The sequence below is a fragment of the Balaenoptera ricei genome, chromosome 15 (genome assembly GCF_028023285.1).
Source record: "Balaenoptera ricei isolate mBalRic1 chromosome 15, mBalRic1.hap2, whole genome shotgun sequence".
In the NCBI taxonomy this organism is placed as follows: Eukaryota; Metazoa; Chordata; class Mammalia; order Artiodactyla; family Balaenopteridae; genus Balaenoptera; species Balaenoptera ricei.
In genome coordinates this window covers 5,685,841-5,829,383 of record NC_082653.1, presented here as the reverse complement: position 1 = coordinate 5,829,383, position 143,543 = coordinate 5,685,841, and the positions used below count along the sequence as shown (strand labels likewise).

The 143,543-nt window shown below is 51.4% G+C and overlaps 1 protein-coding gene across 1 annotated transcript; it reads right to left on the bottom strand.

Annotated features, from left to right (window-relative positions):
* Positions 1-35,238: 35,238 nt before the first annotated feature.
* BMP7 (bone morphogenetic protein 7) lies at positions 35,239-124,891 on the bottom strand. Its single transcript, XM_059897564.1, has 7 exons — positions 123,950-124,891; positions 92,509-92,701; positions 63,730-63,878; positions 45,730-45,927; positions 40,892-40,968; positions 39,355-39,465; positions 35,239-36,320 (listed from the first exon to the last, which is right to left on the bottom strand). Exons 1-7 carry the CDS (start codon positions 124,365-124,367, stop codon positions 36,171-36,173), a joined length of 1,296 nt encoding a protein of 431 aa, XP_059753547.1. The 5' UTR covers positions 124,368-124,891; the 3' UTR covers positions 35,239-36,170.
* Between the last annotated feature and the right edge of the window lie 18,652 nt (positions 124,892-143,543).

Sequence of the window (143,543 nt, the reverse complement as noted above, 5' to 3'; positions counted from 1 at the left end):
CATGTAATTCAACTTAATTAGACTTCATAAATGCCAAATTATGTAAGTAGGATCTGATGATTGTCAAACCCTGTTTTTAAAAAATATAACATTCAGACAAATCACGGACATTCAAATATCAGCACTTCATAAAACACTAATGATTATAGCAAATACAGAAAAACTTAGGCAAAAAAAAAAAATGTTTAAATGACACACACAGAGATATGAAAGAGAAAAGACGAGTTTTCACACAGATCAGCAGTCCTGCCAGGGAAGAGAGGCCCATCCCATGTCCCAGAAGTCAGTTTAACTGGTATCATCCAAAAGAAGAAACAAATGTATAAAGCGTAAAGTGTCTGTGGGGGAGGGGAGGGAATGCTTGAAATCAGCGAGGATACAAGTTTGAGCACGTGGGTGTGAATGAATATGCAGTGGGCTCTGTGGGTTTAAGAAATGCAGCTGAACAACACCCTGCAATGTCTTTGAACTCCTGGAGCCCAGCAAAATGGCCATGGAAATGAGAAAATTCTCCAAGAGAAATATTATTTGTATTCCATGGTTGAAAATTGAAGAGCCCTCCCTCACCCGAAACCAGAGGAAGGGAAATTTGAAACATGAAATTGAGAAGCTGGGCTGGGAGCTGCGGGGCCTGTCTCCCAGGTAAAGTTGCCTGGGGCCTTCTTCAGGCGGGTCTAGAGGCTGAGCCGCTCTACCTGTTGGGAGAAACTTTCTGCTATTTCACAGCTTGGTTGACCTCCTTCCTGCTAAGATTAGTTCCTCTCAAAATCATGGTTTCACAGAAAGCAAAAAATAAAATAGAGCTTCAAGGCCATCTAGGCCTCTGAATTCAGCTGGGTCTCACCTTGGGGGCCAATATGACTGCCTGGAGCACTGCTCTGAGCAAGTGTGTGAGCTGAACTGAATTCAATGAGATGGAGTGCTTTGCTGTGATCGACTGGTTATGTCTGCTGTAGGCACAGAAGGGTACAGGGGAAGTCCGTGTGCCATGTTTTCTGACTCTGAACTTGGGGAAGCCCTTCATCTTATAGAGGAGATAAATGAGGCTCTCTGAGGGAAAGTAAATTGCTCTGAGCCTTTTGGTAGCTGAGTGGGAATAGGAGGTCAGTTCCCCTGAATTTTAGTCCTGTCTTCCTTTTACCATTAACATCTGAGGTTGGCAACTGGAATTTTCTCCAGAGCAATTCCTAATGGGCATCCTCATTCCACTCAAAGAGGAATCTCTGTCCTTCCAAGGAAATCCATTTCACTCTTCCTTGATTTGCGTTCAGGTCTGAGCATGGCACAATTGGAAGATGGAGATGTTTGATGTTGGTAGTCAGCCTTCCCTCCTGGGCAATAGTGAGAGTAACCCTGTGTGCTGCTGTAACAAACAATCCCTAAACCACGGTGGCTTAACAAAGAGTGGCAGGCTGAATGAGGGCCCCTCAAAGATCACCATGCCCTAATTTCCAGAACCTGTGAGTAAAGATACTTTACATGGCAAAAGGGATCTTATAGATGTGATAAAATTAAAGATCTTGAGATGGGGAGATTACCCTAGATTATCTAGGTGCGTCCGAGGGTCCTTATAAGAGGGAGGCAGCAAGGTCAGAGTCAATAAAGAGGTGTGACGATGAAAGACATGAGAGAGATTTGAAGATGCTACGTTCCTGGCTTTGCAAACGGAGGAAGGAGCCAAGCAATCCAGGCACCTCTAGAAGCTGGCAAGAGAAGGAAAAAGATTCTCCTCTAGAGCCTCTAGGAGGCATGCAGGCCAAAAAGCACCGTGCTATTCAGACTTGTGACCTCCAGAACTGTAGCATAGTGAATTTGTGTTAACTGGGGCCCTTGAGTTTTGGGTAGTTTGTTGCTGCAGCCATCGGAATCTAATACACACAGGGAAAGTTTACTTCTTATTCTTATCTCAGTCTATGAGGGGAGGCTTTCCTCCAAGTCATGATCAGGACTTTCCTATCGTGAGGCTCCGTGGCCCCTGGGTCTCCAGCCGGCCATGCACCAGCCAAGAGAGAGGGTGAGGGCAGGCGACCTACAGGAGGTCAAGGCTTCCCATTTTCATAGCCTCTTCACCCTGTAGTTCAAGGCTTCCCATCACCTGGCTTTTGCCCACCGTTTGGCCTTATTTCTTATCATTCTTCTTCTTGCTCACAATCTTACAGACTTACTGGTCTTCTCAGTCCTCAGATATTCTGAGCGCACCCAGCACCTGAAGGGCATCGAGTGTGTAATCCCCCAGCTTCTCACAGGAAGGCTCCTTCCCCAACGAACCACCCCCCTAAGATAAAACCTGTCCCCCTCCTGGTTACTCCTGCCGCCACCGCTCTATTTACTTGCCGCATGGCCCTTCCTACCCTGCAGAAGTCCCTTCTTTGCTTGTTTGCTTATTCTGTTTGTTCTCTGTCTCATCACTGGAGGAGTCACCACCACGATGCAGAGTTTGTCTCTGCTTCACTCTGAGCCCCCAGCTTGCCAGAGGTCAGCACACAGTAGGTACTCAATCAATAACAGTCTGTGGATCCAATGAATAAATGAGCCAGCAGGACAGCTTCTACACTGGACTTGGGATGCCCAGGACCACCGGTGAACTTGACATCACAGAAGTTCAAGACTAATGGAAGGAAGGAAGGATCTGCCTGCTGGACGCCATTGGTAACAAGAGCTCGTGTAGGTAATCTTGTGGGGGGCTCATCCGCACATCCTCTGGAGCTGTAAGTGGAGCCGGCCCCTCCGAGCTGTGCAGAGGGGTGGAAAGAGGGAAGGCGGGAAGACAGAGGGAGGACCAGGATTTTGCCCAGGAAGGTTCAAGGTGGAGTACATGCAGGCTGTGTTTTCGCAGCGAGATGTCAGCTCCACCTCCCCCCTCCCCCCTCCTCCCCAACCCCGTGTCAAAGGCCTCTTGATTCCATGGCCAAAAACAAGGCTCCTGCTAGCCTGTGACCCCAAAGGCGTTTATACTTCCCTCAAACACTCTCTTTTGATCATCCTCCTAGGGTCACAGGTCTTCCAAGGCCTGAAGATAAACTGTTAGTTTTATGGGGTCAATTTTACTCCCACCAGAAAACAAAACAAATGCATGACATTGTGCTTTGGGAAATCTGCTTGCATTTCTCATAGATGTGCCTCCCTTCTGCCTGGAGCTGAGGCGCCCCGTGAGGATCTGCCCTCCACCTCCTCCCAGAGCAGAGGCTTCCACTCCCACACGCACGAGCCGCCTGAGCTGCCTTGCTCGCCGCTGCACTGCTTCTCCTCCAGGATTCACTCGGGAGCCAGAAGAAGCAGGGCGGGACGTGTGTGCACACGCACCCTCACCCGCGCGCGTGTGGGGCAGAGAACACTGCTTTTTGAACTGACGAGGAACTTTCAGAAATCTGTAAGACACGGCTCTCAAAAAAGCTATTACTGGGAATCTCTTCATCACAGAGAGAAAACTGAGTCAGTCAAATGTTGAATGGCGTGGGACTGCAGCCTTCCTGAGGCCACTCTCTGCAGCCCTGAAATAGATGTTAATTATATTCACTGACCTGGAAAGACATGTGTTTTGTGTCCATAGGGAGGTGGTAGAGGGATTAATGACGACCCTCGCAAATGCTGCCGTGGCCCCGCCCATATGCCCTTGGCTTTCATGCTTCCTGGGCAGGTGACCCCTACAGCTTCTGACGCCAGCACCTGCAGGCACCCCCCTGATGTGCCAGGGTGACACCCCGGGGGCGACCCTCAGGCAGCGATCGAGGGGAGCAGCTGGGTGAAGAGTTGGGCTCCCTCGCTGCAGGACCCTAAGGCATGTCTGACGCTGCCTCCTGGGGGCCCCCAGCGGGAAGGACCCCCCACGTGCCCACCGCAGGAACCTGCTCTCTTCCGTCTACCCAGCTACTCTGGCCTGGGATCAACTCCCAAGTCAGTCACTTGCCAGGCCGGGCCCAGCAGCTGGAGAAAGCAGGGTTTGCAGCTGAAAGCTGAGGGGTCCACTGGCACGGGGGGAGAGCCCAGAGGGGCAGTGGGACACGTGCCTGTCTGCTGTGGGCACATGTTGGAAGGCAGGACCCTGTGCCCAGGAATCTGAATTTCAGTGCTTCATCCCTGCCTCCGGGGGATTCAGAGCTCAGCTGGGGTGGAGCCTCCACCTACCAAGGCCGTGGGGCTGGGCTGCAGTCGGCCCCAGAGTCTGGGGAGCTGGAGGCTTGCACACGGCCCCACCCGGAGAGTCAGGCTGGCAGGTGTGCGGTGGGCCCAGAAGTGAGCACGTCACACGATCATCCCAAGCGGCTCTGAGTTAAGGGTGCAGAGACCACATCCTGAAAAATGCTGGGCCGCAGAGCAGACAGAGCCGCTGGACAGAGGCCACTCTCTAAAGAGAACGTGAGCTGCGTCCCTCCTCACAGTGGCCCTGGGTCACACCTGTACTCTCCCCTTGGCCGCCCTGGACGTGGGAAGGAGACATGCCATTTGTATTCTTTTGCTACAGCTCCCCAAACAAATCTACACGAACGGAACGGCTACAGCAACAATCGCTTGTTGCTGGCAAGCTGCTCCTCCAGCAGGTCGGGGTCAGGCAGGCGCCGCTCCTCCGCTCAGGTCTCAAGAGGCTGAAATCCAGGTGTCAGCTGGGCCGGGCTGCGCTCCGTCCTAGAGGCTCCGGGGAAGCATCTGCGTCCAGCCCATCAGGCTGCGGCCCGGATTCAGCTTCTGGTGGCCGTCAGGCTGAAGTCCCCATTCCCTCGTGGCTGACAGTGGGGGGCAGGTGTCTGCTCCTCGAGGCTGCCCACGTTCCTTCTCTTGCTTTCCCGGTGGCCCCTCCAGCGACGGTGGGTCAAGTTCCTCTCCTGCTTCAAATCTCTGGCTTCCCACCTGCCACGCCTCTGACTCCAGCCAGAGAAAGTTCTCTGCTTTTAAGGGCTCATGGGATTAGAGTGAGCCTACCAGAGAAGCCAGGATAATCCCTCTGTCTTAACGTCCGTAACCTTAAGCAGGTCTGCAGAGTGCTGTTTGCCACGGAGCATACCAACTCACAGGTTCTGGGGACTGGGTGTTGGCATCAACAATGCTGTATGACAAACAAAAGCTGATGCCATTCCTGGTCTCCTTTCTCATCTCAAATGATTCTCTACTCAGAGACTCTGTAATTGCAGACCTGAGACAAAGGCATCAGGAGGCAGGGGAGTCGGGACTGCATGGAATTGAGAGCAAAGGTTTTCCTCCCTGACAAGAGCAAGGTGTGAGGGAGAAGAGCTTGCCTTGTTCTCCTGCTTGGAGTGCCATCCTGTAAGGACACTTGACTCGGAAGCTTGGCAGCCATCTTGCCACCATGAGACAGCACCAAGCACAGGGACGGCAGGCCCAGGCGGAGGCTACTGCTAATGTTAAGGCATCAAACCGATCCTGGAAACTTCTATCTCCAGACGACTGGTGGGATTACTAAATCTATTATTTAAGCTACGTTGAGATGTGTTCTGTTCTTTGCTGATGAAAACACTTCTAACAGATATGCACGATGGTTGTGGTCATTTGGATTATTGTTCAGCATCAATCACTCCCCTCTCCTTCACACTATGGGCAGAGCATCCCTCCCCACCCAGCTGACCGTGGACTTCACCATGTGACTTGCTTTAGCCAGTGAACATTAGTGGATGTGTCACAAGCAACAGCCTTCAAAGCGTGTGCATGCTTTGGCTTGGCTCTTGTGCCCCAGTGACCCACCAGAAGACCAACCGCAGGATCGGCTGCCGCCCCTTCAGTCTTGGGCCCCAGAGCAAACACACGTGGAGCTGAGTGAGCCCGACCTGAGTCCCGTAACCCAGCCCAGCAGACCCTCAGCCTGAAGCAGACCCCAGCAGATCCCAGCCAGGGTCAGCTGAGCTGCATTCAACCAGCTATGAGCCACTGAGTTTAGGGATGGTGTGTTATGTGGTGTTCTTGTGTCAATAGCTGACTGACACAAAGACGAGTGTGTGACACACAGGTCTGCACTCTCCCCTTCCCCAGGACTCCCAAAGTTAGGTAGAGGTGAGCGATAGAACCTTCCGTTACTTTGAGGGTCCAAGAGCACAGGAAACCTCTGCCACCCATTTGTAGAAGAGGATCCAGGGAACGGGCCAGCTTCTGGCGTTCACCTGAGACACACAAAGGGGCAGCTGCACAGGCAACATCCGTCGGCGAGCTTGGCAGCCTCAGAGAGTTTCCTCAGCTCCAAACCCCGTAGCATCCGAAGAAAGCTTGCTGTGGGCCCTCGGGCCGCTCTGCTAGACGTGGCGCAGGGACCCAGGACCCCTGGAGAGGCTTCACTCTCAAGATGCAGAGGGCACAGGTGCAGCTGGTCAGAACTGAGGAAGGGGGCTGGCTCAGCACTTGGGACAGCCCGGGCCAGATACCACTCACTCACCTGGGGCTAGACAGGCCCCGTAAGCTATGCTGCAGGGAAAGGAGGACCCCATATCCCTCGAATTAAGTTTCTGCCCCCGGCACAAGGGGCTTGAGAGAGAAATTAAGTTAGACTTACAGTCCTTGCACATCATAGACAGTAGACTCAAATTCACGTTCATTATAGACAGAGAATTTATTTAGTCTCTGGGTGAAGCGGTCAGCTTGCTTCAATTTTATGCATCTCACTTCCCATGGGGCTAAACCACGCTTGACAAACTAGGGCTTGTGGGCCGAATCCAACCCACCACCTGCTTTTGTAAATAAAGTTTTATTGGAACAGCCTTACCCATTTGTTTACATAGTTTCCAGGGTTGCAAAGGCAGGTTGAGTAGATGCAAGAGGGTCTGGCCTGCAAAGCTGAAAATGTTTATTATCTGGCCCTTTGCAGAAAAAGCTTATCAACCCCCACACCAAACTGTCGCTGACTTTCTTACCAGCTCCAAATTCTAAATCCCCACCTACTGAACTCTGCTTCCATTAAAGTAATTCAACAAACGCTTGAGAACAGTGCATTAGCAGGAATAAAATTGGCTTTATAAAAGCATTTATTAACAGCATTAACAGGAATAAAATTGGCTTTATAAAAGGAAACCAAACCCTTGAGTGCGCCAGGGAGCTATTTCCCACATACCACAAAATTCTTCAGACTTCCCCCTCCAATTAGCCAACGGGATGTGTCAGGGACCTGCCTGGATCACATGGCTTTGGTACCCACTCCTGTCCAAGAAAAATGACTTTTGCTCTTAGGGTTCGCATCCCCTGCTGCCCAGCACTTCTTACGATCCTCCCTCAGCCCTGTTTGCAGGAGAGGCAGCAATGAGAAGGGAAATCTGCTCCGGCCAGACTCCACCCAGCACCGCGGATGCCAGCAGAAATCCGATGTTTGTGTCTATTAATCACAGGCGGAATCTGCAACTCGAGCCCGTGTACCAGAAATGAATGGAAAAAGTGCAACCTGACCACAAAAGTATTATTTTATAAATAAGGGCCTTCAATAGTGGTTAATTGGATACACATTTTGCAAGATTTGGGGAATATTAAAACTATCATACTCAAATTGACAGGCTAGGTTCGTGTTACCGCAGTGGCCATTTTCTAGACCTTGTCAGGCCCCAGGTTGCAAATCCTAGCTCCAAGACTTTATTTTTCCCTGAAAGATGTCACTTCTCCACCTCTACCCTTAAAAAAAAGATCAAGATTAATTTAGTGTATGTTTAACAGCTCCATAAATCACTCAACATACTCGAATCTCAGCAAAATTCTGCCAGAAATGATTTTCACTAAAGCAGATGGCCTGATTGGGAAACTAATTTGGCATATGCTTTACTTTCCACCAAATCTCAGTGAGTTCCTACTGTGTGTCAGCCCACACCGAGCATTGGACGCAACCAAGGGAAGTTGTGTCTAATACCTGGCTCTGCAGCCAAGAGAAAGAGAAAATTGCAGGAGCTGGAAGTAGGAGGGGCTGTTCAGGAATACGGGAAACCTGTTACGAAGATCGTGAGATGCGGTCGTGCCCCTGTTTGTTCTGAGGCGGTTTAAAATTCACAAATTTCTCACGGAGACAGAAGATCAAATCCAAGGTAAGCTTTGAGTACCGTCTCCTGCTCTACTTGTCCTCTGTGGTTGCTGCGGGGACAGTGAAGGGACTCAGCCACGCCTAGAGGGACAGCTAGAAGGTAGGTGACAACTTGGGAGGCCAGAAGCTTCATATGCTTTATTGCTGATTCCTCAACGTGACCCCAAAAGGCAGGTCCAGTTATCAGACCCAGTCCTCAGATGAGCCAACCAAGCTTCTTGAGTTTCTCAATGTTTCCATCAAAATGCTCCTGACAGTAGAAGAAAATAGCATGTAAGGTGGGGACTCGGGGGGGCTTCCCAAATCTACCTGCTGCAAAAGCAAAATTTCTTTGATGTTCTGGTTTTTAATGTTGAGTTGTTTTTTCTATTCTACTCTATAACATTTCTCAGTCTGTTCTCATATAAAAATAATGTTCCTAATTGTCTATCAGTAATTCCACAAATCGCCCCCCCCCCAAAAAAAAACTTCTAATAAAATTCAGTTTGCCAGAGGATGTACCTCATTTCTCTGGGGGCTTTTCCAAATCCTTCACCACTGACTTGTACCTGGAGAGCAAACACGCTCACGCCTAAGAAGTTTGGTCAGAGAGTGAGCAGGGCTTGTAAACTGGTGGCCTTTGGCCCTCTGGTTTTGTTTGGCCTGGCCTGTGTAGTATTTTTAAGTTTTCACACACACACACACACACACACACACACACACACACATGCAAATCCAGATTTCCAGGTTCTCTTAAAAAACGGTCTCGAAATAGCCCTTGTGTGTCTCTGAGTAGTGGCAGCCCCTTCAGGCTGGGCGTGGGATCTGCACTTTTCCCCAGTCCCCACCACTCCCTAGTGTCTTATACCTAGACAATGTCACTGACTTATATACTCATATGGACTCTGGGGGCATTGAGTATGGGTTCTTGTCTTGAAACTATTGGTATTTGGAGTTCAAAGTGCTGAAAAGCCACAGGTTCTCTTTGGGAAGACAGAGGGCCACAAGAGAAAGAAAGAAAAGTCCATTCACAAAAGAACCCTGCAGGGCCTTGTCAACATGGAGGGGGGAAAAAAGCCTCAATGATGCTCAAAGAAGCTGTTTTATTTTCCACTCTACCTCTGATGCTGCTCAGGGTGATGGATTAAAGAAGCTCATTTCCTTTAGTTGGAAAAGCAAAAAAAAAAAGAAAAACAGAACGCAAAAGAAAAAGCCAGTGTTCAATAAAATGTGGAGGAATGACGCAATGGTGCTTGGAACCCGCGGAATGGAGCTGTTAATTGCTTCCTTCCCCGGGGCCAGGACGCTGGTTCGCCCTCTCCTGCGGACTGGGATGTGTTTGTCAAAGAAAGTATCGACCTCCCATAACTCTCTGAAATGATACAATACATCACTTGAAAGTAAGCTAGGATCAACACGTTGTTAACCGTTTGATCTCACAAGTCAGAATTAATGATAGGTATTTTGCACAAAGAGAAAAAAATGAATGTTAAAAGCCTATTTACGTTAACGAAAGACATCCCTGCAGCATCAGGGTTGAGTTGGAGGCGATTTCCTGCGGCACAGCTGTTCCACGTTTGTTAGTCTGCGGGTGGGTGGCAGCAACCGGTAATCAGAGCCAGACAGAGGGTGCGGGAGCTGGAATGATGGGGGGGACACGAATCTTCAAATGGAAAATCCCAGGGACTCCCTGGAAAAAGGGGGTCCCAGGTTAGAGCTCAGAGCAAACTCCTTCAGAGCTCTGGGGAGAGTCAGGAATCAGTTTCTTCATCCGAAAAATGGACTCCATTCATTCGTTCTGAAAATACTCAAAGAGGTTGGGCTGGGCACAGGGGATACAGTGGGGAACAGACCAGGTCCCTGCCTTTGTGGATCTTACATTCTGGACAAATCTACTTTAACCAATAAGGAAACAAGTAGATTTAGAAATAATAATAATAATAATAATAATAATAAAACCTCTAGGGGGCGGGAAGGATAAATTGGGTGATTGGGATTGACATATACACACTACTATATATAAAATAGATAACTAATAAGAACCTACTGTATAACACAGGGAACTCTACTCAATACTCTGTAATGACCTATATGGGAATAGAATCTAAAAAAGAGTGGATATATGTACATGTATAACTGATACACTTTGCTGTTCAGACGAAACGAACACAACACTGGAAATCAACTCTACGCCAATAAAAATTAATTATTTAAAACAACCTTCTAGGTCATGCTGATGCTATGAGAGAACAAGCAGGGTGAGATGAGCCCTAAAGGGATCAAGATTGACGGGCGGGGAAGGCCGCTCTGAGGAGCTGATACTGGAGCTGAGCCCTGAATGATGTGAGGATGGAATGAGCCAGGCAAACACTCAGGGGTGAAATGTTCCAGCAGAGGCCGAAGCCTGTGCAAAGGCCCTGAGGCCGGACTAGGCTTGGGGGGTGTTCAAGCTACAGCAAGACGCTGGAAGGTGCTGGAAGCAAGCGAGGGAGCAGGGTGGTGGAAGAAGAGGCTGCAGAAACAAGGACAGCAGTGTGGAAGGCTCTGGAGGCCAAGAGCCCGGCTGCGGTTCTGAGTGTGGAGGCTCCATTAGAGGAGTCTAAACGGAGAGTAGTGAGATTTGATTTTCGTTTCGAAAAGCTCTCCGGCTCTGGTTGGAGACGAGACTGTGGGCCCCAGTGGGGGCAGTGGAATCGGGGAGACCAGGTCCAGGCCATTGGAGGGGCACTCCCCATGTCTGCTTTGTACGACAGCATTCCCTGCTTCTGGGGAGTTGGAGGTTAGGATTTAGGGAAGGCTGGGGAAGTTTAGAGAAAGCCATAGCTGTGGGGCGGAGGGGGTTGCAGAGAGGCTCTGAGCACACACGGAGCTGCCTTGTTGGACAAGCAAGCCCGCTTCTCGTGCTCCTTCCTCCCTCCGAGCACGAGGGAGCTTGCTTGGAGACCCTTTAATTTCTCGGATTCATCAGATTTGCTGTCCTCGTCCAGACAAATGAGAGGTTTTCTGGAGAGGATCAGGGACCGTCAGAGAGGGTTTCAAAGCTGGCTCAGCTCCCCTGTGTGGGGTGAGTCTCTTGTCCACCGGATCGCTTCTGGGGTGTGAAGCCTGGGAAAGGTGGGTCACGGCGGTCCCAGCGCCGGACAGGCGCCCTATCAGAGCTCCACGTCGTGGTGGGAGCTAGGAATGGCCGCAAAGCAGAGCAGAGCGCAACCGGTCTCATTTCACATGTTCCAAGTCAATTCTGTTAGCAAATATTGGTTTGAATTAAGTCATATCTTCCATTTAAAAATAATATTTTTATTATTTTTAGTTATTTATTTATTTTTAAAAGCCTTTATTGAGTTTGTTACAATATCGCTTCTGTTTTATGTTTTGGTTTTTTGGCCAGGAGGCATGTGGGATCTTAGCTCCCCGACCAGGGATCTAACCCGCACCCCCCTGCATTGGAAGGCGAAGTCTTAACCACTGGACCGCCAGGGAAGTCCCATAAAATAATATTTTTATATTGCAAAGAATTTTCACCTGTACAAGTTTACGTCCAGGTTTCTCAAAGGCTGTTCTGAACACCCCTGGTGGTGAGATGGTTTTCGGTAGGACAAAGACTTTTAAAATTTTACGTATTTGCTTTTAACTGTATTGGAAAAAATGTAACAAGTACATCAAATACATGAATTGCTTAAGTCAAGACTAAAGTGGGTACTTAAATGATCAAAATAAAAGAGAGGGTGCAGTTGATTTATATAAAATACTGAATAATAATTTGGTTATTTTATGGGTACAGGTAAAAATCGTGAAGTGATTGAGTTTGGGGAGCACTTGCTCACGGATGGCTACAAATCCAGAGAAAGCACTTGACATGTGCTATTGTCTCCAGGTGACAGGTGACGAAACAGAGGGAGGGCAGTAAGACATACACACCTCAAGTCACACATCTGGTGATGAGGAGCCAGGACCCAGTTGCTGGATTTTTTAACTCTCGGTTCAGCAGTCTGTCACCTCCACTGGGCTAAGAAGTCTCTATCGCTAAAATGTGATTTTTGCGAACTTGCCCCAATATAGCGCTTCTCAAGACTTCTCTAGAAGCAGAGAAAACACGATAAAATGTGATAATCATGACTTTGTTCTTATTTTTCCTTCTCTAGCAGTGGTTCTCAACTGGGGTGACTTGGCCCCCAGGGGACACGTGACAATGTCTGGAGACATTTTGGGTGTCACGGATGGGGGTGGGGGTGACGTGCAGGGGGTGGAGGCCAGCAGTCTGCCAGGCACAGTTGGCCCCACAGCAAAGAAGGATTCAGCCCCAAACGTCAATCGTGCCCGGGCCGAGAACACTGCTAAATGTTAGGGATGCCCCATTTCACGTCGCGAAATCAAGTCTCAGACTGAAGGATTGGAAAACTGTCTCTCTCTTGTATTCCTGAAGATTCCCCAGAAATTAACACTTTGTTGGCTGAAACATGGGGACTGTTTTCTCATGAAGAGCCAGCGTATCATAACATCGTTAATAAGAACAAACGTTTATACAGGCTTCATGTCGGGCCAGACATAGGCCTGACGACTTCGCCTGTAATCCTCACCACCACCTGATCAGGTAGGTACAGAAGAGGACTCTGAGGCACAGAGAGGTTAAGCCACTCGCCTGAGGCTTCACAGCCTCTGCCTTGGAGGCAGGATTTGACCCCAGGCATTCTGGTTCCCGAGCCTGTGCTCTTGACTACAATGTTGTTCAAAACAGTATATAGCCCAAGTTGTCAGAGTATATATTTTCTATGGGACACAGTTTAACGATGTTGACTATTAGATGGGGGAAAATGCCATGCACAAGACTTTTATTTTCCCTGAGCTGGTCTTCATGAAGAAGGAGGACGCACCACTGGTCCAGGTTGTCCGCCTTTATTGCAGTTACTTCCCCTGCAGTTGCCCTGTTTGGCCTTAATTTCCTTTTAGTCCTCGGGTGCCATGTGAACTGGATTGGAGGGGTTCACGGAGTGGGCTTTTGTTCGGCTTCCCAGGGCAGATCATTGGCTTGTCTGAGCAGGATTTTCAGGCTGGGTGGTGGGAATGGAAGGTTCTAGAACTGTACGAGTCTTACCATTTACTTCCAGCGAGCTAAGTTCAGCTAGTTCTGGCTATATGGCAGGCACTGTGCAAATGCTCCAGGGGTGCTATTTCATGCCAGTTCCAGCCCTTTGGGGGTAGATATTGTTTGTTTTTGTTTTTTATTGAGGTAAAGTTCATTTAACAAAATTCAGCACTTTAACCATTTTAAAATGTGTAATTCAGTGGCTTTTCATGCATTCACGATTTTGCGCAACCCTCACCACTATCTAATGCCAGACATCTTCATCTCTCCAAAAAGAGACCTCATACCCATTAAGAAGTTATTCCTCATTTCCCCTCTCACAGCCCCTGACAACCACTAATCTACTTTCTGTCTCTATGGATTCACCGGTTTTGGACAATTCCTATAAATGGGATCATACAATATGTGGCCTTCTGTGTCTAGCTTCTTTCACTTAGCATCTTAGCTTCAAGGTTCACCCATGTTGTAGCAGGTGTCAATACTTCCGTCATTTTTACAACTGAATAATATTCCATTGTACGGATATACCACATTTTGTTTATCCATTCATCAGTTGATGGGTGCTTGGGTTGTTTCCCCTTTTTGGCTCTTGTGAATAATGCTGCTATGAACAGTCATATACATGCTTTTGTTTGAACACCTGCTTTCAATTCTCTTGGTTATATTATCTAGGAGTGGAATTTCTGGGTCGTATGGTAACACTATGTTAGATACAGTTTTTTATTTTTTTTTAAATAAATTTACCTATTTTATTTATTTATTTTTGGCTGCATTGGGTCTTCGTTGCTGCTCACGGGCTTTCTCTAGTTGCAGCGAGGGGGGGACTACTATTCGTTGCGGCGCGCGAGCTTCTCATTGCGGTGGCTTCTCTCGTTGCGGAGCACAGGCTCTAGGCACGCGGGCTTCAGTAGTTGTGGCTTGTGGGCTCAGTAGTGGCGCATGGGCTTAGCTGCTCCGTGGCATGTGGGATTTTCCTGGACCAGGGCTCGAACCCGTGTCCCCTGCATTGACAGGCGGATTCTTAATCACTGCGCCACCAGGGAAGCCCTGTTAGATACAGTTTTAAGCTCACTTGACAAATGAGAAATCTGAGTCACGGTGTAAACTTGCCCAAGATCACTCAGTAGTAAGTGTTAGGGCTGGGATTTGAATCCAGGCCACGAGGCCATAACCACTGGTGTCCCCTGCCGGTCATAAAGGAGGCTTGGGAGAAATTGCAGACAGATCATATGACACAAACCCTCATTTATTTATGTTAACTTTTATATTCTCTTTGTTTAATTTTATTTCATTATAAAAGTAATGTGTGTTCTTTGTGACATGCCAAATGATTTTTAAAAGCAAGTATATTTTTAAAAACCCACACGATTAATGGTTCACATGCTTTAAGCAGCTCTTACTTTCCAGGTTATTTTTAACATCAGTGAACACAGTGATGGCATGACACCCCAACAGAGCAGCGCTCAGCTTTAATCAGTTTAACCCTGGGGGGAGGGGCTGAGCCTCGGCGGCCAAGGGCTGTGCCGTCCCAGGGACCCGGAGTGATGCGGACTCTGAGGGCCTCAGCTGAACCATCCTGGGAAACTTTCATGCCCTCCGCAGCCCCTGAGGTCTGGCCGACAGTGACAGTGACCCTCAGCCAACAGCATCAGCTACCAGGTTAGCAGGACATCATCTGGCCTACGTTTGATTCTCAGGAAAACCGCTGTTTTCCCTCGCATTTTTTAGGTAAGGGAACTGAGGCTTGGACAGGTGGGCTGACTTGGTAAGTAGCAAGGAAGAGGCTGGTCTGGGAGCCAATCCAGCTCTTTGTGACCTTAAAGTCAGAGAGGTTTATTTACTCTCTGCCTTTATATCCATTACTGCATTTGATTCACAGGTTCATAGGTTTATGAGTAGATACTTTCATTATCTCCATCTTGTAGAGAGGGAAGCTGAGGCTCAGAGAAAGGGCATGATTTTTTTTTTTTTTAATTTTATTGAAGGGCATGATTTAACTGAGATCATTTGGCTAAAGGTAGAGCCAGGCTTGAACTCAGATGCCAAGTCTGACGCTCTTTCTATAACAAGAAACCATTTTCTTGCAATTCAGGTGTCTATGCACTGTGTTTGGCTTTCCTTCCCAATGTTAAAAGCTTCTAGGCTTCCACCTTGATTAGCTCGATGGGCTTTGGTATCATAAGACAGGTCTTGGTTTCAAATCCCAGCTCTGGGCAAGTTGCTTAATGAGAAGTCTAAGTACATGAAAGGCATATCTGTTCCATGGAGAAATAATTTTAAAAAATCCAACTGGTCCAAAGAGCTGATTTCATGCCAGAAACTGGGCAAAGCATTTTCTATGTATTAATTTAATTCTCACAACAATCTTTTGATCTGGGTAGTGTTTTTATTCCCATTTCAATAGAATTCATAGATGTGGAAACTGAGGCACAGAGAGGTTAAGTGACTTGTCCAAGGTCACCCAGCTCCCATCTGCCAAGGCTGGAATTTGCAATCACACAGCTTGGTCGCACAGCCTGTGCTCTCAGCCACCACGGCTTAAAATCATGCTGTGGAACTACATCCACTAGCATGGAAAACTCCATGAGTTCAGTTTACAAAGTAGGTTACAAATCAGCACAGATGCCCCTATTTATTTGAAGTTCGTATGTAACGCTACAGTTTTTGAGTGCTGACTATATGCTGGGCGCTACTGGAGTATACTGTTTAACTTAATCTTTCGAGCAGCCCTGCTAGGAGAGCGCTACCATGAACAGATTTAGATGCGTAATTGAAGACTCAGAGGGGTTCTGTCACCGGCTATGGTCACAGAGCCCTGAGAGTAGGAACTGGATTCAAACCCAGACACTCAGCCCCAGAATGCATCCACGTGGAGGCCACCACTGACTGACGGCCACAGAGCTCCGAGCTCCTTCACCATGGCCCGTGGCTGATGGCTGTGGTCTGTGGGTGCACGGTGCGGCTCTGTATTGTCCCTAGAGACTCATGCCCCCCCCCACCCTGCTCCCACTTTTGCAAAATGCTTTTCAAAATATTTAGCAACACACAGTAGGAAGATGGTGCTGGCCGCCCCACTGGGCTGATGTTGCCACTTTAGATGCCGGGCTGGGGGCAGCGAGGGAGGATCTGGGGCAACGGGAGGGATGCTCGGAGGGTTCAAAGCAACGCTTTTTGCCCACCTGCAGCTTTTCACTGCAGCCATAGTTCTTCTCCCCTGAAAGCAGGCAGGTGCCAGGGTTTCCTGTATCTCCCCAGGAGCTGCCTCCAAGCTCTGATTCCCAAGCCCCTCCAGATGCAAAGCCCCAGGTGGGAAGACAGAATCTGGAAGATGCTGGGATCATGAACAGCTTCGGAGAAGCAGCAGAGGGGACATGGGGTGGGGGGCGTGGGCCGGCTCAGATGCCCGGCCCTCCATGTGCAGGCCAGATGCAGGATGGGAAACAGGAACCACATCAAAGTGGCAGGAGCCCCAGCCAGAGTGGGAGGGGGCCAAGGAAGTGTACAGCACGGCGATAAAAACCCAGGCCCTACAGAGCCACCACCGTCTGCGGGCACGGAGCCCAGGCCAGCAACAGGACAGCAGTGATGTTGGCAGGTCCAGGACGGCACTGAGAACCCAGGCTCGTTGGTCAGGTGGTTCACCACTGCAGCAACGGGGCCTGAGGGGCCATGCCCTGCAGAGGTTAGGAGCACGGGCTCTGGACCCAGAGGGCCTGGAGGCAAATCACAGGTTGACCAGTCTCTAGGATTGTGGTGGTGATTGCATAACTCTGTGAATATATCAATACTAAAAATATTAAATTGTGTACTTTAAGTGGGTGAGTTGTATGGATGTTATATTTAAAAGCTGCTTCGTAAATTCCAAAGGGCTGGACAATGGCTGTTACGATGACGATCACAGCACAGTGCGCACACGCATGTGCACACACACTCGCACCCACACGGACACACGGGTGCCGGCTGCCTGTGTGCCAGACCTGCGCTACTCCCCTGCTGGACTCTCCCCATTTATCCTTCACCTTTAGGAAAACACATCTGCTGTCAGGTCCTCCAGGGAGAGGTCCCGAATAAATACACCAACCAGGAGGAATCCCTCCTTCCCACTGAGGCTCTGGTGGGTCACGTGATGTGGACTCTCTGGACCCTCCCCAGGGCAGGGACGGCTTTCCGACCTTATCAGGAGGTGAACAGCTTTCTCGCCTTGGTTCAGGCTGCAGACGACAGAGGGCTGAGGACAGTGGTGCCCAGATGGGGGGCTCCCCAGAGCAGTCAACATTCAAATAACGTTGTGGTGACTTAGGTGGGGCCATCTCCTCCTCTCTCTCTCTTTCTCCCTCTTTCTTCCCCAGTTTTTGTGTATGTCCATCTCTGACCCTCTGATTCTCTCCCTATCTCTCCCCGGTTCTCCCTTCATTAGCATGTTGATCGCCTCATAGCTGTAAGATGGCAGCTGTGCATCCAGACATCACATCCACATTCCAGGCAGGAAGGAAAGGCAGAAGGAACATTAAGCAATGCCTCAAAATATTTTCCAGGTGTTTGTGACAGAGACACAAATCAATAAATATTTGAGTGCTCCTTTTACCGAAGAATCCCAGAACCACCACAACTAAAGAGGATTATATATTTTGCTTGCTCAATTTTCTCCTTTTTTTCCTGCTCTAAATGGAGCCTAGTCTGTTCCTGGGCTTCTGTGAAATAGAAGTGGGAGAATAGATAGAGGCAGAGGGACTGGTGAGGCACAGGAAGGGGAGAGGGAGGGACTAATTCAGCTTGGGAAGTCTTGGCAGTTGTGACAGTTCTGGTCCTTCAGCCCTGCGTGTTTCCACCAAACCTGCACTTATGCCACCCACAAATAGTGTTTTAGTTCATTCATTCATTCATTCTCTCACTCCCCCGTTGATTCCCTCCGTCATTTCAGCAAGAACTAAGGGGCTCCTCAGAGGGTGATGTCACTGCCTTGGACTTGTCAGCCTCCCTGTGAGACTGTGGGCTCTTTGAGTTTCTTTAAGACTGGGGGGTCCAGGGGACTTCCCTGGCGGTCCGGTGGTTAAGACTCCGTGCTTCCAATGCAGGGGGCACGGGTTCGATTCCTGATCAGGGAACTAAGATCCCACGTGCTGCACGGTGTGGCCTAAAAAAAAAACAAAATTGGGAGTCTAGCGTGCTGCCTGTTCGTTAGACAAATGAAAGAATGCAGGGATGTGCCATGATGCTTTCCAGAGAAGGATCCTGGGTAAGAAAAGCTCAAATAATCAGAAATCTCTGGGCCAGAGGAGATGGAGATAATGAACATTGCTTTCTCCATGACCCCTTGATGTTGGAATCTTGCTGCGATACCCTGGTCTGGTTCTCCTCCACGGTCAGGACCCATGAAGCCTGACTGGACCCCCCCATAACACCTGTGCTGTTACAGAGCCTGGTGCCTCACCTTGAGTGATGGAGGCTGGTGGACATGCTTCCACATTGGCCGGGCTCCGCCCTCCCCCAGGATCTGCTGAGCAAGTCCTTGCTTGTTCCCCATTTGTTAATTCCCACCTTCAGAGTCAGGTCGGTCCCACGAGAATGGCAAAATAAGCCTGATAATTACAATAACAGCAATAATAACACCAGCCATTGTGCACTTATCATGTTCTATACCGTCATAACATGCTGAGCACATGGTATTTATTTTTCTTTTTAATCTTCACACCAGCGCTATGCAGTACATGCTATAATTATACCCATTTTGCAGATAAGGAAACCGAGGCTCAGGGAGGCCAGATAATACAGCCAATAAGTGGGTGGCACTGGGACTTAGCCACAGTGGTATCCACCATCAAGACACACACCTTGGTCCGCACTCTCCACCAGCCACCCTCCTGCCTGCCCTCTAGCGTCTGCCTTGTGCTGGGCTTCCCTCCCTCTTTGTGTAAATAAACTTACTCTAACGTGTGGATGACTGCTAAGCTCAACTCATCATAAATATATTTACCTTTTAATTTTAAATGCTAGTTCATCCAAATGCATGCTTAGTTGGTGGAGTATAGCGTAGCACCGACCAAACAAAAAGGCACCTCCCGTATGCCTGTTCCCAGGGGACAGACTGGGGGTGCTGAGGAAGATCCGCCGACTCCCCTTCCATCTACAACCCCTGTTGCTGTAGAGACGGTGAGAACATCACCTCCAGCCCTGCCCTGTGTTGTGAGTAAGCCCTTCCAGGCTCTTCAATGGAGACTGCTCCCCTCCAGCCCTAACGACCAGCCTGCTCTCTGCATTTCCAGGTCTTGTTTGGACTGGAACAATTTAAAATGCTCTCTCATAATTACAGAGGTTGCGCAGGCGGGGGCTGCACCTCCGGGCGGCCACCAGACCTGCACGTCTCCACTGCAGCCCGGCAATTTCAGTAATGATAGTCATGCCTGCCGTTTATCTTTGGGGTTTCCAGAAATACAGGGACTTTTCCAGACACTTGTGAGTGTCTGTAACATGAGTGATTCGGTCCGCGTCATTCTCCGAGGCTGTGAGGACCACCCCCTGGATGAGCCAGGGCACTTTCAGTGGCTGTTCAGGGAATACCAAACTCAGATGGGTTCAGACAATCGATGGGGTAAAGGAGACTCAGAAGCTACAGCTGGAGAAATTAGTTTTCCCAGGACTCAGGAATTTCCTGAGATGCAGGACTTTAGCTTTATTTATTGATATTTATTTTTAAATTTTTATTATTGAAGTATAGTTGATTTACAATGTTGATTTACAATCTCTTCTGTACAGCAAGGTGACTCAGTAGGACTTTCAGTTTTAAAACCAAGAAATTCCTGGACAAACCAGGATAAGTTGGTTACCCTATTCCTGGTGAACCCAGGGAATTGAACATGTGTGTTTGTCTTTGCTCCACCCAGAGACCATGCTAAAAAGTTTAACAAATGAAGTTTTTTGGTGTTTTTTAAAAATATATTTATTTATTTAGTTTTGGCTGCATTGGGTCTTCGTTACTGCACGTGGGCTTTCTCTAGTTGTGGTGAGCGGGGGCTACTCTTCTTTGCAGTGCGCAGGCTTCTCTCGTTGCGGAGCACGGGCTCTAGGCACGCGGGCTTCAGTAGTTGTGGCTCACGGGCTCTAGAGTGCAGGCTCAGTAGTTGTGGCACGTGGGCTGCTTAGTTGCTCCGCAGCATGTGGGATCTTCCCGGACCAGGACTTGAACCCATGTCCCCTGCGTTGGCAGGTGGATTCTAAACCACTGTGCCACCAGGGAAGCCCACAGGTGAAGTTTTAAATAAAGGTATAAACCTAAAGAACAATATGAATAGACGAGAGGACAACAGCAGTTGAAGGACACCCACAAGATATTTGAAAGTGGAAGTCAAATGGATGGGGATGACCCACATAGGCCAGCAGAAAAGCTGAACTCTAAGAAGCATGGCCCAGAAAATTAGGCTCCCTAATTCTAGCCCCTCTCTGGAAGGAGATGGGAGATCAACCCTACAGAGATTAAACCTGAGACTCCAAAACCAGGGATGCCAGCACAGAGAAAGACGGGCAACCCTGTTGTGAAAATGGTAAACTTAAGTGCAAGTCAGTGTGGGAAATGGTGAGCCTCACCTTCCTCCCATCACGGGGCCCACCTCCACATCAAAACCAGAAACCGAAACACACAAGCAGAAAACAGCAGAACATAAGGATACAAAGACAATGCAGAGAGAAGAAACATGCCTAAGAAAAAAACAAAAAACATGGCTAATATCATCACAGAGATAAAAGATTGAATGGGTGAAGCAAGAAGAAAATGCTATCTAAAAATTTTTTTTCAGAGAAGCAAGAATGCACTCTTGTAAAGCTGTAAAAAGAGCGTCAATAGAATAATTGAGAAATAAAGGTGAAGAAATACCCCCAAAGCTTGGCATAAAAACATGGAGATGGAAAACTAGAAGTAAGAGATAAGAAAATTAAGAGGTTCCATCCTGGGACCCAAATTCCAACTATACTTCAATAAAAGGAAATTATCATAGCATGAAAATTTTTCAGAAAATTGGAGATTAAAAAAGACACTTCAAATTTTCAAAGAGAAAGAAGGGGGGAAATGTCATATACAAATGAACAGGAATCAGAATAGCCCTGAACTTCCTAACAGGAACACTGGAAGTTTTGCAACTATGAAGTGCATGGAGCCAGGGCTTATCAGCCTTCAAATACCGGGAGGAAAATTATTCTCAAACTAGAATTTTATATTGGGTTAAACAATCAAAGTGTGAGTTAGAATGATGATGTTTTCAGATATTAGATGTTTCAAAAAGTTGCCTCCCTTGTATCTCATACCAGGCAGCTCCTAGAGAACCTGTTCCAATCACACAGTAGTGTAAACCATGAAGGAGGAAAGCGCAGGATCCAGGAACTGGCGGCCCATCGCAGAAGGGAGGTGAGGGCAAGTCCCAGGATGGTGTGAGGGGAAGTCCCAGTGCTGCAGCAGGCCTGGAAGCCATTGACTGGGAACCAGGAGGAATCACTGAAAAATAACGAACAAACAAAAATCACCCAATAGGGGCTTTCCTGGTGGCGCAGTGGTTGAGAATCTGCCTGCCAATGCAGGGGACACGGGTTCGAGCCCTGGTCTGGGAAGATCCCACATGCCGCGGAGCACCTGGGCCCGTGAGCCACAACTGCTGAGCCTGCACGTCTGGAGCCTGTGCCCCACAACGGGAGAGGCCACGATAGTGAGAGGCCCGCGCACCATGATGAAGAGTGGCCCCTGCTTGCCGCAACTAGAGAAAGCCCTCGCACGAAACAAAGACCCAACACAGCTAAATAAATAAATAAAGAAAGAAAGAAAGAAAGAAAGAAAGTAGCTATTAATTAAAAAAAAAATCACTCAATAGATTACCTGATATGTTTGTGCTGAGAAAAGTTTTAGAATTCTTTTGGAGGTTTGGAGAAAGACACATGATGGATACAAAGAAAACTAAGCAGATTATTTTCTTAAGGCAATTATAAACTCCAGGAAAAACAAAAGGTTGTGTCAGAAAGGAAATGATGTCATAAGACTACACTGGGTAGAGGTAAACAGTATTTACAAGGCCAGAATTACATAAACACTAAATGTTCATTTTGCCAAACATTTGGATCAACAGATCAAGAGGATGTGGGAAGTCTATATATGGAAGTGGTGTTAGGTTTTCAATTCTCATTTTCCATATGAGAGGTCAATGGTTAATGTCTAAAATAGGAAATCAAGAAAGAACAGGGTGAGCATATTATTGAGAAAGACAGAGGTTTATATGAGAAGAAAGAGCTAAAAGAGTAGAAAGAAAAGGTGGTTTCTTCTAGAAGGCACTAATGTTCAGATTTAAGGTGCCCATCAAGTACCCAGGGCAATAAATTTCAAAATGATGAATATTGATCTGAATCCCCCTGGGAGTAGGAGCCAGTGCTGAAGAGGGGGGTAGAGCACAGCTGCTCTTTATTATAAACCTTGTATTAGAGTTTAACTTTTTATTGACCTCTGCACAAATAGAAATTAAACTTAATGAGTAACAAAAGGATAGTTTTCTATGGGTAAAAAGAGGAATTGACTGGTATATACATCGGCAAAGCAAGGGGTGGTGGTGGGGTGGTCTGCTTTCAAGCACAGCTGGATTTAGCAGCTCAAGTGACGTCACCAAGGGTTAGAGCAGACAACTCAACCCACTTTGGGGCGATCTCAGTTTTAGCACAGGGATGTCCACACTCCAGGGAAAGCTGTCTGTCCCAGGCACACCAGCACGGTTGGTCACCTTAGCAAGAGCCCAGTTTTTCTGTCTCTCTGCTCTGCCTTCCTCGGGGTCAGCATCTCGCTCAGATTTCCCAAGGTGGCCCCTTGAACATTTGTGTGGTTGTCCCATGCCAGATGCCCACCACTGTTAACTTCATTGTTTTTTTAAAAAAAAAAACCTCTGACTCCAATTTTATTTTAAATCTTCCTATTTTTTCATGTGTTTAAGTTTTTTGTTAAGCCTCCCACAAAACCTTTTTGGGAAGCAGTGCATCTATAAATCCTAAATAAATAAATACACCACTCTCTTTCCCACAGCTGTTCTGGCAAGAGCAGCGTTCCCGGCAGAGCTGCCAGGCTTCCCGATGGGTCAGGACCGATGGAGCAAGTGAATTCTTTAGCCTGAATGATCGGGTTTGTTCCTCTAGACTGGTCAGCGAGCAGGACATTGCCAAGTCCCTTCTTCCTGCTGTGCCTGGTAAATGACCAAGGAGGTCACTTGTTTTGGTTTTAATTCACCCACATACAGGTTTGGGCAATAAGCTGTCTCCCCAGATTCTGGTTCAAGTTCTCACGTGGTGGCCCCCACATTTGTGATGTTCAAGGCTTGGGGCAGACGCCAAAAGGAACAAGAAACAATCTGGTCTGTGGGAGTGGAATCATCTTGGTCTCCCCTTACTTGGGCAGGGCGAGCGCCTTCACGGGTGGAATAGTGCCGGGGATGGGAGCAGGATTTGGAGCAGGACGAGCCTGAGTTCAAATCTCCGCCCTTAGCTGTGTGACAGTGGCAAGTCGCTTAGTGTCTCTGGGCCAAAATCCTTTTCTCTGGTCCCCAAAGTGCAGGGGCCGTCACAGCGCCTCCCTTACAGCATGGACTGGAGCAGTGGGTGCAATTGCCCAGACCAGCTCCTGGCTCACAGGGGGTTTGCAGGGCACGAAGCAGCAGCTAGCAGAGACCTTTTCTCTTTCCCATCCCTGGTCTTGCCCCTGCCCTTAAGTACTTTTGAGTGACTGTGAATCCCCCTCAAAAAATTAATTCAAACTAGCAAATTCAAAATTCAATTGAATAGCTCACCAGCATCCATAAAGTGAAAACAAAAACAAAAACAAAAACAAAAACAGATATATCAAATGTAGGCAAGGATGGGGACTTCCCTGGTGGTGCAGTGGTTAAGAATCCACCTGCCAATGCAGGGGACATGGCTTTGAGCCCTGGTCCGGGAAGATCCCACATGCCACGGAGCACCTAAGCCCCTGTGCCACAACTACTGAGCCCCCGTGCCACAACATGCTAGCCCATGCACCTAGAGGCCGTGCTCCGCAACAAGAGAAGCCACCACAATGAGAAGCCCACGCACCGCAATGAAGAGTAGCCCCTGCTCGCCGCAACTAGAGAAAGCCCGCGCGTAGCAACAAAGACCCAATGCAGCCAAAAAAAAAAAAATGTTGGCGAGGACGTATAGCAAATGGGACTCTCACCTGCTGGTGGTGAGGATGTAGCTTCAATCACCTTGGAAAGCAGTCTGGCAGAATCAGCTAGAACAGACATTTCACAGACCCCGTGACCCAGCTCCGCTAGTCCTTTCCTAGGAGGAGACCCAGCAGAGACATGCATGGACATATGCAAGAGTGTTCACAGCAGCATTTTCTTATTAGACAGAAACTACCAAATGCCCATCAACAGTAGAATGAAGAAACAAATTTGCTATGTTCACATAATGGAATATTATACAGCAACGAAAAGGAAACAAACTACAACTAAACACAGCAAGATGGGTAAGTCATGACATTGAGGAAAAGAGGCCAGGTGCAGTGGAACAAGTATTATACTGTTTTGTTTGTATAACCTGCTAAAATAGGCAAAAACAACCTACGGAGTGAGACTTGCATGCAGTGGTTACTCTGGGGGGCCGGGGCGATGACTAGAAGGGCAACTCTGGGGACCATGATGCTATTTTTTGATTTATTCCAGGTGCAGAAACTGTCACTCTGTGTTCACATTTTGCACATCCTGCATGGATATCATACTTCAGTAGAAAATTGAAAGTAACTACAATCACACAATCTTGATCATGTTTCCCTCATCCAAGGGCTGTGGAGACCAGGCTGACAGTGGCTACCCATCATCCTGTCTCAGCTGAAATGTCGCCTTCTCAGAGGAGCCTCCTCTGAAAACCTGTCCCAAAGCGGCCATCGGCACCACCACAGCCCTGTGAATTCTCTACTGACCCTGTCACTGTCTCTCTCAGGGCTGCTTTCTCCGGCTGGTGGATTGTCACTTGCCGGTCTGGTGCCGACGGTTGATTGTGTCGTGCCTGCCTCGCCTCCCAGCCTGTGAGCTCAGGAGAGCAGGATCCCGTCCATCTCCCTCCTGGTCTATGTCGTTTCCGTAACAGCGGTTGGCACAGAGGCAGAGCTGAAGGAGTCTTTGTGAGTGCCAGATGTTGAATGGACTAGTCAGATATCCGTCCACAGAACAGAGGAGTGGAAATGTGCGTCACGTTTACATCCAGTGAGGGGGAGAACATTGGATCGATGGGTCATTTTTTACCTTTTCCCGTGTGCTGTTCTTTATTTCCAAATCTCTGATCAGGAATGATCAATGTTAGCCAAAGGAGCATTCTGAGGATGAGCCATAGGCGGCCAGAGAAAGGCTTAAGGAATGACGCTGGAGGCAAGCACCCCACAGCCGATGGCGGGGACGGAAGGTCACGGCTGGGCAAAGGCTGGGAAGAAATGCTGCCCAGATGAGTCTGCCCTGCACCCCCGCTGCTCACAGGCCCCGCCTGGCTGAGGACACACGGGCAGGAGCAGTGGCACGTCTCCGTACACATGTGACTCTCGGCGGGTGTCATGAATCAGGCGTGCCAGGCTCTGCCGCCGCCGTCACGCCCGCGCACGCCGGCCTCCAGCCTGCCGGACTATTTATACCCCTGGAATGTCACCAGGCCGCCGGGAAGCAAAGACCCTTGTAACGCATCAAGGCCACGGCCGCCGCCCGGTCTCAGCCCAGGGCATCCGAGAAGCCCCACTTGGTGTTATCAGCAGACCCCTCTGAAGATAAGGCGCCTCCGCTTGGCCCACTAATGGTGTTATTTTAGGGACCACTCAGAAGGACAGGATGAGATGGAGGCCCGGGTCATCTGTCATCCTTCCCTTCATCAACACTCGAAACAAGAATGGAACAAAGACCAGTGCTTGTTTGGAGGGCTGGAGAGGCCACCGAGCCAGAAAATCATCCTCCCCAAAGATACCCGGGAAGGAATTTGCTCAGAGCGACTCTCCGTCCCCCTCATAGCACCTCTGGGCGACCCACCCACCCCCAGGTCAAGTGGGTTGCCAGATGGAGGCACAAAGCTGTTGCTACCCAACTCTGGGCTGGCCAAAAAGGGTAAGATGATTCCTGCTAAGACGTCCTAAAATAGAGAGATCTGGATCTGGATTTGGTTAGGAAGGGTCAGAGCTCAGATATGCAGTTTCTCTGTTGGCTTTAGCAACTGAAACCATTTTTATTCAGCATTTCTGTAACGTGATTAAGTTCTATGTGCGCCATCAAGGGTCAAGGGCAAGGATGTGGGCAAATGGTGGCCACGTCTCCCCGCCCCGCCCCGCCCGCCGGACCTCCACCTTCACCGCCACCGTCCCAGACCCCCACCCCAGCACACACGCACAAACTTTTCTCGGGAATTACTTCGTCTGCTGCTCAGCGGCTTGTTTGTGTCATTAAATAATGACGTGAGTTTAGGAGAACATGGATCTCAGGCCAGAGTCACCATTCCTAAACTCCCCCAGCCCCTTCCTTTCCTAGAGCAGGAAAAGCGGAAAAGACCACAGGGTTTGGGATGAAACTCGGAGGGTCACTTCACCGCTCCATTAAAGCACACTCCTGAGTACACCTGAGAAAACGTCTCACAGATGATCCCGAAACGCTGCCCAGATGCCAAAGGGGCCCATCAGGTGGAGCCGGCAGACACCCCCGATCTAACCTTCATCTGAAAGGGCGAGGCCCGGGGGGCCAGGGTTAAAACCCTCTCCAAGGCCCTTCAGCTACCAGGAGCAGAGCCCAAGTCTCCTGATTCCGGACTTGTTAATAGCAATACAGGCATTTATTCATCAAACTGTGTCAAGGAAGCCCTGCTGTATGCCAAGACTTGGGTTGGGCATGGGGACACCACAGCGACCAAAACAGACAAAATCCCTTGTCTTCTGGAGACCAAGACAGACAACAGCCACATAAATAAGTAAAAACATGGAGTTTGTCAGGTGGCAACGAGCTTTACGGAGGGAAAGCAAGCAAGGAAGAGGACAGGGAGGGTTGGGGGGTGGAGACACCAGCAGGCAGCAGAGGAAGGCTCGCAGACGAGGCGATTTGGGGAAAAGATCTGAAGGAGCTTAGGGAACAGCCTGCAGCTGTCTGGAAGAATAGCATTCCTGGCTGAGGGGCGCAGCAAGTGCAAAGGCCCTGAGGCAGGAGTGCACACCTGGGATGTGGAGACCAGCAAGGGGGGTGCTGCAGCTGGAGCAGAGTGTGTGAGGGGAGGGGCGGTAGAGTGAGGAGGGAGGCTGATGATGGCCCCCCAAAGATGGCCATGTCCTAATCCCTGGAACCTGCGAATGTTACCTTACGGGAGGTGACGTACGTTGGTCTGTATCAACCATTTACATTCACAACACTTCTGACACCAAATGTTGGTGGGGGGGTTTCTCCCCACACCAACCAGTTCTCCAAATCTCTGGATACCAACTGGGTGTCCAACAATTCAATTCAATTCAATTCTGACACTATCTCCCTGGAGTTAGCACAGACCCTGAGTTTAAGGGCTCAGGCACCAACTGCAAATCCCAGGTTGTCACCTGCACTTTTGACCGACTGGCTATAAATCAGGGGTTTCCACACCCCCCTCCTCAGGTTTGATAACTTGCTAGAACAGCTTACAGAACTCAAGAAGGCGCTTTACTTACTATTACCCATTTATTATAAAGGATACAACCCAGCATCGGCCACGTGAAAGAGATGCTCAGGGAAAAGTGCAGTGGGAGAAGGAGCACGCGGCCCCCGGGCCTCCCCAACTGCCACCGTCCCTCACCTCCATGCGGTCACCAACCTGGAAGCTCTCCAAACCCTCCTTCAGGTCAGGGGTGGGGCTGAAGATTTCGACCCTCCAATCACAGAGTCTCTTTGCTCAGTCAAGAGTCACCTCATTAGCATAAACTCAGGTAGGGTTGAAAGGAGCTAGTTATGAAAAACTAGACAGTCCTAAACTCCTATTCTTCCCAGCACTCAGGAAATTCCAAGGCGTCTAGCAGCTCTGTTCCAGGAATCAGAGACCAAAGACCAAATATTTATTTTTTATTATGTCCCGCCTTGCAAAAGGGACTTTGCAGATGTGATTGAGGATGTTGAGATGGGGAGATTTTCCTGGGTTGTGTGGGTGAGCCCAATGTAACCACAGGGTCCCTGGAAGACAGAAGGAGGAGGGCTGGACAGAGAGATGTGAAGAGACCTAAAGATGCTACCCTGTGGGCCTTGGAGATGGTGAAGGGGCCAGCCCTCTTTAGACTTCAGACCTCTAGAACTATAAATTTGTGTTGCTTTAAGGCACTAAGTTTGTGGTACACTCAGCCGTCTGTATCCATGGGTTCAACCAACCACGGATCAAAAATAGTCAGAAAAAATTTCCAGAAAGTTCCAAAAAGCAAAACTTGAACTTGCTGCATGCGGATAGCATTTACATTGTATTAGGTACTTTAAGTAATCTAGAGATGATTTAAAGAGTACAGAGGCTGTGTGTCGGTTATACGCAAATACAGAGAGGGGTCCTGGAACCAATCCCCCGTAGAAAATGAGGCACGACTGTAGTTTGTTACCGCAGTCACTGGTAACGGGAAACTTGGTCGGGGGCGAGGGTCAGATCCTGTAGGTTCTTTTTGGTTCTTTTACTCTGAGCGGGGTGGGAGCCCGTGGGGGGGCTTTGAGCAGAGAACCCTTGTTTAACAGCATCACTCTGGCTGCCAAGATGTGCTCTGCTTACATCATCTCATTTAATGCTCCCAACAACCCTAAGAGGTTATTATTGTTGTGCCCACTTTATAGAAGAGAAAACTGAGGCTTGAGGAGCTATGCGATGTGCCCAAGGTCACTCAGCTCATGAGAGGCTCCAAGTTCATCCTTTAATAGGGCATACAAGGTCCTTTGTTTAGTGGCCCCACTCACTGTAGGAGTTTCCCCTCAACTGTCCCTAAAATAAATGCCCAGCTCTCTACTCTCCCCCGTCACTGTCTCCTGCAGATGCCCTTCCCAAGGGACAGACAACACCAGAGAGCAGACTCCTGAGTGCCAATCCAGGGGCTGGACATCACTGGCGGGGGGGGTCTCTAGGAGGCCGGATGGGGGTGCTCCAACCCCATTTCCTTCCCTTCCTCAGCTGTGAGTTCTTAAGTAAGTGGGCCCCACCCCTCAAAATCTCCCCATAGCTCCCAGGCTTCTGTTGGCTTGATTTCAGTTTCCGTAATTCGGTGGTTCTCAACTGGGAGCGACTGTGCCTCCCAGGGGACATTTGGCAATATCTGGGGACATTAGTGGTTGTCACAACAGGGGAATGCTACTGGTGTCTAGAGGGTGGCGGTCTACAATGCACAGGACAGCCCAACAGCAGACAATGCCCGGCCCCAAACACCGGTGGCGCCGAGGCTGAGAATCCCCTCAACCTCTTCCCATCACAGGTCTCCCGCTGGCCTTGGCTTTCTCCCCTGGGGTCTGTCCTCCGCTCCGTGGGCTCAGGGCCTTCTACCTGGGGTTTCTGCACACTTGGACCGCACACCTGGCTAACATCTCTTCAGCTGGTGCTAATCCTTCCCCCAACGCTGGCCATCGTCTGGCCTCTCCCTTGACCATTCATTTGCTCGCTTGCTCTCTTTGCCACTGCATGCGCCATCCAAGAGAGGGGGGCCTCATTCCCCCCACCCCCGTTCACAGCGTATCCTCAGTGCCCAGAACACTGCCCGCAGCCCATATATGTCCCAAATGTCCTTGTTGAACAGTGAATGTGGCAGAGGACATATCGGACCCTGGGCCTGACACCAAAGTTCTTGTTCTGTCCACCGGGCACAGGACTGGCTTCAGGACCCGGAGCAGCATGGAAACGCAGGGCCTTCTGGAGCACAGAGCCCCGGGTGACCGCCCAGGCCACACGCCCTCGTCGGGGGGGCGGGGGCGGGTAGCTGGCACCATTTTACAGCACTGGCCGCTGATGCTGGGACATGACTTGTGGCCACACTGCGGTGCTCGCGGCACTAAGGTAGGGCCAGCCCAGGGCCTGCGTTCCATGGAGCGGGGGACTTGAGACCCTGCCCCACTCGGCCACCTCCTCCGTCACCAGAGAGCCGCGGCTGGGAGAGGGCGGGTGGGAAGGACCGAGTGCCAGGGAAGGCAGTGCTGTCCTCCCGGGCCAGGTGCACTTTGTCTCTGTCCAAACAGCTGTCACAAATCCAGAGACTTTGGAGAGTTCTGTGTTTTTCCTCTTCTATTTTTATTTCCTCAAATCTAAGACCAAGAGAGGCTGGGGCCAGAGTCTTGAAGGGGTCTGAGCCAGGAGGACCCGATCCACAGGCAGAGGGGAAGCATGTCTAGGTCACGGTCAGTATCCCTAGAAGGGGTGGATGGGCTCCAACCTGAGTGCAGGGCTGGGGCCCCGAGAAGGACTGGGTCCTGGGAGAGAGGGTAGGAAGTTGCCCAACGTCCCACAGCTAACAAAATGAGTTAGTTAGGCTTTGAGCTGGCGCTGATCCCAGGCCCCTCTGCCCAGCATGTACTCCCTCTGTGGCATGAGGATTCACCTCCATCTCAAATAAATATGTGTAAGAAGGCAGCAGAGGTCTTCTCCCAGGGGAAGCGAGCGTGCTCTCAGCTGCCTCTGTGTGTGACCTTGACCGGGTGCCACTTCCCATCCCAAACGCCAGGTAGAGGGGTTTGAGTGCTCACCCCACCTCCAGCCTCTGCAGATGGGAGACGGGAAAGGCTCAACTGGGGCAGGGAAGATTAAAATGCCACGTCCTCCTTGAAGCCCTCCCTTATTCCCTTACCCACCCCCCAGCTCTTCCCATCAAGTCCTCTCCTGCTCTTAGCACGTCCTATGACCCCACTGCCAAGTCCCTCTGGGGCCCTCAAAGCCTTTGCCTCGCTGACTTCATTCCTGCCTGACTCACTCTGCTCCGGCCACAAGGGCGGGCTTCCTTGCTGTTCCTCCAACCTGGCAAGCAAGTCCCACCTCAGGGCCTTTGCACGTGCAAATCCTTCAGGCAGAAATGCTCTTGCCCATGGGGACCCCCATCGCTCCCCACTCAGAGTCCTTCCCTGACCATGCTTTCCAAGAGCCTCTCTGCTGACACCACTCACCCCTCCCTGGGTCACTCTTTCTTCCCAGCACGCATCACTAAATGGGTCACCCCCAGCCGGCTTGTCCATCAGGCACAGCAGACACTGTGCTCGGGAGCCACGGTACTTTTAGGAGCCCACAAAAAATATTTTAATATCTTTTGAAATGAGAAGATAAAAAAATATGCTGCAGCCTGGTTAATATTCATCTCTATACCAAAGCAATCGTAGAGGAAAATCTGTATTATTTTATATGGAGGAAGAAGCCCGCGCAGCCGTGGTGCGGTACCAGATACTATTTGTTTCCTGTGCCCTCGAACATGTGCTTCCCTGAGCGGATGCTCTGCTCCTGTATCTCCAGCGCCCGCAGCCTGGCACACAGAGGACGCACAAGGAACTAGTGAATGAGCGAATGAATGAATGAAGGCTCCTGGCCAAAGAGGAAGCCTGTGCAGCCCTCAGAGACACCTTTGCACCTGTGAAGGGCACTGTGGTTCAGCCATCCTTGTTTATGGTCTGCCCACTCCTCCAGAGCTGACACGGCCCGGCGCCCTGTGCTGCACCTGGCTGCGGCGTGACTGGGTGAAGGTTCAGAGTTGGGGGGAAGCTGGGCTGGGCTCCGAAGCCCCTTTCTAGTCGTGGGACGAGACAAGGAGCTGCAGGGCTCACACAGCAGCACGGACGGCAGCCAGGGGCATTGTGAGGACCACGGTGCTCTACGAGGTCCCAAAACTCTGCAGCAGGAAAGCGGGGGCAAGGCCTCAGGGGCGGGACGTGTAGCTTCATGAGAGTGGGCTGAACGGTGGTACCCCAAAAGATACGCCCACATCCTAATCCCTAGTACCCGGGAATGTGACCTTATTTGGAAAAAAAGGTCTTTGCAGATGTAATTAAGGATCTCAAGGCGAGGAGATCATCCTGGATCATCTGGGTGAACCCTAAATCCAGTGACAAGTGTCCTTTTAAGAGACGTGCAGAGGAAGGACATAGAAAAATGGAGAAGCCATGTGAAGACAGTGGCAGAGATTGGAGAGATGCAGCCACAAGCCAAGGATGCCGGCAGCCACCAAAGGATGGAAGAGACACGGAAGGTTCCTCCCCTGAAGCATCTGTAGGGAGTATGGCCCCAAGGACACCTTGAGTTTGGACTTACAGCCTCCAGAACTGTGAGGATAAATTTCTAGTTTTTTAAATCACTAGTTTGTACTTTGTGATGGCAGCCTCAGGAAATTGATACACTCAGCTTCTCCAAAAGATCTGGACAGAGGGAAGGACTCAAAATGTACATGTGAGAATTTTCTGAGCAGATGGCCCCAGTGACCACTGCTGACCCTCCCAGGCTCCCAGCAAGGTCCACACACTACCGTCACCAGGCAACGAGGCAGAAATCAGAGGTCAGGCAAGCTATACTGTACAGCAGGCAGGGCTGGCGGGCCCAGTCAGGGGGGAGGCTAGAAGTTCGGCAACACGCTCACAGAGGAAGCCCCTCGAGCTGCTTGGAAGCAGGAGGGAGACCAAGAGCCTGAGCCTGTGGTCCAGGAACTTGGCATGGGTTCAGGGATGGACGTAGGGAATTGGGGAAGGTCGTTTGGAGAGTAAGGGCTGGGGGCCGGGAATCCCCACATTTCGTGAGCAGACCCAGGAGACTCTAACTCAGGGAAGCATGGGATCGAGCCTAGGCTTTGGGTCCCAATTCCGGTTCCAGCAATTATTAGCTGGTGAGTAAATTCCTTCACTTCTTCAGGCCCTCTCAGCACGGCCAGCGACGACGTCAGGCCAAGTGGTGGGAGCCATGGTCCCTGACAGAGGTGCTCTGTGAGCGGGACAGGGAGAAGAGGCGCCAACGCAAAATGCTCCAAGGTAACAATGAGCAAGAGAGGTGGGAACCAGGAGAGGGCAAGGTGAAGGCCAAAGACGAGGCCACCTGCGGTGCTGCAGCCACAGACACACCTGCCTACAGGGGTCCAGCTGGAAAGGGGAAAGTGAGCCAGAAGTGAACAAAAGGCTTCTCCTCTTCCCCCAGAGTGTGTGGCTTTTTCAGTCCAGCCTTTACTTTCCTACTCTTAATAGAGACATGGGGACAAATCAATAAATACCTACAATTTTTAAAACAGCAACTGACATTCGCACCTTCATGAGATAGACAACAGGGAGCAGTGGAGACTGTGGCAACAACTGCTCTTTGGCTCCAGCCGGGAGCTGCCACGCAGGAACGGGGCCCAGGGTGGCCAGATCTGCAGACTGCTCAAGGGAAGGCAGAATCTGAGGGTTTTTTTCACCCCAATCTTCTGAGTTTCAAAAATGTGTTGGCAACGAATTCAACCATGCAGGAGGAATAAGATACGTCTGCAGGCTGCATCTGGCCCTCTGGTTTGCAGCTCTGGTCTTCAGCCTGGAAACAGAACAAAAGCTAGATCACGCATCAGGACAATGACAGGAGGGTTTGGAAATCACAGGGGCTGGAACTTGTTAGGAGCGGCTGCTTCATTTGAGGCAACAGGGCAAGAGCAAGCAGCCGGCCAGGGAATGGGCCCAGATTCTAACCATCAGGTGACCTCAGCGTGCACTTCAAAGCGGAAAGGGACCCAAGACGCTGCTCCACGCTGCACAGCTGCCTGCTGCTGCATGCACAGCGGGCCCCTGGCTACCTTCACCAGGCCCACTGTGGGCCATCGACGGCTCAAGCTGGGAGCCAGCAGCAGCCCCCAAGCCGCTGAAATAATTTGCACTGGACAGTGTTGGCTCCGGGGTCTGCGCCGCTTTAAAGTTTTGGGTGTACACTCCCCCTACCCCCACTACTATTTCTTTTTCTTTCTTGTGCCTCTATTTTATTGGGATGACTAAATCTTTCAACTATGTTAGCAGTAAACACAGCTAATTTACCCCCTGCCTCTTTGAAACAGCTGCTGACAGCTGCACTGTAATTCAATCAAGGATCTTTGTAGTTGAGCCTACCAAATTCACATTTGTTGTTTGGTTCCATCTCTCCTGCCCGGAGCCCCACACAGCTGCATCAAATATTGACGAGCGTCCCTCTCTCCCCAGGGCCTGAATGATAAACAGCGTGTTAATGGTGGAGGCCAAGGCAAAGAGTTCTCAGCACACCAAGAGAACTCCAATATCCAGGCGCTGAGAGAAAAAACAACACAGACATACACAGGCCCAAAACCAGAACCCTTTTTATTTTGTCTATTTATACAGCATTTTCTCTGAGGACTGCTCTATGTAACGGCTGAAGGTACATTGGTCTGACCATTAATAAATAGTCTTAAATAAGAAAATAAACAGGTTGGAGGGAAGCGAGTAAGCTCATCGTCCTGAACAAGGGATTGGAGAGGGTCTAAAATGAGCTTCAGACGGACATAAATAATTTCTTTGTTTAGTAACAACTATTTACATGCTTCAGTGTACAAATGATGCTAGCCAGATGTCGGCCGGGGTATACGTGGTGACAAAACTTGCACCAGGAGGGAATCACAGCAAAATCCCCAGATCTGTCAACAGACAAAACAAAATGTAACAAAAACACCGACTCTTCCCCATTGACCAGGCAGAGTGAAGGCTGCAGCCCAAGCTACTGAAGAAGAAAACATAAAAGAAAATGAAAACAGGGTCCCTGTGTTTCCAGGAACCAACTTAATCCACACGGAGAAGCAGTTTCCCACTAGACCAGATCCCAGGGGCCACAGGCCTCGCCGGGATAATCCTGTTCTTTGTTCACAGAGAGCCTGGTCGTCTACAAGGCTGTACTGCAGCTGGAGGCGGGGTGCACACCATTTAGGGGACCCACCAGCTAAGGCAAGGGAGGCTCATGGCAAGAGCCACGTCAGAAATGGCACCTTCGAGTCAGGACACTCTCACGACAGCTTCTGGAGCCTTCTGTTTGAGATTCACATCTGCACACCCTGCATCCAGCAGACCTCCCACCGTGTCACCTTTCCCTTACTTCAAGGGGCCGATTCTTGCACAGAGACTTCTAAAAGCGGTCTGCAAATGAAAAGAGGTGACCACGGAGGCCCTCATCAGAGCCCAGACTCCAGGACGCTGCTATCGATGACCAACTTGGGAGACTGACGGTCCCCCTGCCCACCCACCCCTGCTGAAGGCTAGCGTGCTTCTGAAAATAGGGCTATGGTGGCCGGAACTCAGGATCAAGCTGCCAGTTCTGTCCTGAGCTGTCCTCCTCCATCTGCCAACCCTCACTGACTTCCTACCATGGGGAGTGTTGGAAAACCAATTCCAGGCGTCTGCCGGTGCGTCACATGCCTATTTTAATTTCTGCCACCACGCACTCGGCTGAATGATGGAACCTATTTATTCTTCAAGGTCAACTCCAAGCAGAAAATTTCCGTCTCCCCTGCTGGCCAAATCTTGGCTTTTGGGTGAGCTTACGTAAACAGTGGGCTTCGGCAAGCCTCAGAATGAAACCGGAATGGCACGGAGACGGGGCCTCCCCTCCCTCCGTCGGCCACAGCTTCTGTTTATGGAAATCAGAGTAAACCAAGAAATGGGGATAAATTGTTTAGGAAAATATATCTCTACCATCCTAACCATTTTCATTCATTCGTTTTATTGTGACATTTATTACAGGGACTTCCGCGTTAGTCTTCCTCTCGCACAGAGACGGACGTGCCCACCCCTGGCCACGCCCCCTTCCTCCCGCTGCTGGTGGCCGGGCTGAAGGGTGTCATCATTACCCCTGGGAACGAGTCGGTGCACAGCTGAGACTTCACAGCCAGCGATCGGGGCCCGGCAATTTTTCTTGATATATGTTTTCCCTGTTAGGTTTTGCCTGCAGCAGCGTGCAGGATCTTGTCTGTAGGATGCCGACGAAAAACGGATCAAAAGCCATCTGCCTCTCAAATTCCTTAACACTCCTACAGCGCTGCAGTTGGGGAGGGGGACGGGAAGGCCTCGCGAAAGGCAGTTGGTCTGCGGGCTCCTTGCCGAGGTGGTGGGAGAGACCCAGGATCTGGAAAAACGTGGCCCCGAAGCGTCTGACTTCCAGGAGGGGTTAGTGGCAACCACAGGCCCGGACAACCATGTTTCTGTATTTCTTCAGGATGACGTTGGAACTGTCATCGAAGTAGAGCACGGAAATGGCATTGAGCTGAGTCGGAGCACAGCAAGGCTTGGGCACCGTTTCCGGGTTGATGAAGTGCACCTGGAACACACACCAAAACGGTGGCAGTGGTGAGACCTGGTGAGTCACGCCTCCCTGGCCTCAGTACTTCTAAAAGGAACAGGTACTGCTTGGACAAAAATCCCCGCAGGTGACACTTACCGCTCACTCCCAGTTCTAAGCGCTTGATGGGTAACTAATTCAGTTCTGGGGTTATTCTTGATTCACAGATGAGAGAACCAAAGCATAGAGGGTCACACAGCACACGGCTAGGAAGACACTTGGGGCCAGGAATGTGGGGCTGTCCTGTGCACTGCGGGATGTTTAACAGCATCCCTGGGCTGCACCCACTAGAGGTCGGAGGCACGCCACCCCCACCCCACCCCCACTGTGACAACTAAAAATGTCTCCAGACATTGTCAAATGTCCCCTGGGAGGCAAAACTGCCCCAACTGGAGAACCACTGGGCTAGACGAGGGTCGGCCTGCAGGCCGATCCCTGCTCCACCACCTGTTTTTATGAATAAAGTTTTATTGGCACATGGCCACGCCCATTCGTCTACACAGCATCTGTGGCTGCTTCTGCTTCTGCATTACACAGCATCTGTGGTGAAAAGGTGCAGCATAGACTTTCAACTCTCGAAGCTGAAAATATTTACTATCTGGCCCTTTCCAGAAAAAGGTTGCTGACCTCTGGGCCAGACCTGTCCTGTCCAAGAAAAATATCATGCAAACCACATGTGTAATTTAAAATGTTCTAGTAGCCACATTTTAAAAGGTGAAAAAGAAAGAGGTGAAATTAATTTAAACAGTATATTTACTCTAACCCCAGATTTCAAAAAATTATCATTTCAACATATACTTAGCATAAGAAATCATTAATGAGATATTTTACATTTTTTTATACTAAGTCTTCAAAACCCAGTGTGTATTTTGTAGTTGTAAGACAGCTCGATTCAGACTGGCCACGTTTCAAGTACTCAAGAGCCACACTTAAAAGTGGTTACTCTATTGGATGGTGTGAGTCTAGACTATATTAGACTATTCTGCATCTTGAGCAATAACAATGAGAGGAAAAGAATTCGGGCAAACACTTGGGTGGACGTCAACAAGAAAGGAGAAGGTCCAGAAGGTAAGAATGAAGAAAGAAGTCAGCCAGTTGCCCAGGTTTATTGTTCCTTCTGGCTCGTGGGCTCCTACGCACCTTACAGGTGGTGGGGCTCAGGGACAAACAAATTCAAACGTCGGCAGGGGCCACGCAAGTGCCACGGATGACCAAACTGGGCCAGGAGTCAGACCATAGGGTCCAGTGAGGACTGGGGCAAACCAAAGGGAGACGGACACAAGCTGCCCAAAGCCAGTGCGATCAGATGTACCGAGTGTTCAGGACAGGCCAGCTGTCAGTCCTGTTTTGTTTTTATGAGAAACTTCCAGGTTTCTAACACACCACGCGGGCCAACCGAGAACGCTGTGGATGACCCCCTGCCCCCAAGCCCCAGTCTATGACCTCCCACGTAGGTCAGCGCGCTTTTTAAACTGTTTTTTATGTATCGTCTCAAACCTTACAAATCTAAACCTTCCCCATCTCCTCCATCCTTGAATAATGTTAAAGCAAATCCCAGATGTTAGCTCACTTCCTCTGTATTTCACTAGGACTCTCTAGAAAGCAAGGATTCACCTCCTTTTCAAACATGACCTTCGTTTCAGAATAATCAAATTCGTTTCAGAATGATCACTCTGGTCCTCGGAGCAGGACAGAACAGGGGGACACTGGCACGGGGGACAAGTTCAGGCCAAGGAACAGGCTGGGGTGACTATTCATTTCCAGCCTGAAGACCTTCAGTCCTGAATAGGGCTTCAGAGTTTACTGCTGTGAGAGCGGGGGTCCTGGCAAAGCAATGCTTAAAAAAGAGGCCTTCCCTCAAAGGGCAGAGCCTGATCCAAATAAACGGAACAGGGGAGTGAGAAGTAACACACGGGGCAGGGACAGGGAAGAGGGAGGCAGGTTACTACGCAAAAGAAGCACAAAGCTCTGCAACAAACAGACCCGCGGTACAGAGGAGATGGGCCTGGGTAATGAGCTCTCTATCACTAGAAGCATTCAAGCCAGAGAGGATGACCAGTTGTCAGGGAAGGCCCAGATAACGTTCACAGCAAGGAGGAAGATAACCAACGTCTCTGAACCTCAGGTTCTAAGCTAAAGAACAAAGTCTCTAACTCGTATCACTCTTGTTGTTGGTAAAGTAGTAAAAATAACATCTATTGAGTGTCCTCCGTGCTGGATACCCCGTTAAGAGCTTTAATTGCATCATCACACTGAATCCTCCAATGACCCCGTGAAAGTTCAAAGAGCCCCACGGCTACCCCCCATCTCTCTATCCTATTATCCTGTTTGCCATCTTCCTGTTGTTCCCCTCTCCCTGAAGTTCCCGCATTTGTTTACTTGACTGTTTCCTTGCCTGGAAAATGAGGCTCTGAGTGCAGGGACCACGTCTGTGATGTTCCCTGTATGCTGTTCCCTGCAGCGTCCCCAGCTGCCAGCGCAGGGTCTACATGTAGTAGATGCTCAATAAACACCCTTGAATGGCCGAACCACAAAGTTCAAGGCTAGGAGGCAAAGCCACGAGCTCTGGGAGGGGATAAGCCCTCAAGCCTACCCAACCTGGAGGAAGCCCAGACGTTGCAGGGCCTGTGGATGTGGATGCTGACAACCAGGGACAACGGTCGCCTGACAGAGGCAGGGCCAGGGCAACTGCCATTAGGCACAGGACCTTTACCCACGATACCTTTAGAAGCCCGTGAAACTGTTCTAACTGCTTTTACAATTAGGAGAAATAAATGCACTCTGGGGTTGCAGACATACACGAAGATTATAATGCATGTTATTAAATATAATTTTTAATCTTGTTTTATGGAGGTAGGGCCCACGAAAGCAAAAGTGCCCTGGGCTCCTGAAAGTCATGACATGGTCTTGCCCAGAGACCTGCTGTGGCCCCAGCTCGGAGGAGCACGAGGCGGGATCTGGTGGCCCTGCCCCCCCAGCTGCCCACAGCCTGGCCGGCGCGCAGGCCACTCACCAGCGTCTGCACGATGGCATGGTTGGTGGCGTTCATGTAGGAGTTCAGAGGGAAGGCACACTCCCCCTCGCAGTAGTAGGCGGCATAGCCTTCGGGCGCTATGATCCAGTCCTGCGGGAGAGAGCGGAGGACCAGGCGGGGCGCGGGTTCAGAACCACGTGGAAAGTGGGAGCCGCAGGGTCCTGCCCTCTAGGCCGAAACATTCCTCCTGTGGGCCGGACCCCGAAGCTCCCAGAGGTCAAAGGCGTGGCCCACCTCCTCCTGGGCAGCTGGGGCTCCTACAGAGGTAGCCTTTCATGGTCCCAACAGACTGCAGAGTGAGGGAAAGACCACCGGGGGCTGGGCAGAGCCCAGAAGGAACACTTGATCTTCATCGGAAGGTGGCACAGGGAGGGGTGATTAGGGTGGCATCACCCTTACCCCTACTAGGTGGTAACCCGTGGGCGGTTTGCTTTAAACAAAGCCTCCAGGCCTCACTTCAGCCACCCAGGAGAGAGATGACAGTATAGCCGAGCCAGCACAGTGCCCGGTACACGTGTGCGACTCAGTAAAGGACGCACGTGGTCGGGTTAGCACAGAAATGTTGTGCTAGCAAAACATATACCCCTCAGGGACTCAAGTGCATCTGGGGCCTCTGTTCCAGCACTAGAACGTAAGCGCGGCCTGGCACCTCTTAGACCATGGATGTTGTCATACGAGTGAGGACACAATCACAGGAGGACTCCAAGCCGGCTGTGTGCACAAGTGCCCTGGGGGTGTATCTGAGGACATGATGCCCTGGGAATAACCTGGACCCTCCCACTGAACTACAAGCTCGCTGAAGGGAGAACAACAAAACCAGTGGCCCTGATGATCTTATGACAACACCCTGTCCGGGGATATTTGGGCTCCATGAGGGCAGGCACATTGCTATGCCCAGGGCTGCACCTCTAGTGCCTAGAAAAGGGCCCAGAATGTCATAGATACTCATAACTAGTGGAGATACTCTTTTTCTAGGATTCAACCCCTGCCCTTTGCCCTGCTCCAGTCAAATGATTCCAGAGGGGCAGCCATGGTCCTAGGACATGATCCCAGCCCTAAAACAGCTGATTGGTTCAGGAACAAGCACCTGACCCGAGCTGGGCCAATCAGCACCTTCTCTGGGAATTGGAATCACAGACGGGGGAAGGAGGAGGAGACAGGGCAGAGGGTGGAAGCCCGTCCCCCAGGCAGCTGGATTCCAGCACACGGACTCGGCCATGTCTGAGAGAAGCAGCCAGTGCAGGATGGAAATGGGGTTCACATGGAGAGTGAGGTTCAGAGTCCACATTGTTTGGGTTTCTGGTTCTAGCTTGAGTCTCAACCATGTTTCTGCTCTTGGGTTTCATGGGGCATCCCTGGAGCCTCTAGTTAGGACGCGATACCGGAGTCTCAAGAGATGAGAAACACGGCTCACTGCACATGTGGGGCCCAGCCCCACCACCGGGGGAGCACGGGGGAGCCCACACTAGAGGCCTCACACATCCGGGGCCGATCCAGCCACCCCCCACCCCCTTACCTGCCAGCCCAGGTCCCGGAAGCTGACGTACAGCTCGTGCTTCTTACAGGCCTGCCTCTGGTCGCTGCTGCTGTTTTCTGAGGAGCAGCACCGGGGAGAGGAAAAGGAGACACACAGATTAGAGTTTCCTCAATCTAAGACAGTGGTGTGATCCCAAGCAAACTCTGAAAGCTGGAGGGTGACCTTCCTGACACAGAAGCCGTTCAAGCACCTGTAGCCTCAAAACTCATTTCCATCCCCAGCAAACGGCCTCTGTAAGGGAGGTACCAATGCCCCCGTCTCCCTTACACAGTCTTGGCTCACAGCTCTCTCTGGACCCTTCTGTGGACGCTGTTTTCTCTTGTTTGGATGCTGACATCTGCGTGGGTTCCATCTCCATCCACCTCCCACACGCTGGCTGCAAGAGCCTGCCCAGAGGGGCTGCTTCCACTCAACCTCGCTTTGTGAGTCCCACCCGCCTCACCATGCTCAGCCCCATGGAGCGGGCAGGAGGAGACACGGACAGGGCCTGGGACAAAGCCCCACCATCGAGAAGAAATGAGAGGGCAAAAGTCAAGTCCCACTGACCTTCCAGAAAAACACAATACTGAGGTTTCTCTGAGGAACGAAAATGATGCACTGGGGTTTTCCAGAAGTATGTAACGTTTGTAGGAACTTTGGGTTAGGAATTGAGCCCTTGTAAACATGTAGAAATCTGTTTCTCTATCTCTCTCTTTGTGTCTATGTCTCTCTCTGTCTCTATCTCTCTCTGACACACACACACACACACACACACACACACACACACAGCTGCCACTGCACAACCTTCCTGAACCCAGAAGCTAGAGGGATTCATTTTTTTTCTTAACCACGACCTGTCTCTCCTCCACCTAAAACTTCCCAGGGGCTTCCTATCAGCTTTTCTGAATATCCCCATTTGTACACGTATCTTTATGTCTAGAGTTCAGAAAAGCAATTTTTTAAAATGTACAAACCAATGAGGAAAGGACACAATTGATTATGACAGTATTGCATGTGTCTTTCTAGGAGGGATCCTGGCTCCTAGGAGACACTCAGAACCAGTGAGAGGATCTCAGTGAGGGGGGCATAGACTGGGGGGGAGGGAGCACCCACCTTCGGGTATCTCGGGCCCTCATGACCTTGGTGCCTGGTATGTCATTCATTCATTCATTCATACAAATTGTTAATGTCTACAGGTTTGCAGATGCTGTTTTGGGCAGTGGAGCTACAAGTGTGAACAAAACAAAGCCCTGCCACTGAGTGGCTTATCTTCCAGCGAGAGAGGCAGATAGTAACCAAACGAGGAAACACCAACTACGTTCCATCTAGATGAGCACCGTGGAGGAACTAAGGGAGGAGAGGAGGACAGGAAGGGCGGCTGAGGGGTCCGTGCCACGGGCGCTAACCAAGGCCTCCCAAGGAAGTGATGCTCGTGTGAGAACCAAAGGAAGTGAGAGGGCGGGCCAGGGAGGAATCCAAGGGAGACGATTCCAGGATGAGGACGGAGCAGGATGGAGAGGAGGGTTAGGAGGTCGGCAAGAACCAGGACGGGAGTGGCGGTTGGCAGAGGGACAGGCAGCAGGCACTAGAGCCTTCCAGGAATGAGGAGGCAGCGCCGGGGTCAGCGGCCGGCAGCGCGGAGGGGGGAGGTCTGCTTCGCTGGATTGAGCTCCACGGCTCGGGGGTGGGGAGGTTAGGGAGGATGAAGCAGGAATGGGGAGTCCTGGGCCCCCCTTCCCCACTTTGGGACCTAGCCTGAGGGCCTTGAGAGAGAGAAAACCAGCTGCAGGGGTAGTAGGGCTGCTGGAGGGCCAGGTGGTCATCAATATACAAAGGTCAAGGTCAAGGGAACCATCAGAGGCGAGCCCAGGAACCTCCTGGACCATTCACTGTGCCATATGGAAGGCACAGACACTGAGCGGAAATCCAGGAAGGCCTCCATTGCTGTGGCCGTGCCTGTGGCCCCAGGCGGCAGCCCCACAAGCCTTCTTCCCCTCCTTCCCTGTAGGGAGGCAGAAGGTAGGGGGGAGAGTGGGGAGCAGCCTCAGCCCAGTGATGTTGTGTGAAGCAACCTGAACAAGACAAAGGTCTGAGCACGTTAGCCTAGGCCAGGGATGTGGCAAAGAAGCTGTGCGTGGAGGGCCAACACTGCTGGCTGCTTGTTGCCCTGAGTAAAGAAGGATCCGAAGCTTTGTGTGGGCTCAGTGAGAAGAATGTGCCAGGATTGATTAGCAATGTCTGCCATGAGCAGAGGAAGGGCGAGTAGGGACCTTACTGCCACTTTTCCCAACCCTGTCTGAAAACAAAGCAATGATATGTGGCTTAATGTTGAAGCCCAAGGGCCAACAGACCAAGGACAAGAGCAGCTCATGAAGCTAGCTGTGGGCATATCAGTATGGGGTGGGCCCTGGCCCTGCCATCAGGGACCTCAGATACCTGGGTCCTTCAGGCGTCCTTGGAACGTGGCTGCTCCAGGAAGAAGTGGTTGGAACTCCTATTTCACTCTGACCTCTTATTAGCAGAAAGACGAGGAAAGGGAAGAAAAGAGATGCTCAAGAAGTAGAACCCCAGTTCCCCCGTCCCTCCTGCCCTGCCCACCCATCCCAGGCCGCAGCAGGCGGGCAGCAGGAGTGGAGGGGCTGCTGCTCACGCACCTCCGCGAGCCCGGCCTGAGCAGCTGCCAAGTTACAACCGGTGCTGGGGCTCGGCGCCCACCCCCGTGGGTCATCTGGTGAAAACGCCTAACGACTAGGGAGTGGGGTCCAGTCGTGGGTGAGAAGCAAGTGGAAGGGAGGCGAGGGACCCACTTTCTCACCCCAAACCACACGGTCTGAAGAGCAGTTGAAGGCCTTTGCGGGGTGGGGCTGGCCTGCAGGACGTGTCTCTCCAGCACACAAGGGCTGCCGTGGGAGAGAGGACTCTACTCGTGTGGCCCTGCAGCAGGATTCCCAGCTCATCACAGGGGGCAAAGCACTTCAACCGGGCACGTGTGCACAAACTCACACTCAGAGATTCTGGTTTACTAAGCCTGCAGTGGGGCCCAGGCTTCGGTGTTCTTTTAAAATTAAACTTCCAGGCAGGGTTTAGGTGAACTTCAAACAGGGCCAGGAAGTAGAAATCCAGAGCAAGGAAGTAGACCCCAGGCAAGGTAGAACAGCTGCCACGTGAGATAGTGAGAGCTCCGTCCTGTGGGGTTATGTAAGTGGAGACCTGATGGGGGTCTGGTGAGGATGCAGTGGGGGAAGCTGAGTGTCCAATTTTAAGATTTTGAGACCCGTCCCTCCCCTTTCATTACCTCGGTTAGACCGTTACACCTGACAGACCTCCGAACCACGGGAGTCTCTGCGGGGATGACGTTTGCTAGCCCTTCCTGCCTGATTGATATAGAAAAGCCTCTCACAAATCTTCCTATTCCAACCCTCCCTGAGTGCCCCACCCTGCTCCCCACCATTCTCAGAGCAGCCAGAATGAGCTTCTTATCAACCCCACCCTGCATCATAGCTGGAAACTCTGCAAAGGCTTCCAAATTTGCTTTGGATGAAATTCAAACTCAAGATGTGGCTCCCGAGAGGACACTTGACTATGTTCACTCCCCAGCCCAGCCACATGGCCTGCCCCGCTCCACCCTCCCTCCCAGAGCTGCCACGAAAACTCCCTCCACCTGCAGGTCCCACTGCCTGCAGCGCTGGCCTCCAGCCCACCCGGCCTGGCCCCTGGGGCACCAGCTCGCCTCGGAGCTCTCAGCTGGAAAGTCTTCTCTGAACCACCCCCTAAAGAGTCCCTCGTCACCACATTCCAACTCCCCGGCCTGGTGTCAGTGTGGCTGCGAAGGACGGCAGCCTCCTGCCCATCCTGAACCATCTCTGCACCACGGCTGGGCTTTCACTGTTGAATCCCAGCCCCCCAGAGCCCAGCGCAGAGCAGGCTCCTAATACAAATGAAGAGATTCAGTTGGGTTTTAATTTGCGGGATCACAGATTCCCTTTGAGCAGCCTAAAAAAGAATGGATGCACCTGCCAGAAGAGAATCTAAAGATTCTTTTAGATTCAAAATCTCTGCACACAAACTCTGGAGCCACACGTACCCACTAGGATCCACCCAGCAGGATGCCCTGCTCTTAAAAATATCACCAACCACAGTAACTGTAATTTTCTTTTCCCTCAGAAAGGAAAATGAACAGAAATTTCAAAATTGTCCAGGTAAGGCAGAAGAAGCTATTGACAATATAAGTGAATTTGAGGGCGGCGGCTCCTTTCCCACCTCAACATCACCCTTCTAAACACCCCCATGTCCCCCTTCCACGCTTCCTCCGACCAGCCCCAGGCCTCTCCCAGCTCACGATGAACCCAGAGCCGGGACGGCTCCACAAGAAAATCGTACCAGCCATATTCAACAAGTGTTAAAATTTGCCATGAGTTTCAAATGTTTTTCACTTGAAGAAATAAAATTAAAGATACAGCAAACTCTCCTCTTTTCCTCCTCCCCTCTCCCCGGGCAGCAGCCTCCGTCCCTCCGGAGGCTGGTGTGAAGTCTTCCCTCCATTTATTTGTAGCTATTGTTTCGTCCACTTAGAAATTTACATGATTGGCATCTTGTTATACTCATGTTTTGCTACTTGCATTTCGAAATGAATTTATGGCACAATTTATACCCTGAAGATGGTGAGCTCTGGGGTGGAAGGGATTCTGTGGGTTGTGCTTCCTGCTGCATTGGTTCCAGAACCATCTGTCAAGCACATGCATGGATTTTGAGTCCCACCCCAACTGGGGTCCCACAGGGGGCCCCCTGTGGGCTCCTCGGGGGGGGGCATGTGTTAACCCTCCAGCCCCCAGGCGTACCTGCGACGTTGGCCACCCGCAGGGCTTCCTGGTTCTTGGGTGTCTTGGAGCGGTTCTGGCTGCGCTGCTTGCCCCCCGTGGAACGGGTGCTGCGGAGGTGGACCTCGGTGGCCTTGAAGAAGGCCACCATGAAGGGCTGCTTGTTCTGGGGCCCCTGCCGCCCGATCAGGCCTGCCAACTTGGGGTTGATGCTCTGCCCTAGACGGGAAGGAGTCAAAGGCACAGAGGAGCGGTTACAGGAGAGGCGGTTAGTGGGAAGGGCTGCACAGACGCCGGTTCACCCGAGGCTCACGATCCATCCGCGCGCCCACCACCCGTCCATCGCCAAGTGTGGCCTCAGCTCTGACCCTACGCCAGGTTGCTTTAGGAGCTTGGAACACGGTGGGAACCACAGAGAGAGAACTCCCTGGCCCCTGGGTGCGCCCACTGGTGGGGAAGGCGGCCAGGAAACACGCAGGGCAGGGAGCCCGTGGTGATACGTGTGTGGAGACAAATGGAGCAGGGGAGGGGTAGGACGCTGAGGTTTGCAGAAGGACTCCAGCTGGTGCAAGTTCCACTCACATCTCATTGGCCAAATCAGGTCATGTGATCCACCTAAATTCAAAGGGTGGGGTCAGTCCCGCTTGGTGCCCAGGGGGGTGGGAACAGTCACAAGCAGCCCCAGTGACTGCCACCTTCTGTGCGGAGGGACCTCTTGAGCAGAGAGGTGGGTAACAGCGAGGGAGGGAGCCACATGGATGTCAGGGAAGGGGGCACGGCAAAGGCAAAGGCCCGGAGGTGGTGGGGGGGCAGTGAGCAAACTGGCCTCCTCTTGGAGCAGAGACTAAGGGCGAGAGGGCCAGGGGAGTTCAGGGGAAAAGTGGTGGGCACAGCAGGGGGCAGAAGCAACGCAGGGTCCTGGGGGCATCAGCAAGCCCTTTACCTTCATTCCGTTTACTCCCCCGCAAGTTCATGGCCACCCAGAACCTCAGGATGCAACCTTATTTGAAAATAGCATCTTTGTAGATGTAATTAGTTAAGATCATACTGGATTAGGGTGGGTCCTAATCCAATGACTGGTGTCCTTAGAAGAAGGTCACGTGAAGACAGGGAGATGCATACACACACACACACACACACACACACACACACACACACACGGCAGCTGTGTGAAGACAGAGCCCAAGGAACACCGATGGCCACCAGAAGCTGGAAGAGGCCAGGAAGGACTCTTCCCTGGCGCCTTTGGAAGGAGTGTGGCCCAGGACACCTTGGTTTTGGACTTGCAGCCTCCTGACTGTGACAGAATAAAGCTCTGCTGCTTTAAGTCCCAGGACACACACCCTGTCTGCATGAAGTGGAAACCACGGGGTGTTCGGCTGAGGAGTGGGCAGCTGGAATTGTTTGTAAAAGACCAACCCAGACCACTGCTGGAGACTGAACTGCAGGGGACGAGGCTGGAAGTGCGCGTCCGGGCAGAGGCGACGGAATAGCGCAGGAAGATGTGACAGGGACAGGACGGGGGGCAGTGGTGGCAGAGGCGGCCGCAAACCCTCAGATCCTCGATGGTTCATTTTTAAATCCATCTTTAGAATTTATTTTATTTTCAATGTCTTGTTTTGGAATAATTACAGATTCACAGGGAATTGTGATAAAAATGTACAGGGAGGCCCCATGTACCCTTCAGGAGGTGGGGAAACCAAGGCGGGGGTAGTAGGGGTGGGGAGAAGACCTGGGAAGGGGAGGGCAGAGGACAAAACGGTGTGACTGAGCGGCTCCTGTCTGAAATCCCCACCGGATGCACGAGGAAAACGGGCAGGGGACAGCAGAACATCCCAGCCCGGGCCTGGCTCCTGATCCAGGGGGAGAGACAGCCTTGGAGACAAGACGCGCTCTGGCCCAGGGCCCGCCTTCCCGGGTTCGCGTCCCACCTCCGCCATTCAACACACAGACGCTCCTCCCAGCAGAGCTCTGCACACCGGAAGTGCTCACTAACCACCAGCTGAGGGCAGCGGTCCAGGCCGGAGCGGAGACTGGACGCGTGCACCCCGGGGAGAGTGTGTAGCTAGACAAGCAACGTGAGGACTGAGCCCAGATGCCCTGTCTCCACCTGAGAGATCCGGGGAATGCAGCAGAGGCTGTGCACGAGTGCCCGGCGGGGAAGGATGTGGAAGAAGCTTGAACAGGACGAAAGGGGGATGCCAGGAGGATATGGGGCTCTGGATTCTGGGGGAGAAGGCGGATGAAGCAGTCATAGTGCCCTGTGCTCTGCGGGTGGGTCGAGTGTGACGGGGGCCTAGAACAGGCTCCCAGCTCCGGCAACCATGAGACCATTGGCCAGTATACACTTAACATCACATCTGGTGGTGATAAGTATTCCAAAGGAAGGTAAAGCAAGAGGACAAAGAAAGCCCATCTCATTCATGACAGAACAGCTCAGAGAGGCTGAATCACTTGCCCAAGGACACCCAGCTTGGAAGCAAGGGAGCTGAATCTGAACCCAGGTGAGGCGGCTTAACCACAACAAATATGGTGCCTGCAAGCTGGGTGAGAAGAGTCAGAGGTCAGCGAAAGCAGTGCTTCTGAAGGCCCTGGGCCCATCCACATCTGGAATCAGCTTCACCTGGAGCCCTCCAGACGGGCCAGATGTCCCGAAACCCAGCCTCCCAAGGACCAGATCAGCAGCAGGGGGTTCACTCTGGTTGTTTAACAACAAACTTTTAAAAGAGCGAGCTCCTTCACCCACCACTACTTTACCTTGGTCCCTTTTAACGCTGGCTTTCCTGCATTCTTTAGCGGGGTTTCCTCGAGTTCACCCATCTATAATTTGAATGATTCTATAAAAGAAACCATTAAAGCCGAGCCCTTCGGAATTGTGTCCCCCCTGGAAGGCTTTTAGGGCAAAATAAAAATGCCTCCCTGAAAACCTGACGCTGTTCCAGATCCAGTGAATCCAACAAGAACTGCTGGCAGTCGCCGTGCATCTGAGGGAGGGTGTCTGGCTCGCTCTGGCCACTGTCAGGACAGCCACGTCCAGGGACTCACAGCCTCAGCTGAGACATGGGCAGACAGAGAGGAAAGAAGAGGGTCTCCAGGGGGTTGAAACCCACATCTGCTGCTGACCAGCCTGTGTGGGCTGAGAGAGGGGAAGTCACATGCTGGGGCCTCCATTTCCTCATCTGTGAAATAGGGATGATGCCATTTGTCTCACCCATGCCCTCTTTTTCTTCCTACCCCACCCAATTGTTATTGAGGCAGCTGTGCCTTAGAGTGACTCCAGCCTGGCCATAGAGGGCAGGACCTGCGGTCTTATACGCGGCAACCAACCCTCCAGCTACAGCGACTGGTTCAGGAACGGGCACATGACCCAATTTAGTCAATGAATGGAGCACAGGTATCCTGGAAGTTTCCAAGTCCAGAGCAGCCCTCTCTTTCCCTGGACAGCATTGAGGGAGGAGGGATGGAGAGAGTCCCAGAAACAGCTACCATCTGGCAACCACGAGTAGACCACATTTCCAAATGGGGCTGACCTGGTGGAAGGAAGAGCAGAGAGACAAACAGACACGCGTGATCTCTGGTGGTATCACCGAGCCACTGGATCACACCATTCCTGAAGCTGAATTCTTGCCCCAGCCAGCCAAACGAATAAACCCCTTTGATTGTTCAGTCCGAGTTGCCATTTTTAGGGTTGTCCTTGCCCCAGCCAGCCAAACGAATAAACCCCTTTGATTGTTCAGTCTGAGTTGCCATTTTAGGGTTGTCCTTGCCCCTTTTTTAGAGGCTGGAGGACTAGGGAACAGGGCAGCAAGCCATCTTGGGCCTGGTAGAGAGCAGGCACTCACAGGGCAGGTATGGATCATTCCCCTTCTATCACCAAGTATGAGAAAAGATGAAAGCTTTCAAGGTAAAACTGACTGTCACCACAACAGACATTCACCTTCAACAAAAAACAGGCATATGGAACACTACAGTGAAATATCACTTCGCTCCCACTAAAATGGCGAAAATAAAGGCAGACAAAAGACAAGTATTGGTGAGGATGTGGAGAGAGTGGAACCCTCTTACACTGCTGATGGGGTTATAAAAATGCCGCAGATATTTTGGAAGACAGTTTGGCAATTCCTCAAAGAGTTAAACGGAGAGCTCTCATTTGACCCAGCAATTCCATCCCTAAGTACCTACCCAAGAGAACTAAAAACATAGGTTCACAAGTGTTCACAGCAGCATTATTCATAATAGCCAGAACGTGGAAACAACCCAAGTGTCCATTAGCTAATGAGTGGATAAACAAAACATGGTGTATCTATACAATGGAATATTATTCTCCATAAAAAGAAATGAAGGGCTTCCCTGGTGCGCAGTGGTTGAGAGTCCACCTGCCAATGCAGGGGACGTGGGTTCGAGCCCTGGTCTGGGAAGATCCCACATGCCGTGGAGCAACTAAGCCCGTGTGCCACAACTGCTGAGCCTGTGCATCTGGAGCCTGTGCTCCACAACAAGAGAGGCCGCGATAGTGAGAGGCCCGCGCACCGCGATGAAGAGTGGCCCCCGCTTGCCACAACTAGAGAAAGCCCTCACACAGAAACGAAGATCCAACACAGCCGAAAATAAATAAATAAATAAATAAATAAATAAATAAATAAATAAATTTATAAAAACCAAACTCTTAAAAAAAAAAGAAATGAAGTACGGATCCATGTTACAACATGTATGAACTTTGAAAACATTATGCTACGTGAAAGAAACCAGTCACAAAACATCCCATGTTGTATGATTTCTAGAATAGGTAAATCCATAGAAACAGAAAGTAGATTAGTGGTTGCCAGGGCCCAGGAGAAGGAAGGGAATGGGGTGAGTGCTAATGGATAGGAAGTGTCTTCTGGGGATGACAGAAATATTCTGGAATTGGACAGTGGGATGGCTGCACAACAAGGCGAATGTACTAAAAAGCACTAGACGGTACCCTTTAAGATGGTGAATTCCATGTATGTGAATTATATCTTAACTTTTGAAGCACATAAATTACAAAAAAAAACAGGAGTAGGAATGACCCATCAACCAAACCCCGGAGGATAGTTTTTGTTAATAAACAGTATAAGGATGTCCGTCATAGTGCCCGGCACTCGTGGGCTCCTGATGACCGTTTACTAAATGAACAAACGTCTCCTGTGCCAACAGTGGACCGAGAGCTCAGAGCCCAGCCAACCCTCTACACGGCCCCATGGGGCAGACATCGTGATGTCACTTTTCAAAGAGGAACAAGGCTCCCGCGATAAAGGCCTTGCAGCGGGTCAGTGGTGGAGCCAGTATTCGAACCCTGTTCTGCTGGAAGCCAAAGTCTGAGTTCTCAGCTTCACACCAGTGTGTCCTGGGCTGCCCCATGTGCTAAAAAGGGGTCAAGGTTCCCCAACACATGGTGGGAGCTGCATGTGAGCTCGGAGGCTTCCCTGGCCCAGGACCACATCTCAAAGAGCCACCTGGAGGTGGAGAGGAGACGGCTTTCTCCCAGGCTGGTCTTCACCTCCCTGGTATTCCTTGAAACGTCAACTATGCGACCACGGTCATTTGGAAGAATGTGGAATGAAGGACCCTGAACTGAGTGCATCCCCCTGGCTTTCTCTTGGGGTGGGAGGGTTATAAAAACTCTACCTGGTGTCTGCAACCAGAGCAAAGTGCAGAGAAGAAAGTGGGTCCTCCTGTTCACAGCCCATTTGGGGTTCTAGAAGATGGACTGATCTCCCAGCCGTCCCCGGTCACCGGGACTGGCTACAGAATCTGCGGGTCTCAGTGCAAAGTGCAAATGCAGGACCTCTTGACCTAATGTTATTAAAAATCGCAAGACGGAGACAGCAGAGCATCAAACCAAGCATGGGGTCCTAGTACAGGGTCCTGTGCGGGTCACACACCCGTGAAGCCATTCCCGTCATGCACGTATAGACACACGGAAACACGTGTGTGCAATTCCTCATAACTGGGATGTGTGTCCCTGCTGATTCACATAAACGTGGGTTGGGGGCAATGTACTGTGGACATCTTTCCTCGTCAATGAAACACATGCTGATCTCGTCTCTTGCGGCTGTAGAGGGGCCTCGCATCTGGAAATCCCTTTGCCTCATCCTCTTCCGTCCCAGGCTTGAACAAACAACTTGTTTATTCATTTAGCAGCTCAGTCAAGAACAATTCATGAAGCCCCCTCTGTGTGCCAGGCACCGTGCCAGGTGCGGGTACAGCAGCGAACAAGGTGACAGCCCCCAGGAGCTGACCAGAGAGGGAGATGCGCTCAAGGACAAGGGGGGGACCGGTCAGGGGCCGGGTCATGCGGGGCCTCGGATCACGTTCTAGGTCTGGCAGGGGGACGTGGCCAGAGTTCTGTGATGAGAGGCCCCCTGGGGCTGGTGTGTGGCGAACAGATAGGGTGGGGAGAGAGGAAGCCGCGTGGAGGTCCAGAAACCAGTCCCCTCCCACCACGCCCTCCTCTGGACCCCCGTAACGCTCAGGGCGGCCTCTCAGGGCCCTGAACACACGTTGTATTCCTCCAGAAGCTCAGCAACTCAGGGCAGGGATGGTCCCCTTCACCCACCGTCCCTGCACAGGTGAGAGCTCTAAGATGGGGCCCAAAGCACGTTCACCAAGCAGGCGATCGCAAACACAGCCGGCCTCTCCACCTGGCACCGGGCGTTTGGGCCGATGGTCCTCTGGGGTGCTGTCGTGGGCACTGCAGGAGGTGCAGCAGCACCCCTGGCTGCTCCCAAAAATGCATCCCCAAAATGTTTCCCGACCTTGCCAAGCGTCCCTGGGAGGCAAAACGTCCCAGGTCGAGAGCCAGGTGCTACACATACCCTTCCTAAAGTAAGCCAGGCAGCACAGACATGCAAAGGTAAGTTACTGCGGTCAAGTTTTTCGCTGCGAAACCCACAGACAATGTGGTGCTTTATTAAGACAGGATAATTAAATGAGGGGGCACGGGCATGAAGTACCAACCAGCCACCTAAACAATTCACTCATCTATTTACAAATATTCCTGGCTCACATGCCCCGAGCCCAGCAAAGCTCTGCGCCCTGGGGTTTACCACGGGGACAAGACAGGTCCAGGCTCTCGTGGGACCGACAGAAGGAAGGGCTGCCAAGTGAGGGGCAGAACATGATACAGTGTGATTCCACATGGGAGAAAAGAAATTTGAAGCATATACCAACATATGTGGATATATATATACATAAAGTTTATTTCTGTTTTAATACTCCCACAAAGGGCAGAGAAAGGTTACACTGGGGGAGAGGACCTGTGGGTTAGCTGAGAGAGGAATTCCTTTTCGCTTTATGCTGTTACAATATAAAGGCTTCACTTAGCACTTCCAAGTATTTGTTTTGATTATTTGTATTTAAACCTCCAGAGCAAGCCACACTGAATAGGGAACCAGGCCAAACATATTAGGCAGAGGGACTGAGGTGGGTGAATTCATTAAGCTAGGCAGGAAGAAAAGATACACGTAATATTTTAACATAGGTCTGTATCTTTGGGAAAGTTGAAAAAGATTTATATTCTAGACAAGGATTAATAGGTTAAACAAACCCTGAAGATTTGCCCAAGGATGGGGTTATCCGATTTTGCAAATAAAAATACAGGATGCCCAGTTAAGTTTGAATTTCAGATAAATGAATAATGTTTGCAATACGTGGGACAAACTTATATTAAGCAATTATTTGTTGTTTATCTGAAATTCAAATTTAAGAGTGCATCTGTATTTTATCTGCCAAGAGGTGCTCCTTAAGTCAGGATAGAAAGCCTTTCCTGGCCTATGATGGTAACTGACCCTGATATACTGTAGCAACCATGATGGGGTCTCCGGCCCACCCAACAAGCAGGTAACAACTCTGCCGATTTCTTCATCCTTAGGATTCATGGCTTGCCTCTAGCAGAGTGAGTGTTTTGTTTCTGTTCCTGTTTTTTGGCTTTTCTTAAATTTTAGTTTTCAGATTAACATCTAGTAAAATTGACTTTTATTTGGTATCCAGATCTGTCAGTTTTAACGCGTGTATAGGTTCATGTTAGCACCACTTCTCTCAGGATACAGAGCAGCTCCTGCATCCCAAAGAACTCCCTTGTGCTGCTTTACCTCAAAGCTTTACCTTGGTGCATCCAACCAGGGGTGAGCCCGCCCCCCGCAGGGGACATTGGCAACGTCTGGAGACATTTTTGGTTTTCGCAGCTTGGGGCAGGGGTGCTACTGGCATCAAGCGGGTGGAGGCCAGAGCTGCCGCTGAACATCCTACAGCGCACAGGACGCACCCCGTCCCAACGCACACACAGAGCACGCCAACGGTGCTGGGGGGAGAAGCCCTGGCTTTCGCAGTCACCCCCTCCCCGACTCCCAGACTCTCAGCGACTGACCTGTTCTAATCCCTGCAGCTTTGCATTTCCTAGACATTTCATATACGTGGACGCACAGTCTTTTTCGTTGGCTTATTTCTACCCGCGTGTCTTTGAGATCCACTCGCGGTGCTGCATGTTGCACGGTCCACGGTGTGGATGCACGAAGTTTGGTGACCCAGTCACCTGCTGAAGGACACCTGGGCTGCTTCCAGCGTGCGTAAGCAGGAACATCATGACAGACGTTCCCGTACAGGTTTCTGTGTGGACCTACACTTTCATTTCTGTGACGTGAAACGGAGGTGAAATCCTTGTTGTGGCCTATTCCCCACGGTCTTCACACACTCGAGGTGTCCGTCGGTGCTGGAATCAACCCGCCTGCCATCTGGAGAGCTCCTCCAGGCTTGGGCAAGTGGAGACAGCCATCTGCCAGCGGCACTAAGGTGAGTCTCAGGACATGCAGCCGACACACGCAAGACGGGGGCCGGGGGAGAAGCCCTGCGTTCATACTCTAACCAGGGGTTGGTAACAACAGCCCGCGGGCCAAATCCAGCCCACTGCCTGCTTTTTTTTTTTTTTTTAAAGGAATTCCTTTATTTTTATTATCATTTTTTATTTATTTATTTTATTTTATTTTTGGCTGTGTTGGGTCTTCATTTCTGTGCGAGGGCTTTCTCTAGTTGCGGCAAGCGGGGGCCACTCTTCATCGCGGTGCGCGGGCCTCTCACTATCGCGGCCTCTCTTGTTGCGGAGCACAGGCTCCAGACGCGCAGGCTCAGTAGTTGTGGCTCACAGGCCTAGTTGCTCCGCGGCATGTGGGATCTTCCCAGACCAGGGCTCGAACCCGTGTCCCCTGCACTGGCAGGCAGATTCTCAACCACTGCACCACCAGGGAAGCCCCCACCGTCTGCTTTTGCAAATAAAGTTTTATTGGACATTTCTCTTTCTCTCCAGATAAAGAGAAATATGCGGAATCAAAAAAAAAAAAAAAAAAAGAAGATAAAAATGAACTTATTTAGAAAACAGACACAGACTCACAGACTTAGAGAAGGAACTTACAGTTACGGGGTGGGGCGGGCGAGGGATAGTTAGGGAGTTTGGGATTGACATGTACACACTGCTATATTTAAAATAGATAACCAACAAGGACCTACTGCGTAACACGGGGAACTCTGCTCAATATTATGTAACAACCTAAACGGGAAAAGAATTTGAAAAAGAAGAGACACATATATGTGTATAACTGAATCACTCTGCTGTACACCTGAAACCAACACAACATTGTTAATCAACTCTACTCCAATATAAAATAAAAAGTTAAAAGAGAAGCTTTACTGCAACAGAGCTTTGAACACCCGCGCACGTATTTACTGTCCGCTTTAACGCACGTGTGTACTGCCGCTGTCACGGTTGAGTTGAGGAACCTGGACGGAGGGTGTCTGACCCGCGAAGCTACAACATTTACTATCTGGCACTTTAGAGAAAGAGTTTGCTGACCTCTGCTCTAACCAACCCCAGATCCACTTAATTCTAGACTTGTAAAGAAAACCATAAAATGTCCCAATGAGATAAGATGCCTTTACTGTCTATTATTTGCCAGTGAAAGTATTCCTTGCAGAGAGGGTTCTGCCCGTTGTTGGTTCACAGCGAAGATTATTGAGTGTGTGCTCTGTACCAGGCACTGTGCAGCGCCCACCCCCTGCACTGCTCTCGGGCAGGACTACTGACCCCACATTTACAGACGGGGAAAGCTGGCTCGAGGCTACGAACTTGACCACCAAACCTTTCCCGAGGGAAGGTGGATGGAAATGCAGAAAGGAGAGGTTGCCCAGGCACGGATGTGGGCAGCCTACGGGGGCCTCCAGGGGAAGGAAGGATCCACCGAGGCTCTGAGGGGAGGTCCCTCCCAGAGGCGAACCAGGTGGGCAGGGGTGTGGATGCAGGACTCCGGGAAGTTGAGTTGAGGACAGGGACGAGCCAACGCGTCAGGCCACCACCGGCAGGCCTGGGTGGCCTGGGCAGAAAGAGTATGCCCAGTCCAGAAGAGCCCCGGAGCAGGCAGGGAGCACAAATGGGGCCTCTTAGGGAAGGAGGGGATGTAACTCGCCCACAGAGAGGGTGGCATCTTGGTTTTCTTGTGGTTTCTCTGTTTTCCAGGGCTAGAGCCATCGGGTGCCCCTCGGAGGCCCACAGCATAAGAATGTTCCTCCTTAATTGTGCAAAACGCATTAATTCCAGCCACTTCTCCTGATGGACCAAGGCCTGAGTGACAAGTGAGAACGCAGTTAATACTTGTGACATCTGCCTGGCCCAGTTACCCAAGGCCTCCCCAGCCGCCACTGCCCACCGGCCCTGGAAGGTCCCATCCCAGCCTCTGGGTCACCAAGGCCTCTTCTTCGCTCTCTTGCTTCGGCTTCTGGACAAACAGGATGTGAAGCAATCGCAAGGGCGAAGGCACCTGGAAGCCAGCTGCGCCGTGGGCGGGATCGCTCACCAACCTCGGCTTTATGGGGCTTCGTCTCCGCAGCCTCCGTGGGCGAAGGCTCACTCCCGGGTCCCGTCTTCAGCTGCCGCGGCCGGCATCACACTTGCACGGCATACGCCCTCAATCCTTTAAATGCCTCACTTTTGATCCCATCTGGGATGATCAAGAACAGGGATACGTGCTCTCGCGGGCCCCGGAGAGAAGCTCGAGGCCCTCTTTGCATGCAGACGTCCAGGATGTGCCTGTGTCTGCCCTCCTGGAGGCAGAAGAAGGGGCCCTCCTGGTCTTGGAGCTCCGGGGATGTCGAGCAGCAGCTGGAGGCCCCTGGCGAGGGAGCGTGGGGGGGGGGAAATGAGGCCCCCAGGTCGTCTTCTTGGATCAGAGAGCCAGGGCCGATCGACACCACGGGCCTCCTGAGCCGTCAAGTGATCTCTTCTGCGGACAAGGGAGAGGAGGAAGACCCTGTCAACGAGGACAAGATGTTGGAGGCCTCGCCTTGGGAACAAAGGAGTAGGTGCTTCTGTATCTGCAAAGACGATGGAGTCTCCAGCCCAAAGCAGTCTTCACCTCCCCGCCGCTTTGGGATGGACAGCGGCACCAGGAACACCGTGTGCAGGAAGCCCTCCGGAGCCGTCCTCGGGACCTCAGAACTTGTCTTCAGGGCCTCATCCCTGACCTTCAGCATATGGTCCCTTCACCGTCTGCCTCTTCCTATGAGAATGTGAGCAAAAGCCTTGTCCTATCCAAGCTGTAGCCCCGGTGCCTGCCACAGTCCCGGGTCCATCATAGCTCCACACAAATGTTTGTTGAGTGAATAAATGTGTTTTCAACACGGGCAAAAGGCTCTTGACTGTAGGAAGCCAGTTCTGACCACCAGGTGCCGGGGCTGGGAGGGTTCAGCATTGCTCTACAGGCTGGGATCCGTCAGGCACCGTGGCCAGGCCCACAGCACTTTTAGGGGCCTGGGAAAACGTTATAACATCTCTTAAAATCAGAAGAAAAAACATGAACTTTTTAGGGTTGGAGAAAATGTTTTCATTTTTAATCCAGCCAGGATTATATTCATCGTTATACCAAGATGGTCATAAACCAAGTTGTAACATTTCTGAATGCAGGGAGGACCCCCTGGCCACTTCTGTGACGCTGCCTCCTCCACTTAGTCCTGTGGGAAGCCCACTGTCTTCCGGGTCCTTTTTCAAACTCTCTTCCCAGGAAAGGGGATGTGGAGAGAAGAGCCAGGCAGAAACCAGGATGCTATAGGGTCCCAGGCTCTCTGCCTGGGTGGCCCAGCCGTGCACCCAGCAGGGGCCTGTTAATTACACACTGCCCCTCAAGGTGTGGCCACTGGTGACCACATTCCTCGAAAGGCTTTCCAGCAACGAGCAAGTCTGGAGTCAGTCAATCTGCAGCAAAGCCCAGGTCTACCCTGGGAGCAGAGTAACTTTAGTCAAGTTGCTTGGCCTTCTCGGCCTCTGTCTCCTCACCTGTAAGATGCTGGCCATAACAAACGTGCTACCTGGGCAGGGTCACTGTGAGAATTAAACACATCGATAACAGCAATAATAATATCTAACACTCACGCGCGTGGACAGGGTGCCGGCCCAGGGCTCCGCATTTTTACATGAATTCACTCTTTTCTTCCTCCCAGCCATAATTATGCCCGAGGGACAGATGAAGGGACAAGGCATCAGGAGGTTGGACCAGCCGTCCCAGATCACACGAGGCCGCCCCGCGGAGCGTCAGGCTATCGGGCACTGGAGTCGGTGCAGGAGCCGCCAGAATGTCCCCACTCTGGTCCTGTACCGGAACTGGGCACGGGGCCTGGCCGGCAGCGAGGGCGCAGCTCTCACCGGCACCGCCTAGACAGCCCCCTTGCCAGCTGGCGAGCCCTCCACACTGGTGTCAGGTCCCCTCTGCTCAGGGTGCCTCTTCTCCCCTCTCCCACTGCCCTGGGGGTTCAGGGGGGCGCAGCCTGTGTGGCTTGGGAGGTGGAGGGGCTGCCTCTCTTCTTGTCCTATGTACAAGGAAAGACGGCAGACGCCAGCCCTCCTTCCCGCAGCGTCCTGTCCTCAGAGATGAGACGAGGCTCCCTGCTGGGTTCCTGATGAGCCCCAGGTGCCCGGGGGGTTTACGGGCTTCTCCCCACACAGGCTCGCTGGCCGGCGGAGGCCTCAGCTGTGCCGCTCCGCTCTACTCCGAGGGGTGACTAACAGGAGGGCCGCAGCTGGAGGAAGGGGGAACAGACGCACGCTTCCTGGGTGGTCTCAGGCCGCATTTGGAGACCCGGTGAGCCGGGGCTCACCTCACGTCGCACCAAACATCAGGAAAGAGGGTCTGTGACGTCTGTGCCTCACTAAGCAAGCTGGCCCGAATTACTATCATCAACGTGCCCATTGTATGGGTGAGGAAACTGAGGCCCCGGAGGTGACCTGGCTGCATATTCTGGCAGGTGCCCAGTGGCTGCAGGATGCTGTACCCCGACTCAGTGCCCCATCTCCTCCCCTCCCAGACGGGGCACTGGGAGCTGGGCACGGGTGCCACGCCCTGAAACCCCGTCTTCTCCAGGTGCTTTCGGAGCTTATGTTAGTGCTAGTAGGTGGTCCCCAGGCAGGGGCCCGGCTGTCCCTACAGGCAACGCAGGGCTGGCACACAGTATGTGCGCATCGGCCTGCCCATCAAACGCACCCCAGAATCCACGGACTCCCCAGTAGGCCCTGCTGGTCTTTCACCTGTGTAGGCATCCAACATGAAAAGGTTCTGACCCAGGTTTAGACCTGAGTGGACTTGGCCAGCCCGGGCACCATCTTATAAACAGGGTACCCCAAAACACGGGGCAGAGTGTTATCACTGGGCCAGACCCCAAGTTACAAGGAGCCTGTGAGAAAAGGCAGATTCCTGGGCCCATCCTTGGGGAATCGCCATCAGTGGGTCTGGGGGTGGAGCCCGGGAATCCGCATGCTCAGTGTGCCACCCAGGGGGATTGTGACGGACAACACGTGGGAGAAACACCATGGAGGGAAACGATGTCCCAGCCAGGAGCCTGTGGTCTCAGCAATGCTGGGCTCACTTGCTTCTTATCTCATCCCCCAAAAGATGCAAAAACTCATACGCCCAGTTGGCCATTGAATACTTTCCTCCTCCCTGACGGTCTGGGTGGGCGGTCCTTCCCTGACCCAGGCAACCAGGCTAAACTTGCCGCGTCGGCGTGCACAGCACCTGGACAAGCCGGGTCCCAGGGCGGCAGCATCCATGCCCAGCCCCCAGGGCCCCATTTAGGAGGGGAGGAGATGGGGCATCAAGTCAGGGGCATGGCGTCTAATCCTTACCCTGGCTCTAGGCAGCATCTTGCGGCCACTAGGCTACGCTCCCCCTGGATGGAGAGGGGTCCCCAGGCCTCAGCACCTCTCAGGGGCCCCAGTTTCGTCACCTGTCCCTCGGGGATGTTAATGATAGCATCTACCCCGCTGGTAATGGTGAGCATCACAGGAGACAATGGCAGAAAGCACTTACTTTGTGCTTAGCAGCTACCACATGTTAAGCAATTAAGCTCTTCACTTGCATGAGCTCATCTAATCCTTTGCAACCACCCTGGGAGGTGGAAACTATTATTAACCCCATTTTCCAGATGAGGGACATTAAGTGACTCACCCTGGGTCATGTGGCTAGAAACAGCAGAGCTGGGACTTGAACCTGGGGAGTCTGGCCAGCTCCTGAGCCCGAGCCCATGTCACCATCAGGCTGTGCCACGTCAATAAACACTGAGCCTCAGCCACAGGTTGCGGGGAGCAGACGCTGGAGGCAAAAGGGGGACAAAGTCCCTGACTGTGGGGGAGAAAGGGGATGGCAGGCCTGGGTTGAGTGTCACTTAAGAGAAAAACCAAACCTGTGCCACCCTGAGCCAGAAGGGCAGGCAGGATAAAGGAGCACATGACCCACCGGATCAAGTTGGCAGGTCAAGCCAATACCCACAAGTTCAGGGAAACGGTCACTCTGAAGAGGTCAATCAAGTCTCCCTTAGCCTCATTTGTGCCTCATCTCCACTATGTTCCACAGGGGCTTTTAAGGACAAACAAGAGTTGAATGATTCTATCGCCAAATAAGTTTGGAATTCTTCTATGCTGTATACCCTATCAGGAGATTCACAATGGACATCAGCAAAATAAAGGCTCTGATAAGTCCTGCAGTGAAACCTGTTTAGTTTATCCAACCTAGCATTTCTTGCACTTAACTGATCATGACTCTTCACGGAACACAGTTTGAGAAATTCTGGTATAGAGCAGGGGTTGCAAACTCCTTCTGTAAATAGTATTTCTGAAAATAATATTTTCAGCTTTGTGGGCCATAGCGTCTCTGTTACAACTACTCAACTCTGCTGCTGCAGCACAAAAGCAGGCCCAGGTGATATACATAAACCAGTAAGTGTGACTGTGTACTAATAAAACTTTATTTATGGACACCAAAATGTGAATTTCCTATAATTCTATGTGTCACAAAATATTCTTCTTTTTAAAATTTTTCTTAGCCATTTAAAATTTTGAAAACTATTCTTAGCGCACAGGCACCCAAAAACAGGCTGGAGGCTGAATTTGGTCCACCGTGCATAGTTTGCCAACCCACTATAGAGCAATGGGAAACTCCAGCATCTTCTAGGACCCCACTATAAAGTGTCAGGGGCATGAAAAGGGGAAGGTTTGGAGGGGTGGGGAGCCTGGGGGAGACCATCAGTAGAAAGAAGACCAGACTGGAAAGAAGACAAGTGTGGTCCTAAACTCTGTGGCCCCCTCCCACATAGCATGTGACCTTAGGCGGATAATTCTGGGGAAAAAATTATAAAATTTATCTATATTTTCCAAATCCACTTGGCCAAACCAAGCATTAACCACAGTAAAAAGAAGAACTAAAAGCTGGAACAATATTTGCAGCTCAAATCGCAAAGGGCAAAATATCCCTAAAATATAAAGCAGAAAAAGACCGACACCCTATGCGAGCAATGGGCAGAGGAGACAGAGGTTCGCGGGGAGGAAACTGCAAGTGGCGTATTCGAGAAATAAGGGCTCAACCTCGCACAGAGGAGAGAAAAGCAAAGCAAAACTACAAGATCCCATGCATCATCTATCGGATCAGCAAAGACAGGTACATTTGAGAGGTTGTCCCGACAAAGAAGGGGACACGGGTGCCCTCGTGCATTGCCGGCGGCGGGTGCAAATGGAAAGACCTCTCCGGAGGGTAAACTGGCAATACCGATCAAAACTACAAACAAGGACTTCCCTGGGGGTCCAGTGGGTAAGACTCTGCGCTCCCAATGCAGGGGGCCCGGGTTCGATCCCTGCTCGGGGAACTAGATCCCACACGCGTGCCGCAACGAAGAGCCTGCATGCTGCAACTAAAAGATCCTGGGTGCCGCCTAAACAAATAAATAAAATATTACAAAAAAAAAAAAACTACAGACATGCCACTTTCAGGAATTGTTCCTAGACCTACACCTACTCAAGTGTCCAAGGACATGTGTGCTGAGGTTCTCCACTGCAGCTCTGTTTATGGGAGCGGAAGATGGGAAAACCCTAGACGTCCATCCCGGGTGGATTGGATGTGTTACTCTTGGTGGTAGTAACACAACAAAAACAATGACAACAACAACTCCTTTCATTTAGGGCACGTGTATTACGAGCCGGGCCCTGTTCTCAGCCCTCACTACTCAAAGCACTGTCCAGCAGCCTCCGCATCACTTGGGGGCTGTTTGGACCACAGCCTCCCATCCGTCCCAGACCTGCTGAAACAGAATCTGCATTTTCACAAGAGTCCCAGGGAATTCCTTTGTACCTTAGGGCATTATTTTTAAAACTCTTCCTGTATTAACTCACTCATTCTCAGAACAACCCGATAACCCAGGCTCTCTTATTACCCAAGGGTTGGATATGAGGAGCCAAGGCTCTGGGACATAGGCGAAGTTGTCCAAAGTCACACAGTGAGTGAGCGGCAGAGCTGTGTCCACTCCACACGTACACAAAGACACAACAGCCTCTAAAGACTAAGGAAGCTCTTTAACAGCGGAGAAAAGACCAACCTCCGAGATACGTTGTCTGGTGAAAAAAGCAAAGCGAACAACACTGTATATACTATGATAGTATTTGTGGGAGGAAAAAAAAAAGGAAAGCGGAATCTATATGTAATTGCTTAGATACCCAGAAGGCATCTCTGAACAGAGAGACACCCAATAACGTGGAGATAGCTGCCGCTGGGAGGTGGAACTCAGCAGCTGGAGGAAGGAGGTCAGAGGGAAACTACTCACTGTTGCACAGGGCTGTAACTTTTGAATTTTGAGCCAGGCACATGTATTACCTATTCTAAAATAATTCTTTTGTAAACTGGTGTAAGGAAGAAGTTACCCACCCTAAAGGCATCCCCACTTAATAAGAAATACGCTTTGGGGAAGGAGAGATTGGCACAGCCGGGCCCACCCTAGTCCCGCACGTGCTTTCCTGTCTGCCCTTCTCAGAAAAGATGGGTGTGGGTGCGGGGGAGGTGCTGGGGGAGGGCGGGCGGACAGCGCATTCTCCAAGTATCTGGGACTCAGCACCACATTCAGTCTCTTGGAAGAAGGTTAATGCCTCGTATCAGTGCGGTGGTCCTTAACCGGGGCAACTGTGCCCCGCGTGGGACACTTGGCAACGTCTGGAGACATTTTTTGGGTGTCACAAGTGGAGGAGGCTATCTATCTATCTAGTGGGTAGAGGCCCGGGGGTACTGTTAAACATCCAACAATGCCCAGGACACCCCAGGATGTCCTGTGTCCTGAGTTCGAGGAGCCTGCATCAGCACGTTCTATGTTCGGGCATCACCGGAGGCTCAGCTAAAGTGCAGGTTCTGATGCAGCAGGCCTGGGACGGGCCAGAGAGTCTGCATTTCGAACAGGGGGAGGCCACCCATGCTGCTGTGAGCAACTAGGCCTCACCCACCCCAGCTCTGGCCAACTGTGTAATCATCTTATGCAAAAGGGGTAGGGACTGCTTTCGTTTTGGATCAAAAAGCTGGAGAGTAAGTACTGATGGGGGAGGGGGCAGGGGAAGCCTGGTCCTGATGGAGACGAGCACGTGGACCGCCGAGATCCTCCTCGAGTCCACGGCTGCGGGCCGCACCGGCACGAGCTGGCGTGGCGGTGGGGACTTACCATCCAGAGTCTCCACCGAGAGCTGCAGGCCCAGGTTGTGCCGTGGGTTGACCACCCAGTGGTTGCTGGTGGCCGTGATGTCGAACACCAGCCAGCCCTCCTCCGAGGCCCAGAGGGTGCGGCTGTCGAGCAGGAACAGGTCCGACTCCCTGCAAGAGAGGAGAGAGACGCAGGCTCCGGGTCAGCAGGTCATGGCTCAGTGCCCCCGTCAGCCAGCCAGCCACTGACGGACAGGAGGACCTTGTGAGGCAGGGGAGCTGGCAGGAGGTCTGTCAGTCCCCCCAAAGTGGGTTCATCAGACCAAGAGCCAGCCATGGAGATCCCCAGGTAGCAGCCGTGGTGGGGAGACGGAGTGCAGAAGAGGTGTAAAGAGATACGTGCAGGAGACAGGGAGCTGCTACGAGACAGATGCGCCCTTCAGATTCGTTAGGGGGGATGCCAGTGAGACAGAGCACAGGAAGGCAGCAATTTCACAGCCTCCGTGAGGCCAGAAGTCTCAGGGAACAGCAGTCCCCTTTCGTTGGCTTATTCACCACTCGCCAGGTGCTGTCCCCAGTGTGGTACACACATTCTCATTCAGTTCTCACAACCCTAAGCTGTGGGAGTACTATCATCTCCCATGAATCCATGGTAAAACCATGACATGCCCAAGGTCATGTAGCCAGGAAGTTGCTAGACTGGGGGTTTGAGCTCAGGCAGCTGAGCACCAGTGCAGACGCTCCTCATTTCCACACTGTGCAACTTCCTCATGAGCCCATCAAGTGTTAGGAGGTGGACCCCCATGCAGACTGACATCATTAATAGAGGGAGTCCTTTAATTCTCTCTTCCTCAGATTTGTAGTAGCCAAATGGGTAAAACCACAATTGACCTTGTAGTGGATGGAGGATGGATGGATGGATGGATGGATGGAAGATGGATGGATGGATGGATGGATGGATGGATGGATGGATAGATGGAAGATGGATGGATAGATGGATGGATGGATGGATGGAAGATGGATGGATGGATGGATGGATGGAAGATGGATGGATGGATGGATGGATGGATGGAAGATGGATGGATGGATAGATGGATGGATGTATGGATGAATGGATGAACAGATGGATGGATGGATGGATTTTTACATTCCTAGGTAGTAGAATTCTAGTATGTAAAATATCTTAATGTCTCTTTTGCACTTTTAATTATAAGGATTCAAAGTTTAAATATTTTGAGCCCTTCGATAGTCAATTAGGATATTTGAGCTCCTACACTGTACCAGGTTGTGGGTCCAATGATGAACAGCACCCAACCAGCTCCTGCCCCAGGGTACTGACAGTCTCTATCATACCTGGAGGGATCTAATTTTCCTGGGAATTCAGGTGAATTTTCTCTGCTCACACCTTATCAGATGTACCAACTACTGATTGAGCACTTACCACCTGCCAAGCCCTGGGTTGAACTGCCTGCCCAGATCATGTCACTGAGTTCCTACAATAACTCTCTGAGGTGGGTAATATTAACTGTACCACTGTGCAGGTCTCAGAACAGAGGCTCAGAAAGGCAAAGCTGTTTGTACAGGGTTACACTGCTAGCACACAGCTGAGGCAGGCCTGGAACCGAACCGGGCTCCCTGTGAGGCTTGCAACCATACAAGAAGAGAAGGTCTTCCGGAAGCTGCCTTTGCTCAAGTGTCGTTGTCATCATTTAAGAGCCTTTGGCGAATTAAACCCATTGTATATAACTCACTAAGCCATCGGCCGAAGCGAGCAGCAGATACCCCCTCCTTGAGATGAGGCACAATCTCCCTATTGACCCCATCCCCTGCTCTCCCTCCTGAAACTAGTGCTCACCACCCTCTTCATCTTTCCTGTGTGGTCTGGAGACCTCCAAGTTTGTGAGATCTCTGTTGCATCATAACACATTAGACATTTACCAAGCATATTAAAATGTACAAGACTCAGAGAAGGCATGCATGCAGAAAACAAATTGGTAATGTTACCCAGTGTCTCAAATTTACTTTCACTCGGAACCCAGCGGAAATGTACTGGGAGATTAACGGGTCACTCAGAGAAGTCTACACAGGGTGGAGAGCCAGGCTCAGAAGCAGACAGGAGCCAAGACAGCTGAGAGGGTGCAGGGCTGTCTCATCAAGGCACAGTTTTTGGGAGTGAGGGAATGAATTTGAGCTGTATTTCCCTCTTTGACTCTCTCCATCCAAAAGTCTGAGGGCAGAGGATCTAGTTGGCCTCGTCAAGTCCCTGCCCCACCCTTGGCCACGGGAGGGCTGGGCACCCCACTCCACGGTGATGGACAACATCACCAGGACCACAAGATGGAAACAGGAGTTTTCCCCACCTCACGCCCCCCAAAATCCCACTTTTTAAGTGATACTCAGTAATCGCCAGAACCCAATTCAGAAAATGCTGAATTACATTATGTCACGCACGTGAACGAGATACGACTTCTGATCTTACGGCCAGCAGAACGGAGCCACACTACAGGACAGTGCATTGTCTCTTGACCAGCCAAACCGCAGTCCCTGGTGACTGTAGGACACTTGCTGCCTCTGTAATACAGAGAGAGCAGGGGGGCAAGGACGTCTTTTCAGAGCCACAGAATATTTTGAGGACACTTTGACTTTCATGGCCAAACTGAATTAAAATAACGAGACAATCTTTCATGATCCGTTTACTTCTACTTCTTCCCAGTGCCTTTTCAGAGGTAGTTTCAGAACTGACTTGGGGGGACGTCCACACAGATTTTAAACTTCCAAACAAGAATTTCCACTGTCTTCATCTCCAATCTGCCTTGATGGCTTTCCTGGCTATGGAGATTACCAAGACTGTCAACGAACCAGTTCGCTGCTCTCGATAATTAACAGATGAGAGAAGAAACACCAGTCCGAGTCAAAACAATTCCCTCACTCGCTCGGGCTCCCAGGGCCCCGGTAGGCAGCCTCTATACCACAGCACAGAAGTCACAGACCTGGGTGGCGACTTCGCTGGAAAATTATTTGCCGGAAAATGTGACCAGATATCTGGATAGGCCCTGATGGACAGTAAAACAATGAATAGCAACTTAGGGAATGGAATTGGGCCTTTGAACAGTGAACGCCTTGCCAAACGGTACGAAACGTTCTCTTATTACAGCCGGGACACCGAGGGCCAGATGTTACAGGCGAGCGTTGACTCAGCGTGAATCAACACGCGTGCGTGTGCGGACCCCCTGTCCTGAGCCCTAGCTCGCAGTTCGTTCCGGACTTGCTGGGAAGAGCCGAACCTTCGTGGAAGGCATCGGGACAGGAAAGCCCTGCCGAGGCGGCGGGAGTGAGATGCTAACACAGACTCTGCTTTGAGACAGAAAGCCCAGCCCCAGGATGGCCGCGTGAACGGGACAAGGGAGCAATTACCCAGCAGCTGCGTCCAGACTGACGGCCAGGGAAGTGGGAATGTCTCGCTGCCACCTCCAGCACCTTATTCGAACACACTGGTTCTTACAACTGGGAGGAACCAACAAGCCCTTTGTGATGTTCTTATTTACCATGAACATACTGGCCTCCCTGACGAGCCCAGGTGACAGCAGAGGCAGAACGGCTCAGGGTGGGAGCCCCGGGGAACCTAAATGCACTCCTTCCCCTTTCCCACTGCTAAGAATCTAGGTGCTTTCCGTGCACCAGCTCCCTGATCTCCAACAGTCAGGTTACTGTTCCCATTTTATAGATGAGGGAAGTGAGGTTCAGCGAGGGGAAGCCAACTGCCCACATGGATAAACCTCCTAAGTGACAGGGGCTTCCCTGGTGGCGCAGTGGTTAAGAACTCGCCTGCCAATGCAGGGGACACGGGTTCGAGCCCTGGTCTGGGAAGATCCCACATGCCGCGGAGCAACTAAGCCCGTGCGCCACAACTACTGAAGCCTGCGCGCCTAGAGCCTGTGCTCCACAACAAGAGAAGCCACCGCAATGAGAAGCCCGTGCACCGCAACAAAGACCCAATGCAGCCAAAAATAAATAATAAATAAATTAAAAAAAAAAAAAACCTTCTAAGTGACAGAACCAGGATACAGCGCCGGAAGTGTGACCTGAGGACTTGGTACTTAAGCCCCATCACCTCCTTAACTCACCCTCTGGCCAAGGGACAAGAGACCCAGGAGGTTGTTCAGTGCTGCACGATGCGTGTTATTGTCACAACATTGTGTGGAGCAGAGAAAATAACTAGAGGGGGGATGACGTCCAGGTGGCAGGGAACAGAGAAGGCAAGCAGGGCAGGCTAGCTCATTCCGGAGCCTCACTTTCCTCCTCTGTAAAATGGAGAGAATGCCCTCTTCTTCAGCAGCTGGGGAAGCCGAGTGAAGACTAGCCTAGTGACAAACTCCCACGGCTCCTAGACCATCGCTATAGTTACTACAAGTCATGTAAGTGCTGGTGTACTGTAGGAAATTGGACGGTAGGAAATTGGATGATAGGAAATTCTGTTGGACGGTAGGAAATTCTGGGATGGGAACTTTATCTATGTTGGTCCCGGTCATTCCATGACTGCCCAAGATCCATGGAACAACAGACCACATGTCCATTCAAACAACGTTCGCCTTGGACTCCAGCACTCATCAGACAACTGTCTCCGGATGTTCGCAGTCGGAGATTTTCTGCAAATATGGCCATCAACAATTCCTCCTCTCCCTCCCCACATGCAGCTCTCTCATAAATCGGGGAGGAGGTCTGCTCCCACCTCTGACGTCTGCACTGACCACCTGACTTGTTGTGGACTCAGTGGCAGGGAGGCCCTGCCATGTCCAGGAGGAAGACGGAAGAGGCTTAGCAGATCTGCTTCTGCTGCCCACTGCACTGGCAACTCTGACTCTTCTGTGGGAGAGATGACGGAAGGGGAAGGGGCAGAGGCTGCGGAGGAGGGGGGGTCTATGAGGGGAGAGAGAGAAAAGCCAAGCGAGCCCTCAGCAGACATGCCATCTAGGGTGTTCCAGCCCCAGCCAAGCTCTCAGCTTCATCAGGGACTACAGCAGATGCTACCAAGAGTAGAAAAACTGCCCAGCTGAGCCCTGCCCAAATTCCTGAGCAATTAAATGATTGTTGTTTTAGCCACTGCGTTGTAGGTGGTTTGTTCACCAAAGAGATAGAACCCAAACAACAGTCACACTGTTTAGAACAGAAAAACCGAAAACAAACCATCTACTGAGAGGGACGGGTAAAAACAGAGGGTGTATCCAAGTGCTACACAGCTGTGTCAAAGGACCATATAAATCCATACTTCTTGACAAGAGGGAAACACGGTATTAAGTAAAAAGGTGTCATAAAACAGGATGTGTAGTATGCAAATTTCTGGGAAAATACAATATGCTAAGATTGGTTAAAAAAAAAAAAGGAAGTAGAAAATTTGAGTCACCCAATATGCACTAACAAATTGAAATAGAAGTAAAAGGCCTTTCCCCACACCCAGATGGTTTTATACTGTATATTTACCATATTATCAAGAGATAATTCCTTCTGGACTTCCCTGGTGACGCAGTGGTTAAGAATCCGCCTGCCAATGCAGGGGACACGGGTTCGAGCCCTGGTCTGGGAAGATCCCACATGCCGCGGAGCAACTAAGCCCATGTGCCACAACTACTGAGCCTGCGCTCTAAAGCCCGCGAGCCACAACTACTGAGTCTGCACTCTAAAGCCCGCGAGCCACAACTACTGAGCCCGCGTGCCACAACTACTGAGCCCGCGTGCCACAACTACTGAAGCCCGCGCACCTAGAGCCCATGCTCCGCAACAAGAGAAGCCACCGCAGTGAGAAGCCCGCGCACCGCACCAAAGAGTAGCCCTTGCTCGCCGCAACTAGAGAAAGCCTGTGCGCAGCAATGAAGACCCAACGCAGCCAAAAATAAAATATATACATAAATAAATAAATTTTTTAAAAAAGAGATAATTCCTTCTTATACAAATCGGTCAAGAAAATGGAAGAGGGCAAAGTAAGAACCTGTATTGTAAAGCTAACATGTTATTGATTCCAAAGATGGATAAGGCCAATTTGAACAGACATTTCTTTAAAGATATACAAATGGCCAGTGAACATATGAACAGAGGGTCAACATGATTAGCCATTAGGGAAATGCAAATCAGAACTACAGTAAGTTAGTATTTCACAGCCAGCAGGATAGCTAAAACCAGAAACACAGACAATAGTAAGTGTTGGCCAGGATGTGGAGGAATTGGAACCTTCAGACACTGCTGGTGGGAATGTGAAATAGTGCAGTGAATTTGGAAAATAGAACGGCAGTTTTTTAAGAAGTAAAACATAGAGTTACCATATGACCCAATAATTTTACTACCCAAGAGAAATGAAAATCCTATACATGAATGTTCATAGCAGCATTACTCATAAGAGCCAAAAAAAATGGAAACAACTCATATATCCATCACATGATGAACAGATAAACAAAACATGGTAAGCCCATACCATGGAATACTATTTGGCAGTAAAAAGGAATGAAGCACTGACACATGCTACGACATGGGTGAACTTTGAAATCATTATGTTAAGTAAAAGAAGTCAGACACAAAGGACCACATATTGTATGATTCTATTTATATGAAATGTCCAGAAGAGGCAAATCCACAGAGACTGAAAAGATTAGTAGTTGCCAATAGCTGAGGATGGGGAAAAATGAGGGGAGGCCGGCTGCTAATGTGTATGGAGTTTGCTTTGGGGTGGTGAATATCATCTAAGATTAAATAGGGTAACCTTAAATAGCACAGCTCTGAGTATACTAAAAACCAATGAATAACATACTTTACAAGATTGAAATGGATGGTATGTGAAATATATATCCCAATAAAGCTATATTTTAAAGAGTGAATAAGCCCAAAATATAGAGCACAGTGGCATGATGCTAAGAATTTTTTTAAGGTTAACACACCTATGTGTGGAAAGCCTAGATGCACATACTCAGGAGCTGCAGCAACAATCCCCCTGGGGCTGTTTCTCGCCTCTACACACACACACATCGATGTTGTCGCAAGTCGGCAAGCACAATCTATTTCTGAAAGAAGTGAGATAGTACGAGGTCCACATTGTTTCCATGTTTTACTGCGTCTGTGGAACAAACACAGGCAAGGTGGCTGGCCTGGCTTCACCCCCTCTTCTGGGTGGGGACAGTTCTGCCCGTTCCTCCAGGCTCACAGAGGCAGCCGGGCTGGGGAACAAAGCCGGTCTTCCTCCTACTCATGCTGCTTCCGATGAAAGGAACAGCAGGAGACCCAGAAGGCAGACCTCACCCCTCCTGAAACCCAGCCTCCCCCAAAGCCCTGCTCTCCGCGAGGCGTGAACCGCCAGTGACCCCAACTCCGTGGCAGAAGGGGTGTTAATATTTAACCACCGGCCTGGGGACACAGTAATGCTGGGGCTTGCGGGCTCCTCCTCCCAGGGACACCAGGAGAGTGGCCGAAATCTAACCCATGGGGGAAGCAGGAGGAAGCCCACACCATCACCTGACCTAGTTTCCAGCATCTCAGCCCACCTTCCCCTGGAAAGTCCGACCACAACGGAAAAGTGGGTATTTTTAAATCTCCAACGTGGGAAGGTGGAAAGTCCTTTTTTTTTTTTTTGCCCTCTGGCTCCTTAGAGACTATTTAGAGACTGTGATCTCAAGGGCCTTCGCCCACGAGCTTCTCCCGGAGTAGTAAGAGCCCCACGCAGAATGCAAGACGCCACCCGCTCCGACCAGGGCCTCAGAGACATTGTTAATGCTTTGCATACACTTGGCTCCCAGGGAAACAGCCCCGGGACTGAGAATGGAAGCCTGGGGATTCCTCTGGCCCCCGGGGTTTTCCAGGCAGGAACAGGACCCATGGGAAACGGATTCCCACGGGGCCACCCGGTGCCCATTGCCTGGTCACCTGGGACCGTCCCTGAACAGTCTCAGGACCCAGTTTCACTCTCCTTCCCCCCGACCCTAGAGCGCTGTAGGAAGGACACCGCCTTCCACCTGCCAGTGGGGCCCAGCAGTGCAGGGTCTTCACAGCCAAAAAGGACCTTGGAAATCTACTCCGGATGCTTTCATTTTCAGCCGGGAAGACCAGAGTCTGGTGCACAGACCGCTGGTGGCTGCATGGGAATCAGAACCCAGCCCCGGGCCTCAGTCTAGGCCAGTGTGATGGAGGCCGAGACCCAGCTTGACTCCCTCTGGGATCCCTCAGACACAGCCCATCACCGACAGGGAGCAGACGCAGGCTGGGGTTTGGAAGGGCCACATTCGGAGTCACCCAAGGTCTCTCCAGGAGGCCTCGCTGGTGGCAGGGGGCATCAGCACCCCAGCTCCGCATCCTGGGCACCTACTGTGCGCCAAGCCCTTGAGTGACATTCTCTCACCTAATCATTCCTCTTCCAACCAGGTAGACATAATCACAGCCCCTACTTCATAGATGAGACAGCTGAGCTGCAGGGGAGTTAAGACAGCGTCCTCAGCTAGTGACCGGCCGGCCCCCCGACCGGAAGTGACATGAAGCACATGGGCCCATTCTTCACATCGGTGCCCCCAGCCAAGAATCCCTCCCTGAGGTTAGAGGAGGTGGAGAGGATCCAAGAGAGAATGTGGCTGGCCCAGTGCCAAGGTTCCCCCCAACGCCATCAGAAAAAGGGAAAAGAACTTGACATTACGTGGTGTGCAGAATGATACCCCCTCAAAGACATCCACATCTAACCCCCAGAACCTGTGGATTACATGGCAAAAGGGATTAAATCAAGGGTTTCTGAGATGGGAGATTACCCTGGATTATCCAGGTGGGCCCTTATGAGAGAAAGAAGATGACGGAAGGGTCAGAGAAGGAGATGTCGGACAGAGCAGAGGACCGAGTTATGTGACTGCTGGCGGGGGCCACCAGCCGAGGGGTTCAGGTGCCTCTAGAAGCTGGAAAAGTCAAGGAAACAGATTCTCCCTAGAGCCTGCAGAAGGAAGGTAGCCCTGGAGACATCTCCCTCTTAGCCTACCGAGACCCATTTCAGACTTCTGACCTCCAGAACTAAAAGATAACAAATTTGTGTTACGCCACTAAGTTCGCGGTAATTTGTTACAGCAGCCAGAAGAACTTAAGAATTTCCCTCCTGAAACACACTCTGAACACCTCCTACGTCTCAGGAGTTCTGCTGGGAACCAGAGGCACAAAGGCAGCCACAGACGGAGCTCTGGGTCCATGGGCCGTGGATGCATCCCATCGTGAGGGCAAGTCAACCCTGACTAAGTGGAATGGAGGAGAGGAAGTGCCCCCTGGGTGAGCAAGACAAAGGAAAGCACTGAATCTGGGGGGGTGAGGCTGTCCAGGGAGGCCATTCCTTGGGAAGTGTCTCCTGAGGGAGGCCAGAGGGGTGAGCAAGGCCGGTGCAGCCAAGAGGGCAGGAAGGGCATTCCAGCAGAGGGAACAGAATACGCAAAGCCTCATGAGAGAGGCTACCGTGGAGGGGGTGCAGGTACTTGGTGAGCACAGAGGCGTGCGGTGGCACGGAGCTGCAGGGCGGCCTGGCCACGGGACGGTTCAGATGCTGGGAGAACTGGGAGGCTGGCAAGAGTTTTAACCAGGGAGTGGAAATAACTGGCTTTGGGCAAACTCTCCCTCACCCCTGCTCTGACCCTCACCCTGTGGCTCTGTGGGAAACTGCATGGCTGGACATTTTATTTCAAAACCCTGCACGTTGTAAACCGCTTCTGGGTCTCGAGAACGTTCGTCAGAAGGCAGCGAGCGACGGAGAAGCCAGAGCTTTCCCAGGCTAACATGATGTCACGGAGCGGGGCAGTCATGGCGCTGCTGAGGCTGAGTCAGGCTGGGAAGCCAGCAGCCCGCTGTGCACCTGGAGGCAGCCCCGCCTGCCAACACCAGCCCTGCAGGGAAGCCGGGAAGGAGATCAAAGGAGCCGGCAGAGGAAATGGGGCGTGGCTGTCATTCGCCTCCCGGGTCAGGCAGGACCCAGCCCAGGTCCCGGCAGCCCACCTGGGGCTTCAGGGGATGCCCCACCTTCTTCCAAGTCACCCAGACAGTCCCTGGTGTCCCCGGGACGGGAAGATGAAGTCAGAGAGGTCCAAGGCTTTTTTTAAACACTATTTTTTTTTTTTTTTAAGGCTGCACCTATCCAGGAAGACTAAAATTAAGTCATTTGGGGAGAAAGGTGGAAAAATACACAAAGAAGCACAATATTCTCCTCCCGCAGCCAGAGCACGAGTCACCAGCCCACAGCTTCCCTGCCCCAGGACCATCTGCCTGTCTGTCTGTCTGTCTGTCTGTCTCTCCCTCCTCTCTTCCCTTCCCCATCCTCCACCTGGGCATTCACAGAAGGGTCAAGAACACCCCTGTCCAGGGTCCAAGAGGCCTGTGTCACTGGAGTCAGGGAGCAAATCAGCAGCTGTTAAGGCCTGGGTCTCAATCTGTCCGTCTGCAAGAGGAAGGATTTGGAGTTTATCAAGGTCTCAAAAACTGCTTCCCGGGCTTCCCTGGTGGCGCAGTGGTTAAGAATCCGCCTGCCAATGCAGGGGACACGGGTTCGAGCCCTGGTCCAGGGAGATGCCACATGCCGCGGAGCAACAAAGCCCGTGCGCCACAACTACTGAGCCTGCAGTCTAGAACCGGCGAGCCACAACTACTGAGCCCGCATGCCACAACTACTGAGCCCGCACAGCACAACTACAGAAGCCCGCGCGCCTAGAGCCCGTGCTCCACAACAAGAGAAGCCACCGCAATGAGAAGCCCACGCACCGCAACGAAGAGTAGCCCCCGCTCGCCACAACTAGAGAAAGCCCACGTGCAGCAACAAAGACCCAACACAGGCAAAAATAAATAAATTAATTAATTAATTAAAAAAAAAAAACAACTGCCTCCCACGAATAAGATGTCCAAGGGGGGAAATGACAGGGCTGAAAATCACAAAGGCTCTGTATTCAAGTAAGATCAGGAAGCACCACGTGATCACTGCTTCTTAACAGATTTCATGATGCACATTCGCTCTTTAAAGGTTCTGAGAAATCCTGCTGCAAAGAAATGTCTCCTCCAGCCATGGAGTGTGCTTGCAGAGGCTCTCAAACTTGTGTGTGAGAGCAGATCACGGGGGCAGGAGGGGAGAGGGATGAAGTCTGGACCTAAAAATGGGATGCAGCTACCAGCAGGAGGAAACAACCAGGAGGTCTAAGCGGAGCCCAGGATCCTCTTTGTGATGAAGTCGCCGGGGTGGTCCTTGGGTCACACTTTGGGGGGTCAGGGATGTATGCATTACGACACAAGGCTTTGGGTCCTAGGAAAGCTGAAATCAAATCCCTGTGGAGTGACCCAGGGCAAGCCAACCTCTGTCCTTCAGGTTCTTTTGTTTGTCATGTGGGGATAACAATGAGGATTGTTCTAAGGATGCATCAGCTGGGATGGTACAGTCGAGGTGCCGGCACAGAGCTGAAGACTCAAGGCTGAAGGCTCCGGGGAGCAGCAGATTCCCTCACAACCACATCGTTCTGACTCTCATTCGAGATGCAATGATCATAGAACAGGTCTGGCGTGGAGACGGCCCACCGAGCCCTACGATACCTGAGAGGCAGGCAGGTGCTCTTGTCCCCTTGCACAGGCGGGAGACTGAGGCTCAGGGAAGCTTACAAATGCTCCCGGGGTGGAGGGAGAGCGGCCACCTGGAGGAACCTCAGAGCCTTCCTTCCACCCTCCTCCTCCCCCACTCCCTCTGTCCCCAGCAGCCGGCTAGGCTGTCGGAACCCCGATTCTGAACAGCTAACTGCCCTGCCCTAAACCCTTTATTAGGTCTTAGGATAAGAAAGCCAAAATTCACTAATGCGTTCCATGATAAGGGAGATGATGTAACTGCCGGTCCAAACTGGGAAACTCTGGGGAGAGGAAGGAGGTACTATTAATTCCAGGTGGGCACATGGGGGCATTTACTCACCCTCCCTATAGGCTCTGGGTGGTCTGGCCCCCCTCCCTCCCCGACACCTCCTCTCACTCCACTGTCCTTCCACCTGCCCCCCAGGGCCAGCCACTCCAGCCTCCTTTCAGGCTGCCATCTATACCAGACTCTGGCCCACTCCAGGCCTTGGTACATGCTGTTCCCACTGCCTGGAAGACTGTTCCCTATCCTTTCGCCTCTGTCGTACCTGGGCATCCTGCAGCTCCTCAGGGAAGCTTCCACTGACACCCTGATGGGGACATCCTCATTATACATCCTCGCAGCCTCTCCTTTCCAGCACTCAGGCTAGAATTTAAATGTGTTCATATGGTTCTTTGGGTTTTCCTCTTTCCCCAACACATTTTTAAGCTCCTTATCGGCCAGAACCAGTCCTACTTTGCTCACCTCCGTCGGAGCCCCAGCACCTAGCAAACAACATAGCACATAGTAGGTCTCAAATAGAACACCGCTGAATGAATGTGCTGGTATCTTTGGAGTTTCTATCAGCCAAGGAGGTTTTCTGATGTCACTCTCTGTAGTCTGTGTTATTAAAAAGGAAGAGTGAATGTTTTTTCTAAGGACTCAGGTGCTTCCAGAGATGGATTTGCCTCCAGTGCCCTGGGCCTCAGCCCACCATCCACCCTGTACCCACCGGGAGCCCCCTCCCAGGTCACGGGCACTAGGCTGCCTGGTCACACACACTGGTCCGTCCCCAGGCACCTCCACGCTCCCCACCTTCCACAGGTCCTGGCTAGGTAATCACAGGGTAGCCAAACCTCCCCCAGCCAACCCCCAGCCGGAGGCCACCCGGGTGCCTGGGCTTCACCTCCTCCATTTCTGTGCCCTCAGCACTCTGTCAAGGTCAGCTCCTTGGTCTGCACCTGTCAGGAGAAACCAAGAGGACGCAGACAGGCAGGGGGCTGCGGCTGGGAAGAAAGTCAATCTCAAATTTACTTTGGGACCCAACTGTTGTTCCTCCTTACTTAAGACCCCAAGGTTTGGGCCCCAGAATTTCCAGAACCCTGGAGACCTGGCATTCTGTTCACCCTGGGGGGGATCCATACAGAAACCAAACGATGAGAAGTGAGCCGCGCTGGGGATTTCAGTGCTCGGAGGTGAAACATAAAGGCCCCCGGGGTCGCCCCAGAACAACCAGGCCTTGTGGGGAGCGCGACGGAACTCTGAGATGGGAAATCCCACGTGGCTGGGCAGCTGCCTGCATCTGGCATCGTGGAGGTGGGCGGGCGAGACGCCGAGGCTGGGAGACTCATCTTTCGAGACTTTCCCCGGTTGCCCCATTTCCTCCAGCCTCCAGCTCCAGACCAAAATAGCACAAGGTAAATGCAGCCTCTTTCACGCACACTCAAGGAATAAACACACCAACACAAACCCAGTTTTTGTGCTGTGTCATCTTTCCTACTTTTTTTTTTAAACAACCACAGGCTGTTTTAAGATTCCAAACCCAGACGAAGAAAAGTTAAGTGAACCAGGCAGACAAGGGAGAAAGGAAATGAACTCAGCAGTGCAGTCTGCAGACAGAAGCAAGTGTCGTGAGCACCATAGTCAAGGTTTTCGAAAACAAAGGCCAGATCCAACTCGATGCAGAGGAGGGAGGGGGTGTCTGAGACTGTGGCTCCTTAAACCGAAGAGTGGCGGCAGGAAGAGGCGAGGCTGAGGACACACCTGCTGTGCCAGGTGCCACAGGTGCCTTACGCTGCTGAACCCCTGACAGCCTACCAGGCGCACACTCTCTCGTCCTCTGTCATATTCTGAGGCCCCCCAGGAGCAGATCCTGAGTCAAGGACTTGAATGCAAGTGGTTCGTCTGAGAAGTGACCCCAGGAACCACCTGGAGTGGGGCGGGAAGTGAGGCAGGGATGGAAAGAGGCCAAAACACGGAGCTGTGGGCATCTGGGGCTCACACCCGCTGGGCCCCTGGGGCGCTGCGTGAACACAGGTCAGCGTGGTGCTTCCTGGGTGCGAGGAGGCTGGGGGATATACCCACCTGCGATGGAAGGTGAGGGGCTTTGACTCTGCAGTGAGCTGCACACACTCCTGGGGCAGAGAAAGCCCTGGGCAGGAGAGGCCGGTGCTGAGCGGAAGCATCTGGCGTGCAGCGCCACTCAGCCATTGCAGTGAGGAAGGACGGAGGCCCTGTCCCAGGTCACAGCTGGCGAGGCCACCACGGCAGGAGTTGCCCACCCTTGGAGGCCAGACATGGGCTGCAGGAGAAATTGCAGGGACCCCCCCCCCTTCCCACGATGGCCGGTAGGGGTGGGACCTGGGAGAGAAGACCCAGCGCTGAAGGGGAAGCCGGTGGGCGGTCCCTATTCCAGCCCAGGAATCAAGACTATGGGCCTCACAGATTCTTCTCCTAGGAATTCAGGGTCACGGGGAGGCACCCCAATCCGCTGCACGTGTAATGCCTGACAAAGCAGGGCTCTAATGGAAAGCGCTGTCCAAGGAGAATCCCCATTTCCTTTCCTTGGACAATGACCGATTCCTTTGGAGGCTGCTCGTTCTAACTCTTAGTCCCACTCGAAAACCTGGCTCACAAACCACCCCACTCCTCCACTTCCCCAGCCTACAGGCCCAACCCTGGAGCCAAAGGTTGAGCCCAAATCCCTAACCTCACGACATCAAGGGGAAATAAGAAGTCTGCTTTTGGACCCAAGTGTCATCTTTAAAGAGTCCCTAACTAGGTTCTGAGGAAGAGCCAAAAAAATTTAAAATCCTCCCCCCTAAAAGGCCCTGATAATCTAGTTTCCGTTCAAGAAGCGAAACCACAGGCTTTGTGCCAGGCACCGGAAGGGGGTGGTGTGCAATGGTCGAAAACCCCAGAGGCCACAGGGTGCTCCAAGCTGAGGACCTAGCGATCCTGATCACCTGCGTCCAGGTTCAGAGGATGCGGGATTCGAGTTGGAGTTTGAAAGAGGTAAGGTTGAGACAGACGAAGCAACAGTGGGAGAGGATTATGTATAAACACTCTGTCAAAAGCTGGTTGAGGGGCTTCCCTGGTGGCGCAGTGGTTAAGAATCCGCCTGCCAATGCAGGGGACCCAGGTTTGAGCCCTGGTCGAGGAAGATCCCACATGCTGCGGAGCAACTAAGTCCGTGCGCCACAACTACTGAAGCCCGAGAGCCACAACTACTGAAGCCCTCACACCACAGCTACTGAAGCCTGAGAGCCACAACTACTGAAGCCCACGCGCCTAGAGCCCGTGCTCTGCAACAAGAGAAGCCACTGCAATGAGAAGCCCGTGCACCGCAACAAAGAGTAGCCCCCGCTCGCCACAACTAGAGAAAACTTGCACGCAGCAACGAAGACCCAACGCAGCTGAAAATAAATAAATAAATTTATTAAAAAAAAAAAAAAAGTTGGTTGACTGTCAAGGTCATCAGAAACAAGCAGAGCCTAAGAAACCCACAGGCAAGATGTGCCCAAGGAGAAGTGATGACTAAATGTCATGTGATGTCCTGGATGGGGTCCTGGAGCAGAAGAAAGACACTGGGTACAAACCAAGAAAATCTGGGTCAATTACTGACTTCAGTTCATAATAATAATGCATCAACATGGGCTCCTTAACTATAGCAAATGCACCAAACTAATGTAAGAGGTTAACAGGGGAGCCCGGGTACAGCGCGTACGGGAGCTCTGTGTGCCATCTAGTCAATGTTTCTGTGAATCTAAACCCATTCTAAAAAGTAAGATCTAGTAATAAAAAGTAAATTATATTTTTCTAAAATCTGGTTTCCAGGGGGGTGGAGGGATTAAACTAGAGTGACAGGACTGAAGAGACAGGGAAGGGAGACCAGCTGGGGGAAAGCAGAGGCCAGAAAACAAGGTATCTCTGGAGAAAAGTGGGGTGTGCGAGAGCCAAGCTGGCTGGACCATAGGTCGGGTGTGTGTGTGTGTGTGTGTCCCCATCTGTGTGTGTTGTGTGCCTGTGTGTCTCTGTGTATGTATACGTCTGTATATCTGTGTGTGTTGTGTGCCTGTGTGCCTCTGTGTGTATATACGTCTGTATGTGTATCTGTGTGTGTTGTGTGCCTGTGTTTCTGCGTGTGCACACGTCTGTATGTGTATCTGTGTGTGTTGTGTGCCTGTGTGTCTCTGTGTGTGTTGTGTGCCTGTGTGTCTCTGTGTGTGTATACGTCTGTATGTGTATCTGTGTGTGTTGTGTGCCTGTGTGTCTCTGTGTGTGTTGTGTGCCTGTGTGTCTCTGCGTGTGCATACATCTGTATGTGTATCTCTGTGTGTTGTGTGCCTGCGTCTCTGCGTGTGCATACGTCTGTATGTGTATCTGTGTGTGTTGTGTGCCTGTGTTTCTGTTTGTGTATAGTCTGTATGTGTATCTGTGTGTGTTGTGTGCCTGTGTGTCTCTGTGTGTTGTGTGCCTGTGTGTCTCTGTGTGTGTATACGTCTGTATGTGTATCTGTGTGTGTTGTGTGCCTGTGTGTCTCTGCGTGTGCATATGTCTGTAAGTGTATCTGTGTCTCTGTGTGTGTGTGTGTACAGGCGGCAGCTGGAGGTGAGGCTGGAGCTGGACTGTGGAAGGTGTGCACCCCTGGACTAAAGCACTGGACTTTCAAGGTACAGATGAGAAGCATTGATATGTGTATAGACAGCAACAGATATCTACACCCAGGTCGCTTGCAGGGCCAGCCTCATGGGCATGTGACCTGGGCAATCACCCAGGGTCCCACACATACGAGGACTCCGTGCTTGGTTTAATGCTCGGCAGTCACTGCCTTGAAATCCTTAATGCATTTTTTTTTTTGGCCACGCTGCATGGCATGTGGGATCTTACCCTGACCAGGGATCGAACCCGGGGCCCCCTGCAGTGGGAGCGCAGAGTCTTAACCACTGGACCGCCAGGGAGGTCCCCCTTAATGCATTTTTAACAAGTAGTCCCACGTTTCCGTTTTGCACTGGGTCTCACAAAGTATGTGACCAGTCCTGGGAGCTTCTTTTTAACAATTAATAATAATTACATACTGTATGATTCTAACTGTATGACATTCTGCAAAAAGCAAATTTATGGAGACGGTAAGAAGATCAGCGGTTGCCAGGAGTTGAGGGGAGGGGAAGGATGAACAGGCAGAGCACAGAGGTTTTTTAGGGCAGTGAAAATACTCCACATAAAGATACCGTGATGATGGATACGTGTCATACACATCTGTCCAAAGCCATAAACTGTACACCAGGAGTCAATCCTGATGTAAACGAGGGACCCTGGGTGATAATGATGTGTCGATGGAGGTTCCTCAGTTGTAACAAATGTACCATCTTGTGTGGGATGTGGATAATGGGGAGGCTGTGCACGTGTGGGGAAGGGGGGCTATAGGGGAAGTCTCTGTACCTTCCCTTCAATTTTGCTGTGAACCTGAAACTGCTCTAAAAAGAATCTTTTTAAAAAAGAAGAATACTAACAAAGACTTCCGGTCCTTACACCAGACTGGCTGGGGTTAAATACACGAATCTGAGTTTTTCTCTTTAAACGTGGTCCCGGGGGTCCCGACAACAGCTCAGCTTGGGCCCTCCCATCCCAGACCATGGGGCCGATGGACGCGTGTGAGCAGGTACGTGGCTGGAGCTCAGTGGGGCTTTAGGGGGAGGATAGCAGTGAGCCAGATGAATGGGAGGCAGGAAGGAGACAGGGTGGGGAGGGGCTCCCCACTCAAGCCTGGGTCAGGGCCAGCAGCACCCCCTCCGGCTCATCCACAAGCGCAGCATCTCAGATGCTTCTGCCTGGGCCCCCCAGCTCCCGGGGGCTTTCCCTCCCAGGCGCCAGCACCCCTTCACCTGTGAACATCCAGGGTGAAAGTGCCCCTCCCCCTCCCCAGGGGTCCCGCAGGGGACATGTGACAACGTCTGGAGACATTTTGGGTTGTCGCACCCTGGCAGTGCCACCTCACGAGCGGAGGCCAGGGAGGACGCTAAACATCCTATAGCGCACAGGGCAGCCCCAAATGTCCGTGATGCCAGGTTGAGAAACCTGCCTCAAACAGCGCTGGCGGATGAGGAGGTAGAAGCACTTCAGCTCCTTGACCCGTGAGTGGGGGGAGGGGTACGACTCACCTCCAGAAGTCCCTACAGGACGAGGGAGCCAAAGTCACCTTCCGTGGGACTCTGCCCGGCACCACCCCCTTGCCTGGCTGCCTGTCTTTCCAGGCCCACTTCCCCATGCACCTGCTTTTTCTGGAAACATTTTCTAATCGTGCAGTTTCACACAGTCTTCATCTCAGGGTCTGACTTCAGGGAAGCCTGATCTGAGACCGGTGGCCGGCAGGCTTCACTCGATGGCAGCTTCACTCAACTAGCAGCAGCTGCCTCAGCTAGCGGAGCTGTACTGAGGATTCAGGCCAAGGCCCGGGTAGGCAGGAAAGAGCTCTGTGATCCATTAGCGATGCCTGCCCTGGGTCCCTGAGGGGGTGTGGTGGCATGTTCGCTGGACTGCAGGCCAGGTGTCAGCTTTCCTTCCTCCATTTTCAGAGTGACAAAAGGCAAAGCCTTGGACATTGTGGAGAAAAGAAGAAAATGGTGCTGCTGGGGGCTGGCAACAGGAAGACAAAGGAAGGACCAGTGTCTGGAAGAGCCTTGAGCATTTACCCAGATGCTGACCTCCAGCCTGAACTTGAAATAACCAAGGGCTTCCTTAACCATGGTTGACTCCTTTAAAACGTCCCTTTCCCGGTGAGCCTGCATTTCCCATCCTTACTGAGTTCACATCTGAGCAGGCACTTTTCTTCCCAGCTACAGATGACCGACTGCTCATGACCAAACTGAAAAATATTAATTCTCTCTGTCTCCTGCCAAAAAGGCTAAAGCAATTACAGGCCCTGATATGAAACACAGATGTTAATACATTTGGAAAAATAGACTCCTATGGACGAGCAGAGGTCCAAGTATGAAGTGCTTTTGGAATTAAAGCTCTGGGATCAAGTTATACAGCCAGCCCCCAATACTGAAGCTCATTCTTCCAAAATTCATTCCAGTGTAGGGAATCCGGGGCCATGGCACACACGCTGACATGTCCCCTACTTGCAGACGAGAACCAATCCACCCTTGGGTACCCACTGGCACACAAGCTCAAAATAATATAATTATAATCATCACAGGGAAACTTCCCTGGGATTGAAAAGTATTATAATTATGGGCAATTTTCACTTTTTGGAAATTGGGCTCAGATGCTGAGGAAAGGTTGCGAACGAGGCGTTCTCGGGTTTCAGCTCTGGAAGAGAGAACGCATTGGAAGGCTTGCTGGGACTGACGGGCCCAAGGTGGGAGGTGTGGGAAGTGTGAGAGGAGGGCCGGCACTTCCCCGGCCAGCAGGGACCTGTTTCACACGGCCTCGTACCAGCCCCCGTGCTTGGTGCTGAAACTCCTCTGTGCAAGACGCAGCCACAGTTTGTCAAGTCAGGAAGCCCACAGCTAGAAGGGCAGATCCTTCATGTACATGTGTTTTGCTGAGCACCTACTATACGCCAGGTTCCAGGTACTAAGGATACGACAGTGAGCAAAACACACCAGACGCCTGCCCTCATGGAGAGTTCGTCTCTGGCCCTGCTGCTGGGCCACCATCACGGTCACCACAGCTCCCGCTCAGATCTTTGCTGAAGCCCGATGAGGCTTCTGGGGGGCCACGACCCACCCAAGTTCACGCAGCTTCCAAGTGCTGGAGTGGGAGGCAAATCCAATTGCCTCCAAAGCCCCTGGTCTTTACCAGCTGTCCACACAGCATCACTGGGGCAAGCGGGGCAGGTCTTCCATCTTCTCGGCCTCAGTTTCCTTGTGCAGAAAATACGTTTCCCTCCTAATTACCCGATTCCTAGGATTGCCGTGAAGGGAAAAGGAAATGTGTATCCACCAGCCAAGGAGGAAAACCAGAAGTGACTGGGGACAGATGCAAACTTCCTTTCCTTAACCCTAACCTGCTATTGTGCCTCAGTTTCCTTGTCTGTAAAATGGGGTGGGTGATGGTACCTCCCTCAGGGGGTCGTGATGGGAAGGACAGAGTGCTGCATACCGAGTGCTCTGAACAGTCAGCTTTGTCATCGTCACCGTCAGCAAAGGCAGCCAACTCTCCTCTCAGTTCAGAGAACTGTGATCCAAATGGGAGCGTGTCTATCACCTCTTGAATTCGAAGGCATCTGCCGAATGGACAAGATGTAAAGGAGCGGCCCTTTCTACAAGGCGGGTCTGCAAGGGGACTGACTCACGGGACATTTGGTCTCCTTGACCTTCACGGTCATTAAGCATTAAATCCATATGGAATGATGGGAACAGGGCAGACACAGAAGAAGCTCCTCATAAAGGCCCCTCATGGTCATCATCTGTAATCTCCTCTCCCGAAGAGGCACCCAGGCTGCCATCCGCTCACCTCGGGGAATCCCGCACTGGCACTCACCAGCATCATCCACACCTCACGCACTCCCGGGAGGGGACGCAGGGCAGGAGTCTCCACCCACACCCAACGGATGACGTGACTCCTGCAAGGTCCCGCAGATCCTCAAAGGAGCAGGAGAGGACAGGGATCAAGTCCACTCTGGGGACTTTAAAAAAACTCAGTGTCAAGGCAATACAGGGACCCGTTACATCAGAATTCTGGGGGTGGGACCCCAGCACCCAAAATTTTACTTAGTGCCTGGTTTTGAACTGCAGGGAGGGTGGGACCTTGGGAGGGTCATTTGACCTCTCTGTGCCCCAACGACCACATCCACGGAACGGGAGAATATAGACGTCTCAAGGTCGTCGTGAGGACTTAGCGTGCGTGCAACTTGCAAGCACTTGACGCACAAGTTTGTCACCACCGACTCCCTGACCACCGCTAGTATCTTCCCTGTGAAGCCAGTTTGGGGATGAATTACGGAAGGAAACAAAAGGCACCAAGATTTTAAAAAGCACCAAGGCCCACGATGGCCTTAGCCCGCAGGACAGGAAACCAACGGATACGTGGACATTTGGTCCCGGGCTGCCAAGCAGGGCAGCCCAACTGCGATTTGACTGGCACAACACGGGCTGGACACAGCAGCTTGCCATCTGGTCAGCCGGGGGGCCACTGGATGCAGGTTTTTTCCAGAGTGAGCCCATCGGACACCTGAGTGGATCCCAAGGGGCCCTGGGTCCTGCTGAAGCCGCCCTGTGCTGGGATTTGGAGGGGGCCTGGGGGAAGGCAGCCAGAAGTGCCTGGGTGCCCTGGACCAAGCCGCTCTCCCTGGACCTTCCAGGACATTCCGGCCGTGCCTGGGCAGGCAGTGCTGCCTCCCTGCCCTCTGCGGAGCTGAACCAGAAACTCCCGAGAAAGCAGCTCAAAACCAGAGCTCACGCCCTGGGGCGGAGGTGTAGTGGTGCGAGGTGAGCGCCAGGAGATGTGGAACCGGGCACGTAGGCCTTCCGTGGCAGCAGGAAGGCTCCAGGAGATTCCGGAAGCCTTCAGAACCAGAGCCCGCAGGATCTCCACCCTCAGCCTGCCCCTTCCCTGTGCCACTGAGACTCTTAATCAGGGCCTGGACCACACTTGGGGCTCAGTCCAATGGGAGAGAAACAGTGTTCTTGGAGAGACCAAGGCAAGAGGAAACTGGGGGCCTGGGCTAGAAGAAGTCTCTCCCCTTCTGTCTCCTGGGCGCGTAAGACGGCCCGCAGAGGAGGGAGAAGAGAGGGCTCAGCACCTGTTCTCAGCCCTGGCTACACAGAGAATCACCTGGGAGTTCAGAAAACACTGAGGACCAGCCACGCCCCAGACCCTGATGTAGCCAGAGTTGGAAAAGCCCCCCCAGGTGATTCTAATGCACAGCCAAGGGTGAGGACCACAGCTGGGGACTCACAGTCGCCCTGTTGAGCCTGTTTTCTCCAGGGAAGGAAATCCGTACAAGCAAGAAGCACCAGGGTGCTGCCGTGGCCAGGAACACGAGCCCTGGAGTCTAAGAGACCTGCGGCTGAGTCCCGCCTCTGCCCCATTTGAGCTGTGGGATCTCAGGTAAGTTACTTCCCCTCTGAGCCGGTCTCTACACCTGTAAAATGGGGATATCAAGCCTTCGCAGGATCATTTCCAAGGTCCTCAAGGAAGGTGAAGTGCCCTGGGGTGCGACCACGTCCCTCTGTCCAGACATGCTCACGGTGACTGAAGTCAGATAAAAAGCAGTCTCGTGGGCTTCCCTGGTGGCACGGTGGTTAGGAATCCGCCTGCCAATGCAGGGGACACAGGTTCGAGCCCTGGGCCGGGAAGATCCCACATGCTGCGGAGCAACTAAGCCCGTGCGCCACAACTACTGAGCCTGCGCTCTGGAGCCCACGAGCCACAACTACTGAGTCCGCGTGCCGCAACTACGGAAGCCCGCGTGCCTAGAGCCTGTGCTCCGCAACAAGAGAAGCCACCGCAATGAGAAGCCCGCGCACCGCAACAAGGAGTGGCCCCCGCTCGCCGCAGCTAGAGAAAGCCCGTGCGCAGCAACGAAGACCCAACGCAGCCAAAAATAAATAAATTAAAAAAAAAAAAAAAAAAGCAGTCTCGTTACCAAGTCCTTCACCTTTATCTGATGCGACAAAGACCTGGGAAGGGTCCGATGACCCGCTGCCCTGAGGCCGCCCTGGGGCCGCCCTGGGGCGTGGGGACCACAATGTCCCCACAGTGGGAGGCCCTGTCCACCCGGCGCCTTCCCACTCGCTTCTATGCATCGCATCCCCTGGGAGCTTGTCAGACACACAGAAGCTCAGGCTGCACCCCGGCCACCTGACTTGGAAGCTGCGTTTTCACCTGATGCCGGAGGAGCCATGTCACTGAGCTGAGCTTTTAAAGGGCGAGGATGGCCCTGGGCTCGGGTCAGGGAAGCTCTGGATGAAGCTTCCTTCTCGAGGGAAGGCAGGAGCTGCAGCAGGCGTGTGAGTTCCTGGAGGGTGGGGACACCGGCTGAGGAGAGCCGTGGCATCTCCTCTGTGCGGGGAGCTGGGAGCCCTGAGGCGGGGCTGCTGGCGGGGCTGCAGGTTACAAGGTCCCCACGTGGGCAGCACAGGCACAGCGCTGGCCTCCACCCTCCTCAATGCCCGCGGCTGCCTTGGGGTGAAGGGAACTGGCGAGCAGCCCCTCGGCCCCCCACCCCCTCCGGCCCGTCACGGGGACAGTTCCCTCTTCCTCAGAGTGACTCAGGCTACGGCTGAGCCAATCTTGGCCCCAGAGACCACTGTGAGGTCACCCTCCTGGCAGCCAAGGTCCCTGAGACAGACCGAGGGACAGTTTTTATCCAGCTGTCAACTTCATCTCGACCTTGGCAGTGACTGACTCCCTGCAAGCGGGTTCTGCTGGCCCGTGGGCCCCAGGGTGTCTCACTGACCAGCTGGACCCCCTACCGGTGGGGCAGCGCTGCGGGGAGAAAGCGTGGACCTGCGAGGAGAGGGCCGGGGCGGGGTGAGGCTGGAAAATGCCCAGCCTGAGCTCCACGAATGAAGCCCGTTAGCTTGCAGGACGCCCACCTCAAACTGCCTCATCTGGAGCTGGAACCAGAGTTAGAGCCAAGGGGGACAGAAGTGGGAGCAGCTCCTGGAAGCCGAGCCTCGACTGGCCAGCCCCTGACCCAAGGTTCCGAAAAGGAGGGCAAGACTCCAATCCCTTCGCCGCCCCCCACCCTCCCCAGCAAGGCCACTGGAGCCAAGGCCACCATCCCAGACCTGCCTCTCGGCCCCCGCTCACCCCACAGCCGGCCAAGGGCGGCCTCTCCAGCTGCAAGTGGAGCCCAAAGGCTGTGGAAGGCCTCCAGCTCGGCTCATTATCGGAATTTAATCTGGATTCCAAGAGATCAAGAGGAATCTGTGGAAAGTGGCTGCCACAGGGGGAGTGATGCTGAGGCCGACCCGAAGCCAGCTAAGCCCCGGCACGCCCAGGGCTTTCCTGGGGCTCAGGCAGAGGCTCGCCAGATGTCCCAGCTCCGAGCTCTGCGCAGCTGGGCGGTCGGTGTCAGGGAGGCCGCGGCTCCCTTCGCAGAGGGAGCAGGGGGCCGCACAGCAGGGCGGCGGGCGCGGGATCAGGACTTGTCTCGGGGTCAGACGAGCCAAAGGCCTTCTGCTTGAAGAGGATGCGTGGCCCAGGCTGTGGAAATGCAAACAAGCACTCCACCTCCAAGCCAGCTTAGGCCTCCATCCCCATCAGAAACTGCGAGATTAAGGGATTTAGTATAGAGGGCAAAGGCAGTACCACCACCCAGACCTGGAGCCCTTCCTTTTCCTAAGCAGGTCTCTGCATTCCCAGTGATGGTGGTGGTGATGGTGAGGATGGTGGTGGTGATGGTGAGGACGGTGGTGATGGTGAGGATGGTGGTGGTGATGGTGAGGATGGTGGTGGTGATGGTGAGGACGGTGGTGATGGTGAGGATGGTGGTGATGGTGAGGGTGGTGGTGGTGATGGTGAGGACGGTGGTGATGGTGAGGATGGTGGTGGTGATGGTGGCAGTGATGGTGATGATTCCAATATCTGGTAAACCTTTACTGAGCACTTACTATGTTCTAAGTAAGTATGTTAATTCCCTTTATCCTCACCACAGCCCTGGGAGGTAGAGTCAGTTATTATCCCCATTGTATAGAGGAGGAAACTGAGGCTCTGAGGGGTTACTACTTCCCAAGGTCACACTGGTACATAGTGTCGGGATGCGAATCTACACTCTTAAAAGCTGGGTTATTCCACCTGGGGAATAACATAATAGGATCATTTTGCTTCTGGATTCAAAAACAGAACCTACCCAGAAAAAAAATCAGTAATTTTTTGTAAAAAATGTTAACCTTTTAACTCTTGGAGAATGAGGGCCTTGCTTCCTTCTTTCAAGTATAGATAGGGGACTTCCCTGGTGGCGCAGTGGTTAAGAATCCGCCTGCCAAGGCAGGGGACACGGGTTCAGGCCCTGGTCCAGGAAGATCCCACATGCTGTGGTAGCAACAAAGCCGATGCACCACAACTACTGAGCCTGCGCTCTAGAACCCACGAGACACAACTACTGAAGCCCGTGCGCCTAGAGCCTGTGCTCCGCAAGAGAAGCCGCCGCAATGAGAAGCCCGTGCACCGCAACAAAGAGTAGCCCCCGCTCGCCGCAACTAGAGAAAGCCCTTGCGCAGCAACGAAGACCCAGCGCAGCCAAAAATAAATAAATAAAAAATAAATAAATTTTTAAAAAAAGTATAGATAGGAAGTTTAGAAATCTAAAGCAAACAGCCCCTTCCTGCCCTCCTGCTGCCTCTTGGTCCACTCTTTGCTCTGCTTTATACTTTGCACCTGCCATGTCCTCCTGTGTCTCCTCCTCTGTTTGTGACCTCCTCGAAGGCTCAGACTGGGATCTGGTCACGTCCACCATCGCCCAGCACGGCAGGTACTCAAACATCTGCTGAGGGGGGGGACTCGGTCTCCCAGCAAAGCCCAAAGCCCCCTGAGGCAGGAATTCCCAACGCTGGCCTGAGCGTCCCCAGAGATGGCCTGCGGCCAAGCTGCTCTTCGGGGCACCCTGCCACGCCAGCCACAGAGCCACTGACAGCTGTCCTGTCCCTCTTCCAACCACAGTGACTCAGGCCTTCTCCCCTCCCAGGGCCTCTGGATCCACCCCATGGAGCTAAGGCAGGGCCGAGGAGGCAGCCACTTCAAACCGCTACGGGACCAGTGCCCACGAAGTCAGCAGGTTGACATAGGCAGGAGGATGAGGAGCTGCCGGCAGGCGCCAGGGAAGCGAAGGCTTGTGTTTCTTCTAAGTGAGGACCCAGTGGCTCACACCCACCCCAACATCATCACCTCCCTTCTGTCCTTCTAACAAACATGCCTGTCTCCACCTTAGGACGGTGGCCCTTGCGGTTCCCCTGAGATACTCTCCCCGCGCCCCATTTCAGATCTTTCTAGTCCTTCAAATACCCCCAGCTCAACAGGCCGTCAAGGACCACCAGTCACCTTATCTGGCCAGTGGGCCTATTTATTTGCTTATTTGTTGACTGCCCGTCTTCGCCCCCTGTTATGGATGGAATTGTATCTCCTACAAAGATGCGCTCAAGTCGTACCACTGGTGTCTCTGAATGTGACCTTATTTGGAATTAGGGTCTTTATGAATACAATTAGTTAAGTAATGAAAAGTCATGCTGGAGCAGGGCGGTCCCTAAGCCAAGATGACTGGTCTCCTTATCAGAAGAGGAGAGAGGCAGACAGAGAGGATGCCAGAGCCGTGTGACAACGGAGGTGGAGATCGGAGCGGCGCAGCTGAGCGCCAGGAACGCAATCGACGGCCAGCGCCAGAAGCTGTTAGAGGCAGGAAGGATCCTCCCCTGCAAATTTCAGAAGGGACACAGCCCTGCTGACACCCTGATTTCAGACTTCCGGCCCCCAGCACTGTGAGAGAGCACATTTCTGTTGTTTCAAGCCACCCAGTGTGTGGTGCTTCGTGAGGGCAGGAAACCAGTACACCCCTCACACAGAGTTGAGACGAGGTCCCTGCCCCCGCGACCCGGGCTGGTTTATCCCAGCGGTTTAGCAGCAGTGGTTGAATAAGCAGATGGCTGGGCTCCCACGGGTCTCTCCAAATGCAGTGGCCTCTGCGTAGCCCACCAGCACCGCGAGGGAGGCACGTGCACGCCAGGACCGTCTCGCCCGTTGCCGGGTCTCCGCTGCTCTTCCCAGCGCGCGGAGTGGAGCGGGCGCGCACGGCAGGCGTGGGGCCGAGGGGTGGGGTGCCCCTCGCGTCAAGGGCGGGGCCTGAGGATGCTCCAGTCACGAAGCAAGCTCCCACGCACGTGAGGGCGGGGCCCACATCAGCCGCATCCCAGCTGACCCCAGAGACCGCCGGCCAGGGAGGGCGAATGCCTTCCTGCGTGGAGAACTTGGGGGAAGAGCTGCACAGGTGACACCAGCCAACCCTCCCTGTCCTGCTCAGCCAGAGCCCATCGGGGCAGCTACATTCCTGAGGTTAAACCTCTGGATGGAGGTTTCTGAGGCAGGTTTGGGGAGCCTGCCAGGAGGTCCTGGGGTGTGAGCAGGGCTTGGCTTTCGCACAAGTGGACCGATGGAGTGCTACTGACAAATAGCCTCTGGGTACCTGCCTCGCCCCCAGTTAGTCAGCCTTCACGAGAAAAAAGTCAAACAAACATGTGCTCTTGTTCAAGAGTCCCGGGGGATCTGTCAGAGTACAGAGCAAACATATGTTACCCTGGGGGACTGAACTCAATGCTTCTTATTGAAACTGGGTGTGGGGGCCAGGGTCCAGCCCACCAGGGTGAAGTGGGGCACCTGAGTTCCTTTAGTAAGATTCGGAGGTGATTGCCAAGGCTGTCTGCTGCCCGCCCCCCCCCCCAGAGCCACACCCACATTCCAGAAAGGTACCATCCCCTCAGGGAGGGTCTGCCATCGTCTCTAGCAGGGGAGCAGTACAGGGCAGTGCCTTCAAGCGGGGGCTCTAAAATGCAAATTGAATCCACACTGAGATGCCATGTGTCACCCATCAGACAGACTAAGATCAAAACAGTTCGATAAGAGCCCATGCTGGGGAACACATGGGGCCACAGGCCGCCTCTGTGTGGCTGGCAGAAGTATAAATTGACATAAGCTCCAAAGGGAGCAGTTCAGCAAAATCTATCAGAGTCACCAATGTATGCGCCCCCGGACCCCACAATTCTATTTCTAGAACTATATCCGACTGATAGACAAGCACATGTGTTATCCGCCCCACCCACACCGTCTATAATTCGGAAAAATTGAGAATCCACCTTGTGCACGCAGGAAACTGGCTAAATACCTTAGAGCACAACCCACACGATTGGAGACGTGTGGTGATGAAAGGAACAAGGATGCCCCCTGGGAAGGGACATGGAAAGATGGTCAAGGTTTACTGTCAAGATTGTCAAGGTTTAGTGATAGAAGTAGGTGCAGGAGAGACCCTATGACGAGATACCATTTGTGAAAAGATTTAAATGCACACATATATTTGCTGATTTGAGACAACGCAAGAAACTGGGGGCAGAGGCAGTTGACGAAGGCAAAACACTGGAAACGCTCAAGAAAAGCTTGGTTTTCTTAGTATTTAAGATGACCTTCCAAATGACAGTGCTGGCCAACCCAGGTGCTGAGAGTCGCTATGTCCCCAAATGTGCTACGAGGTCCCCTTTGCTGCTGAAGACGCTAGGACAGCCCAGCAGAAGGGGGCGTCCACACCACCTTTCTTCCGTTATGAGGAGTGGCAGGTGGTGCGGGTGGGAGTAAAAGTCCAACAGCCCGCGATGTCCCAAAACCCAGCCACCAGGCGGCACCACCTCGGGACTGCAGGATGTCCCTGTTAGAAGTTCCAGCCCATTCTCTTAGCCTTCTCACCTCTCAGAGGACTTTGAAACGAAACGGAAGGGTCTCAAGAAATTAAAGTCCTTCAACACAAGCTTTTGGTTCCTGACCTCAAGATTCCTGGAAGGCTGAGAGTTCTCTGCCCGTTTATTTTTGATTTGGGGATTTTTATCCCCTAGCATTTTATTACAAATGGCCACTTTCATTGATGGCCTGACATCACATGCTGGGTTTCAGGGATGAATGGGAGAGAGGCAGACCGTCAAAAACGCTTCTTCCTCTTCCTCGTCCCCCTAAACACAGGCTGACCCAGGCTACCCATCATTACCCACGGGGGCCACCCCATCCCAGGCTCACCTGGCTGTCCCCTATTCCTAACTCGATCTGCTGACGGTGATAGTTTGAAGAGGTGGAGACATACACCATACACCATCTCTAAAAGAAGATGCTCTGTACAGGGCCTGGCACGTGGCCGGTGCTCCACGGGGGGAGCAGTCATGACCAGTCCGGTCGCGTCCTCTAGCCACCAGCTCCTCTGTAGCTGAAGAAGCTCAGGACCTCTCCCAGGCACCAGTACAGCACACCCACCTGCCCAAGTGCTCCTGCAGCACCTGGTAAACGCTGATCCGGAATGTCTCGTTAGCGAAGTGTTCCCGGATGTGGTCCTTGTAGATCCGGAATTCGGCTGCAGTCACCGCTTCCCCTTCTGGGATCTTGGAAAGATCAAACCGGAACTCCCGGTGGTGGTAGCGTGGGTGGAAGAACTCTTTGTCGTGTTCCACTGGAAAGGGGAGAAAACACACATCGGCACCAAAAGCTCATTAGTGACCGGGTTTCACTCTCCCAGCTCAGCGTCCAAGCATCTTGCCTAAGCTCGATAGAGACCTGCCCAGAGCCGGTGACCCCTGGTGATGACTGCCCGTTCCAGGCTGATCTGCAGCAGACTACAGGTCACAGGCTCAGACCCTTGGTCACCCAGGTGGGTCCAGGTGGTCACCTTGGACAGCAAGAACAAGGAACTCTGCATCTACTTGCTGGGGAGAGTGGGGTACCGACCAAGTCATCCCAGAGGCCCTGGACAGGCTTGGGTTCCGGGGACTCAGGCCTGGGCTCAAATCCGGACTCAGCCACTACCTAGCTGGGTGGGCTTGGACAAGTGCCAGGTAAGCTATCCGGACCTCAATTTCCTTATCTGAAAAATGGGAATAATAATCCTCCTTCATGGGTTGTTGTGAGAGTTAAGTGATCTAACTCACATAAATAGTTTAACCACTGGAAGGGCTGGATAGCTGTGAGCTACAGTGTAAACATCAACCTTACTATGCCTGTCATGGGTTACCTTAGGCCAGTGGTACTCAGCCCTGGCTGTGTGTGAGAATCACCATGGGAACGTGGAGAAAACATTGATGCCCTAGCCCAGTGGGGGCTGGTAAATGTTTAATAACTGGCTCTCTAGGACCCGATCTGTAGTGTTGGCCAATTTTCATCTTGGAAGATTTCAAGCTACCAAAGTGAAGTCACTGAGGACAGAGATGGCAGACTGGCACAAAGTGGGCTCCAGCACCTTGCCCCTCTCGGAACCAAATGAATCATTATCTTTGGGGAAGGGGCTCAGAAACCTGTACTTTTTAAAGCACCCCAGATGTCTCTAATAGCAGCCAGTGTTTACAAGCACAGCCTTAGACAAAAAGCAGAAAAAGAGGTGAATGGCAGCGTCTTGGCAGGGTGAGTGGGGGGTTTGGAAAAGGACTTCAGGACAAAATAAGGTAAAGGGACCAAGCCCTTCTCCCTTATACTGGCAGTGATACTAGACTAAGCCATTATGTCCCACTTCATAGACGGCGAACACCAAGATGGATAAAAGTCCAAGAACAATGCTTCTGGGAGTGGGCCCCTGGTTCACAAGGATCATGCATCCTTTGGACTAACACGGAGCAGCAGTGAAGGTGAGCCTCATCGATGCTGCAAAGATGCAGGACGGCCAAGCCCAGGTGGGCCTGCAGCATCTGCAGATACCCTTCATTTCCTGGGAGCCACAGCCCAATCTCCACTTCCTGCCTCGGGGGTGGGGAACCAGAGAGACAGGGAGGGAGAGTGGAACCAGCTTGGCCGGAAGGGAGGAGAAACATGAGCAGTGAGCTTCAGCTTTCCGAGCTTGAAAGCCCTCAGGCTGGGTGGGTTAGGGCCGCCACAGGTGCAAGCAGGACGTGAATGCGTGAGTGCCTTTGAGGAAGGAGGTTCACAGCACCGGCAGCCCAAAGGCCCTTTAAAAACCAAAAATCTGTTTTAAACCTTAATAATATGACTGGCCCAGGGCATTTCCACTTTGATTTATGGAGAAGATGAGGATGCAGGGTCTACTGTGGCAGCCTCTACGAAGTGCCACCCACTGGGGATCAAGTGAGCCTCGGGAGGGGACCCCAGGGTAAGGGGGCCTCTGTCACTAGGGAGATGCCCCGGGCCGGTCTTGGTCACCCTTCCGGCTCATTCAGCCCTCACGTCACCCTAGGAGGAGAGCACAATGCCGCACTGGTAGGGGTAGTGGTGCACCTGAGACCCAAGAGGCGTGGTGTGGCCTCCCAGGGTCGGGGAGCTGGGACTCAAACCGGGGTACCACCCAACCCGAGGCCTTAACCACACATCTCAGTGGCAGTGCTGACGGCTCAGCAAGGGGAGTTCCTTGGCTTGTCTGTCAGAACGTTTTCACTGCATTACAACGTACGTGTTGTACGTGCACAACCACAGGGGTGCAGTTCAGTGAACTGTCACAGTGAACCCATCGTGGAACCTTCTCCCAGATCAGGAAACAGAACATCAGCAGCGCCCCCTTCCTCTCCCCCAACTTCTCAAACCAGAGGTCAGTTTTGCTTGTTTCTGAACATTATAAACAGGGGATGATACAGTATCTATTCTTCTGTGCCAGGCTTCTTTCACTCAACAGCGTTTGTGCAATTCATCCATGTTGCTGTGGACGTCCATTCCTCTTCGTTGCTGTATGATATTCCACACTTCGGTTACAGCCCTGTTCACGGATCCGCCCTACAGGACACGGGCGTTTGCGTAGTTTCCAGTGCGGGGCTCTGAGAGCAGTGCCGCTCGGCACACGCGGGCACCCGTGTTTCCGGGGGGCGGGCACACCCAGAAGTGGAGTTGGGCGTGTTCGCTGTCGCGCCCGAGCACTTCTATGTGTGGGGGGCGGGGGTGACGGAAGAAGGCAAGTCTGTCCTGCCAAAGACGTGGGCACAGTCTGGGGGTGACTCCTGTTCTCCTCAGGCACTTTTCTGCAGGGGACTCTGGGTGGGGGGCTGCGGGGAGGCGACGACTCCTGGAGAGAATCCCTGCGCCCCAGCGAGCAGCCGGAGGGTGCACCCCCCTGCCCCCCCAAGCTCGCTCGCAGTGAACTCAGCCGCGTCGCCCCCAGCCCCAGCCCCCCACCCAAGCCAAGGTCACCAGAGACCTCCCACAACCAAATGGAAAGGACACCCTATGGTCACCACTTTGCTGGACCTCCAGGTAGCAGCAGTCAACATGTGGCTCTTCCAGCCTCGGCAAACCTTGCCTTCCTGCAGTTCCCTTCACTGTGAACATTTAGCTGTCTCCCACCCACCCCACCCCATCCTTCTGGCCGCTCCTTGAAACATCCCCTTAGATATTTCCATTTACAGGAGTTGGCATGCAGCTCGGGAACATCAGGAGTGGCCCCCCATGCCGACAGACTACACAGATACAGTCTCCGTTTCCAATCATCTTCCCTTCTCCCCCAGCGGAGCCAAACCCCCAAAGGCCAGAAAGAACCCCTGAGGTGTGCGATGCTTCAATATTCAGCGAGCAAGCCTGCTTCGTGCGGTTGTGCACAGGAGCCTCGGGCACAGTGCCTGGGACTCAGCGAGACCCCGACAGACCCCGGTCCCCCCGCTCCCAGCGCGGGGACAGACCACGCCTCACCACAGCTCCTCCTGGCAAACACAGCCGTCAACCCAAGCAGAGAATGGGGCAGTGGACCCCCCAATTTACAAATGAAGATGGCAGAAGAACCCAGAAGTGCAAAAAGGCACGTGCTCCGTGACGGTTCTCGCATTGAGCACTCTTGGCCGTCACGTGATGGATCCAGGAGAGGCAGGATTGAGCCCCATTTGACAGATGAGGAAACTGAAGCTCAGGGAGGAAAAGTAACTTGCCCAAGGTCACAAGTTAGGTGAGTACCTGAGCTCCGAAACCCCACTCTTGACCTTTACACTACCTGGAGCCGGGTGGCCTGAGTTCAGATCTCAGCTGTGCGCCGCTTGTGGTCTTGGCCCAGTTAGTTAACCTCTGTGCGTGTCCCCTTCCTCCAGGGATGTAACACTGGTCCTTTCTCATAGGGAAGATCACAGGAGGCGGCACTTACAACAGTGCCTGGCAAATGGGAAGTAATTTGTATTGGTCATTTTTACAGGGCCTCTCAAACAATGAGCTGTAAGAGTGACAATCAGTACAGAAAAAATAATATGTGCATGTGGGTATTTACATAGTTCAGCTATGATAACTTTATTTGAAAAAAATTACAATAGATCAAACAGAAAAGAAATGTTTGGATAAGCATGACATTAACACAGGTACAATCACTAAAGTCACAGGCAATGAAGAAAGAAAACACTGATATATAATCACAAATACAGTTTGTTGCAGCAGGTGTAACTTTTTTTAACGTGTAAGATAAAACATATCTTAACTGCTAAGACAGTTAAGATATCAGGGTTATAAGGTTTCTTTTTTAAAAAAAGATAAATGGATAAAGTGTCCCACTAAATTTCTTGCAAACATTTACAGGCTCTTTGGCATGGCTTCCTAAGTGAATTTCTTTCATTAATCATTTTAAGACAATGAGAGGCATGAACCATGTCATTATTCTGTTCTTCCTGAAACCTACATAATCTTGTGATTTATCAAAGAAAAAACAGTCATTTTTTAAAAGAAGAGCAGCGACTAATTCAAAGTTCAAAGCAAATCCCAAATCTCCTCTTCCCAAGGTTTCCATTTTATATGGAAACCGCTCCACCGTGTGGAATCTACACCATTTCAGTCTCAGGGATCAAGATGGCTTAACAGTCATCACTAAAGCAGATGGAAATAGGCATGTATTTTAGGGAGAAAACTGTCTTCACACTTTGTTGTTACATTACTGTAGTTGATTACCCAAGACTCGAGTTTTAAAATAAATGCCTAGAGTTGATATCTCCCTGAGCCCATTAAGAAAAGCAACCTAAGGAAACCCAGAACCTAGGAAACCAGCTATTTCTCCCACTGCCCTTTATATTCTAGAACACCACTGACTGAGAGAACGCACAGGAATGAACAAAGGACTTTCATCTTCAAAAGATTAAAAAAGTCCCAACCCCTGAGACCAAAAGCTAAGTCCAAAGAAAATAGATTCCAGAAAAACCATCCTGACAGCAACCAGCTTCACGACTGTCCCCAAAGCCGATTCTGGTGTCCTTCTTTTACAAAAGCCTGAAATAATAACCCCAAAGCTGGCCCTGGGAGGGCAAATTTTGGGCTGGAGGGTGCCAGTAAAGCGTAGAGGCAGGTGGAACAGGAGGCCACTGACCTGGGTATCCCCTCTCATGACCCTCTGACATGTCAGGCAAGACCTCTGCCCCACATACAGGTCAAGCCTGATCCCCAAGCATCACCCAAGAGCGTTTGCCTCCTCTAAGCACCTAGGGTTTCTCCTCCCATTTACAGTCACACGATGTGTACAAGTGTGCCCCTCACTAAGTTAGGGTCCTCTGCACAAGTGGGTTACGATAACCAAAGGCAGCTTGCCATGCAGACTTTCAGAGGGCAGCAGGCATTTAAAGGGTACCTAAGTGGGGCTTCCCTGGTGGCGCAGTGGTTAAGAATCCGCCTGCCAGTGCAGGGGACACAGGTTCGAGCCCTGGTCCGGGAAGACCCCACATGCCGCGGAGCAACTAAGCCCGTGAGCCACAACTACTGAGCCCACGTGCTGCAACTACCGAAGCCCGCGCACCTAGAGCCTGTGCTCCGCAGCAATGAGAAGCCCGCACACCGCAACAAAGAGTAGCCCCTGCTCTCCACAACTAGAGAAAGCCCGCGAGCGGCAACGAAGACCCAACGCGGCCAAAAATAAATAAAAGTAAAAAATAAATAAATAAAGGGTACCTAAGTGGAGGTTTCCAGAGCCATGCTTTATAGAACTGTATTTAACACCCTAAAAATTAGGGGTATGCCCCCCGATATACACCTACTGATGGGCATACATAATAATACACAAAGATAAATGAATACAATGAATTCTTATACACGTGAGAAAAGAGACATAGAAGATGCAATATTTCTCCTGCTCCCTAAGGGTTCATTTCGTGCTGAGACACAGCTCACTGTGATGTCACCAGTAGGTGCCAGGTTCACGCCACTCCTTCTCTTGGAGAGCTTCATCGTGGCTCTTGCAATCAAGCCAAATGGTCCCAAGGGAGCCACCATCTTGTCCCATGACCTACTTCTCCAGAGTTGAGGGATGGGAGGGAACAAGCCCCAGGCTGGGCCAAACACAAGATTTCTTTTATCTTTACTGGCACCTGGTGGGAAAGAGCCCCGTTGGTTTTCTCTGCCTTAAACCCTAAGGATGTAATGTGGCACTCTGGCCAGCCACACACCACCGCCGTGCAGAGAAAGCTGGTCGGTGAGAAAGAAGATTCCAGGCAAGGAGGACAGAGCTCAGAATTAAGGGGGAAGCCTTCCAGGCTCGATCCCCTGGCCTGGTGGTCCCCGTCCTTCCTGAAGTTTGAGGTTTCAGTTCTTCTAATTTGTGAGTCACATGGAGACCCTTCAGACAAGTCCCGTGTAAGCTATTTAGAGTCAGGTCACTGTCCTTTGCAACCAAGGCAGTTCTGAGCAAAACAATTGAGCCCAATTATATACACACCCAGAAATGGATGGGCAGGAAACACACCCAGGTAACAGTGGGGATGTCCAGGTGACCATTTGCCGTGAAAGCTGCTTTCTTCAGACGTGGATAATTTCCAAGTATAAGATGACCGCTTGACCGAGCTCTGGGAACAGGGGCAATGACGTCTCGATCATGAGTCTCCAGTGCCCCGCACAGCCTGATGCTTAATAGGGCTCCATTAGTCTATTGGATTCAGTATATTACTTCGTGTAATCCTCTTCTAGTCTTTAAGTCAACTATTTTATTGATAACATACATGCAGTAAAGCACACAGATCCTACGTGTTCATGAAGTTTGGTGACATTTCTCAATGCAAACGCACCCAGAGCAGGACACGGCACATTCGTTACTAGCACCAAAGACACCCCCCCCCGGGCCCCTCCCAAACACCAGCCCCTTGCTCATCCCCAAAGGTGACCACCATCCGAACACCCAACACCACAGACTCACTCTGCCTGCCTGGGGCTTCCCCTTCTGCCTCTGCTTCCTTCACTTAACTGTGTCCGCGCGCACCCTCTGTGGCTCTGCGGAGCGGTAATTCACTCATTTCCACTGCTGTATTGGACCCCATTGTATGAATAGGCCACTGCTGATTTTTCTATGGGCATTTGGGGAGTTTCCAGTTTGGGACTATTACAAATCGGGCTACAATGAACATCCTTCCTTTTGGTGAACACAATTCTATTGGGTAAACACCCTGAAGCAGGATTGGGAATGGACAGAAGTCAAAGATTGGTCAAGGGCAAGCATTTTGAAGAGAAGGAAATCGAGAAGGGCTACCCAGTGCCGGTTAGGAATGCCTCGTGGGCAATAATGCCAGTGGTGGATAAAAGCACAGGAGCAAGAACTCCACAGGTGAAGCAGGAGGGAAGAAAACACGTGTAGATGCAGAAAGCTAAACTTGAGGTGACCTGTGGGAAATCCAAGTGGGAAATTTGACTGGGCAGTTGAATGTCCAGTTGGGGGCTGTTGAATTGCACTGATGCATCTAGTTTTGTGGGAAAAATGCACATCCAATGAGAAAGATGAGCACCGCCTCGGACCACTACTTGGGGGGCTGTGTGGGAGATGGAAAACACGGCCACCGCAAGACCTCGGTCCAGGGGAAGGAGCAGGCCCAGAGACAGGCAAGATAAGATGACCAGATGGTAGCCAGACTCAGATAACAGGGACAGGGAGACCACGCACGGGATTTGATCGTCGGCTGCTTACAGACCCCAGGAAGTGGTAACGGTGGAGATGGCCGTGCAGAAAAGGCAAAGAGAGCAAGACCATGGCCAGCTGCAGAGGACAGACATTTGCATCGTGGAGGGGGGACTGTCAGCCCGTATAAAGCTGCCTTCATTCCCTCCTCGAGCCGGTCTCCCGGCCAGGGCTAGGAAGACCTGATAAATAGTAGTAAGCAAGTTAATGGTCCAGCTGTTCCTTCCAAAATTTCATGGTTTTTAGAAAAAGCTTAGTTAACTTTCCAGACTATGCGGTCCTCTCACTGTCCCCAAAAGATGCTGCCAAACTATGAGAGAGGACTAAATATTTTATAAGCAAAGTGACGCTTTCCAAGTAAAAACTGCAAGTCCAGCATTAGAAGTCTGCTCTTTACGCAGCGTCCAGTTTCCCTGAGCTCAGACTGGACCATGAGTTCCAGTTATGGGCTGGGGGCAGACCCCCGAACGCCTTTCACGAGGCTCCGAGAACCAACCAAAGCCCAAAATATAACCAGAAACTAGAGCTGAGTTTTCAAAGACCCTTGACTTCTTAGGATCCTGTGGCCCAGCATCCCCCCACCCTGATTTCACTCTGAAACTTTCACCCCAGGCTCCTTCCTGTCCTACGGGGATACAATTCATCCAGAAGGTTCTGGCACACGCCAGAATGCACTGGAGCTGATGTTACCAAGACTGCTGTCACTCGGCGATTTATGGCTCTGCAGCTTCAGGGATGTGAAATTTGATGATGGCTCTTCATTCATTCCAAGATTTACACGGCAAGATTAAGGAGCTTGAAAAAGCCGCCAGAGGCATGCCATAAATTGGGAGTCCTAGAGAACTGAAGACACATACCAACGACCCTAACAGGAAAATGTTCTCTTAATAACATGAGCGTTGATACACTGTGCTGCTCTTACAGAAGAAGGGAGACGGTTCTAAATATAGAGAAGAGGAAAACTGCATCAAAGTCTAACCTGATAAACACTGCCAAGAAAATATTTGGGTGTCTCCTCACCCCCACTGTATTCATTCTACAAGTATTTCTTGACCACCCGCTCTGGAGTAAGGAGCCCTCTGTTGACCTGCTAGAGGCGAGAGGTGGATAAAAGCTCACTTGGATTGCAGCTCTGTCACCTACCCAACCCCTGAGCTAGGTAACAGCCACCGTTTTAAAATTTTTATTTTTAATTGTGGTAAAAATACACACAGCATAAAATCTGCCATCTTAACCATTTTAAAGTGTACAGTTCAGTCACGTTAAGTCCATTCACATGGCTGTGCAAGCAATACGCAGAACTCTTTTACTCTTGCAAAACTGAAACTCTGGCCCCATTACACACCTCCCCATTCTGCACCCACCCCATCCCCTGGCATCCACCAGTCTACTTTCGGTCTCTATGACTTTGACAGCTCTCTGTACCTCGTACAGTGGAATCACACAGTATTTATCCTTTTGTGGCTGGCTTATTTCACTGTGCCCAATGTCTTCCAGGTTCATCTATGTTGTAGCATGCTTCAGAATTTGTTTCATTTTCAAGGCTGAATAATATTCCATTGTGTGGATACACTACGTTTTGTTTATCCAGTCATCTGTCAGGGAACACTTGGCTTGCTTCCACCTTTTGGCCCTTGTGAATAATGCAGCTACAGATATGGGTGTGCAAATCTCTCTTTGAAACCCTGCTTTCCATCCTTTTGGATATATGCCCAGAAATGGAATTCCTGGATCATATGGTACTTCTAATTTTAATTTTTTGAGGACTTATCCTACTGTTTTCCATAGAGGCTGTACCATTTTACATTCCCGCCAACAGCACACAGAAGTTCCAGTTTGTCCACATTCTCTCACCAGCACTTGTTATTTTCTGATGATTTGTTTTGTTTTGATGGCAGCCATCCTAACGATATGAGGAAGACGGGTACCATTATAAAAGCCCTCCCACGGGACTGGATACCACATCACATGTGTCACACACACATCATGTCCTCGAATCCTTATAAAACCCCCACTCAGAAGTAAGCACGTGCATCGTGCCCATTCTACAGATGCGGACACTGAGGCTCAGAGAGGTAAAGTCACTTGCCCACGGCCACACAGCTGGTCTGAATGCTTCACCACTTGACCACACTCTCTGCCACACGTCTCCCCACCGCCAACCTCTTAGCCATGGAGACGATTAAATAAAGACATCCCTGAAGTACACACCAAGCTCTCAGCACACACAACGCGGTCACAACATTAATCTCCTTAAAAGCTAAACTCAGAGAGCGAGGACCCTGGATCCCACTCAGGTCCCTCTCTGGTTTGTGAATGTTGCTCCTGCTGGTGGTAGAGTCACCCCGAGGGAGGGAGGGTGGCCGACCGCTTGAAGGTGGTATAGCCTTAACCCGTCTCCCCATCCTCCCTCCCCAGCCCCCCAAATCAGGGGGCGGGGCCCCGCCCGGCAGAGGGCACACAAGCGGCATTGTCTCCCCTGAACTGCCGCTTCAACTCTCGAACTTTCCACCAAATGCTTTGGCTGCCAGCAAGACCACCTGGAGCCCCAGCGCCGGGCGCTCCGAGAGGGTCTTCGGAGACACTGCCTCCTTGTTAGACGCAGGGGGCCGCGTCCCAAGCCGCGGGTGCGGAGGCGAGCCCGCTGGCGGCCAGGCGCTTTGTCATAAGCGTGGCAGCCGCGCAGATGTGGAGGGGGTGGAGCAGAGAATTGCTGCCCCGCGAGATTAAACACCCCGGCGTCAACATGTGTGCGCTGTTGCCTGAACAATGTTATCATTGTGAATTGAATGGACCAAAGGGTTTAGGGGATGGGGCGGGGAGACGGAGAAAAGATGGGTTTAATTATCTCTAGGGCCAAAGCCAGTTGTTTGCCTAAAAAGCCCCAGACGCTGGTAGAGCTGAAAAGAAAAACAGGCTGTGCGCTTACATCAACCTTTCCGCCATAAATCGAGGCAGCCATCCTTCACCCAGGGGTACCCCGTCTCCCCAGAGTCGGGGGGGGGGAACCCAGCCCTCAGGGACCTCTGGGTCCCCACCCCATCCTTAGCTAATTGAAAATGAGGGGAAAGAATGGAAACTAGTTACTATTTCAGCTAAACTAGTGATTCTTAGCCAGGGGCAATTTTGTCCTCCCCTCCCCTCCCCAGGGGCTCTTGGGCAATGCCTGCATTCCTTTTTGTTTGTCACAGCTTAGGGAACGTGTGCTACTGGCGTCTGGTGGGTAATGGCCAGGACACTGCTAAACATCCTACAGTGCCCAGGACAGCCCCCGACTACAGGGGGTGGTCCAGCCTCCACTGTCAACCACGCCGAGCTGAGAATCCGGGAGCTAACAGACACGCAAGCTAACAGGCGGTTTCGGTCCCACCTGGGCTCTCAATCGGCTGGGTGGGACCCCGAGCTCCATGGGCCTCAGTTCTTCCCTCAGTAACAAAGGAATGGATTTCATTGGTCTGAAGTCCCCTTTCACTTCTGTTAGGTTGTACCATAAAAAGTTGTGAAATTTCCACCAATTTTGACCTATGTGTAGTTCAAACTAAACTTGAACTCTACACGGTCCAGTATGGCAGCCACCAACCGCATGCGTCTACTGAGCACTTGAAATGTGGCCGGTGTGGCAGTGTTTACATTTATTTCAGTGTCATCAGTTTAAATGTGCCCAGGGGCGCCTGTACTGGACGGCAGATACGGAACATTTCCATCATCGGGGAACGTGCTACAGGACAGCGCTGTTCTGTAGCATCAGTGCACTGGTTTCTGACAGCAGCATGACGACATAAAGAGCTTATCGCAAACCAGGGTCCAAATCCGTGTTCTCAGAGAGACGGGGAGGTTCTTCCTCAAAAACAGGTTCCCAGTGTGAGAAATTCCATGGAAGTTGGGAGAACTTAATCCCGGAGCTGTGGGAGAGGCCTGGGACGGACGCTGGTGGCCCCTGGGCTCTCGGTTCCATCTGTAAAACAGGAATGACGACCCCTGCCCCGGTCACAGGGCCACCTGGGAGTTTGTCACTTGCTGAGTGACAGTCAGGCTGGGTAATCATCAGACCCAGCAAGTTCAGGGGCTCTGCTTCAGGCCCACCCGGCGCCGAGACCCCGTCCCCTCGGCTGAGCCGGGCCGTTCACTCCCTCCCAGCCGCCCCTCCCTGTTCATTTCCTTCCAGGGGCTTAAGGAAGTGATTGATTGGCCCGTTGACCTGTTTATTAACCATCTTCTTTTCTAGGTTTTAACTCCCGGAGTAAGACCTGAGAGAAGGCAGGTACAGAACGTAAGAGGCTTAAACGTGGAGCCAGGCTCGGGGGGGGGGGGGGGGGGGCAGTCCCGGCCCTGCCACCCACGGGGCGCTTGGGCAAGTTACTCCTCATCTGTCAAATGGGAGGATGATGAGAATAACACTGACTTCCCTGGGTCGGTGTAGGATTAAAACAGACCAGGGATCCTCAAGCTTCGGCGTGTTCCAGAATCACCGGGCAGCCTGTTAAAACACAGACCACTGGACCGACTCCCAGTATTTGTAACATGGGAGATCTGGGGTGGGGCCCAAGAACTTGCACTTCTAACAGGTTGTCAGGAGATGCCGATGCCGCCGGTCCAGGGATTCCACTTTGAGAACCGCCAGAATACAGCCCGGCCGTGGAGTCCTTGGTGCGCAGAAAAGTCTTGAACGATGTCAGCTCTGATTATTTTGTTGTTCTCCACTGTTCCATCCACCATACTCACTTGCCTGGCACTTGGCAGGTTCTCAAGTATCTCAGTGAACAATCTTTGGAAACTTTCCCCACGGGTTCCCTTAGGAGGGCAGAAAAGCCCCTCTCGGTCTCACTCAGCTCTAGAAGCAGCAGAGAATTGGGGTTGAGATGGGGCCCTACGGCCTGGGTTCAGACTCGGACTCTGCCAATCACCAGCAGTGACTCAGGACAAGTTAACCCATCTCTGGGAGGCTTAGCTTCCCCTTCAATAAAATGGGGACATGAAGAGGTCCCCAGTTATGGGGCCATCATGAGAATTCAAGAAGACAGAGGCCAGCGATCATGGGACATGACAAGGACAAGCGCCGGACCAGAGCAGGCCCTGGGGGCGGCCGGGGGTGGGAGAGGCAGTGCGGCAGCCCACGTGCCCCTCCCCAGGACAGAAGGGTGCCTGCTCAGACCTTCCCCCAAAGCAGCCAGAGACTTCTGGGTCAGCTGGGCAGGCACAGCTGGTTTAAGGTATTTTAGAAGCAAATCAAATCAAATGAGAATTTATAATCCTTCCTGAGGTCTGGGTTCCATCAACCTCAACTCATTAGGCCAGAGCAGTGCAGGTGCAGCTAAGGAAGAGATTGTTCTGCGTTTCCTTCATGCTGGACTCCCATCTCCCTTTCACAATAAGAGTCTTCTCTAAACCCCACACTTGGAGCAAAACACTCATCACAGACGCATCAGCGTCCACTTCTGCAAATAGGACTGTAAAGAGATGTGCAGAAGCCGCCCCGGAGGCTTGCAGGGGGAGTCTGGTGGAAACCAGCAAACTTCAAGACCCTCATTCATTTCACGCTCACATTGCAACACACTGAACTTGACTTCCCAAGCTGAACTATCAAAACACCCTTAAAACTGCATTTTTGTCCCTTGAACCTATTTCTGGTAAGTGAAGGAGAATCCGAGGTCAAACCAAACAATGGTTCTGAAATTACAGTTTGGATTCTCTGTTGAATGTAACCGGCAGAGCGGCAAACAGATTTCCAAAGTGAGTCTCCTCTGGTTTACGTGAAACAGGTCTAAATGGGGTCATCCTTCCAAATAATTGGAAATGATTGGTAGTGATTTAAGGGAACACTTGTACAATTAAATGGATAAAGTTTTAAAACAGGCAGCACTAGACTATGGCATTAGAAGACAGGATGGCAGTCGCCCTTGGGTGAGGCTGTGAGGGGGCTTCTGGCAGCTGGTCACCTTCTGTTTCTTGATCTGGGCACTGGTACCTGGGTGTGTTCACTTTGTGGCAATTCCTAACTGTCCTAGATTCGTGCACTGTTCTGTACACAAGTTAAACTTCAATAAACAGTTTTATTAACAATACGTATTGGCTGGCTTTATCCATCTCCAGTTGTACTCAAGAAGTATCTGTCACCATAGTCCCCCTATGATAAGAGGTACAATTTCATACCAGCTGTTTGGGGAAAAGATACTAACATCTTTATCAATTTTAAGACATCTTGGTTTCAGAAGCATCAATAATCAAAGAAATGGGATATTATGCCTAAAGCACCTAATTGGGAAACGTGTATGTGGCATCCTACTGCCCTGACCTATGACCCTCCCTGTTTATTCACCTGCTCCAAACCCATCCTTCAAGCCTGAGGAGCAGCTCGGGATCAAGTTTAAGAGGGAGGGCTCAGTAACTGGACCTCCAAATTCAAATACACTTTCTGGGCCAGCTACTTACTTCTCTGTGCTCAGTTTTCCCATCTCTAAAATAAGGAGGATAGTAATAGCTCCCACCTGAAACAGCTGTTATGAGAATTAAATTAGTAATATAGGTAAAGAGGATAAAGGGTACTTAGCACATAGTAAGCCCTTCACAAATATTAGCTGCAAAGATTATTATTATTTTTATGGCTAGCTTAGCAACAGATCGTATACACACCCCCAACTCCCCAACCCAGCCATAAGGGGCCAAAGGCTGACTCTCAGAAACCTTATTTATGTAGCATGATCTACCTTCCAGACCCAACCGATTCATGAGTGAACATGTAATTCAAGCTAAGAGTCCCTCCCGAGGAATTTTATTTGGGTGCAGTAGCTCAACCAAGTCATCAAGAACTCAAGTTTCTTCCGTCTTTTTGCTCTGCCATCGCCTGCACATTGATGTTCAGTCCTTAAGCTTATTGCCTAATGGTCACAAGATGGCTGCCATGGCGCCAAACATCACATCTTCACAGAACAACATTCAAGGTAAGAAAAGGGAGAAAAGTATAGACAGTTCTGTTCATCTGTCACTCATCAGGAAGCAAAATATTTTTCAGAACCATCTCCCACCCCTTTCTATTCCCAGCAGATTTCCTCTGGTGCCTCACTGGTTAGAACACCATCCCATGTCCATTCCATCCTGCTAGGGAAGCTGGTAAGGCAAGTATGTGGCTAGCCAGAGAGCTGTGACTACAAGTTGCTGTGGGTGGCCATCTTTCTCCCAATAGGCAGGGTAGCAGACGAATCCAGTGGGGCAGAGAGGTCAGAGGGAAGCTATTCAGTGAGGGACATGGAGAGAATAACCCCTGGACTCTCTAAGGACATTCTAGTTGCTGTTATGTCCTTTCCCAGGTCTTGGGGATGCATCAATTTCCTATTTTTTCTCCTTAAACTAGTTTGAATATATTTTCTTGCCTGCAACCAAAAACTTCTGTTACATATAATTTTGTTCACACCAAACACACACTGCACAGAAACAACACCTGAAAACACCTTCTACCTCCTTTTCCACTGATGATCTCTTCCAACCAGTGGGCCTAGGGATATACCCAGACCCTCTCACATCGGTCTCTCTTGGAAACAAGCAGAAGTAACCCATGTGCCCAGAAACCACTTACTGGAAAAAGTTCTTACAGGCTTTCAGGGTACAAACAAGGTTCTACCAGGATAGCAGGGCTTCCGTCCAAGTAGCTCTCCACCCTTGGCTCACCAACAATGACACAGATTCTTAACATGCCTTGAGTATCTTGATCTGTTCATCCTCTACCCAGAGGGAAACAGGAGCCACCTGTCCCACAAGCAGAACTCAGACCAAGCCCCACCTGGCCTCTGTTTTCTTCCAGGGGACAATGATTCTGACCTTTTCAGATCATTTCCAAGAAGTATTGCCACTTGTCTAAGGAGATGGTGATAAAATAAATATAGTTTTCAGCACGCAACTGGCTGTTGGCCAGAATCCCACGCAGTCTTCAAAGTCAGGGCGAGAGGTGTACCTACTCACAGGTTCGAGTTTAAAGAGAAACTGAAGTCTCTCCATGGGCTGCAGAGAGTCTGGTTGAATTAATGCCAACATGCAACCCAACTTCTGCATATATTCACTGTGGCACACTATTATTTGGAGACTTTGGAAACTAGCTTAGGGTCCCCATTTATCTGGGCACAGTGAAGAGTTGAGTCAAATCACATGTGCAGATAACTTCTGTAAATCCAACTATACACCACATACGCAACAACGACAAAAAGGGAGAAACAACTTAGGTTATTTGAATGTGGCTACGTAACAAACACTTCCAATGCACTTTCCTTCCCCAGCTTTCCCTCCTACTGTGTGGGCCAGAAGCCAGTTTCATTCCTTTCCATCCTTCCTTGTAGCAAGATCTGGCCTTGTGAACCAGTTTGGGCCAGGGGACTTACAGAGAAGTCTTCTAGGGCATGTCTAGGAAGCCAGGAGACAGATAAGCAAGGAGAGCTCTTTGGACCCTTTCCCTTTCTCTTGCCTTGAACGTGAGGTTATATGAAGATGTGATGTCTGGGGCTGTAGCAGCCATCCTGTAACCGTGAGGTAACAGACATAATAAGGCATTTGAGGATGGTGAAGGCAAGGGGGAAAGTTCGTGGATACCTGGATGATATTGCTGAGCTGCTACCTCAAACTTGGAATGACTTCATAGAAGACGTGCTGTTATGGGAGATATTGACATGTTTCTAATGCTGAAGCCACTGTTAGGCAGGTATACTGTGACTTAGAACAAGTCCTAAATGAGACATCATTCCTCTCCACAGAAACAAGGAGCAGGCTTTGGGAGGTATATATCTTACAGCACTTCCTGTTCATGAGAGTGGTTCTAGTTTTTAAAAGTAAGTATTTTGGGGGACTTCCTGGCGATCCAGTGGTTAAGAATCCGCCTTCCAATACAGGGGACGCGGGTTCGATCCCTGGTCGGGGAACTAAGAGCCCGCATGCCGCGGGGCAACTAAGCCCGCGAGCCCCAACAAAAGATCCCGTGTGCTGCAACCAAGACTCAATGCAGCCAATAAATAAATAAATAAATAAATAAATAAATAAATAAATATTTTTTTTTTTTTTTTTAGAAAGATATTTTGGTATAATATGGCACTAAACTTAAGCCAACTGTTTCATCTCATGGGCCATGGAAGAAGTGGCAAACTACCCCAATGCTGGTAGAACAAGCAGGGACTTGTACAGAGTGTGTCTATCTCCAACATGGCAGCTTCCTAAGGGATTCCAAGGGTAATTTTCACTCTGCCCAATTTCTGTCTGACCCACTGCCCCCACAAAGGGGCAAATGCAGCATCACACTGTTCTTAAAATGTCCAGGCCTCGTCAAAATCTATAATGGGAGTTGAATAAATAACATAAATACGATTTTTCAAATGTGAAGCTACTTAGGAAAATGCAGGGTCTTAAATGTGAGGACCCAAGTTGGACCTGGAGAGGAACTTACAGGCGTCCCCAATGAGGACGAATCAGGATATCAGGCCATAGCCACGTTTACAGAAGGACCTAAAAGAGATTCTGCAGCCAGACTGGGCTCCAAAGGCAGTACCAGGAGCAGCCCCTGCTTACTGAGAGATGGCTGCCATCATCCCATTTAATCCCAGCTGCCCTGGGCCCTAAGCCACACCATATGAGAGGGGAACTGCTATGAACTAAATTGGGTCCCCCAAATTCATGTGTTGAACCCCAGCCTCCAACAGGATGGTATTAGGAGGCGGGGTCTTTGGGAGGTGGTCAGGTGTAGATGAGGTCATGAAGGGATGGGATTCGTGCCCTTATAAAAAGAGGAAGAGACTTGAGCCCTCTCCCCATCATGTGAGGACACAGCAAGAGAGCAGCCGTCTGCAAGCCAGAGAGAACAGAACCCAGCCATGCACGCACCCTGATCTCGGACCTCCAGCCTCCAAAACTACGAGAAATAAACGTCTGATGTTTCCGCTACCCAGGAAATGGTATTTTGTTATGGGAGCCCAAGCTGACTAAGACAGAAGCTGGGTCCCAGAGCACTTGAATGCCTTCAGTCACCTGCATGAGGTCACACACCAGTGACCTGGGACTCAAAGCCAGACAGACCTGCTGTCCCCAAAGCTGGGTAAATGACCTGTCACCCCTGAGTCCCAGTTTCCTCACACATAAGAATAAATGTGGAAATCGTGCTATTTGAAGAATGACCGGCATGGGTGGGTCCTCACTTCAGGTGGAGGTCAGTTGCTCATGTCAAAAAATGTCGGACACAGGAAACGCTACTAAGTCTGACATAAACAGAATTCAGAAAAAAAAAAAAAAGAGAGAGAGAAAAGGGTACAATTTTACTGTGAAATTTTTATTATTCATTTTTTTAAAGAGTAGGCCAGCCCATAGACAAGTGTCTAAATCTGAGGGGTTGTCTGTGCCCTAAGCTGGTGGACATACGGGCTAGTCCTGATGATCTGGTGTTTCCTTAAACCTCTGCATCGATAAACACAGATTATAATCAGCAAGAGGTAACTTTCTAGTCTAACAGGACTTGTAATAACAAAAGCAGCTTCCTGGTTTGCCTCGTGCCCAGTCAACTGAGGCCAGCTTCCAGCCTCATCACGGGGCATCCCGGCTAAGGGAGGACCACCCCGACACAAATCCTGCAGCGCTCAGTTGGTGGGACACGTGCCCACGCCGCTCCCATCCCCAGAAGGTGCCGGGCGGTGCATCCCACTGCCCTACATGCCAGGGGGAGCTGCACGGAGGACCTGCACAGGCAGGCCACCCCCAGAGTGGTCCGAGTTTTGGCCAGGCAAGTGACAGCATTGCTGCCAGCCACTAACGTTACGTATGGGGCACCAGCTGCCATGGGGGCACCACGCTCAGCTCTCCTCCCGCCACCGCGGAGGGGACGGATCCTCACAGCAGCCCAGGTGGCAGGCGCCAACACGAACCCAGAGGAGGAAATGGGGACCCAGAGTTTCATAACCTGCCCAAGGTCACAGAGCTAACAAGTAGCAGAGGTGGGATTTAGGCTCAGGTCCGACCCCAGAGCCAGTCTTAACTACCACCTGAGACGTTTTAGGACAATTTTTTTAAAAAGAGAACATGGGACGGGGCTGCTGGGATGAAGCGAATTTAGGAAAAGCTGTGCAGTCTACCTGATCACTTTGGTGGGAATTTGTGACGCACGACCCACATGAAAGATGCCAGGAAGTCTTCAGAGGAGCAATCTGTTTAACTAAGAGTTTGTTCAAACTCAGAGGAGGCCCTCCGACATCCGGGAAGGGAGAGGGTTGTCTATGTGTCACTGGACGTCTGCAGAGGACAGAGGGGTCAGATAAAACTCAGACTTTTTTACTATTTACCCTTCCCCAGGTAGAGGGTATAGGCAGTCTAAAGCAGGAGTCAGCAAACTTCCACAGCAGGCCAGATAATAAATATTCTAGGCTTTGGAGACCCCACCGTCTCTGTTGCAACCACTCAACTCTGTGGATGGAGCATGAAGCAGCCACAGACAAGACGCAAACAAAACGAGTTCCGATAAAGCTTTATAGACACTGGAGTCTGAATTTCATCTCATTTTCACATCATGGAATATTCTTCTTTTATCACCCTTTTTGAAAAATGTAAAAGCCATTCCGGCTCACAGTCTGCACAAAAATCAGCGGGTCTCCCTGCTTTATTTATTATAGCTCTGAGCCGCAGTGAGAAATGGAAAATGCAGCTTCCTTGCTCACCGCCCCTCCCCCCAGCAAGTTACCTGCTGGAGGGGAACAAGGTAAGAGAGAGGTTTGCCCTATTTCCTCCTGAGAAGCTGGCGGAGGGAAATAAAGAGAGACCAGTTCTAAGTGTGTGTTTAATAAGTTTTTAGTATCATCGGGCAAAAGGTGCTGTAAAAATATTTTGGTTCCCGGGAGACGATGCCTGCCCTTGAGAGATTTGACCTCCTTTTCATCTCCAGGCTGTTTCAAATCCAGGCAGAGCTGGGTCCCCAGGAGAGGGCTCACGTTTTGATTGCACTCTGTCTTCCTTTCAACCGGAAAACGATCCATCCATCCGAAAATGCCGCTTTCCCCGCTCACGGCCATGGGCCAATGGGTTTGAAGCAAAGGCTCCCAAGTCAGTTTCCAAGTTGGAGGAAAGTTGCCCTAAACCAGTGGTTCCCCACCAGGGGCTCCTTTGCCCCTCAGGGCACATCTGGCTATGTCTGGAGACACTGTGGTTGTCAAACTGGAGGCCACTCCTGGCCGCGCATGCGTGGAGCTCAGGAATGCTCCTTAACATTCTGCAGCGCACGGGATGCCCCCCAGCGGAGAAGAGTCGGGCTGAAAATGTCACCAGCGCTGCGGCTGGGAAACCCTGCTCTACACCGACCTGAAGAGGCCACTTCCAAGTTCCTAGGGTGTTTGAGGCACATGAGACCCAGAGGTTTCTGGATCTCCTCTCCCATCCCCCCGCACCCCCCCCCCCCACCAGTATATTAAGACAATTAGGAGCTCCGGGTTTGAGTAGGTATAAGGCAAGTGGCTTCATTTACTGTTTCCTCCTAAAGGAAATGACCAACCAGCGCCTCCACCCTATAAACGTTTACTAGCCCTGGAAGGTTCTGAGGCCCCACTGCCATTTTTAAGGGCTTCTCCCTCAACAAATGTTAGGTCAAGTGAGTCAGAAAACGGAACCTGAGAAGGGGGAAGAGGGTGGGGGGACATTTCACAAAGTTCAAGACCAAGAGGAAAACTGAAAGACCTAAAACGACCCCCTACCCTCTCTTTCTTGCTTATAAACGGAGGACTGCTTTACACGGGGTATCTCGTGAACCAAGGCAGAGAGAGTTTTAAAGGTCTCGGGACACTGCCACGTGGGGTTTTCATTTGCTGGCTGAGGCCCCGTCATGTTAATGGGTCTGTGGATTGATGAGTTATTGGCCTTTGGGGCATGATACCCTGAATACACTCTAAGACGGGCTCCCTGGGGCCACACCACCAAGAGCCACCTCAGGGCTGAGCTTCCGGCCAAGACTCTCTTGTCTCCAGGAGGAGAGATTTCTGATTCGTTGGTGCTCAGAAAAATGAAATCACAAAGAAGAATGCAGAGGAAAATGTAACTAATATCCAGGTACCCACAACTAAGAATTTGCAGGAGTTAATATCACGGTTGCTTCCTGTTTTTCCCATAAACTTTTTATTTTAGAATAACTTTATAGAAAAGTGGCAAAGACAGTATAAAGTTCCCGTGGACCCTCACCCAGCTTCCCCCAAGGTTCACATCTTCCATAACCGTGGGACACTTGTCAAAAATAAGAATTTAATATCGATGTGTTACTATTAACCAGACTCCTGATTTTTTTCAGATTGCGCCAGTTTTTCCACTATTGTCCTTGTTCTGTTCCAAGATCCAGTCCAGGATACCACACTGCACTTCCGAATGGTTTCTTATTATTAAAATAAAGGAAACTTGACCAGAACAGTTGGAATTTATTTAAAATTTCTCCCCAATCCCATCCCTTGCCTGCCTCCCCAAAGGCGGTTGCTGTGAGTCCTACCGCCGTGTTTGCATAGTGTTACCACACATATATGAGCCCACAAACGATACACAGTATTATCTGGTGCTCTTGTGTGTGTCTGTTTTGACACAACGACAAACGCTTACACCCTAAACATCCTCCTACAACTGGCTTTCTCCCTCTTGACATTCTGTTTGAGTCTAAGGTGATACATAAAAAAGAAATTCCTGCATTCCCTTCTGGTTTATTACACATTTATAAATAAATTTATTACAAATTTATTTCTCCAATCCCCTGCTCATGGACATTTAGGCTGGTGGTGACTTGATGCCATTACAAACAATATGCAATATTTATTCCAGTACATATGGTAAAAACCACCTCCATGATCTTTTCAATACAGCGTCTTGAGGTATCGCTATTAAAATACCAGTCCCTAGCTGCCTCTGGAATTTTCCCATCAAGTGGGTGCGGGGTGCATGCAGGAGCCCCAGTACATGGGCACTCGGGGCCCTTTGCCCTGTCGATAATTCTTAAGCCATAGAGACAGAGCAGAGGGGAGTTTCCACAAGCAGGATGGATAATGAAGGGGAAGGCGTGAGCTGCTTATCTTTATCTTCCTCTTCAGAGCACAGAACCACAAAGTCAAGGTCAAGGGCTTGGAGGCTGTTCTGGTGGTCTCATCACCACTGCCCTTGTGCCCCGTCTCCCCCATTCACACACCTCCACGGGGCCAGGAGGAAGAGTGAATGGGTTTACATTCAGCAAGAGCTGGTTTCAAATGCCAACCCCACCGCTTCCGAGCTCTGCAAGTTCGGGGCCCTTCAGTCCCTTCCTCCTTAAAACGGGAATGATACGACTTGCTTTGCAGAACCTGAGAGAATTAAATAAGGAGCCTGATAAGGGAGGCTGTTATAAATCCATTAGTGCTACAGAAAGATCACAACCCTCCCACGTTATCACTATGATTTATTTCAGCGATGCATTTAGATAATGAAGGAGTCTCTGAATTCAGTTTCTAGGTTCAGCCTTGCAAGATCCTGCCTGGACGAGGAAGTGCCTCTGAAGCCCAGGAAGAAAAAGCAAAACTTCATGACAAGACAGTCACCCGCACAGCCCAGACAAACACCGGCTAGGGCAAGAGCCTCTTGAGCTGGGACCAGAGTCAGGCTCCTTAATTCTCTGGGTAGTGAACCCGAGTGCAGCTGAAGCGTGCTTTTGCTGAAAGACAAGTCCTAAAGAGGCGAGTCATTTTACAAGTGGGAATGGAGAGAAGTGGTTATTCTTGTTGAACCACGTGAATACCTCAGTGATCAGGAAGATTCTAGAAACACTGGTCTCCAAAATGGGGTGCAAGCACTTAGGGGAGGCAAGAGGGATCCACTGGGACATGGGGCGGGAAATATAATCACAACTAAGTAAATTTCAAGAACTGATGGACGTCAGGGAAGATGGGAATTTACTAGCTGAGCTTCAACAAACATCTCTGCATAACTGACGGATGAGACTGAAAAACACAGACCTTGTTTTCAGTAACGCAGCCAACAATTCACCTGTTCTATTTCCATCGTTTTACCCCGTGAGAGAGCCTTCGCCTACGACAGTGTGGTCGTCATGAGTGCCACTTCCCAGGCTCTATCTGGTGCTCCCCTTTCCAAGCTTGGGGGGGGACTGTCATCTCCTGCCGCCTTGGGTCAGGTCTGACCACGTGACAGGCTGTGACCAATGAAATGCAGGCAGAAGCGCCCGTGTAGCTTCCTGCTGGAAAGATGAAAAGCCCGTGCACAAGCCGCACTGTCTTTCCCTTTGGGACCATAACTGGTGACATTCAAGAGGGCGGCAGCTCCATCGGCCTGGAGATCTGAATACCCTCCCGCCCGGCCAATGTGCAGAGGCCCCTGCCAACCCACGATGCAGCCATAACAAAAGAACAACAAAGCTCTGTGGTTTCAAGCTACCGAGATCGTGGGGTTCTTTGTGAACTCTTGATGCTGACGAGACGAAGGAAAAAATAATCAAAATTTAGGGCCAGACCTTTCGCTCGCTGACCCCAAACTGTTGAACCACGAGCTGTGAAAGATCAGATTCCATCACACTGAAAATCTTAGGGATAGCAAAATTACATTTGTCTTGCTAATGAATTAAACTTGTAATCTTTGCATTAATTACTAATGATGCATGAGTTAAAAGGTGTATTAATGAACATCAGAATTTTGTATTTTTTTTATCTTTAGTGCCTCCTACTTAAACTTCTATTTTAGTCTTTGTTTTATAAAGTGCACACCATCCTAAAACAGCAGTAGTTATACGATCTATTTCTGTTTAGGGTGTGTACTCGAAGATTTCCTAGCGGGGATGCAAGATCAAAAACACTTGAAAAGGGCTTCCCTGGTGGCGCAGTGGTTGAGAATCTGCCTGCCAAGGCAGGGGACACGGGTTTGAGCCCTGGTCTGGGAGGATCCCACATGCCGCGGAGCAACTGGGCCCGTGAGCCACAATTACTCAGCCTGCGCATCTGGAGCCTGTGCTCCATAACAAGAGAGGCCGCGATAGTGAGAGGCCCACGCACCGCGATGAAGAGTGGCCCCCGCTTGCCGCAACTGGAGAAAGCCCTCGCACAGAAACGAAGGCCCAACACACCCATAAATAAATAAATAAATACATAAAAAAACAAACAAACAAAAAACACTTGAAGACACTGCCGTGTAACATCCTCACCCCCTTCACGCACGCAAGCTGCCAATGTCTGAGTACCTTCTGTGCCATGAGAATTCTGCAAGGCAGTGCTAGAGCGGGACGGGGAGAATGTGTGAGAAAACAGTCAAGAAGAAAGTCCTTTATCAAAGGCCAAAACACAAGCCATCGAAACCACAGAATAACCCGCCTGCCTTTGAGTGCACTGTTAAATTGCTGGGCGGATGAGCGCTGGGACCATTCTAGGTGGATGGTCATGCTAACTGCTTGGATTCTTTTTTTTTCTTCAAACTACATGAAGGCAAGAGAGAGGCTGGCATTACAAGACGGTACAGGTCTAACTCCAATGTTTAAAAACATGCAAGTCCGCAGTTTTGGAAACAGTGCAAGTTTTTATTCACAGCCAAATTTAATTAAGCCAGACAACAGAAGAGTGAAACTTGAAAGCTACTCTGGGGAGATAAAGATGTGAAAGAATAACACGTGACCTCAAAGACGTGGGAACCTTAATAGTCGCTAAGTCAGAGTTTTCTAACCGTACAGAAAGAGCTGAAGAGAATTTATGGGAAACCTTGTGTGAGAAAGCCCACCCCGAGACTCAGGCCCCGGAGACCTTCACCATCCTCTGGTCTCCAGAGGCTTCTAAAGGCACTGAATCCACTTGGGACTTTGTTATCCCAACCCCAGCTGGGAGAGCAGGGGTGGGGGGGGGGCAGTCTTGCACCTGCTCCCGTAAAAAGTGGGGAAGTTGTGCTGGTCTGTTAATGAATGCTTTGAGCTTGTCACTCCCTTGAAGGAAAAGACAATTTGTACTTTGACCACCTTCCAGGAAGGGGTGGGAAGAAATATGTCAGTAATGCGAGTTTTTGAAATTAAAAGTTTTTATTTTGGAATAATTTTCGATTCAGAGAAAAGTTGCAAGGATAGTACAGAGAGTTCCTGTACACCCCTCACACAAGTTTTAGGTTCCCTAGTAGGAAAGTTTTTAAATAGCCATAGATGCTTAAAATCGAGAGAAAGTCAGCATTAGACTCTACTTATCCTCAAATAAATTTGGTGTGCTCAAATTTCACTGATCTCTGAAGAGGAGGAAAATGCATGTGTCGGGGGTGGGGGGGGAATACACATATATACAAAGATATACATCTTTGGGGCCATTTTCTTCACATCTCTAAAACGACATGGGTGGCTTAATCTTGGTACTTTAAGATCAAGTACTTAAAAACGGAAATTTGGACTATTATACCAAAGTGAATAGTGATCTGGCCACCAAAATACAAACAAGGCTTACCATTTATTGTGCACCTACTTGGTGCCCGACCCTACCCATGAGAGATATGATTTTGTCTTCATGAGGGTCTGTGGAGGAAGGGATTCTTAACCAGATTTCTAAAACGAAGAGACAAACTCAGAGACATTAAGTAACTTGTTCAAGGTCACACAGCTAATAGGCAACCATAGTGGAAACAGACACATGGGTTGAAGCTGGGTCTAAAGAGAATCAGTGTGGATGCCATTCCGTTCTCTCTTGCCAAGTCACACCCTCTGCTGTCACCGAGGACTTCCGTTACACGGCAGTGAAGCCCCCCAACCCCCCACTCCATATATCACCCAGAATTAGCTGCAAAGTGTCAGGAAACTTGGCCAGGCAGCCCCAAGCATCAGCGAGGGCTGGAAGCCTTCACCGTGAAGCCCTTTATAGAAAGCCGCAGTTGGCAGCCCCTGCTCCTGCATGGGAACAAATTAACATTGGCATTCCAAACACAGGAAAGGAAGGAAATTGGAAACACAGTTTATACTTGGCCAGCTCTTTGAAATACTGTACCATGCTACCGACATCAATTAATGAAAAGCAGGGTTGTGCTGAGAGGCCCTGGTTTGCAAATGCATTAACACACGTTAAACATGTTTGTACAGGAACCGGATTATAAGCACCCTGGCTCCAAAACAATAAAGCAATTTACCCTAAAACTGGTGCTCTTGGAGTTGTCATTAATTCAATCCACTCCACGCGGATCAGCAAAGGCTTTTCTCGGCTCCCAGCAATGCCTCCCGACACAAATGTTGAAAGGACGGCATCGCACATGCTACTCTGAGTTTCACATAAGTAAGTGTCAAGCTTCATGCACTGCTAATATGCCCCCAAATCATAAACACTCCACTTTGGAGAGCGGGGGAATCACACAGCGGCAGCCCTGGTATTCATCGGTACTGCCATTTCACATCGGGTTAGAGCAATTTTTCCCCGCAGAAGGTTAACTGGGAAATATCTGTTCCATATTAAGAAATACCAAGTCACATTTTTTGTCAAATATTATTTGTCAAATGCCATTTGCTGCAAAACCCAGATTTCAAGTGCAGCTGAACACACAGCTAATACCGAACGGTTCACATAATAGCTGTGGTTGTACATGGGATCATTTGCAGTGAAAGCACCCCCCTTCCTCTATAAACTGTTTCAGGAATTGGAAAGAAAAGCATCTGAAGCTCTGGAATAAATAAAGTACTGTGCCTTGAGCTGCCCAGTACAAAGGACCCAGCATGCTGGGAGAACAGACGCAAAACAACCAAAAAGGCAACTGCCGCTTCGCTTCACAATTTTGTAAGAATGCTTAAAAGGTTTTACATCATGGGGGTGAATCGCAACATATCTGGCTTGCAAAGACAGAGTCGGCTAGTTTCTCGAAAGACCAGCCTCTTCACGCACTGCACCCACCGGTACAGGCACCTGCGACCCACATCCTGGGTCCAGGCGACAAACATCACTGAGGTGGTCGCCCTGCTCCCTCGCCCAGGTGACATCACCCCACGACTCCACACTGATCCGGGATCCATCAAATCGGAGCACTTTGGGTGTGCAAAGCTAAATGTGTTATCATTTTTACCACAAATTAACAGTTTCTATGTAAATATTGGTATTTCCTCACCCCACGAAGGCGAGAGGAGGCAAAATGGCACCGGCGCATTTGATTTAAACTAATTAAAAGCAGAGGGTCATGCAATTCAGCGTATTGATTTTACCAGTGGGACTTAAATCTTTTATAATAAGTGTACACAGCTGCAGCGCTCTCCCACCGCCACGTTTTACAGGCTAATCCGTGCATTCCTTCTGACAATAACGTGACAGGTCCCACACATCCCTGCCTGTGCCCTAACCCCGGTGACACTGCCAGAGTGCATTAAAGCAGAGGCCGGCCAAAAAGCAGCCGTGCCGACAGCCCCCAGCTAGGCCTGAAGAGTGATCGCCAAAGAATGAACGTGGCCAGCCACTTGGTGCAAAGGGCTGTCCATTCAAAACAGTCAGCTGGTGAAATGGATGGGCAGGCTGGGGAAGGGTGGAGACTGGGGGAGTGTTAGGACACTCTGATTCTTGCAATGGGCCAAATATGACCTTACCCAATAGGGAAAAAAAAAAGATACTAAAGCGATAGGGGTGATCAATCAACTTAGATGAGGTTCTCCCTGGAATGAAGTCATCATCGTCTCCGAGCTCAGTGGACACGTGATATTTGCTCACATCGCAGGCACGCTGGTGGTCAAGGGTTCGCGGGCCAGCTGTGTTTATCTCGGCAGAGGCTTGACAGGCTAAGACGCTACGGAAGGCCCCGACCCGAAGCTCGCAGGAGCTGCATCTCAGAAGCTGTTTCCTCTCTCTGTGCGTTCAGAGAAGCCCCCCCCCCCCCGCCGCTTCGCTTACCTAGGCCTCCTCCCTTACCCCTTCAAGGGCCACCCCACAACCAAGTGACAACTCTGGAATAAACACCAAAACCGGCCACGCGAGCTGGCATCCAGGCTTCGGCCTTAACCTGCTCTGATTCCAGAAGGGAAATACAAAGACCCCCCCCCCAAAGTTCAAATCTGGGTCACATATATCCTTGGGGGGAGGGGGGAGAAGATCTTTGATTTATATAAGCAGGAAAACGAGGTTTAAAAGAAGTGATGTTGAAAGGGTTACTAAAAACACAGCTGTTGGTGCACTCCTATAGCGAAGACACTCTGCAGAAAGAGAGAAAGAAAGAAAGAAGGAGGGAAGGCTGTGTGACATCTATATTAACCTCTGGCCGCTCACCAGTGAGGGCCGGCACTCCAGCGCTGGAATGTGGGGCAGCCCCTTCCAAATTTTAACACAAGCCGGGTTACAGCTGCGAGCGCCTGCAGCCCGTGCTCCCTCGGCAAGCACTCCCTGAAGGAAATTTTTAAACTGTAACAGAATCTTTTTCTAATACTCTACAGTGGTAGGGCCTGTTCTGAAGGGGCAAAAGGAGATATCTTAATGCCAAACACTTGTCAACAAAAAGGATCGCCAGATGGTATAAAATAAAAGTAAAACTGAACGGCCTTCTCCCCACTCCTCGGCTACATTAACAAAAGCCACTTTTAGACACTGAGCCCAATAAGGATAGGTTTCCAACTTCCCCTTTTTTTAATTTAGCTTCAAAGATTAAACAAATTTGGTTCCTTCAGAACCTGGACCAGAGATAAATGTGTATCGCAACACCCCCAGTGCCAGGGGGCTTCTTGAGAAGATCCCAAAAGGAGCTGCTGGATTTCTCCAAAGAAAGAAGCGGGGGAGGGAGGGCAGCTATCTTCGGGATTCAGTCTGCAGAACTCACATTGCCTGGGGACAGTTTAAGAGAGGGTAGCCTGTTTTGAATTCCAAACTTAAGTCTGCACAGAGGAGTTGGGGGCTTGTTAATCCAAACCAGTTTACAAATCTTGCCATTGAACTTAAGAGGCCCAGCCTGGGAAGATGTGAGTCTCCCTCCGGCAGCTCAGCTAGCATTACAGGGGCTTTATTGTACAGGCTGGTCTTTGTCACAAGGTGCGGTCTGAGGCCCTCATTCTCAGCACCTGGTTTTGTCATAAATTCTCCTCTAGTTCCCTCTCTAGTTTAGATCCCACTCAGCCTGGCAAAAAGCTTGAATTCTGAGGAGAACGACTTAGAGGAACAAAAACCAGTTTGGCTGCAGACGGAAGAATAAACGCACCAGCTCTGCAAAAGCCTTCAGACTTCAGGCCGAAGTCCCCCAGAGCACTGCAGGACAGCAGCGGTATGCAACGAGGGAGGAGGGGGTGGTGGAAGGAGGAGGGGGGCTTTGAGGGGAGGAGAGGGTGGTGGAGAAAGTCAGTCTCCCTTCAAGGTCTCCCCCAGGTCCCCTGCAAGGTAACAAGTAATAGCTGCGTATGAGCAAACGATGTTTTTCTCACTCTTAGTAAAGTGTGAGACTAAACGCACCTTTAGAAAACTTTGTATGTTACAGGTCAGTATGATCTGCAATCCAAGGAAAAATCGTGTGCTTTTTCTCAGCTTCCAAGCAGGTCTCCTACATGCCCCCTCCAACCCCACAGCCCCTCCTGTGGCAAAATCCCAGAACCCCACAAAATGGAAGGGACAGGCGGTTTATTCCCATGCTGCTGCCAAGCAGAAATTAAAGGGCAACCTTAGAAACATCTACAGGAAGAGTCTTGCCCAACTGCGGTCCAGGTCTTCACCCAACTAATTACCGAGAAAGTTTTAGGGACTGAGAAAGAAAGAAAACAAGGTCAGTGCACTCTGTTAAAAGCCACTCTGCCATCTAATTTGGAGTGATGCTCCAGAAAGCAAGACCTGAGAAAGTCAGGACTGTCCCACAAAGCCCAAAGCCAGCCTGGCTGATTAAGAGGCTCAGACAAGCCGGTCTTTGTCCTTTCAAGATGAAAGAAATGGGACTAACGGGTTGAAAGGTGTGTGTACAGCCAGAGGAGGAAAACCACCCAGCTGTGGTCTTCCCAAACAAGTCCCAGCTTGCTCCCCCCTACCAAGGGGCAGCAAACAGCCCTGCCCAAGTGTCCCAGAGGTGCCCGGTTGGCAACCTGGTCCTTTTCTGGCATGGGAGGAGCCCGGGTCTGGCCACGCGGTTGGTCCGTAAGCAGCAGGGTGCTTTTTGCACTGCGTTTGCAGAGCCCTCCACAGAAGCCAGGGCTTACAAATACCTTTTTAATGACCTCAGCCAGGCTCTGAAGGCCGCCACTGGGACCTGCTGGCATTCACTGGGAGTCACAGGTATCCAACAGAACAGAAGATACCATAAATCCCCAGCCAGAGAAAGGGCCCTGGTTAACCCCTGGCTTCAGGATGGATACAGAGCTCTGCTTTAATTAATTTATTTATATGTACGTATTTGGGATTTTTCTTTAGCTTCTAGTATAGGTCACAGATACACATTGAAAAAAAAATCATACACAAAACTGCAGACAATGAAAAATCAGGCCCCAGCTCCCAAATCCCTAAGGCCCCAACCCCAGTTCTGCCCTGCCCCCATAAAATCTATTTCCAATCCATGGCGTCTTCCTCCAGTGGGAAAGCATGATATACAAGCACGTATGTAACCTCACTGATCTGCACCTTGCTTTTTTCCACCCCATACATCTTGGAGATTGTTCTAAATCAGGACATATGGAGCTGTCTCATTCTAACAGGCTGCCTAGTATAATTTAAACTTTCTTGAAGTCATTTTGGCATCTAAACCTCCCACCCTTTGCTCGCTGAAACTCGTTTCACTATTTGATTTTGGGCTATTATTAAGGACAGACAATGGCGCCCCGGGAACTCCAGGGACCTTATCTGGCGCGGGAAGCATTAAGGTTGATCCGCGCTTCCCGGCGCCCTCCATCCACGCCCCAGGTGCCCCGCGGGGGGCTTCTGGATCATTATTTCCCTGTTGACACAGCGCCGGTGGGCGTGAGTTTGCTGTCTTGACTTCGTTCGTATTTTCGCAGCAAGTGACACTTGTAGAATGAAAGCGGCTCGGGAAACAGCGCTATCGGGGCGTGTTATCTCAGAAACCAAATATTTGATCATGAGCCCTATAGCGCGCAGTCGGGGGTTAGTTTGAGCAAGTCTGGTGAACGTGCACAGATGGAGCGAGAGCACCACCCCCGCCGCAGCGCCAGCCTCCGATCCCCGGGGCCGTCGCGACTCCAGTCGGAAGCCGGGTCCCCTAGCCTACCCCGGCGGCGTCTGCTGGAAGATCCCTCGCCACCCAATCGCCAGAAGCCGTGGTTTGCGCGCCACACGTGATAAACGCTGAAAATGGATTCTGCCAGTCCGGGACCTATCATTAAACATTTAAAATAGAAAGGTCGCAATGGCAACGTTTTTTTCCCCAGCTCCAGCCAGGAGAGCTGAGAGCGAGAGGGGCGCCCAGCGGTCAGGAAAGGGGCCCCGAGGCGCTCGGGGCGCGCAGCACGCTACGGCGGGCGCACCGCGAGGGGACAGGTAGGGCTTGCCAGGGCGGGGAATGGAGCGCAACGCCCGCGATGCCAGGGCCAGGCAGGGCAGAGAGGGGCTCAGAAAGGGCGGGAAGTCAGCTTCGCGGAGCAGGGCCCTTTAAATCCAGGTAGCGCGGGCCGAGCCGGACGGGCACAGCTCACATGACCGAGCCCCGCGCTTTGAACTGAGCCGCGGCCCGCCCGGCGCCTCCCGCCCCAGAGGTGCAGTCGCCGACTTAACCCAGAGAGGGCTTCAGACCGCTCCTTACTTCCCCTGAACTCCCACAGGCCAGATGAGCCCGGCTCGCCCTACCTGGGGCGCGCGCAGCTTGGGGTCCACTAAGGCAGGGGGGTGGGAGACCCTCGGCCAGGCACTGCCGTTCTGAAAACCACCGGGAGTGGAAAGATGGGCGGGCTGGATGTAAGACGCGGCGCCCTCCCTGTCCCAAAGCGACTCCTGGCCAAGACGCGCACCCCTCCCTCCCGCCTTCACTCACCGAGGTTGACGAAGCTCATGACCATGTCGGCGTCGGTGAGAAAGTGGCTGTCTTGCAGGCTGGCCAGAGGGGGGCCTTGGGTACTGAAGACGGCCTTGTAGGGGTAGGAGAAGCCCTGGCCGTCGGGCCCGCCGCCCTCCTCCACCGCCATGGCATTGTACAGGTCCAGCATGAACATGGGCGCCGAGTTGTGCTTGCCCTGGAGGTGGGGACGCGGGCGATGGGGCAAGCCCAAGATGGAGAGGATCTCGCGCTGCATCTCCCGCCGCTCCTGGCTGCGGAGGCGCCGGTGGATGAAGCTTGAGTGCACCTCGTTGTCCAGGCTGAAGTCGGCCAGGGCGGAGCGCAGCAGGAACAGGGGCGCCCAGAGCGCCACGAAGCTGTGGGGCGCCGCGGCGCGCAGCGAGCGCACGTGCATCGCGCCGGCTCTACGCGCGACCCGGGCTCCGGGCACCCGGCACCGGGGCCCGCGCCGCCCCAGGTGACGGAGGGGGGCAGGCGGCCGTCCACGCCGCTCGGTCACTTGCTGTAGACGGGCCCCTCTGCGCCCGCGCCGGACATGGCCCCTCCCCGGCCGTCTGCGCTCTGCCCGGACCCCCGCCCCCGGCTCGGCGCTGGCCCCGGGGCCCCTCGCCCCGCACTCGCCCGGGCGCACCGCGGGCTTGGAAGCCGGCTCGAGCGAGCGAGAGCGCGAGCAGAGAGGCGGGCGCGGGTGGGAGGAGCAGCCAGCAAACCTAGGAGCCGGGAGAGCGAGCGCCGGGGTGGCAGCGAGGCGGCGGGCGAGCGGGCGCTCCTTCCTCCGGCTCCTCTCGCGCTCTTGCTCTTGGGCGGCGGGGACCCACCCTCTTCCGAACTCCGGCGCCCAGAAGAGGGGCCCCAGGTCGCTCTCCCAGCCCTGCGCGCCCTTGATCGCACGAGAGGCCGCCTCGGGAGCCCCAGAGTGGTACGCGCTGGGGCCTGGGAGGAGGAGGGGGAGGAGGAGGATGGGCTTCCAAGGGCCCCTCCCGCGTCGGCGGCCTCCCACCTGCCCTCGGCCCCGCCCTCCCCCCAGCGGCGCCCAATGGGTTCATTCATTCCTTCTAGTGCGCTCTGCAAATATTTACCAAGTGCCCACAGGGTGCCCAGCGCCGGGCCGGGCGCCGCGGGGATGCGGAGAGAGGAATCCGAGCCGGCCCTGCTTTCTCCGCACTCGTAGTCCGGACAGGGAAGGAGGCCTGAGCGGGACCCGTGCGATTTGCGCTGCGGTAGAACAAGCTGGGGGAGTGTGGAGGAAGCGCGGCGAGAAGAGAAGGCTTCCTGGCGGAGGTGACACCCGAGCCCCTCTCGCCTTTTGCCCCCCCCCCCTTACTCCAGACACGCGGATCCCTCCCCGAACTTGTCGCCAGCTTGTTCTTGCACTTGCCAGTCCTTCTGCCTGGAACTCTCTCCCCGCCCAGTCTCCCTCCCCACCCCTGCCATCTGGCCAACCCTCCACCTCCAGGTGCCACTCAGGTGCCACTTCCTCCCAGACCATCGGAGATAAGGTCCCTTCCCCTCCTCATCCCCACGCACACCTGTTCTATTTTCTTTAACTCCTCCTCCCACCGTCTGGAATTACTGTTTGAGTTATTCGTGCCTTCTTTATTGTCTTGCCTTCCCACTAGAAACAGAGCTCCCTGGGGGCCGAGGTGGGACTCTCTCAGATGTCCTTGAGCCCAGGGCCTGGTAGCCACTGCGGCTGCACAGTCATTATTTGTTGAAGGACTGAAATTGTGTGAGCTGGAGAATTCCTCCCCACCTCCTTTCCTTTGGGGCCCAACCACTCCTCAGCCTGAGACCAGATATCCCGGACCGGCACTGCCCTTTTTTTTTTTTTAATATTTATTTATTTTTTAATTTATCTATTTATTTTGGTTGCGCCGGGTCTTAGTTGCAGCATGCAGGATCTTTAGTTGTGGCGTGCGGACTTTAGTTGCGGCATGCGAACTCTCAGTTGCGGCATGCAAGCGGTTGCGGAATCTAGTTCCCCGACCAGGAATCAAACCCGGGCCCCCTGCATTGGGAGCGTGGAGTCTTACCCACTGGACCACTAGGGAAGTCCCCCGGTCACTGTCTGACCTTCTCCACCAGCCCCTGCCTGGCCACACCTGACGAGCACACAGTGGCCTTGCATCCAGTTCACCTCTGAGTGTCTGTGCCCGAGACCTCACCAGATGCTCCTGGCCTCCTTTCTTCCCTCCCCTCATTCATTCATCCCACGAATGACACTGAGCTGCCCACTTGGGGCCCAGCTCACACTGGGCATGGCACACAGGCGCCCCAGACAACTCAGAACCCGCTGTGGGACCTTGAGTGAACTACAGCTCTTCAGAGCCTCAGTTCCACTGTAAAACTGGGAGCAAAATAACACTTGACTCAGAGTGGCAGTGAGGACCATGACCAAGTTCAGTCTTGCCTCCTCCTTTTCCTGCCCCGAGGAGGCAAACTCGCAAACCAGGGGTTGCCAGATGATGGGCTAGATGAAGGGTGACCAGAGGGAGTTTGGGATGAAAGGTGAAGGGCTGAGTTTGGGGACAGGGGTGTCCTTTGGGGGGAGGGGTCTGGCTAAGCCTCACTTGGGGGAGGCAGAAGCTCCAGGGCTGGTAAAGAGGAACCTGGTCTTCTGGAGTTTTCTGCAGCATAGGTGGTTCTGCCATACAGCCTTTTGGGGGCTTCTGGACAAGATGGCAGCTTGAGGGTCCACAAGGGTAGAGACAGGAGAGGCCAGGGGCCAGGTGAGAAGAGAAATGCAAGGCTGTGGGTCCTAGCCATTCCAATCACATCCTGGCCCCGTTACACAGGCTCCAGGCTGTGAGGTGGAGCAGGTCCTGGGCCCTCTGGCCCAGGGCTGGGCCTCTGCCCACCTGTCAATCAAGGCACTGTGAAAGCCCCCTCCACCTGCCTTCTTCCACTGACGCCTTCCTTCAACAAAGGTTTGTTGAGCACTTCCTGGGTGTCACGCAGGGTGGGCTCCACGGGCTTGTGACCCGGTAGGTGCCCAGGCCCCCACGCTCACACCTGGCTTAATGCTCTGCTATTGCCACATTGCAGCTCTTCGTGATCTACAAATAAAGGGTCCCCGCTTTCATTTTGCATTGGGCCCATCCCAGTGCCAGCACAGTGCTGGGCTGGAGGGGACAGGAGAGAGTGAGCTCGCCCAGCGGCCTCCACCACGAAGCTGGCTTTCAGGCCGGGGGAGACAAAGCGGGAAGCTGATACGTGGTTTAGGGGTGGGAGGGGAGGCCGTGCTCAGCCATCGGTTCTCTCAGGCCGGATGCAGTGCGCTCATCTGCTGGAGCCCGGCCAGCGGGGCACGCAGGAGGGTCGAGGGGGAGAGCCCTGGGTGGGCACCGTGGCGGGTGAGAACCAACACAGGGACCTGCTGAGGCAGTCAGAGGGGCACCGGCTGGTCCAGTGTCCACCAGCGCGTATGCAACCCAGATCATGTCAGCCTGTGATAGAGTGAAGGAGTGGATAAACAGGGAGGGGTGGAGGGAGGTGGGAAGGGGATCTCCTGGAGGAGATGCCATTGACCTGAGTCCTGGAAGGATGAGAAAGACACGGCTTTGCCAGGGAGAGGCATCCCAGGCAGGGAGAGCAGCAAGTGCAACACAGGCCCTGCAGCGCGAGGAACGGCCATCAGGCTCCGTCTCCCCAGAGCTGCCTGTGCCCCCGGGCTTGGCCTTCCAGGGGCAAAGCCACTGCAACTGCTATGCCACCTCCAATGCCAGCTGAGATGAAGGCGGTTACTTTCTTCCAGTCTGAAATGCTACTCCTCTGCAGCAGCCTTCTCTGCTTTTTAATCCACTGTCAAATCTCTTGGGGGGGATTTTAACAAGCAAGTGAGGCTGGGGGTGGAGGCCGCAGGTATTGGTGCTACCAGTCTACATCTGAAAACAACTGATCGGCCGGCGTCTGCGCTGTTCCTCCCCGGCCAGGGGAAGGCCCTGAAGCAAGGGTTATGGTTTACCCTCTGTGCATCTCACCTGAGCCTGGCACACAGCAGGCACTCAATAAGTACCTGTTGAATGAAGAGCAGTAAGCACAGCCAACATCTAAAGAGCACAGTGGATTGAGGGCTGACTGCGCAGGCGCCAGGCTAAGGCATCTCGTGGAGCCCTCACCCCGCCCCCCTTGCTCTGGGATGCCATCTTTTCCCCTGCGAGATGGAGACGATATGCTTTCCATATCTGAGACCCGGAAGAGACCAGGTTCCCTCTGAACTCCCACCACCCCCTATTTAACCTTATTTTTCCTGTGATTCATGCCGGGGGTAGGGGGGCTCTTTATTTTCCCTGCTTCCTCCCTTAAAGGAGTCCCCCAGACTGCACCAGGCCCCCACTGAATGCGTGCTTGATTGCTGAATGAATGAATGCACTCATGCAAACAAGAATATCTGCCTGGAAGCACATCAGATGCTGGTTTGAGAGCGGAGGCCACCAGCAAAGGCTTCGAGATTGTTTAGAGAAAGTCTTGGGTGGGAGCTGGCAGCCTGGATTCACACCTCAGCCCTGCCACTTGCAGCCATGTACCAGGGATTTAACCTCTCTGTGCCTCAGTTCCCCCATCTGTATAATGCGGGGGGGGGGGGGGGGACAAATAGCACCTGTTTCCTAGGGTTGCTGGGAGGATTCAGAAGTTAATTCAACTCATGTAAAGGACTTCGCAAGGTGCCTGGGGCACAGAGAAAGCATTTGATAGATGTTAGTTACCATCTGGATGAAAAGGAAAATATGTTAACAGGAAAGCCTCCTAAGCTTAAAAATAACAATGCAACTTTTCATGATGGTCTGCTTTTTGGCCAAACAGAGGAAAGCAAATGTATCCTGACTAGGAGAGATCCAGGGCAGGGGCAAGAGCGTGAGAGCAGGAGAGAGCAGGGCAGAGAGGGAGAAGGGATCAGAGATGAAAGGGGGATCCCCGCATTCCGATCCCTCTCATTGTCCCCCAGCCCCCCACCCCCCGCCCCATGCCATCCGGGGCCCAGGAACTTCCCTGGGGCCTATCTCGTTTCCCCAGCAGACAGCCCCCAGCCACCCGCCCCCAGCTGTGGTTCCCCAAGCCGGGGCACCCAGCACTGGACTCTTGGGCCGTAACCCGATCTCCCCAATCTGCTCCACCCCAGGGCCAGCTTCTCCCAGATGAAAGATGGCCTGGAGATGTGAGGGGTGTTATTGTGTCTGGCCGGCCCCGGCCGAGTGTCCACAGCCCTCACTCGCCGGCCTCCCAGCACTGGGTAAGCAGTTTTCATTTCATACACCATCAGTCACATCTTGCTGAAGCGATTTTGACCAAGTCAGCATATGTCTCCAAAGCAATAAAAAGAAGAAAAGAATTCTGCTGACACGCACATTCAGCGGGAGATACGGACCTCATCTTCACGGGCAGAACTCATACCATCTGCCCTGGAGGAAGCGCAGCAGGCCTGAGGGCTCCCTGGGGGCGCCCTACACAGCCAAGGGAGCCTGAGGGCTGCTCCCTCCGTCCACCCACCTGGCCGAGGCCTGATGACCTGGGCCTCAGGCCCCAGTAGGGAATAGGGGGCCGAGAGCCTCCTCACGCACAGGCTTTAAAATCCTTGTGTGCAAAGAGATCTACCCTAGAGAGGAAATGATTTTAGCACACCTATAATTCAATGTTGCTTTCCATGCAAATCTCATTGCACTGGAGATAAACTCATGCTTGCTCACGCTGGGACTTTCTCTGCACAATTTTTTAAACAGAGGAGTAAGATACTAAACAGTTTTTATCAGTCTTAAATACATGTGGCAGTAGCCACCGCTCCAAATGGAAAACACAGACAACAAAGACACACACACACACACACACACACACACACACACACACACACACCCCTCCAGAGAAAGCTGATGCCCAAGGAGGGATTTCCAGGGTCTCCCAAACAGCTAGTGGGAAGCTGCGGTTTTGTTTATTACTAGCATGGCTGATATTTCTTCCTCGATTGGAGGAAATCTGATTTGGTTTTGAGAACTTAACGATTCTCAATTCGGCTTTAGAGGGAGCCCTTTCCTCCCTCCCAGACATGAATAAGAGCTGCTGACAAGTCCAGGGCTTTCCCTTCTGCCAGGCACCTGCTAAGCCCCGCGCTGCCTTAGCTCGTGTCACCCTCCGGCACAGAGCGGCCTATCCTGCTTCTCAGACCGCAGGAAGGAGATGGAGACTCCGAGAGCGCCTTGCCCAAAGTCACACAGCTCATCTACGACGGAACCCTTATCCAAAGCCACATCCATCTACACAGCCCAGGCTCCTCACCGTCTGGTGGTTTCGTGATCTTTTCCCCCCTGCTTGATCCTAAAGCAACACTTCTCCATCCGGACTGCACACACACCCCGGGGGAGCTGTCAAAATGCAGATTCCCACACGGCCAGTCCCAGTGGCGCCTGAGATTCTGCACTTTCCCCCAGCCCCCCGGGTGGGCCGCTGCTGCTGGTCTCAGGATTCTACACTGAGCAGCAAGGCTGTACATGTCCGAAGTTACCACTAACGTTCCTCTAAAGGGGACCATGAGCACAGACACACCGACAGGTGGCGAGGGACCTGGGGCCTAGATACCACAGGGGAGGGGTGGGGACCAAGGTGAACTGGAAACCACATTACCACGGGTGATGCCGTCCAGGAATTCGATCCCAATGTTACCAGACAGCCCTAATTTTCAAGAGAAGCTGGAAATTTGGGTTTGTATGTGAAAACTCTCAATGTGCATTTGTTGGCAACTAATTCCATTTGTTTTTGAACTGTTAGACCAAAGAAAACCCATCTACCAGTCTGATTCAGGAACCCAGTTTGCTTCTGGCCTTATAAAGGGCTCTGCTGGATTTGAAGGACTAACCCAGCCTTCCCCTTGCCCCAAGCCAAAGGACCACCAAGGCTGGGGCATTTCTAAGCAGCTCCATTTAATTTACTTTTCCAGGAACACTGAGTGAGAGGCGGAAAAGACAACCTGCCACTCCTTCGCCTCCAGGCAAAGTCAGACCCTCACCCCCTCCAGAGTCTGCTTCCCGATGGCACTCCGGCTCTAACTGATTTTCTGATAAACTCACCCTCCCGCCCAGGTCAGAAAATTCACCCAGAAACATCAAAACTCAGAATTCTTTCTTTAGGAGCAAGAGTGTTGGTCATTGTTGCTTCCAAGCACCTCCCTCCTACCAGCTACATCTGAACCCTTTTCTTAAAAAAAATTTATTTATTTTTGGCTGTGTTGGGTCTTTTTTGCTGCGCACGGGCTTTCTCTAGTTGCAGCGAGCGGGGGCTACTCTTTGTTGCGGTGCGTGGGCTTCTCATTGCGGTGGCTTCTCTTTGTTGTGGAGCACGGGCTCTAGGCACGCGGGCTTCAGTAGTTGTGGCTCGCAGGCTCAGTAATTGTGCCTCACGGGCTCTAGAGCGCAGGCTCAGTAGTTGTGGCGCACGGGCTTAGTTGCTCCGTGGCATGTGGGATCTTCCCGGACCAGGGCTCGTACCCGTGTCCCCTGCACTGGCAGGCGGATTCTTAACCACTGCGCCACCAGGGAAGCCCCTGAACCTTTCCTTTTGTTTGGGAATTCCCCATCTTGGGAAGCAGCCCCTGCCCCCCCATCCCCAAATAGGAGCTGAACACCCTGACATGCACTGTCCCAGCCTGCTTTGCAGAGAGAGAATTGGCATGTGACCAAGTCTCAGCCAATCAGAGGCATCCACCCCAGAAGCTATTATCCTGCAGAGCATTTGGGGGCCATCTTCCCAGCTGCAGAGCCCCCAAGCCTGGTTCTCTGGCCTTTCTGGGGCTCCTGTAAGCCTCTCAAGATCCTTTGGTGAGCACTTTTTCTGCACCAGTTAGCCCCAGATGGTTTCTGTTGCCTACAGCTATGAACCCTGCAGAATACAGCATCAGGGAGCTGGGAGGGGCCATGGAAATCATGCTGATCTAAAGCTTACAGACCTTCTCTTTTTTTCAGCTGCTGAAACTTTTGGTCAAGAAGCTTTTCACAGATGCTCAACACAGAAAACAGAAACAGAGCTTCTCTGGTTCAACAGAGCAAGAAAGGGGTCTAGGGTTGCTATACTTAGCAAATAAAAATATAGGATGCCCAGTTAAATTTGAACTTCAGATAAACAAGGAATAATTTTTAGTTTAAGTATGTCCTATGTGTTATTTGGGACATACTTATGCTGGAAGTTTATTTCTTTGTTTATTGAAAAAGATGTTTGATAGTTTAAGCCGTTGTATACTGAGTTTCCAGTGAGTTACAACCAAAGTCCTGCCAGTGTGTGGTTCATTTCTTTCATCCTGAAGATAGAGAAACTGAGACCCAGAAGAAAACTGTGGGGCTCCAAACCTTACAGTGAGTCAGGGCAGAGCTGGGATTCGAACTGGGGCTCCTGGCCTTCAGGGTCCTGGGAGCTCTTCACTGCACCGCACCATGCTTCTCTCCTTCCCTGTTTCTTCTTCCTTCTCTTCCCTCCCTCACTCTGTTTCTGACCCCCTTTTTTTTTTTTTTAAATTATTCTGTCTTCTACTTTGGGTTTTATCTTTATTATCTCCCCTGCCAGGCACAGCCTCACTCTAAATAGGTTAGTCCTGACTCATGTAAAAAGATGATTTGGGAAGATTAACAGATTTCAGCTCATCTATCACACAGATGCGAAGACTAATGAGTGCTACATTAATGACACAGCTAACGCTAATGAGAGTTACATTAATGACATTAATTGAGCACATTACAGATTCTCTCTCTGTTTTTTTGGCCACGTCGCACTTCACGCGGGATCTTAGTTCCCCGACCAGTAAATGAACCCGCGCCCCCAGCCGTGGAAGCACCGAGTCTTAACCACTGGACCGCCAGGGAATTCCTATTACAGATTATCTTGAATCTTCCAATGGCCCTGAAATTAGATGCCGCATCTCCCATTTCACAGATGAAGATGTGGAGGCACCGACGTCAAAGACCTTGGCCAAGACCACATGGCTAGTGAAGGCCAAAGCCAGCATTCAAATCCCGGGCAACCTGATTCTGACTCCCTTATTTCTTCCAGCCATACCTCTCCATAGAGCCAGCCCACAACTTTTATTTCCATAGCTCACACAATGACTAACCGCTGAGTAGGGTTGCCAGATTTAGCAACTAAAAATATAGGTCACCCAGTTAGATTTGAATTTCAGATACACATGATTAATTTTAAAATATAAATATGTCCCAAACTGTGTGGGACATACTTATATTAAAACTTAGTCATTGTGTATCTGAAATTCAAATTTAACTGGACAATCCATATTTTATATCTGCCAATTCTACACTAAGGGGCTCTTCTGGGTAAAGCAAGAAGCATCAGTTGTGTCCTAGGTTCTGCCTTGTAGTAAAATGCCCACCTCAGGGCCTTTGCACTTGCTGCATCATCTTCCTGGAAGGCTCATCTGCCAATATCCACACGGCTCCCTCCTTCAAGTCTGTGCTCGAGGGACTTCCCTGGTGGCGCAGTGGTTAAGAATCCGCCTGCCAATGCAGGGGACACAGGTTCGAGCCCTGGTCCGGGAGGATCCCACATGCCACGGAGCAGCTGAGCCAGTGCACCACAACTACTGAGGCCACGTGCTGCAACTACTGAAGCCCGCAGGCTTAGAACCCATGCCCTGCAACAAAGAGAAACCACCGCAATGAGAAGCCCGCGCACTGCAACGAAGAGTAGCTCCCACTCGCCGCAACTAGAGAAAGCCCGCACGCAGCGGCGAAAACCCAACGCAGACCAAAACATAAATTAATTAATTTAATTTAATTAAAATAAAATTACAGAAATGGAAAAAATATTTTTAAAAAGTCTCTGCTCAAATGTCATTGAAGCCTTCCCCGCCCACCCTACCAGAATCAATCTCTCCCCACTCCTGCCTTCCTCTCCTCCTCTCCATGCTTTTTCTCTATAACACTTACCACCACCAGAAATATTATATAGTCACATGTTTATTGTTTCTCTCCCCCACTGGAATGTGGGTGCAGATTTTGGTCTGATTTGTTCACTAGAGCCCAGAAGAGCGTCTCGTATATAGTTGATACTCACAAATAATTGCTGAGTAAATGAATGCACTCCCTGAGAGCAATTCTTGGTTTCTGTCAGGAACACTGCCTGACTCAGAATCAGGAGCTGGGATTGTCACTGGTACCCTGTCCCCGAGGCACCATCCTTAATGTCACCTTATAGCCCAGCATCACAGGGGAGGTCAGGTGACAAAACAACCTCAACAGTGGCTACAGATTAGAAAAGCCACATGTTCAAGTATTCGAGTGTGGTTTCCTTTTCTCATCCAAGGGCTCGTGCCCCCAGACAACTGAGTCTGTGTCAGATGGAAGGAAAACACACTTACAGACATTCTTATCAACAGTAGCTAAATAGTTTAGGTTTCCCGGCACTTTATCTGCATGACTGCATTTAATCGTCATAGCACTTTGGAAATCAGTATTTTGAAATCAGTCCTTTTTACAGATGAGGAAACTGAGGTTCAGAAAGAGTAAGCAGTTTTCCCAGGGTTTCTCTACCACACAGCAATAAAATCAAACATGAGCTCAGACGGCCCGATATCAGGCTCTGAGCCCATTTCCTCACCTGTAAAACAGGTTCAATAACAATACCACCTGGCGGGGATGTTGTGTGAAGTACCTGCATGGGCCCGAGTGCCCACCACAGGCAACCCTGTCCCTTCTCTAGCCAGAGATGATTAGGCTAGAGGAGGCCACCTAAGGGCCACCATTCCATGCTGGCCAGAGTGATCAATGACATGGCTTAGAGCAAGACACTAGCCAGGCTTATCAGATTCACTCTCTTGAGTAGTCAAAGTAGAAAATTCCAGAAAAATGAGGCATATCATGAGAAAATGGGAGTGAGTCCAGGTCAGGAGGTAGAAAGTGAAGTGAACACAGCCATGATGGGCTGTGAGCAAGCCGGCATCGCAAAGGAGCTCAGGGCCTCCACGTCCAGAGGTACATACAGGTTGTGCACTACATTCCCTTGGATCACCATTCCCATCCTTGTCTGAGAGTGGTGACCTCCGGACTTGTGCAGTGCACACCCTGAGTGACTGTACCTGGCAGCCCTGAGATTTTATTTATTCATGATTCATTTGCATATATGTATTTAGTTTCTACCATGTGGCAGTCTCTATACAGGCCCTGAGGTAGCAGCTGTGGAAAGACATTCAAAATTTCTTATATTCTAGCTGGGGGGGGGACAGACGAGAAACGAGTGAGTGAGCAGTTCCAAAGAGGAAAACAGAGCCAAGAGAGAGGCTCAGGGAAACAGGAGGGGGAGACCTGTCTGAAAAGCAGATGTCTGAGAAGAAGTCAGGCATGTGACAAACAGGGAATAGTTGCTCCTGGTAGCGGCAACAGCCAGTGCAAAGGCCCTGAGGTGACTCTCAAGAGCATCTGGGCTGCTTAACTCCGGAAATAACTTCTAACTCCAGTTTTTCCTGGGGTCTGATGGTTCCCTGTGCCCAGATCCCCGGACACGAGTGTCTTTACGATACCAACATATTCCCTGGGTTGACTTAAGCGGGTGCCTAATTCTTAGAGCCAAGAGAACTCAGCCCAAACCAGCCTGGGCCTCTGTCCCCAAGCAGAGTTCAGACTCGGTGTTGCTGAGTGCTCGTCCATTTCTCCTGGTCTGAAGCTCAGCATCCTCACCAGCCAGACCCTGCCCAGCCGCGTCTGAAGACCGTGTTCCCAGTAAGCTATCTGCAGTTGCAAAGCCAGGATTCGTGATGTTCCCAGACATCAAAGAGGTTACAAAGATTGCAGTCACCTCAGAGCCAGACCTTTTCCTGCAGCTGCTGTTTAGACACTGAGTCTGACATGTTTTCTTTAGGCTCCGGCGAAGGGTAGAAGCTGCTGATGCCTCCAGCCACCCCCATCCCCACCGTAATCTGTGGCTCCCATGTCCCTCCATGTGTCTGGCACTATGGCCCTGATTTTGTTTTTATGGGGTAATATTCTTTGATTGCCAAATGCCTTGTGGGAATTTGCTGGGGCTGGGAGGTGGGAACCCGAGAAACAAAAGGATGATTTACAGTGGTTCAAAAGCATCATTATAACCAGAAATTTTAATTTACAGACTTTCGGTTCTTTCATTTCCATTTTTGAAAGAGGAAAAAAAAAATCCATTGAGTGTGACCACACTGAGTCTCCCTTGCTTGGAGGTTAGTTCAAGGCATCTGTGTCTTCAGAAAGCCTTCTTGGCATTAAGCAATAAACAGGCCAAGGAGATAAAACCATCCTGTGTTTAAAAAGCTGGTCTGTCTCCGAGGCAGAATTTTTATAGATAAAACAACGGAATGTGACTCAGAGAAGTCATCTTGTAAAAATGGTCCCATGTGGACACAGATCTCTTCACTCGGGAAGTGAACCCTACAAGAGGCAGGAAGGTTTGGGGGGATTTAGATAATTCCCTACTTCTGGCTTCAAGAAGCTACCTCGAAGCCCCATTGCCCAGATGGGTTTTTATGTTGCAAATATTACCTCCACACCTCTGCTGTCTCATCACCTGGAATGCGCCGTCTCTTTCTCCCTGGTCATCAAAATGTCTGCACGTGTCCTGTGGAAAAAGGAATTTCTGGTCAAGTAAGTTTAAGAAATGATGAGCTCAAGAAAGATAAACAGGTTTCTTCACTGAGGGCCTCCTCGGTCTTTAATTAAAGTGCAGAGTTTCCCTGAGCTGTTACAGTAAGTCAGGGGGGTCTATCAAGTCCCAGTGGCATCAGCCCAAATCCAAGTGGTGCCGCTAAAAGGGAGCTCTGTCTGGGCTGTGCTGGGGCTTACCGTGCTTTCTTCTCTGTGGCTTAGTTTCTCTCTGTCTCTCTCTTTTGATTCAGCATCTGTCTGAATGTTCATTTTTTCCTACCACAGACGAGCTTTCTTTGCATGGCAGGGGGTCTCAGCCACCGTACAGTGTTGGCTGGTGACCCTGGGGGCGGAGGGGGGATCCACTCCCAGGAGAGGATGTCCAGATCTTGGCTCACCTCGTGGACCAGTTAATGGAGCACCTGGATTTCCTGACTTGGGTCACCTGACAGCCCCTGGGTCAGGGTGGGGATCAAGGCACTGAAAGCCTCACCAGAGAGCCATGCCTGCCGTGGGGCAGGAGCAGTTCCTCCACAACAAGGGGATGCTGTCACTAGAAAAAGCGGGGAAGGGATACCAGGTGGGTGAAAATGAAACAGCAGATACCAGCACCACCTTTGATCAAAGAATCCCCTTTCTGCTCAAGCATCCAGCTGAGCTGGGGTTTTGCAGACAGACAGACACCCTGGGGAACCAGAATTATCACTGCCACGTGGCCTCTCCATCCTTCAAATCCCAGCCCTGCTTGACTGCTGGCCGAACGTTAGGAGCGGACGCCTCGTGCCCAATGCTTTCTGAGGTCCCAGAGGGCACACTAGATACCGTTGTTTCATACTTTCTGTGTCTAACTCGGGACCCTGCACAGTCAGTGCTCAATAAATACCTGCTTGACAGAGGAGATGCAGAGCCCCCTGCACTTTTTCTGCCACAGCCTAACTCACCTCGCTTCAGTGCAGCTCCTGGTCTCTTGTCCACCTCCCTCACTAAAACGGCAGAGTCCACCTGCCTTGAGCTCTGAGGACAGTGCCTGGCACGTGGTCGGAGACGCTAATTAGGGGTGGATGTCATTTGCCAGTGGTTTTTGCTTGTGTGTTGGTTAGCTTTTCCCTGTCTTTGCTCCTACCTTGCACCTTAAACTCTTTTCTTCCTCTTCTTCAAGAGCAAGGGTTCATCCTTCTAGAGGTTCATCCTGTTTGCATGCAATAAGTATTTATGGTGCATAACTACGTGCCCGGCAGGCACTCTCCTGAGAACAGTGGGTACAGGGTGAACAACAAGGACCAAATACAATTCCCGACTTGTCGAGCTTCTATCCTAATGGGGCTGTCAGACAGAAGACCCAGTAAGGCAGAGCGTGGGTTCAGAGAGAGACAAGAGCGCTACTTTAGCTACAGTAGTCAGGTAAACCCTCCTGGAGGACATGTGTCTGACCAGAGCCTGCTGAAGGCAGCGGGGAGGGAGCTGCTCACATCCCTGCGGAAAAGCATTCTAGGTCAAGGGAACAGAAAGTGCAAAGGCCCTGAAGCAAGACATGCTTGTGTGTTTAAGGCAGCCAGAGGTCCCTGTGGCTGGAGCATTAGGGAACAAAGTTGGAGGGTGGTCTTTGGCTAACGGTCAGCAAGGAACTGTGTCCTGTCAACAACCACATGAACTTGGAAGCAGATCCTTCCACAGGTGAGCCTTCAGATGAGAACCCAGCCCTGGCCAATACCTTTACTGCAGTCCCGCAAAGGACCCAGCTAGGCTAACAGAGACTCCTGACCCACAGAAACTAAAAGATGATAAACGTGTTATTTTAAGTCACTAAGTTTGTAAGACTGTTGAACTGATTGGATTCTGGATTCCTTTTGAAGACAGATCAACAGGATTTCCAGATGGACTGGATGTAGGACATGGGGGAAAGAGAGACTAAGGATGATGTCAAGGTTTTTGGCCTGAATTACCAGGTAAAGGGTGGGGCCATGCACTGAGGTGGGGAACGGGGAGGAAGAAGAGGTTGGGGGTTGGGGGACCCTGTGAAGAGCTCTGCTTACTAAACTTAAAAAGGTACTGCATAGAAGGTGCTGTGTTTGGGATGTGTTTGGCTATAGGGAAACCCTGGCTGGTGTCTTAAATGACACAGCTATTATATGATCTCAAAGAACAACAGGTAAGGAGGAAAATGGTTTTAGAATTGGCTCAGAAATTCAACAGAGTCACCAAGGACTCAGGCTGTCTCCATCTCCCTTCTCTGCCCTCCTCACTGGGTTGGCTTTTCTTTCTCTGACTTGTTACCTTAAGGTCACAAATGGCTGCCACAGATCCAGGTTATTATGCCCTCACACAACTTGCACCAAAGATAGAAGGGATTGGGCATGGGAACCTCTCCTCTGCCCCTCTCTCTTTTTATTGGGACTGAAGATTTTCCCAGAAGTCCCCAGTGGACCTCCCTTTCATCCCATTGGTCAGAGCAGGTCACATGGCCACACCTGGCTGCAGGGGAGGCTGGGAAAATAAGTACCAGGTTTAGCTCCTCTGCTGTTGTAAGAAGCAGGTGGAGAGGGACTGCTGGATGGACAAACAACAGTGATGCCATGGGAGTGTATTATTCAGGGTTCTCCAGAGAAACAGAACCAATATTTATCGATATTTATTACAGGTATTGGCTCATGCAATGATGGAGGTCACAAAGTCCCACAATCTACCCTCTGAAAGCTAAAGAAACAGGAACCCTGGTGGTGTAATTCAGTCCGAGTCTGAAGGCCTGAGAACCAGGAGTGAGGATGTCCAAGGGCAGGAGATGGATGTCCCAGCTCAGGCAGAGAGACTGAACTGGCACTTCCACCACATTTCACTCTATTCAGACCCTCAATGGATCAGATGATGCCCACCCCCACTGGTGAGGGTGATCTTCTCTACTCAGTTGACCAACTCAAATACTAATCTCTTCCAGAAACACTCTTACAGACACACCCAGAAACAATGTTTCACCAGCTGTCTGGGCATCTTTTAGCCCAGTCAAGTTGACACTTAAAATTAACCATCGTATTGGGCAAGAAGGCTCCACCCTCAAGCCTCTACAAGCATGTGGTGGGTGAGTTGCAGGTACCAGTACCCGGGGGCACAGGGATGATTCAGACAGAGGTCAACTGTGTCCTTGGGGAAAGGAGAGAAACAGGCACAATTTATGACAGCATGAAAAATACAAAGGCATTGTTCTTTCCACTTCTTTACCCAACCTCCTAACTGCTCACTGAATTAAAGGGGAAAAAAGGCATTAAAATTGATACCATGACAAAACATGCCACCTTACCACCCTACCCATCATTCAAGATGCCCAAGAGGTCAAAGATTTCACTTCTGACATTACCAACACTGAATATCAATCACTTATAAATACTCACTATGCATCCAGAACTGGACTGGTTTGCATGTGGCTGTATTAACAGAAACCTGCCCATAATGGCTTGACCAAAAGAGGGTGTGCTTTTTTCCCATACCGGAAGTGTACAGGTAGGAAGTCCAAGGCTGATGTAGCTGCCCAGAAAACACCACAAGTACCTTCCTCTTCTTAAGCTTCCTGCCCTGCTGTTCGAAGCCTGTGGTTTGCTTCCTCATGGTTTCAGTGTCCTTCCGGTTGCCCAGCTCCAGCCATCACACCAGTCTTCCAGGCAGGATGAACGGAAGAAGGAGGGGGACAAGGGGAAACAATAGCCTTTCCTGATAGCAACATATCTCATCCTCATATCTGAGCCATCGCAGGGCCACACAGCCATCCTTAGCTGCAACAGAGGCTAATCAGCGGGTACTTTTAACTGGCATCATGTTGGTTCTGGTAGAAAGGAAGGAGGGGAGAAGGGATACAGGGCCAGCAACCAGCAGCATCTGTCTCAGCACGTCACGGGCCTAACTCATTTCAGCCTCCCTACATCTCTGTGAGGTGCAGACTGTGCATCTAGTCTAGGGACTAGGTCAGGGGTCAGCAAACTATGGCCCACAGGCCACATTCAGTCACCTATTTTAGTTAATAAAGTTGTACTGGAACACAGCTACGCCAGTTGTTTACATATTATCTATGGCTGTTTTCATGCTACACAGCAGAGTTGAATAGCTGGGACAGAGACCATATGGTCTGCAGAGCCAAAAATATTTACAATCTGTAAACCACACTTTACAGAAAACGTTGACCGGCTCCTGCATTAAATCCTTGATTCTCAACGTGTGGTTGGTGGGCCAGCAGCGCTGGCATCGCTGGGAGCAGAACCTCAAGCCCACCCAGGCCTGCCGATCAGAACCTTCCACCTGCTCACTGTGGGAGCCTGCACAGTTTACTGATCCTTTCCGAGTCTCCATTCTCCCATCTGTAAAATGGGGAGACTTATTTCTCTCATTTATCTCCCCCATGTTGCCAGGAAGAGTCAGCGAGAAAATCCATGGAAAGTGCCCATCATATGCTAATTACTTAAGAAATGGTGACTAAGGGACTTCCCTGGTGGCACAGTGGTTAAGAATCCGCCTGCCAAGGCAGGGGACACAGGTTCGATCCCTGGCCCGGGAAGATTCCACATGCTGCGGAGCAACTAAGCCCGTGCACCACAACTACTGAGCCTGTGCTCTAGAGCCCGTGAGCCACAACTACTGAGCCCTCGTGCCACAACTACTGAGCCCTCGTGCCACAACTACTGAAGCCTGCGTGCCTAGAGCCCATGCTCTGCAACAAGAGGAGCCACCGCAATGAGAAGCCCGTGCACTGCAACCAAGAGTAACCCTCGCTCGCCACAACCAGAGAAAGCCCGTGTGCAGCAACGAAGACCCAACGCAGCCAAAAATAAATTGATAAAATAAATAATAATTAAAAAAAAAAAGAAATGGTAACTAGGGCTTCCCTGGTGGCGCAGTGGTTAAGAATCCGCCTGCCAATGCAGGGGACATGGGTTTGAGCCCTGGCCCGGGAAGATCCCACATGCCACGGAGCAACTAAGCCCGTGTGCCACAGCTACTGAGCCTGTGCTCTAGAGCCCGTGAGCCACAACTACTGAGCCCGCGTGCCACAACTACTGAAGCCCGCACACCTAGAGCCCGTGCTCCGCAACAAGAGAAGCCACCACAATGAGAAGCCCGCGCACCGCAACGAAGAGCAGCCCCCGCTCGCCACAACTAGAGAGAGCCCGCGCGCAGCAACAAAGACCCAATGCGGCCAAAAATAATAAATACATACAATAAATAAATTTATTAAAAAAAAAAAGAAATGGTGACTGATCACAAGTACTGGTCTCGTGACAGCCTCATAACCCTCACTGCCCCAGATGGGCACTTAGGAATTCCACGGGGGATAAGGAAAGACAGGGGCCTGGGCTCTGGGGCTGCTGGGCACCAGGAGAGGTGACATCCACCTGGCACTGAATTCCCTTTGGGGCTTTTATTCGACATCACACGGAAATGCTTCCACCCAGCCGTTCCCGCGTCGCTTTCTGGCTAGTTCTTTGATGTCTGCACCGGAGGGTCCTCCTCGGGCCTTAACAGACACATTTTCCCCCAAGTTGAGGCCCAAACAGTAAGACTTGTTCCTTTGACTCCTTTTGTTCAGAGCTACTCATGAGCTGGGATGAAAATGGTTCTGAGCTGCATTAGGCCCTGCACAGCAAAAAGAGCCCACAACCCCACAAGCTGACCATTCTGGAAAAATCTGGACGAGGAACCTCGAGGTCAAATAAGATGAGCTTCTCAACCTCGTCTCCCTAGGAATTTCATCTTTGCCAATACAGAAAAAAATAGAACTAAAAATGAATTTTAGAAAACCAAAAATATAAAAATTTAAAAATTTAACCTCTTTTAGATGGTCTATTCCAAAGAATAGGCAGCACTGAGCTTCTTTTGTGTCCCAGAAAGCTGGCCACAAAAATTCCCATCCCGTCACGACACACAAGCAGCTCCACTTCGGGGCAATTCTCCCTGTTTCCGGACGGTTCAGGAAGCTTACCACAAACGCCCCTACCTGTTTGGAACTTCTCAGCAGCAGAAAATCACTGACCACAAAGCTTCCAGGGCAGGCATTGAAAATCAACCCAAAGATGCTCCCTTTCACACGCCTCTGCCTCTGTATACTTTTTCACAATCAGGTTCCACACTGTTCCTCGCAGACAGGATGGGCACCCAAGCCAGGAATTCTTTTAAGGTGCTCTGTACGCATAAATATGATCACCTTGAGCTTGGGCAGGAAAAGGAGCACTCCAGTTACCAGGGGCTTTCGAAGGCTTTTAATAGGAAACATTTGTGCCAAATAAAAAGGCTTCTCCTTGCATTTTGCTTTCGTTGTAAATTATCTGCTCCAAAGATCCATCCAGAAATCTCTGTGGAGGGCGAACTCCGAGGCATGGCTGGATCCGGATTTGCGGCTTAGTGCAGATAGATTTTCAGCTGCTGCATCCAAACTGCAACCAGGGGGACAATAAGAACAGAACTTCTTTTGTTCTGATTAAACTGTTTTTAATGGTCCCTTCTAGGCCGAGCCTTAGTGGAAGTCTCAACAAGGCCACTCATTGAGCTGTCCTTGAAAGAGCCAAGTGGGGCAGAGCACAAGGGAACCGTTGGGAGGGGCTGGCGGCCCTTTGCTCAGCCTTGGTGGTCCTGCCGCAAAGTAGAACAGGGCTGTTTTATTTGTTGTCTAAAATGGAAAAGGGAAGGGGGCTGGTGTGAGGCGGACTGTCCCACAAATTTCCATAATTAGTGTCTGCAACGTGTTAGAGACTCAAACATGCGTGCACACACACACACACACACACACACACACACACTCACAAAGTAACATCAAATGTCATCCCAGAGGGACAGGGGTTCCCAAAAGCTGAAAACCCAGGAGCTGGTAGAGCCAATGTACTAAGTGCAACATGTGTTTCCCTGGCCCGAGAACCCAGCCTGCATTGGGGGAGCCACATTCGGACCACTGTGCTTTCATGTGGAGGCCTCGGGGTCCCTTTGGTTCCCGCAGGATCTGACAT

Bases quoted from the DNA above. Each gene is read 5' to 3' on its own strand.
- BMP7 (XM_059897564.1), bottom strand. From the start codon at position 124,367: ATGCACGTGCGCTCGCTGCGCGCCGCGGCGCCCCACAGCTTCGTGGCG. The intron at 40,969-45,729 runs GTACGCCTGGGG...GCTGCTCCTCAG, and splicing joins GCGGGTGGCCAACGTCGCAG to AAAACAGCAGCAGCGACCAG. The intron at 39,466-40,891 runs GTAAGGGGGTGG...TCTCTCCCGCAG, and splicing joins TCCGGGACCTGGGCTGGCAG to GACTGGATCATAGCGCCCGA.